This window comes from Cyrtonyx montezumae, unplaced genomic scaffold, assembly GCF_038088225.1.
Source record: "Cyrtonyx montezumae isolate F1298 unplaced genomic scaffold, pur_monq_1.0 scaffold_31, whole genome shotgun sequence".
NCBI classification, from domain to species: domain Eukaryota; kingdom Metazoa; phylum Chordata; class Aves; order Galliformes; family Odontophoridae; genus Cyrtonyx; species Cyrtonyx montezumae.
This window is the reverse complement of record NW_027072036.1, coordinates 3,451,207-3,589,483: the sequence shown is the minus strand read 5'-3', so window position 1 is coordinate 3,589,483 and position 138,277 is coordinate 3,451,207. Positions and strand designations below refer to the sequence as shown.

The 138,277-nt window shown below is 48.7% G+C and overlaps 12 protein-coding genes across 18 annotated transcripts; 3 read left to right on the top strand and 9 right to left on the bottom strand.

The window, feature by feature from the left end:
* Positions 1-32,258: 32,258 nt before the first annotated feature.
* RRAGC (Ras related GTP binding C) lies at positions 32,259-39,492 on the bottom strand. The gene is made up of 7 exons (XM_065744521.1): positions 39,226-39,492; positions 37,188-37,391; positions 36,336-36,535; positions 35,434-35,548; positions 35,078-35,220; positions 33,790-33,938; positions 32,259-32,816 (listed from the first exon to the last, which is right to left on the bottom strand). The coding sequence occupies exons 1-7, from the start codon at positions 39,490-39,492 to the stop codon at positions 32,665-32,667; spliced, it is 1,230 nt and encodes a 409-aa protein (XP_065600593.1). The 3' UTR covers positions 32,259-32,664.
* Positions 39,493-40,098: 606 nt separating this feature from the next.
* MYCBP (MYC binding protein) lies at positions 40,099-42,856 on the bottom strand. Its single transcript, XM_065744471.1, has 5 exons — positions 42,765-42,856; positions 42,556-42,628; positions 41,180-41,228; positions 40,728-40,857; positions 40,099-40,194 (listed from the first exon to the last, which is right to left on the bottom strand). The coding sequence occupies exons 1-5, from the start codon at positions 42,777-42,779 to the stop codon at positions 40,150-40,152; spliced, it is 312 nt and encodes a 103-aa protein (XP_065600543.1). The 5' UTR covers positions 42,780-42,856; the 3' UTR covers positions 40,099-40,149.
* Positions 42,857-44,809: 1,953 nt separating this feature from the next.
* On the bottom strand, positions 44,810-46,546 carry GJA9 (gap junction protein alpha 9). The gene has a single exon (XM_065744516.1). The coding sequence runs from the start codon at positions 46,544-46,546 to the stop codon at positions 45,005-45,007; it is 1,542 nt and encodes a 513-aa protein (XP_065600588.1). The 3' UTR covers positions 44,810-45,004.
* A 3,706-nt stretch (positions 46,547-50,252) lies between these two features.
* On the bottom strand, positions 50,253-53,416 carry PAQR7 (progestin and adipoQ receptor family member 7). Its single transcript, XM_065744766.1, has 3 exons — positions 53,361-53,416; positions 52,440-52,498; positions 50,253-51,524 (listed from the first exon to the last, which is right to left on the bottom strand). Exon 3 carries the CDS (start codon positions 51,485-51,487, stop codon positions 50,462-50,464), a length of 1,026 nt encoding a protein of 341 aa, XP_065600838.1. The 5' UTR covers positions 51,488-51,524; positions 52,440-52,498; positions 53,361-53,416; the 3' UTR covers positions 50,253-50,461.
* A 2,252-nt stretch (positions 53,417-55,668) lies between these two features.
* On the bottom strand, positions 55,669-59,934 carry STMN1 (stathmin 1). The gene is made up of 5 exons (XM_065744540.1): positions 59,892-59,934; positions 58,881-58,948; positions 58,008-58,180; positions 56,511-56,702; positions 55,669-56,152 (listed from the first exon to the last, which is right to left on the bottom strand). Exons 2-5 carry the CDS (start codon positions 58,891-58,893, stop codon positions 56,084-56,086), a joined length of 447 nt encoding a protein of 148 aa, XP_065600612.1. The 5' UTR covers positions 58,894-58,948; positions 59,892-59,934; the 3' UTR covers positions 55,669-56,083.
* A 7,723-nt stretch (positions 59,935-67,657) lies between these two features.
* Positions 67,658-72,060, bottom strand: PAFAH2 (platelet activating factor acetylhydrolase 2). Its single transcript, XM_065744764.1, has 11 exons — positions 72,038-72,060; positions 70,778-70,883; positions 70,515-70,665; positions 70,228-70,324; positions 70,036-70,104; positions 69,803-69,917; positions 68,920-69,033; positions 68,720-68,811; positions 68,471-68,641; positions 68,248-68,396; positions 67,658-67,976 (listed from the first exon to the last, which is right to left on the bottom strand). Exons 2-11 carry the CDS (start codon positions 70,865-70,867, stop codon positions 67,882-67,884), a joined length of 1,143 nt encoding a protein of 380 aa, XP_065600836.1. The 5' UTR covers positions 70,868-70,883; positions 72,038-72,060; the 3' UTR covers positions 67,658-67,881.
* Positions 72,061-73,235: 1,175 nt separating this feature from the next.
* On the top strand, positions 73,236-78,479 carry EXTL1 (exostosin like glycosyltransferase 1). 5 transcript variants are annotated; one of them, XM_065744556.1, is made up of 11 exons: positions 73,236-74,198; positions 76,125-76,218; positions 76,287-76,394; positions 76,483-76,602; positions 76,671-76,803; positions 76,880-76,998; positions 77,291-77,386; positions 77,465-77,551; positions 77,711-77,871; positions 77,941-78,112; positions 78,235-78,479. In XM_065744556.1, exons 1-11 carry the CDS (start codon positions 73,264-73,266, stop codon positions 78,370-78,372), a joined length of 2,163 nt encoding a protein of 720 aa, XP_065600628.1. In that variant the 5' UTR covers positions 73,236-73,263; the 3' UTR covers positions 78,373-78,479. The 5 variants fall into 5 exon arrangements, with proteins under 5 accessions (XP_065600628.1, XP_065600627.1, XP_065600626.1 ...); XM_065744555.1 differs by having other exon boundaries at positions 78,232-78,479; XM_065744554.1 differs by having other exon boundaries at positions 78,190-78,479.
* A 651-nt stretch (positions 78,480-79,130) lies between these two features.
* SLC30A2 (solute carrier family 30 member 2) lies at positions 79,131-80,990 on the bottom strand. The gene is made up of 8 exons (XM_065744586.1): positions 80,938-80,990; positions 80,553-80,752; positions 80,248-80,394; positions 80,020-80,173; positions 79,771-79,945; positions 79,571-79,676; positions 79,364-79,498; positions 79,131-79,276 (listed from the first exon to the last, which is right to left on the bottom strand). Exons 1-8 carry the CDS (start codon positions 80,988-80,990, stop codon positions 79,131-79,133), a joined length of 1,116 nt encoding a protein of 371 aa, XP_065600658.1.
* An 853-nt stretch (positions 80,991-81,843) lies between these two features.
* TRIM63 (tripartite motif containing 63) lies at positions 81,844-84,932 on the bottom strand. 2 transcript variants are annotated; one of them, XM_065744565.1, is made up of 9 exons: positions 84,727-84,932; positions 84,467-84,636; positions 83,404-83,572; positions 83,036-83,131; positions 82,691-82,924; positions 82,545-82,567; positions 82,305-82,429; positions 82,145-82,216; positions 81,844-82,031 (listed from the first exon to the last, which is right to left on the bottom strand). In XM_065744565.1, exons 1-9 carry the CDS (start codon positions 84,883-84,885, stop codon positions 82,021-82,023), a joined length of 1,059 nt encoding a protein of 352 aa, XP_065600637.1. In that variant the 5' UTR covers positions 84,886-84,932; the 3' UTR covers positions 81,844-82,020. The 2 variants fall into 2 exon arrangements, with proteins under 2 accessions (XP_065600637.1, XP_065600638.1); XM_065744566.1 differs by having other exon boundaries at positions 83,404-83,569.
* A 1,975-nt stretch (positions 84,933-86,907) lies between these two features.
* PDIK1L (PDLIM1 interacting kinase 1 like) lies at positions 86,908-92,718 on the top strand. 2 transcript variants are annotated; one of them, XM_065744528.1, is made up of 3 exons: positions 86,908-86,962; positions 87,887-88,188; positions 90,798-92,718. In XM_065744528.1, the coding sequence occupies exons 2-3, from the start codon at positions 87,904-87,906 to the stop codon at positions 91,536-91,538; spliced, it is 1,026 nt and encodes a 341-aa protein (XP_065600600.1). In that variant the 5' UTR covers positions 86,908-86,962; positions 87,887-87,903; the 3' UTR covers positions 91,539-92,718. The 2 variants fall into 2 exon arrangements, with proteins under 2 accessions (XP_065600600.1, XP_065600599.1); XM_065744527.1 differs by having other exon boundaries at positions 86,916-86,962; positions 87,462-88,188.
* A 5,475-nt stretch (positions 92,719-98,193) lies between these two features.
* Positions 98,194-101,334, top strand: FAM110D (family with sequence similarity 110 member D). Its single transcript, XM_065744777.1, has 3 exons — positions 98,194-98,297; positions 98,978-99,064; positions 100,213-101,334. The coding sequence occupies exon 3, from the start codon at positions 100,284-100,286 to the stop codon at positions 101,244-101,246; it is 963 nt and encodes a 320-aa protein (XP_065600849.1). The 5' UTR covers positions 98,194-98,297; positions 98,978-99,064; positions 100,213-100,283; the 3' UTR covers positions 101,247-101,334.
* Positions 101,335-101,796: 462 nt separating this feature from the next.
* CUNH1orf232 (chromosome unknown C1orf232 homolog) lies at positions 101,797-102,875 on the bottom strand. The gene is made up of 4 exons (XM_065744539.1): positions 102,742-102,875; positions 102,577-102,663; positions 102,409-102,494; positions 101,797-102,218 (listed from the first exon to the last, which is right to left on the bottom strand). Exons 1-4 carry the CDS (start codon positions 102,826-102,828, stop codon positions 101,957-101,959), a joined length of 522 nt encoding a protein of 173 aa, XP_065600611.1. The 5' UTR covers positions 102,829-102,875; the 3' UTR covers positions 101,797-101,956.
* Positions 102,876-138,277: the final 35,402 nt, after the last annotated feature.

The window sequence follows — 138,277 nt, the reverse complement described above, 5'->3', positions numbered from 1 at the left end:
CTGGTTACTACAGCTCACGTGGCTTCTGAGCATTTAAACCTCGGGAAAATTACTCCTAATAATTTTAAAACCACTGCTGAACACATCATTCCCATCCTCCCACCACACAGCTTGGAAAACTCAACATTAGCAACCTGGAAGACGAAGTATTCCTTATGCACAGATTCTACGACCACAAATTTTCCCAATCAAAACTTGAGAGCTGGATATCTCTAGACCAATCGATCCCTACTTCTCTTGTCTAAAAGAATCCTACTTCACTAGATGAAAATGGGAAAACAAACTAATTGGATTGTCATTTGTTTTGGTGTTTTCTTACCCCATGGTGTGATATTTCTATAAGGCAAAACACACCACATTTAGTAAATTGAATTCCTAAATCATTTTAATTAATCTGAATAGACTGACACAGCCCACACTCTATAAACAAACTAATGTGAAGCTCGAAAGTCATTTGTCAGCAACTGAGAAAGCTCCTCGAAATGTAAAACTACAGCATTAAGCACAAATAGCATTCCAGGTTTGCACATTTGCTTGTGGGTTCATATAATACGCACAGATTAAATCCATTAGAGATTTTGTCAGTGTTGTGAACCTCTGCTTAGATACACCTTACAATAACAGTACTATCCACACAACGTTTCAAATATACACCGAGTGTAGACCTTATGGCATGTCCTATTTCAAAGGATTCTTGGAGAGATTTTCTCATAGACAACAACATCTGCACTCATGATTTCTGGCACAGAACTGCAGTGCTGTACAAGTGGTGCTGAGGGCTTGGAACTGCAGGGAAATGGCAACCAAAGTGCCCTGTGTTTTGAGGGAAGGGCTGCTGTGAAGCTTCCTCACAGTACAGGGATGACAGACACGAACTTCTTTCATTCTGACTGTATCTAACAGAGCGTAAAGCAAGAAAGTTTCCTACTGCTAAACATTTTGGGGCTTTACATTATGAGTTATGCATCTTCTGTCTCCACCCCAATGGGAATCTGAAACACATTGTACCCATGACAAAAGAAATGCAAAGCAGAAAACCAGCCACTTGTGGCCATGACTACAAAGAGAAATGTATTTTGAAATATGAATGAGCTAAGACTTATCTATATATTTTAGTCTTCAGCAGTTCTTGGTAAGAAAAAGTTCCAAGATCTACTGAAGTGTGGTTTCTGCACTAAATATAGGAATTACTCAAGCTGATGCTGTAGAAGTCATGGGGTACACTGACTGACCAGGCACTTTGCACTGACAGAAGCACACTGCCAGCACCTACTCTCCACCTTTCAGCAGATCAACTGAGCACTACAGTGGGAAATAGAACCTGTTCTTGGCAGCAAAATCTCATGCTAGTTGCAACCGGTCTTTCTCAGAGAAATGAAACCTGAAAACAAAGCTGAACCTGTCGTGCAAGCTGTGTGAGAGGAAAAGCATCACCCTGTAAATTCAGTCCACAAGAAGTGGATTCCTGTTTGGCAGGCTTCGTGAAGTAACATACAGAAGTTGAAGCAAGAATTCTGAATAAGTGCACTATTAATATTCAAAGTGTAATTACTCCCAACTCTCCGCAGACCAGCAAAGAAATACCAACACCCATTTGAATGATGAGAGCTACAGAATATTACTGAAAGAAAACTGCAGGTGAATCTCCATCAATGCAATACCGAAGTATAAGTGTTAACAAGAGCTCAGATCACAGAATAGTAAGAGAGGAAAAAAAAAAAAGGTTATATCTGGAGTTAAATAGAATGGACAAAATCTGCCAGGCCAGATACAGAACTGTAAAACTCCGTGCCCCAGATTCTTGGCACGGGGGATAATATTTGAAACACACATCACTAAGTAGGAGCATCAGATACGAGACGTTTATTTTAGATTTCAGGAAACAGCCCTGTCAGGCAAAGGCTGCAAGATCTCCCTCTCCATATTATCTTCAAACACATCTGAGTGAAAGGGCAAACAGAAATTTGAAAGAGATGATTGCTTCCTTTGTGGGGGATATGGTTACCCACTGAGACAGGAACATACATGAATTCCGATTTGCAATCATTTCCACTATTTATGAGGTCACTGGACTTGCTCCTGCTGAGCTCAATTTAGCAAGAGCTTTGGCTAGATCAGTGCAGAGAATATTACAATCACATTGACTTGGTGATGGCCAAACTGCCACGGATACAGAGCTCAAAAACATCCATAGGCTGAATGCTAGAGGCATATCAGTAGGCAGTCAGATTTTAAAACCTAAGGTGTAAATGCAGATGTTTTAGGTTTTAAACAAGACTTGGAGCTGCACCATGAAAAACTGATTATAGGCTGAAAGCCATCATTAATGCTGAGCCAAAAATAAAAAGGATCTCTCTCATGCACTAAGGTAGCACATGAGGAGCCAATGAGAACTTCCATGCCAATAAGGACAAGCTAATTTCAGATGCATTACTGCACTGAGCATTTATTGGGTCCTTCTCTGGTTCTTGTCCCATATTGTTTGAAGAAATCTACAGTGTAAGCTAAGATTAAGAATGCACCTCTTAACCAGCACAGAGATTACATTTGCAAATGGACTTAAGTGAATTCCACAGCAACCACTCTTGCACATGCTATTTTGGAGACCATCAAAACTAGAAAAGGGTTAGAGTACATAAAAACATTTCAGCTACCTTAAACTTCATGCTTAATTTGTAATTGATTCTACTTTTGTTTTTGTTCTCGTAATTCCTCAATAGCAGTAAGATAACAGTCAAAATAATAAGATTTACTCAGGCTGGAATTGCACTCCACAGTTTTAACTGCAAAGGCAAAATGATGCAAGTATGAGTTCAAAGGATCCAAGGGAGAATGTTGAAACACACAGGATGACCTAGAGAGAGTGAGTCTTCCATGTGTAAAGACTGAGCTCTGCCTGGATGCCTCCTGAGAAACCTCTACAGGTGGTGATTCAGCAAACCCTGAGCAGCTTGCCACTGCTCTCCCTGCTTGTTGTGCTCCCATTTATCAGTGTAAACCACAGAACCCAAACAGCTTAAGGAATTCTGAATCACTGCAAAAACAGCCTCAAATGAAAACTCTTAGAACAGAATCTCACTCTGCTCAGTGACTCCCCTGACCAATATTAGCCACTACAGCTTATTTTCATGCATCATTAGCAATGCAGAGAGTGCCAGAACCCAGGGGAGCACAGGGCAGAACTGGAGGCTTGAGGATGGTGAATGAAAGATCTCTCTGAAATGTTTTTTGCATGAACTAATGGTTAAAATAGCCTGTGATGGCATAGAAGGACCGAGAGTTCTGTCAGCATCTACAGAGGAATAGTAAGGGCAGAACATGGGAGAAAAGGGAAATTCAGTAAAGTGCTGTGACATGCTATAAAGGTAGTTTTAAACCTGAGAAATAGCTGGTGTATAAACATGCTCGTTAGCAAAATTAGTGCTAGAGGCATCAAATGGTACTTTTTTCCCTCTTAAAATGCATTACATCATCTTCCTGGAAAAAAAAAATAAAATTAGATGACTACGTTCCATAAATCAATTTAAAGGAATTTTGAAATCATAAACAAAAAAAAAAAAAAAGAAAAAAAGAGAAAGAGGAACTTGTTTGTAAATCATTTGTATATATTCTACACAAGGGGATATCGGATGCAGAAGGTTCACATTTCCATACACGTTACATAGCACTGCATTGGAGAATTTGCTGTTTACTGACTTTAAGAAAACCATGTACCATTTTGGTTAAAAGATGTGTCTCATCTACTGAACGTTTCCCTTTTTACACAACTAGGAACATCCCCTCGCTCCTATAGGCGCCCTCATGTCCCAGGCTTTTGTGCAGACCTGTCTATCACAGCAGTGAGAGCAATGGAAATTGAACCACGATGTTTCATCTGGAGATGTCGCCTTATTATTTTCTCTAAGTGCAATCTTTGGTTTCATTATCCTGAAGTATTTTCCATTGGTGTTTGCACAGAAAGGAAGCAATGTGCATTTTAAAAGAGCCGTGAAGTCTGCTATAGACAAAGTTGAGAATAATGTGCCTCTGCTTCCCAGAGAACCAGCCCACAGGAAAAAAAAACAACATTCCAGTAATTCAGTTTATCCCTAAGTATAAAATAACTGAAGTCAAGGTGCCTGCGCTGTTATTATTTTTTCTGATGTTTTTGACACCAACGTGCTGAATTTTATGGCATTCACAGTTTCAAAAGCAGCGAGTTCCCACTTGGTATAGTCGTAATACTCCTTAATATTTTCATTTTGATGTAATTTACGGCCCCAGCTTTTTAAATATCCGCTCTGTAATAATGTTTAATTTCAGGGGTCACTCCGCCAAGGAGTATATTAAAGCTTATAAAACTCATTTCCAAAGCTCAAATATCAAGCTGTGATCAGGTTAGGAGGGCAGCATCTGTGAATATTTCATCTTTTATCATGCTGATAATAAGGAGATGACAGAGGCACATTATTACAATGAGAGAATTGCTCATTTCAGCCCTGGCTGCTGGAAGCTAGGGTCTGCAGTGTGTGTTACTCAATAAAAGCAATTCTGATATGAAAAGCAAGTTTACTGAGCCACCACTGTGTCTTATTTGATTGTAATGAATAATATATGGGCCCAAGAGCTCGTGCATCTGGTAGGGAGAAGGAAAGGAAAAGGTTTAAGTTTGGAGGGGCACTTGAATGTAGACAATAATTTATCAAACCTGCACTTTATTGTTTAGAAATAAAGTTATGAGATAACCGTTCCTTAGACTTACTAGTTTGATAACAAACCTTAAAGGTCCACTCACACAAAGACAGGACATTCATCACCACCAGCAGGACAAGGTCCATCTTCCACTCTTCAATTTACGCCCAACAAACAGTGACCAAGCATTGGGCCAGGTCAAGGATTGCAACCACTCCTGCTGTAAAAAATCCTCTGGCCACATTTCACACTAACTTCCACTGAAAGAAGAAATCCATGAGAAAAAATTGATCATCTTGTGTAAAAGAGGGAAAACACTCAAGAAACTCTCATATCTCTTGGGTTATTCTATAGCATCATCGTGGCTCAAACATACCTCTGCCACTTGAAAACTGCTTACTGTGAAAACACAAGTTTGATTAATTTCACAGAGAATACCACTCACCATTTGTCCAAATTTGTTAAATTTAACTGCTGGTATCATCACACCTCCCCTGAGCCTGTTTGCTTTAAATCTCGTTCGTTCCATGATTAAGATGTCAAACTGAAACTGGTTTGTATCTTTCAAGCTACACAGCTCCTGTTATTATGGGCATTTTATGATAATTTTTATTTTAAAATAGAATGTTACATATAAAAATTACTTCATTATTTATTATTAGTTTAACATAATGCTTATACTCTACTAAAACTACTGACAATTTTTTGATTACTCGTTTACATATTCTCATCGTGAAAACAGCTGAACTGTAAGCTGAATTATCAGAGTAAGCACTGTTACATTGAAGAAATTCATAACTATGTAATTGCCTGAGAGTTTTATTTGGAGAAATTGATAAAAAAAGATTCTACTTTTCAGGACTGTTGTATCAGAATATCAAACCAACTTTGTGTGTCAAGTCACCCTTCACATCACTGGGTGCCAGATGATGCTTGGTTGAGAAAAGCTGAATGTAATTTGTCTGGAAGCTCATGTCCTGGTAGCATCTCCTTAGTGATCATGTGTTCATTTACTTTTCCCCTTTCCAGCTCTTTTAAACAGGACAAAAGCTCCCAGGTGCTCCACACATTGCTTACCTCTGCCACCATTACACACTGACCTTCACCATGAAGTATAAGTTAGGAACCAGAACTAGAGAAAAGCAGTTCTCTAGGCAGATTTTTGCTTCCTGGAAACGCTGAAGAATATTATTATTTTCTTTCTTAAAACATCCCTGTAATAAGCTTTCACATTCTCACTAAATCTGAGAGATACTGTGAACTACATCTTTAAGTCACCTGTTAAATTAGTTTAATTCTCAAAAATCATTTATTATTAGCAACAGCATTAAACAAGGCCATTTCTTTTCTGAACTTCTGGAAACAAATGGCCCTGATCACAAAGATAATACGACTTCTGAATTGTCATTATCACCACGCTGTGATAATGACATATTATTTTGGCACTTCTAACTCTGTTTGTTCCAATCTCCTGTTGTATTTAACTCATTTGTGCCTAAATATTTACTCTGCCCGCCTTCACTTCTTTCCCTCTGCTCACAGCCCTACAGGTTCAGCTGGGCTGGCTATGTGGAAGTTTGAGTCATTAATTTCATGCTTTTAACTCTATAGGGCTGCAGTTGCTATGAACTGAAATAGCATTCCCTACTTTTCAGAAAAAAAAATAATAGGGAAATAGTTGAATATGATCATCAGGAATACAAAAAAGCTTCCCCAGAGTGTTTACACACATACTCTTTGAATAAACGCAGGCTAAGGAACAGATAATCACAGAAAGGCTCCAGTTGAGACAAACTCCAGAGAGGTCCTCTTTCCAAAATTGCAGAGCTAACATCCAGCTTAAATCCTGCTGTTGTTCCTCAGCAAAGCACCCTGGGCTGTGTACATCAGTGCACAATTAATGGAAAATGTCACCTCTTAAAAGAACACTTATTTGCTTTACTCTTTATATGGCTTTACATCATGCCTATTACACAAGACTGTCTGTTTGCTGCTTGAATGCTGCAGCATCACATGGTGATCAGCTTCACCTCTTAATAGTAACATTTAAACCTCCAGTCACTAACCTGAACACCCCTGGCTTCAGTTGGAAGCTGATAATGCTCATGTATGAAGAAGAAAGAAATATTCTATGGTATACCATCAGAGGAGTTCCAAGCTAAACTTGCACAAAGAACAGAACTCAAAAAAACCCTGGATTGTTTTTGGATTTTAATATAGAAATAGAGGCCTTGCTCAGAGAGCTATTTAAAAGTTAAAGAGAAAGCTGTTTAAAAATCTTGAAAATAAACTCAAAGGAATAGTTTAAAAAGTAAGAAATAAATCACAAACACAACACCATCCCCTCCAGTGCAGGTTTCAAGGTGGATGGTGTTGGATCTGCTGTAATAGACTGCAATTTGCCAGCATTTCCCCCTCAACCTCAAAACTCTACAAATGAATTGTTTGACTTTGCATACATCAACCCAAGTGTGTTTTATTAGAAAGGTGATTTTATATTAATTAGTGCTAGGCATATATGGGAACACTGAAACACTTCCAAGCACCAAGGACAGTCACTTCTACCACATAACTCAGCACTTGGGTACTTCCCCCAAAATTTCTCCCAAAGCCCAGCTCCTCTGAGCAAGACAGCAAAAGATTTCCTCACCATTTTATTCCCACTCTTCTTCCTTATAAAGTTGCATTAGGGAGCCTCTAATTACTGTGGCCCCCGTTTATGATCAAAATCAATTTAAAAAAAAAAAAAACCTGTAGCTTTCCATTGATTTAAATTTAATAACTTGGCCTGCCAAACAGCTTAATTTGCCACTTGAAATTATCTTCTTACTTTTATCTTTTGTTACAGCACAGAGTTAGATTCACTATTAATGGACAAAGCAGCACTTACTACTGAGTATATAACCTTAAATACTTGATTAAAAAGTGCTGTTTCCATTTACAGAAGGTATTACTGTACTCAGTAGCTTTTAAATGGTTTGTTAATGGCTTACTCTTTTCATTCATCATCAAAATTAAAGTATTACTAATAAATGTGTTTTATGAACTTAAGAAATATGCTTATTCAGCTGTAAGAGCTCACTTGCAAGTGATATTTGCTCCTTAAAATAAATTTCTGCTATTCGGTGGTTGTAATGGTCCTATTAATGGAATAATAACTATGTGAACGTTACGAGCACTCCTTAGGTGATGAGATGTCCATTACACTCATCACAAAGCAGAAAGTTCATCCAGCTTACTACTGGATGTTCAGACACGTGGATGTGAATTCTTAAAAATAAAAGCCACAAGAAAACCCACAGGCATTTATCCTACTTCATTCTGAATGCACCAAAATAGAATCCAGAGGCATCTCTTGGAAACCATCCTTCTAGAACATTTATTCTTTCAGTTACCCAAAGACAGATCCCTGCTTACAGACTCCCAACAACTTCTACATCACTTCAGAATCACACCCTAATGCAAGACTATTGTTATACTTGTAGTTTCATTGCTGCATCCATGAGGCTCAACTTGGCTAGAATTAACCAGCACCAGTGTAAGAGGTCCTCCCTCCTTCGTCCATCCTCCTCCAACAACTAAAGCTACAGGGAAAAATAAGAAAAAACACAGGCAAGTGCACAGTGCATTCTTGTGCTTTGGATAAGTCAGAGAAAAAAAAAGGGGAACAAAATTGTTCTGCTATCATTCAGAGCTTTGAAAGATTCTCTATGCCATGCTTTTTAAGATATTTGTTGAGATATATGCCCCATACGTTGCTGTGTTGCTGCACATGTGAATGAATGAAGCCTAAGAGATCTTTACACACATGTAACAGGAAAAGTGCATGCAAAGGAATGCCATTGCACCTGCTGAGAATTTGTAGCTGCAGACTTTTTTCCCATTTTGTGGTCCTATATAAGTAGTGGACATTGAAGTACATGGGCAAATCCACTGAGAGGTGTCTCAAACAAATGCTAATTCAGTGAAGCTGGCACACAAATCAGAAGAGAGAATCATGCCCCAGCAGTGCTGGGACAGAAAGGATTGTTGGTAGAGAAAGCTGGAAATCACTCAAAGGGAAATAGCAACTGTGCAACCTTGGCCAGAGCTTTGGCAAGCATGATGTAATTCTGCATTCTCACATGTTTGCTAAGATGTGGGCCAAAGCCCACACTGCTCACAGAACAACAACCCTCTCTGCCTCACTTTCCTGTTTAGCAAATATGACATAAGCTGGAATTATACAGCACATTGCAGGGAACAGAGACATAGATTAGAATGATAGAGCAGCACTCTTAGCCTCTCAAACATAAACCTTCTGGGCAAGGAGAATTCATTCTGTGCACAGCAGCCATGGATAGTTTTTAGAGGGGCGGGGAGAGGTAGGGGAAGGGGAAAAAACAACATTACAACTCTCATCTTTTCACTCAGCGGCATTATTTGCATTTCCCTTAATGCATGCAAGCTCCTGCTGAATAGCTAGGTGTTATTATTCATTACAATTTTCTATTACGCTGTGATAAATGATACCCCCAGGGGTAGAGCTGCTCTGCGAATGCTTATTACAGTCATTTAAGTAGGAGTTGATTTAGCTTAAATAGGTTGTTTCATATAGCTATATGCCCCAGCTATATAGGCCTGCCACTGCTATTAGTTTCAGCTCTGGAATAACTAGGATTTAATTGAATTATAACTGTTTTGTGCATGTATTACACTGTATGCTCTTCATTACATCTTGTAAAATATGACAGCGCTGATTAATTCCACATGTTGCAGAGCAAGAATCTTTTTATTCTGTTTAGATACTATTTTTTTTCCTTCCTTCAAGTTTCAAAGGACAGTGATTAAAAAGATCATCGCTCTCAAGAGATGGCTTTACAGAGGACTATCTGCAAGTGGCACCAGTCTGTTGCTTCCAAATGGAAAGCATGCTTCCTTCATCCAGGTATCCCAAGGCATGCCAAGAGCACTGCTGGGCTTTATAAGCACACTAATTAAGAGCAGATATTACACCATCTTACTCCAGTTCTCATCAGAACAGCAGGTACTGAACCTGTACTGAATTTCATCATGTATTACTAGCGACTCAACAATACAATGATCAGATACAGATTGGTCCAAGAGGTACCATTTATTAACCACTGAAGACATCCTAATATTCCCCCCCCCCCCCCTCTTTATATATCCCACTGATGATTGGTTTCGGGTTTGGGTTTTTTTGATGGGCCAGGAGTTAGTAATTTGGGTTTTCCTGTATAATGCAGAGAGAATTGCAGAGAGCATTACTCTGCCAGGTCGGGCAGTCCTGAAGGCAGGAATGGCATTCACGTCATCAAGCCAAAGTTCTAACTCAAAATGCTGTATTCCCAATGGCTGACTCTGAGCATGTGGGGGTGAGAAGGAAAACTAACAAACCACGAGCATGTTACCTCACCCCCTTCCAAAATTAGATATACTCAAGGAATTTTTAAGAGATGCCCAAATAACCTGTTGGCAGTGTGCTCCACCCACTGCTACGGCAGCATAAAATCATCAGCTTGAATGGGGTTTCTATAATTATATCATCTAAACATGCATGCTGTAACAGTAGAAATGTTGATAAATAAGCAATTTCAAGTAGAAAAGTAAATTTATTTCATGACAACAGGAAAGGATGATCTCTGCGTTCATCTACCACTTACATTGTTCTTCAAATAATCTTGAGCATCAATTCACAGACCCAGATGCTGCAGGAGTTTTTACACCAACTTCGTCCTGATATTAAAATAAGTATTTTAAATGGCATGCAGTAATGAATTAAACACTAGCTATCTAAAGCAAACCATAAGCCAACAGCTGAAAATATTCCGATGAGAATATGTAAAGCAATTAAACTTTAACTACTTTTAAAACAAATTCTTTTAAATGCTAATGGCCATTGTTTTCTCACTTGGTAAGTAAAATTGTGTCAGGGAAGGTTAGATGATTGCCAAGATTTAATTGAATGTCTAAAAGAAAGGGAAATGTTTCTTTAAAAAGCTAAGATGGACCTCTTACCACATTCCTACAGCGAAATGTCCTATAACAATGGAACTGTGATTTGCTGAAATTAAAATGCTATTATGGTGGAATTAGGGCTTCAATATTTTTAGCAGCTTAAATAGGCCTTGCATTTTTAAAGGACATCTGATAATAGATAATTACATTTCATCTTAAAGAAACTGAGTTGTTTTCTTAAGGAAAAATACTTTTCTTTCTTCTGTAGAGGTTAAAGCATAGCCATCATTAGTAGCAGCAATAGGCTTTAGGTGCCTACTTCAGCTTGGGGATGGATATTAGCATATAAATAGCTGGCAGTGGCTGCTTGATTCTACCTATTTTATGTTTCAGTGTGGCATCTGAACGCACTTAACAAGAAACAGGGAGGGGGAGCGGAGCGCTTGAGGGAGGGGTTCTGTAACATGGGTTTAGAGGGGGTCTCTCACTATAATAGAAATTCCTATGGTACTGAGTTCGGTGAGGCCTTTGCTTTTTGTTGTTGCTGTTGACCTTGTTGTTCGTTTCAGAAGGTTTTTATGCTCCTAATATGATTCCAACAGTCTGAGAGTCCTACAGAGCAGCACGGCACTGCACTGAGGAGAGGTGTGTTGGGTTAAGCAGCAGCTGGAAGAATATACGGGAGCGAGTCAACGTGTTACAGCTTCTAAAGCATGAATATAACTGTTTATTCTTCAACATTTCTAAAACAATTTCTATCCCTTGCTTTACTGGAAAGCAGTGGAGAAGCAGGGGCTTGTTATCACTCTGCCAACACTGCTCACACGCAATGCATTCCCTCATGGGAGGCAGAGGGGAAAGAGAGCCACGAGCGTTCCCCGTCCTCTGCTTCACACTGACCTTCAAGATTTACTGCTTTAAAATGTTAATCATCCTGAGTGACATTTCCTGTGTCACTCAGAGGATTGTTACAGCAGAGGGAGAAGTGCTCTTTTTACCCAGAATTTCCCCCCAGCCAGGCAGGTGAGCGGGAGGGGGCAGAGGTGAGGCTGGTGCTCAGGAGCACAGCACAGGCTGCCCTTGGTGCTGCATGCTTATGAGGGAATTAACAAGGTCTGGAGCAGAAGAAACCTGCCTGGCTGCACACAGAGACCCTTTCCTAAGTCACAGCCCCTCAGCACCCCTCATCTGAGCCACTGAACTGGGCCCTCAGACTGTGAGAGCAGCAGCCAAGGTGATGGGACCGCCCTGAAAGCAGCAGCATCCATCCTGCACAGCGCATGGCTGTCCCACTGCTCCAATCCAAGCACCAAGTGCAGCAGGCCCCCTAGGCACCTCCAGAAAAAATAATGCATTCGTTAAGGAAACATCATTGTGGTACATCAGATTTGGCAGTCAACAGCATAAAATATAAGGTGGCCACTCAGAAGTAATGGGCTTTCCACGGCACACTCCCTAAGCTCTGAACTCTTCAGACTCCCCAGGTAGCTGTCCATCATCCCCAAATACAATGCAGAGAACCGGTCCTCCTGGGGCTGCTGGAGGCTGTTGTTAGGTTGCTGAATGCAGCCCTTGGTGTCTGCATGCTTTGAGCACTGGAGCTATAAATACAGCTTGCATGATATCAATGCATTCCAACTAACTGCAGTAATGCATCACAGGATTCTAAAAGGTTTGCTATGATCACAAAGCAGCCAACCCTGCAGACAACGCTTCGTCAAATACCACCTTTGAACATTCTGCCAAAACTGAGTCCTTCTAATCAAACTTCAAGCCTTCCTCCCTTGAATCTCCATTTTCTGGAGCACAGGTCTTAGACAAAGTCTGAGTTGATTCAACGCACGACATTACCGGAGGTGGTAAGGCAAACCATCTATTTTCTTGCACCGCAAGAACTGAAATGCTGAAATTGAAAGTTGAAAAAGTACCAGAAGAGATTTTTGATTGGGCTGACTAAGTGGCCATTAAAAATGTTACTGTTTGATTATAAATAAAATATTGGAAGAAAAAATTAAATACCAGTCCCATCATTTTTAATATTACCATCTCGCTTTCAGCTAATCAAGTCAAAGGAAGGTCGGAGACCTCTATCATCCAACAAACAGTTCTTGATTCATTGCATTAGTCAAAAAATTCTAGATTGTAAGAATAACCCTACCATTTATCTGCATCATTATCATTTTTAAATACGTTATTTAATCTCCATGACCTTTGCATTATAGTTTATACTGACTGAAGCTGGACCAACCATCTGCAAGTTAAATAGAATCCATCACTCAATAGTTCAGATAGCTCTTCATTATTAAAAAGGTTAGTGGAAAAAAGATTTTTTTTTAAATTGTAAAGCCTGCTTTTATGGGTTTAAGTTACTTAAACAGAACTAAAACTTTTCTGAAGTAAGAGGAGAAATGTGGAAATATAGGCACGGAACATTTTAAATATTTTAATTCTTTCTTAAGAAGTTTGAAAGAGAGATAAATGCCTCAAAAATAAGAGCCTGGCAGTTAGCTGTCTGGCCAGAAGCATAGCAGAGCTGCAGCTTAGGCCCCTCACCAGCCAGAGATGTGAGTTGGGTTTGTACTGCACCAATAAGCACAGCCATACCACACACACTAGGAAGGGGGACATGAGGAAGGAAGGAAATTGATAAGAGGGTACTGCAGCCTGGACTGTTTGAAAACATCAGGTTTGTTAAACTTATGCAGCCACAACATATATGAAGGATCAGTGTCTTTAGAAAATTCCTCAAGAGAGAAGAGGTTAGGTTTATTTCCTAAACCCAATGTGAAAGCCTAAGTTGAACTCGAAATCTTTTCTCCCAAAGACCACAGGATGTGTGTATTGTGGACATCAGAGTGGTGACATCTTTGCCTTCAGGAGGGTTGTGAGCTCGTTAACAAAAGTTTAGTCCTCTAAACAATCCTAATTGGGAACATCACTGTTAATGGCATGATTCAGCAGCACAGTAGAAACGAATTCCAGGTAAGTCAGACTTCATCCCCTCATGAAGCACACTGAATGACCACACACAAGTACTTGAACGGCAACAGAAGAACTGTAGATCATCTCTGTCTGGGAAGCGATCCATCTGAGCACAATTATTTCGCATGTACTCAATGTACTCAATGCACAGCCGTTGTACTGATGTACTTACACAGTAGCAAGTACTTGTATATGTGGCCGTAGTACTTGAGCTTTCAGTTCTGATAACTTCTCATGAGAAACATGCAGAAACAGTTTGGCTGTCGAGCTCCAAATTTCCAGCCAGCTCTGACACACTAATGAAGAACAACGGGGCTGTGCACTTCCCTTTGACAGCTGCACCCAGAAGAGTTTAAGGGACAAAACCAACCAACCAGAAACGCAGCAACAGTCTTCAGAAAAAAAAAGAAAAAAACACAACAAACCACACAACATCAGATGTGATTTAGATTTGTGTTTCCCAGACCAGGAATATTTGTCACATATTAACATCCTGCCATTTCAGGAAACCTCACAGTAATGACTGTGCTCTGTAATAATTGTACCACAGTTTTTTTGACACGGTTTCTGCAAAGATATTCCTAGTGGTTTGGCAAACATTGGCCTAATGACCAGAAGTACTGAGGTCCCACAAGAACGAGGATTTCATAACATAGCATGACAATGCTTCTAACACGGAACAGCTTCATCAGCGTAATTGCAAAGCTGATTTTGCAGATAGAGTTGTGTTTTACATCTCAACTTAGTAGATACTGCTCTATCTACAGCAACCTAACTAACAAAAAAGAAACAGTGGGACCTGAGCAACGTGGATGTGGGCATCATTTTCTGGGGAACACACCTTCAAAGGACACAGTGAGAGCTGAACTGCTCTGCTGTGGTGGAGGAGCTCATAGTGATGGAAACATGGCAGCAGAGCACACTGTAAATCAGCCCCAGCTCAGGCAACAGGGTGCTCTTCCTGGCTTTAATGAGACAATTTTCTCCTGCACGGGAGAAGCTAACAATAGAGGATGTGATTCGTGGGAGGTGCTATTTTCAGATGGAGCAGCTTTGTTCCAGGCTCTAGCACTTCCATCTCTGAGAAAATCCACCCCACATACCTGGGAAGGTGGGGCTTTCCTCAGCATTGCTGATTCATCTGCCTCAATAAGCAAAGGCTCTGCTTTTACTCATCCTGATCAAATAAAAAACATTGTTCTGAAAGTGGTCTTTGTTTCCCATCCTTAAGTGGTTGAGAAGTGACAGATTTCACAACCGGTCATGTTCCGTAGAAACATTTTGACTGTAGAGAGTTACCAAACCCCTGCAGGTGATTTACAAATAAATTAAGCCTATTTGTAGACCAGAACATCTGCCCTATTTAGTTCCTGTTTAATTGCTGCCCTTTCTCTGGCTACAAGCAAAATAAGCTAAAGCTTTAATGGCTGGGAGACTTCTAAATTTTTGAATTACCTTTTAAATCTTTTAAGCAAAACTTAATGATGCTTTGTAAACTGTTTCTTTCTACTTCCAAATGCATCCTTTAAAGAGAAGCAATCAAAACTCAAAACCCAAGAGTGAGAACTATCCTTCTCAACACAAGGGCCTAACACAGCACCTCTAAAAGCAGAAATAGAGGTCTCTGTATAAGCCATACCTCTAAAACTTCATGTCTGTATACATAAGCAATAGCAATTGAGTAGCAAATTTTCATATCAGTGTGTTTAAGAATATATCTATGTTCTTCTCAGACTACTCAGTAGTGTCTCACACCCTGTAACATCATACATACAACTAATAGCAGGGACAAAATCCAAGTGCTTATCCATTGCAAAAATTTGGGCAATACATTTTGGCATTGCAAATACCCACGCCATTTCTTTAAGGCCTGATCCATTTCATCCCAGTTCACGTTGCCATACTTTTTCTACTGGGAGGTAAAGAGGTATTATACTTGAAAAGCAACCCAGAAATGCATGGCACACGATGGAGAACAAATGGGTGGAAACGTACCACCAAGACAGACAGGTCTCCTGAGTGCAAAAATATCTGTAATCATAATTAAGCAATAAAGCACTGGTAGCATCTGTTTCCTCACATCCCTGCGGGGCTTACACGTAGCTCTTGAAGGATCTCAGTATACTGGTCAAAAGGGTTAATTATTCTACAGTGGTAAGTAGGAAAAAAGAAAAGAACACTGAAGGGGAAAATGTCACTGAGGAAATGTATATTACTGAATCAATGGCCAGCAACTGAAGAACAGCTTCACAGCAGGCTGCTAATGATGAGACAAAGATTACAGCTAGGCATGTCTTGCTGGCAAGCCCATCAGCTCAGCAATAATAGTGCTGAGGTAGCGCACATTAGAATGGATGGTGTGTACCAAGAAGGAGAAGAAAATGAAGAGAATGGGTTAATAAGTGGATAAATATAACGCGCGCTCTCATCCAATAATTATTCATTCTTCTAACTATTTTAAGTTCCGTGAGCCAACTGTACACAGGGAGTGCTTCTTTCTAATCACATCTTAAGAGATGAGGGCTTATTTCTTCCCTTAAAGACTGTCTCTACAGAGATCTGCGTTTCAAAGCAGTCCACAAAACTTAAGGCTTTTTAAAAGGGTCATGTTCACAGGGCCAGAAACATGCGTTCAGTTACGACTGCTGAACCTATAAAAAATGTGTCATTTTGAATTGCAAAGATGAAGTACAACACAGTGAGATCTGTTCGGTTTCCTAATGCCTTAAGAATATTTTGTTCACTGTATAGTTATCACACACTCATTTCTGCAAGGCATGCTGCTTCTTGTACATGTCAGCTGAAACGACAGCAGCCCCATTCAAAGACAGATGATGTACCTCCTGCTGTGCTAGCAAACAGACACTCAACAAGACTTGACTTTCACTGCTAACAGGCATGGACATTGAACTTTGCAAATGAAGCCTCAGACTGAAAGAATGTGTCCAAAAAGCCCAAAGCTTCAGACTCCAAGTTGCAGTCTCTGCCTCTTAGCTTGATCAAAGCAGCTCTCTCAGTTGGCCTTGTTCTTTCCAGATCTTTAATTCAAATTGTGAATCAAGAAAAGATTCCAAATAGAAAAAGACAAGACTTGAATGTTGACAGTCAAAACCATAACATTCTGGAAAACCAATATAGTTCCCTGCTTAACAGAGAGCTAATTTGATTCCCCCTTAAGACGAAGACAACTGATTTGCTGCAGATTTTCAACATCGTGCCATTAGATCATGCAAAAGCATTTTCATGAGGATATTGGAATAAATGAAATCAAAATAAGTGCATAAGTGAAAATGTGCATCATTTATAGTAACACACAGCTTCCTAATTTGTCCAAATGATTACCTGGAAGGCAACCAACAGTAAACTTCTTCCCTGATCTGGAAGGATAACAGTGACTGCACACTTCTACCTCCCACTACAGAAATGAAACAGCACATGCCAAAGCAAGAGGAATCACAGAAGTTGTGTACAACTGTAGGCAGCAGATTTAACCTTTCCCTCAGGTTTGTGGTAAGGAAACCAACACAGCTTATCTAAGAAAGAGCATTGCCACTGGGAGCTGGGTCGAGTGACGCAGGAGGACTTTTTGCATTGGGTAGCTGTGTGTCCAGACAGTCAATCCAAAACATACTACAGAAAATTGTGGAGAAGGTCCAAAGCAAGAAAGAAAAGAGTAACAAAATGCAGTGATATCTCCTCTAGTTAGTGCAGGATATTTGGTTAACAAAATAAGACTGCACCTTAGAGCTCCACAGAGCAGTGCAAAAATAACATCCTCAAGCACAAGAAACAGAGAGAGTAAAGAACAGGACACCTTTGGAGGACACGTAGGAATCTGATGAAGAAAAAGCTCTGTTCTTCTCTGTGATCTCACCAATTAGGAGGGAAACAGAGGCAGCTGTTAATGGAACACAGGATTTCTTTCTAAATGGGAGACAGAGGAACACTTCCCACAAACAGAAATGGTTGGATACTAATGGCCAACAATTTCCATTCCATACGTGGGATGGTAAAGCCTTTTCTGCTGATGTAACTGCATACACCTCTATGACTCTGAAAAATTACACTCCCAGATCTTCTCAGTTGTGGAGAGCAAGGAGTACAGTGCTTGGGGATTGGACCCACTGACACGCTGTGCTGTTCACAATTATTTCCATAGAAAAGTGAACTGTAATGAGGTAAATTGATGAACCGTCATCCAAACACCCTCCGATACTTTTCCTCATGTTTCTATCTCACGCAATTCAGAATTAATTCGGTTTGATTACTGTTTAAGCACAACTTTACATTATGAATCACATTTATCCATTTACCATGCACGTTACTGACATCTAGGAGCTGCAGATTACAATCTCTGTTAAAAAAAACACCTTTATTTCTACTATAACGTTGCAGGTATGACGGGATAACACCACGCGATCTATGTTAAATTACAAATCCAATCCTAATACCTGCTCCACACTTGAAAATATTTTATATTTGTTAGGGTAGCGCTCAAAACATCCACACAGAGAGAAGGCAATGCGAGAGCTCTGTGCTGGCAGACAGATGGACTAATGAGACAGTGCTTTGCTCGGCCTGAGCGGGTAGAGCATCTCACGGCAGATCTCCACCAGCAGGAGCAAAAAAAAAATAAAATAAAACCATAGCGAAGAATATGGCTGAGAAGTAATGTATTTAAAACCACACCTGACACGATAAATGAAAGAGAATAAATGTATACAGCTAGTGAGGCTTCCAAGGAGCGGGGGGACGTCAGCACTCTGCTGACAGGGCCTCTCCTGTCAGTGCCAGTCTCTCTGCACGGCAGCTGTCAGTCATGGCACAGCACTCCCTGAGGAGTTCATTGTGCCGGCAGACAGCGGCGGGAGAAGCGCTCCTGGGCGTCAGAGCGGCAGATGGAGTGTATCTGTCAATCATTGTCACTAATTATTAACTTCTGTCACTCAGAGCAAGGCAACATCTCTCTGCCTGATCCTCTGCGATTTGATCCGCGCCGCCACCTCAGAGACGGGCAGGCCAACCTTCCATCTCGCGGCACGCGGAGCTCCGGCGGGTCAGAGTGCCGTGCCGGGAGCTCGGCACGCACCGAGGATGGCGGGAAGGGCACGCTCTGCTCACCATACCCACTGTGTGGGCAGAGGAGCGTGGAGATACGGCTGTTGGCTTCCACCGAGGGGAAGGGAAGGACGCTGGATGCGTGCAAAGCATCCAGCAAGCGTTAAGCTGCCCCTTGTACGTTCACTACGGTGTTAATTATCTCACAAAAGTAATCTGGAAGAGAGGCAGCTTCTCCTAGCTGTGATTTTTATTCATTTATTTAGTTTTACGCTCATTTTGTGAGGTTAAGGTGGCAAAACCCACACATCGCACTGCCCTTTTGCGTAGGCCAGAGAATGACTGGAAATTAACACCAGTCATTTCTACTTGCCTGGGTTTTTTTGTTCTGGAATTATGAGTTCTTGCATGAAAATTCCACGCACTGCCATTGGCCATGTTCACTAATGAGAAGAATCAATTACTGAAGCATATTGCTGCAGGAAAAGCATATCTGTTCTCTGCCCCTATGGAAGTCTGCACGGCCAAACCCAGAGCAGCATCCCCAGGCTGACGATGAGCATTTATTAAACTGCCCACGACAGTTTAAATAAAACAGTCACAATGCCTTCAGTTCTTTAATTGGGTAAATCCATGAGGCTCCAGACACTTGATATGAAACCAGAAATCTTCACGGTTTTTCTGCAAGAACCTCTGCATTTGGAAAAGTCTTTCACACAGAACTATTTAGACGCAAACAGCCCTCAGCAAGCTTCAATCCTCTCTCTACCCTTTCTCTGTACTCGTGAACTTACTAATAATGGGATTTGCTCAGTCACAGAAAGTGCTGCAGATTTTTGATTACTACTGCTACGTTCTAGTAGATTCTATTCTACTCTAATACAACTAGATGCAAAAAGAAGTGGATGTAGAAAAGGGACTCAAGGCACGGCGACAGATGATCACAGAAGGGTTGCCCACAGGTATATGGATCTTCATGGAAAGAAAATGTCAAATATTACTCAGATTCTAAAATACTGATCTGAATAGAATGAAAGAGATAAATAACTACTAGTTATGCAAAACATTAAAATAAATGATAAAAAAAGCAGCCCAACACTCTGCAACGGCATTGTTCATAGCAGAGGTGATCCTGTTCCAAAAGTGGGTTGCCCACGGTCTCTTGATACCTTCAGTGGTTTTTTGTCTTCAGAAATACAAACAAGAGCCAAGAGCACTGTGCTTTTTAGAAGCACTAATGGATTCAAGAAAGAATAGTTGAAATACAGTATTAACACATCCATTTTTCTCCATTTTTTAGTCTCCTGATGTGTTATTGAAATTTCAGTTCTTAGTAGGTTCTGTTCTGACCTTAAATTCTATTAACTTGTATCCAATACCACTTAGTCTGACCATAGCACCTCAATAGCTAGCTAACACCTTCCATCTCTTCATTTCCAAGAAAAAAAGCAATCGATACAGTTCATACCTTAAAAACTCGTGCAGCACTTGAAGATTCCTGATGAAATATGTCATTATGCACTTACAGGTTTGAACAGCACACTCTTCATTTATTATCTTCCCCTATGAATACCATAGGGCTTTTGGATACCAGAGGACAGAGATCAAACTCAATACTTCCTTCTCGCCCAAAAAAACTGCTAATAAGATTTAAAGAAGTAAAATAAAATTGTGGCAATTTTGCCTGTCTGTTCAAGGTCCTTAGTCACTTCTCTCTTAGAATACTTCTGACTCAGAACCAAATCAAATTTCAAACTGACAAACAAAAGGAATAGGAGGAAGACATTGCCCCAAGGGGAGCAGCTGCTGGAAACTGCATAGCAAACTTCCAATCTTGGAAAAATTGTATTTATTTCCTCAGATCTTACACGTGCAATTTTTGAAGAAAATGTATTTCAGTGCCTCTCATTATAAGGATTTTTGTGAATGTACAGCCTTTAATGTAAAATGGAAAGAAAAAGAAAAAAACACGAGACCGTTTTTACTCCCTCTGTTTTAGATCCTGATCATCTGTTGTCATTACAGCTCAAACTACATTCCATTTCCTTTCATATCCAGTGACAACAAGAATCACTAACAGCATTTTAGTGCAAGAAACTTTTATAAAATATTACAATCAAATCAATTGCATTAACACATTTGAACCCCTAAGTTCAACACAGTGGAAAACACAATACTTCTTTATTATATCATCTGTCTGGTCATATCTACATCACCCATAACTAAAACCAAAAGTGTTGAGAGTCCTATTTATCCAGAGTTAGCAAAAGGAATTACCTGACAGCTGAGGATGAAAAACCACTAATAAGCATTATAGTGTATTGAAAAGTTTAAACAATGTGATTAAGGAAACTTTTGCAATAATAAGGAACGTATGCAATCCTATCTTACCTTGCTAACAAAACTCCTCTGGGATTTCTTATTCCTTCACACAATAACTCAACTGGAACATTACATTAAACAAATCACACATTCTACCCATACTTAGAAAATATTTAAAATTAAGAGGTAATATTCTCTCAGCGCAATACACTTCACTAGAACGTTCATATTTTCAACCAAATTATTTGCCCAAAGCAAGAAACAAAAGAAAAGTCAGAAGGCTCCAACTGAGCCTTCAGTCACACTGTTTTTAAAGACGAACTTTTAAACTATCCTTTCTGAAGTGAATCTCTTAGAAACGAAACAAAGAAATCTTTAGAAAGAGACTGCTGAGTGGAAAATTGAGTGAGGGAATGGAGAGAAAGAAGGCAGGAAACAGTGTCTACTTTAACTCCTGCTCTACAAAGCCATTAGCCAAGAAAAGCATCCCGTGTACTCCTGGTAACAAACTGCACTGAAGAGAAAACCTGGGAACCAACACACCCAGAGAAACTCAAATTCAGGAGGGAAGATGGTGGGGAAACAGAACCAGAACAATGGATTTGTCCATATATTCCACATCATAATAGTCAGTCATGAAGCACTCCTATACGGTTCACATCATGATAGAAAGTGAAATAAACCTTGGTGCACGTTGGAACTGTGTGCAGATAAGAAAAAGCAGCATTTGTAACACACCATTTGTTTTGGTCGGCAGTACAAGACCCTAAAACCAAAACCTTATCCATATACAAACTGGAGGATCCCCAGATCATTCCAATGGGCTTTTGCCTGATGCTGCCAAAACAGAGAACTACTACTTCATGTGTTTAGAAATCCCTGAAATTTGGGCTTCCCATACATTTCTTCAGTATGTGCATTACCATTTGAAGATCAACAGCATGTGTTCTGGTCCTGTGGTTTGTGGTGTACAGCTCACCATCCAATAAACGCAGACACACCAAGCATAAGGGCCAGGTTAACATTTCCAAAGCATGACCAGAATTTCAATCAAATAAAAGTACTCAGAGATGCATGATATTTCAAACCTCCAGACCAATAAAACTATTACCTGGTGCTACTTTATGTATTTAAGGTTCAGAGTTGTGCATGCTGGGAACAGCATATGCAGTCCATCTGCTTCCATCATTACAGCGTAATGCCACAGATTCGCAGAGCACACCCAAATCCAGGCCTTTGTTTTGCTCAGATCTTCAATTATATTTAAACCCAGCCACAAGAAGGTCAAATCTGTAGTTAAGTGTAACAGCTGTTTATGTCAAGTATATTGTCATAGGAATATATGAGGGTGTACAGTTATCCTACATTTCAAATTCATTTCAAGCAAAAGAGAGCAACCCAAATATCAGACACACGCACCCCCCTACACAATCTCTGCTTTAATCACATCTCAACCTACACTGTTTTTCTTCAAACCATTCCCAGATTCATTACATTTCAGATATCATCAATGGGACAAATGTGATGACAAAAGCACGTGTCACGACCGCTTGGCTTAGAAAACAGCTTTCTGAATGTTGACAGTGCATGTTTCCAAGCAAGACAAATACACATCCCAGGAATCCAAAACTGTTATTCCTAACATCACTGTGAGCACGAGCTCATCTTGTCTGTTAGGTCATGCAGATAAGAACAGAATACGGGGCTCTTTGTGTCTACATCTTCAAAAAAGGAGCTGTAAAACTCAGAGGAAGCATTCAGCAGTCAGTTGAGGAGAAGGACCTATGAGCCCAAATCCCCAATGCTCTATTCCCCCACAGGCACACTCTGAGGGGCAACTGAGGTTTCCATGTACTGAAGTTTCCAAAGGGCGAACTTCTGAGGCACTTGAATTTCTGCCTTCAGACACGGAGCTTTCTCACATCACCCTTCAGCAGTTGGACAGCGGGAGCACCCAGAGCTTCTCCCAGAGGAGTTTGCTCCAGCACTACACTCCGAGGTGGGCACGCAAAACCATTAATATAGAAAAGAGTAACTCAAGAACTATTTCATCTTTCATCCTTTCCAATTTCCAATTTTTCCCATGTGTTGCTGTGGACATCGTATTTTAGCATGGTTGTACATGCATACAGCTCATACAAAAAAGGTTTGGAGATCAGTGAGCTGGAGCAGTTACCAAGCTGCATCCCTCAAAGACAGGGGAGACCGAGTGGCAGTGCTGGTCGTGTTTTAAGAGTACCATTAAAAAGCTGAGCAGGGAGAACACCAGCAAGAAAGGCATCACAGTACTCTCAGACATAAATGCTGTCTGCCTTGCTAGGAGCAGGGCTTTCCATTCAGGTCCCAGTGAACTCAGAGCCTGTTTGAAACCCTGGTGGGATGTGTAGCAATGAACCTCCTCCTTGCCGCATTCTGTATGGGGAAAAAAGTAACCTGCCTCCGTGATTTTCAGAGGTCAGGTATCAGAACCCTTAACAAAAAGGAAATCTTCAGCCTTTATTTTGGCATCTTCTATTTGCTAGTTGAAGCAACCTGGTAAGCAGGCTTTTGTGGATCTCAATTTTAGGTGTCAGGCATTTTCTCTCTGCGGTGCAATGACAGCGAGATGCTTAAGACAGGAATCCTCACACTCAGATAAAGAAGTGTGAGAGAACTGCTTCGAGCATCGCTGCTGACAGCAGCACACCACTGTGCAACGAGACATAAGAGATGGGCTCTAAGATGCTAAAAATCAGCTTACTGCGTAACTTAGCTTTATTTTTTGGGTCTTTCCACAGGCTTCAGTGTTCTACTCTCTGTAGGTTTCCCATTATTCCATTTAACCTCAGATTTTACTCCCTTCATGAAGAATTCAGAGCTAAGGGTGCACATCACAGTTAACACAAATTTGAACACTACGCCATTCAAGAGGCTTTTAGATGTTATGAGTCTGCAGTGTTACGAAGTGACCAAAGAATACCTGTATTGTGACAGAAGTTACGTGGCAGTTGCATTAAGCAAAGATGCTGAACCAGTCAGGAATAGAAAATGAGCAAAAGGTATCACGTTTTTAGTCCTAAGCTAACATTGTCACCGCCGTACTGTCACCGTAATGATGGACAGCAGTGGGAGAACAGCCACTCTAGTAATGAATTTCCTGAGCCCACTGGAAAATATTCTCCCAGTGCCAAAAAAAGAACACTCAGCCCCATCCAGCTCTGAGAAGGATTTTAGCCAGCAGGACATCAGCATCACAGAAGGACACAGCCTCACTCCCAAGAGACGAGGTCGGTAATAACGATAATAATTCTTATTACCCTAACAACAAGAAACATTTCATACCAAATAAGCCGGGATGTTTCGTGCCCTCACGGAAATCACAAGACCTGATAGCCTTAACGTTTGACTCTGAGTACGTCTGTCACGAAACAAGCTCGAGCCTTCAGCAGCCGCCGCCTGATTAGCCCCAGAGCCGCTCGGCGAGCTATCAGCATCACAGCGTGGGGCTGCTCCGCACCGCTGCTCCGAGCCTTTAGGCGAAGGATTCTCATAATGAGGCTCAGTGCCGTGACTGAGGCCACACTTCTGCTCTGCTGAGCTGCTTGCTGAGAGGGACTGCACGCTCCCTCGTTATCGTTTTATAGGGTTTTTTCTGTTTTTATTTTATTTTATTATTATTATTCCTTTTCCTTCTTGCACTTCAGTCCGTGCTTAGTGCTGCTGCCGGGGCAGATCCGTATGCTCACATTTAATAACCTTATGGTGTGAGGCAGTCATAAAATCGATGATAAAATGGTATTGTGTAGAAGAATCTGATACGGTAAGGTACAGACCGATATCAAACCCTAATAAATAGGTGCAGTCATCTTCATTCCAACCAACAACACAGGTTCCAAAGAGAAGATGCTTCATACGTTCCTCTTTCATTTACAGAATACAGAATTAATAAGGAAGAAAAAGAAGAAAAAAGTGATGACTCACTTCTTAAGTCTCTCCCCAACATCTGAGATCTTCTTATCCCCCATATACATATTGTTATGAACTCTGGGAAGCTGATGAACACAACTGAAGCCAAAATATAGCCACATCACTTCCATCTCACACACACTTCGATGGTTCTCTCTTTTGGAGAGTAGGTTTTGTTGCTGTTTTTTTATTTTAATGCCAAAATAAATACTTTGCTCCTTTATAATAATGGCAAATGATGAAGGTCTTCAGTTCACATTGCTGTTGATTTGCAAGCTAAGCAGAAATCTAAAGAAGGGCACACAGCAGAATTTGCATTGTTTCTCATGCAGACCCTATCAGTGCTGCTGCTGGAAAGTGCAAAACATGAGAAAGGAAAGCGTTAAAAATAAAAAGGCTGAAGGCAGCAACCGTCTCAAAAGAGCAGTATTTTCATGTAATTGGAGAAGAATGCCACGATGGAAACACTGAATAGGACAGCACCACCTCACATCTACTCTAATTTTACATGATTGGAAACCTCGAGTGTTCCAATCACGCATCTTTCCGTGGGATACAGCTACCTTCAAATCAATCACGCTTCCTTAAGCTGACTTCTAACTGCAGAACTCGGGCAGATCTTCGGGTGTTATGAACACCTGAACGTCTCCTCCAACTCTACAGCACAGACCACGACTCTGTTCTGCTGTCACAACATCAGCAGTGTCCAAATGAACTATTTTTAAAGACAGCTCAGGTGCATTCCTGTGAACTGCAGTCACAGAAGCTGTTAACCTGTAGATTTACTTGCAACCATGGTATTTCCTCTCTTTTCTTCTTCATTTCACATGAGCAGCTTATGGCAACAGGTTAAAGGCTCCACAGAGTAGAGTGGAGTGTCCAGAGCTGAACCTTGAGTTCGATCCAGCTCAACCAGCTGCATCTGGATTCACACTGTAATACTCTGTGCTCTTATTTGGCATTTTGAGCAAAGATTAGACACCGTCAGGAAAACAGAGTGCAACACAGAGGAAAGAAAATGAGAAATTCTGACTGAAGGACTCTCCTGATGACACTGAAGTGATAATCACCTTTATGTTTCCTTGAAAATAAGTTTCCCATTCATTTACTTTCAACCGGTTTGGGAATTCTTCCTCTTCAACAAGGACTGTTTTTTACAGTGGCTGCTTCTTGTGATGTGTGCTCATGTGTGCACAGATGCTCGGTGAGCAAACCCAAATCCTTCCCTCACTCCCTGAGTATCTCTGCAACCAGACAGCTGCAGGCTTCAGAGCTTTCCAAAAGCACAACCTGGCCATCGAGCCTGTTGAAAACATACAGAAATCCCCAGACTACTTTCCTCTCAATGCTGGCTGAGCTGGGGGTTGCTCTTTGTGTTTTTATTTCATTGACCTGACCAGTTATCCTCAGCCCACTATGTCAGAAGCTGCGTGCCCTAATTGCACTCAGTTTCTTTTGTATTTACCCTTTCATCCCTAGGAGAGTTCTGCGGTGCAATTCCCTGTAAAATTAGAGTTAACTTCATCAATAATCAATTTGTGTGTTCCCTAGGACTGATGTGCTGAGAGTCAGACCAAGCTAAGCTGACAGACTCTATTAAAGCACGGTACTGTCATGGAAATTGTGATCTTCACACAAGTGCATGTGACGGATACCAATTACTTTGCTCTTTTCCATAAAAACTCTGCATGACATAGGAGTTATTATGAATGACTGATAAGATCACTGAATGCTTTACATCATGATTTTCAAACATGATTCACCCTTAATCACGGAGTAAGCGTAACTGCTTATCTATAGCATCACGACCCAGTGCGTGCAGGAGGAGATTAAGCCCAACACCTCCCAGCCAAAGTTACCATCAGAAAGTGCTAATTACCGTCACTTATGGAGACCAGCATCTTTCTTCATGACAGTAGAAGAAGGTTTAATAATCTCAACATCTCCCCTTCAGAAGCATTAACTTATTAGACAAGAGATTCTTTTCCAGAAAGCAATTATTTTAATCAATGCTAAATCATAGAAGTCATCATCTCTTAACAACTGTCTTTAAAAGCAATTAACTACACAGTTGTTTCTAAACACCGTCAGATCGGCGCTGTCAAAGCCAAAAGGAGAGCTCTGCTTTGAGAATGAGAAGGAATACATAAAGATTGCTAGAAACAAAGGAGACACCGCGAGAATGAAACGTTTTCATCACAGTTGTTGGGTTTCCTTATTAAAGGGCTTTAAACGCATTGTGAATATGGAAACACGGAAAAGCCGTGACCATTCCAAAACTTTCTCCTTGCAGACACTCAGCTAGGCACTCCTCGGATCACACACTCACCAAGAGAGAACAAGACAGCCATCTAGAGGGCAAAGCCTGTAGGCCTTTGGGTCATGGGGAGACCAAACGTCCAAACCCACTGTGAGCTGAGAAAACCACCGGGACATTATTTTCTAGTGGGCATCCCAGTATAACTCCCCTAGTAGCCCAGAAATCAAAACGTGACAACACACGATGAGAATTTATATAGAAAGTACAACACTTTCTTAACTTCACATTCATTACTACGTAGAGCATCATCTCTAATTGCGGATCTGTGAAGTCAGTTCTGCTGTATTCATCATTTCCTCTCCCAGCTCTGGCTCCAGGGCAGAACACAGCACAGCGAAGCAGGTAAGCAGCAGTGAGCTTTATTGCTGCATGGTCACAACACAGCTGCAATGCCCTAAGCAGCTCATTGCTGATAAATTGTATTAAACATCACATTCAGCCATTGGAGTGGAGAGTTTTGAGCTGAGCTCATTTATAAGTAGCTAATTCTGGTGTATATTTAAAGAATAACGACAATAAGTTTATACATTTGTTGATTACAGTCCCCTGGGAAAGGATTTCAGGTGCTCCTTACTGCTCACTCAGCTCCATTCCCAGCAGTGGAAAGGTTTCATGCACGTAGCAAATGGAACAGGCATTGTAGATAAAAAAAAGATTCAGAGAACAGAATGATTATTTGAAGAAAGAGGAGGGAAATCTTTCTAGAGTTTCATAGAACCACCAAGGTTGGAAAAGACCTACAAAATCATCCAGTCCAACCATCCACCTACCATTGACAGCTCCCACTAAACCACGTCCCTCAATCAACACAATGTCGAAATGTTTTGATTCAAATCTCGAGAAATAAATAACCAGCATCACTGTTCTCCCTCTCTGGCCTGATATCTCTTTTTGTTTGTTTGTTTTTGCAGATATAATCAGTCCATTTTGTCTCCTACCACAGATGTAACTGCCCATAGCATTACAGGTGCAGTAATGCAGGCTCTTCTAAGCTCATTCCAGACACCTGAGTATTGCCTACTGCAGAAAGATGAACACACACACAACTCCCCCACCTCTCTTTCCACTTCCACACCACTGAACAAAGGAATGGAGCAAAAAGAAATCACCTTTGAATTCAATCCAAAAAACTCTTTTTAAGATGCTGCTTCTCACTGGCCTTCTAACACGACCTCTTCCCCAGTCTTGCAATGGTTTCAAATCTGGCTTTCTGACCACCAGCAAAGCAATAAAAAGCAGAATATCTCCTCCTAACCCCATTAGGATAAAAGCTTCGAGTTTTATTATTCACTTTTAATAAGAAGAAGACGAACTCCCCTAGGAAATACAAAAGGCAAGGACTTTACTGGAAAGTGGATGGTTGTCTCAGAGCCATGCCTTCATCAGGCAGTCTGATAGAGGACAAGGGGAAGATTGAGGATCCTTTTTTTTTTTCTTAACTAAAAATAACAAAAGTATTTATGTCAATTGGAGAGTTCCGTGGATTCTTGTTTGTTTGTTTTTGATCTCTTATCAGTCCTCAAACAGTGCTGAAGGAATCAAGGACTGCCAACCCAACTGACCAGCTGAGACCAACCAAGGAAACCAGTAACACTTAGATAACCTACACCGAGGTAACATGTCTGGTCATCACTCTGCAGTTCAAAGCTCCACACAGTGCCATTTTCCAGAAGAAATTAGCATCAGTATTTGCATCCAATAGCATATGAATAGGGAAAAGACAACTGACACAAACCTGACCACCTGCCAAGTCACCAAAGCTCCGGCCTAGCACCTGGCTGATCTCCACACTGTTTTTGAACAGAGTTTTGATATCATCTTCAAAGATATTCAAAGTAATTGCAAGAGCTCCAAAGATGGCTGGAGCACACTGCTGTGCCATGTGTCCCAGCCAACAGGCACATGCTCAAAGTGCTCTCCATCGGTGGGGACTGGAAGTGAGACTTGTGGTTTGAGTCACTGCTGAAGAGTGAGTGCATAAAAGATTGCTTTCTCCTTGTTTTCAACAGTCATCAAAACTATCAGTCTCTCAAAAACACGTGCAGTAAAATTATCAACTGAGATATATTTTTTCTCCTTACTGGTTTCAAATCAAGAAGCAGCAGTTAAATAAGCCTACATGACAGCAGGGGAGCAGAGAGGGGGAACAACAATATGAGCTCTATCCCGAGGAAGGCATATCAGATATGAGCTGTGGGCAGACTGGGATAGCTCCTGCTCTCCAGGTAGGAAAGAAAAACAAACAAACAAGAAAGACCCAGCACATACCTGTTACACGAAAGACAGTTTTCAAAGGAAGGAAATCCTGCCCTGGGATTGCAGCATGCTTCAGAGCACTCTGCTCCTCTCCAGGGGATCACATTTTGAAGGTGAAGTTTTTAACTCCAGATATTTGCTGCTGCTACTAATATATTTGAAAACCCCATTAGAAAGGCTGCTCTAGTTCTAGTTAATTATTCCTCTCAATCATTTCCTGAAGCCAAGCTTCGTTCCTGCATTTTGGAAGCACAAGTACTCCTTGAAAACAACCTCCAGGAAAGTCACAGCTCAGGTTCTCTGTTCTGGACCCTACACTCTGCTATTCTACCCCCCCAGCTGCTCCCCCCAACATCGTTCAGACCTCCTGCTTCAGGGAGCAGCAACCTGAACTGCTTCCCTTCCTTCTGAGCATGCCTGACTGCTTTTCTCCCCCTGCCCGACCAGGTGTCTCAGAGCTTAATCAGAATAACGAGGTCTGATTTATCAAGCTAACTGCTGGGGGAAGTAGAAGTTATGTTATCTAAAGGTTAAAAAAAAAAAAAAGCAGGAATGGAAATCTCATATTTTAACACAAAAATGTGGATCAAAAAGAGAAATGAAGAAAGCAGCTGGGATGAGCTTTCCTCCTCCATCACAGGCACCAGGCAGCAAGCATGGCTGTGTTCCCTGCTACAAAACAAAGCAGGACCTCGTAATCTTCATCAAGGAACCTCACTGCGTCCCAAGGAAGCACTCAGCACCACTCAGTGACTGCACCTGCTCCACCTTTACTGGCAGTGCTGGAGCAGCAGCTCAACAGCAGCTGAGCCTGCAACAAGCTCAGCCTGATTCATTAACACAGCTGTAATTAAGGCCAAGTAGGATAGCAACGTGTCATGAGCTCAGCAGGTAAAGAATGGGAACATTACTCCTTAGGAAAGATTTCTGAAGGACTTCTTGTAGCTGCATTACAAGGGTGCCATCTGCTGCCCACGGGTGCTCAAAGCTCACACAGCCCACGTGGGGGGGGCTCCTTCAAATGCAATCACACACACAACACAAAATAAAAGAAATTAGAAAAAGACTGACACACAGCAGAAGGCAGAAGTTCATCATGCAGCCCAAGGCTTTCACTCACACACGTGTCTTTCTCATCCAGAGCTGTCTTCTGAATGCAGAGCATCATGTCGGCTTTAAGTTGAAAGGAAAGCAAAGGTTGAGTAGGATTTCTAAAGACTCTTTGAAAGATAACACAACGAGGCATTTTTATTTGCTTACTAACGTGGCCCTGTTTGATTTGACTCATAAAGCATCTTACAGAAAAACCAGTGCTACAAGTTTGATCTTTTCTCATTTTATTAGCACAGAATCATGTACAGTGAAGACAAAGAGGAACGCACGTACCCAGAACATGAAAAACTACAAAAAGGGGAATGACTTGTTACCTCCTGTCATCTTGCCTCTCACTTCTCCCCTCACCTCGAGTACCTGAACAGTACCACAGATCTTGCAAGCCACAAAACCCAATCTTTGCAAGCCTGTGGCACAGCCTTACAAAACCCTGCAGTTCCGTTAGCAAAAAGGGGCCCAGGGTCAGAATAACTGCCCACAGAGACCTGAACTAGAGCATCTGAATTGCCAAGTCTCCTCTCGACGCGAGTAAATTTGGAGCAAATCCTTTAGGTACACATAACAGCTTTAAAACAAAGGAGAAACACTTACGTGGTATGTGCGTACGCCCTAATGTAAATGCATGTATATTCAGTTGTACATAGTTCAATGAAAATCCACTCTATAAGCACAGAAGCAGTTTTGTGGTTATGTCTGACCACAGAAATACAAACAGTTGCAGAGATCGCTTACAGTTACAGACCTTCTTGTGGAATCTTTATAGTGGCACTTGGAGTCAGTTGGTCCAGTGGCTTTGTAACACCTATACACACACAGGGATAGGCAGAAAGTGGCGAGATCTTTGTAGGCCAAAAGCCAAGCTTACTGCATAACAAGGCTGATGTACAATATGACATCTGCAGCAATATTACCAATAAATTAAATGAAGACTGCTCCGATACATTTCCCATTACACAGCGGCCAGCATTCCTAAAAACACAAAGTATGCAATTCCATTCAGGTCGCACGGTGACAAACAAGAAGCTGTTTGCCACAACACAGAATCAATCCCTTGAGTGTCTGGCATTACCAGCAGGTTGTGGCACCCTTATATTTAATCCCTACATATGGACAACACCTCCAGATACTTCCCTAAAGCTTGTCTCGATTACCAGCCAGAGGATAAAAAGAGATCCCACTGCCAGAAGCCAGCAACGCCGTCATCTCTCCACTCAGAAAGGGCTGGGACTGCTTGCTCCACTCCAGCAGATGGCAGTCCTTGCAGTTTAGTTAGCCACACATCTGGTTGGTGAATAGGATGACTCAGATTTATGACAGCCACGTTTTTGCATAAGAGGACGGGTGATTTATTTCCGATTTTAGCGCTGTCCTTCCGTCAAAGGGGGCACACTGAGGGGTCAGCTGAAGGCAAGGCATCATCATCTCTTCAAATGAAACCACAGCTCAGTTCTCCAAGCAGAGAATTGAGAGAACAGAGCTCTGCCTTGCATCCACTGCACAAGCATGGATCCCAAGGATACTCCGAGCAAACTATGGAGAGAGAGAACTTCCCGGACTGACCTGAGACCAGCCTCACACAACAAAAAGCATGGGTTTCACAAGCCTCAGTACTAACAGTGCCAACATCTTTGCATGACAAAAGGTTAAACTTAAACAAACCTGGATATCCAACCAAACGACTCAGAAAGAAAAAAGGTTGAGCGACAGATCGGTGCTTCACATTAAAATCAGCTCAACCATTTTTAAGTTTAGACTGGGGCAATCAGTCATAATCAGACTGTCAGATTAGGACTCCAAACTGAAATACCACTGCGCTCACGATAGAGGTGGTTTCAAGCTGACATCTCTAACACCACTGGCCTCAAAGTATTTTTACAGTAGTTTCAGCTGTCCGACACGAGTTATAAGCTGTGGTGCCACACTTTAAGGCTGCTCTTCTCCTGTGAAACGCACTGCAGGCTTTCAGACTACTTTTCTCTTGTTCCACAAAGCTTTGGATTGAAGAGCTGACAAGTCTATCCAATGTCTTTAGGATTCCTCTAGACTGCATTCCTAGGCGTGCCATTGTGAGTCACTGCTTTCAGACTGGAGGTGCTGGCTTGATGGTTGCAGATTCTGTGGGAGGCAACACCTACCTCAAAGACCTCATGAATGGCTTTGCGGAAGCAATGGAAATTGTAGTCTATCAGACCTGTCAAAAAAGGAAGAGAGGGGGAAAGGAAAAACCACTCAGCTTGGCATGCTTGTGTAGTCAACAGAACTTCAAAATCAATGCATGTTTCGTTTAATATACAGCCATTTTGATGCTTGCTTTAGTATGAATTTGGATTCGTGGGATCTAACAGTCAAGTTTTACTAATGCCAGAATTTGGATTGTCTCAGTTTACAGAAGCAAGGTGCTCATTTGGAATGCAAGGTTTGTACTTTAATTAAAGAGAAGATAAGGGGACAACTCAAGGCTCTACCTACCCAAAAGAGATTTTACACATGGAACAGTTAAACATGATAGTACAGTTTGACCATCACTTTAACATCATCTTCCACTTTGATGGAGTCCTAACCGTGCTGAGTAAAACTTCTGAGACCAAATTCAGTGCAGTTAGAAAAATACATCACCTTTTGAACAGCCCATAGATGCCAAGGTAAGCATCGACATCATTCAAGCCTGATACTTTAAAAATCAGAGCTTACAATTTCATTTCTATCCCATAACATATAAGACCATTCATACCAACTGTCTCCCACAGTTCCAAGCAACTCTACAGTTGGTTAAGCCTGCAATACATTAAATACTGCCCTACATTCCTACCATGTACTTTTCTAGCCCACCACTGTCAACTGGTGGATATGGAAATGGAGAATATGGTTATCACAACACGGTGCCCTGCCAAGCAGAACACAATAACTGACAGCACTGTAGCATATGGTAATGACAAAGGCCTCATTAACTAAACAAGTAATTTCAACAGGAGGACATCAATTAAGGTGATGATTCACAAGAACAAAAATAAGATCTCTTTATTTCTAGGAAGGGAGAAAATTCCTCCTGGAAAAGAAATTAAATGTAATTATATGGAAGTCAGGTGACTTGCAAAGCCTTATTAATAACTCATAGTTGATAAAAATCATTAGATAAAAGCCATGCAAACGGGGGAAGCTCTCACCTTTGCGCTCAAAACTTTCTTCTCTAAGAATGCAAACTAATGCCAGAAACTTTGTGACTTCCTTTAAGTACAGGACCGTCGTGTTATTGAGCTTGATAATTGCCATTGACTCTTTATCATAAGCACTTCCAGTGCCATCTTCTTTTAACCTAAGGAAGAATGAGTTAATCCAAGGCACAACTTAGTAAGGCACACTTCAGTAACTCCAGAGCAAACCCTTGATGCCTGTGAAAGGCAGCAAGAATAATGTTCACACTGGATGGCAAGCAAGTGAAGAGCTTTCAGCACAGCACTTAAGTGCAAATTTAAGTGGTGGGAATGCTCTTACTCAAGTTTCCTCAACATTGCAGGAAAGCCAGACCTAAACAGAAGAAAAGTCTCTGCTCCATCCTGCCTACATTAACTGAATACAGTTACCAGCAAGCTATTAGCATGCATCCCTTGGATACAAACTACCAACTGCAGTAATTTAGTCAATAGTTTTCCTAGGGATGCACAGGGCTCGTAACACAGTATACCTCCAAACCAAAGAGTCAGTACTACACACTATCTCACAGTTCCCAGTGCCACAGTAAGGTAACCAGTGACTGGTTTGAAGATTCTAAGGCAAAACCCATAAAAACAAAGTTACATCTCAGCACTGCATCCTTCTACTGCATGAGACACTGATAAAATACATCACAGCAAGATTCCGACCCAAGTACTGTCCTGTTCAGTCACTTGAAGCAGCTCGTAAAGAAGTTAAAAGTAAGAAATATGTAGACTGTAGCATCTATGAGGTCACATATTCTACATATTTCTATGAGCTCATCTCGTAACTACTTAAGGCAAGTCTCATAGGAGCACAAGGAGCTGCAGCAGGGACAGAACCTTCAGGCAGATTCACAGTGCTCACTTTAATGGGAGCATTAGACAATAAACTCCTGCCATGGACTGTTCAGAATTGATGCCATATAACAACAAACTGCAGCTAACAGAGCAATAAGACAAACCTTACAGCCAGCAAGGCCAGGGTGACCACACCAAACAAGACACAGCAAAACTCATATGTTACACTAAACACTTGTCAAATGGGTTCCCACAAACACGAGCAGAGGGGGAAAAAAAACTGATTACAAACTTAACCCAAATCGTTTGGCTTTACTCCAGTTGCTCACAGAACAAATGTGCTCCACAGAGCAACTGACAGCACACTGCAAGATGGTGCAGCAAGCAGCACCTGTGCAGTCTGCACTCTAAAGCCCTACAGCTTTTAAGGACTTTCATCCTAAGAGTACTCATCACTTACCCATATATACAGGAAACATCTATCACTACGTCAATCATGTCACAGCACAACTCATACGACTGCATGTCCACAGGGGAACTGTCTGTTGCAATGTAGATTTTGCTGACTACATCGAAGAGAAAAGCTTTTTCAATGCCTGAATTCTTTGGGAAAAAAAAAAGAATATGGATGAATGTTTACATTCAAGTAAAACTGATATGTATTTACATTCTTAACAGCATGAAGCATTTTAAACAACCAATTCAGAGGCTTAAAACAGAATCAAAATTTAGAGCCGTGTATACAATATCTGAGTAGAAGGAATTGCTTTACTGTTCCACATATTTCACTTAGGATTCTGTAAGACCAGCACTCACCGATATAAAGATATTTAGTAGATTTTCCAGTGTTGGCAGCTGTGGAATGAGCTTCTGTACCACTTTACTGAAGGCTTCAAATATTGAGTGGTCGTAGATGCTGGTCAAGTAAAAGCTGAGATAAAGGGAGGAAGAAAAGAGAAGGGATCCATGAGTTTTGCTAACACTCAAGCCTGACGAGTTAACAGAGATGCTTTATCACCAATATCTGTAACCACTCTTTCAAGAAGCTCACTTATGAGAGACAGCAGTGAATGCTACACGCTCTCCTCATCTGCAGGAGATGTGAGAACAGAGAGGGAAAATTGTGCAAATGCTTTCACAATACACTTAGCCTACCAGAACACCTAAGGCAAAGGAGATAACCGTTTAACTAGGTTTCAGAGAGTCCTTTTCCTGACCTTCTACTTTGTCACACTAAAACTGAGATAGTGGCCATGTTTACAGGCTCCACGAGGATCAAAACAGCAGTAAAAAGAGAAAAAAAATGACATCTTGTTTTACAGGGGTCAGAAGAAGGTGCCCTAAAAAGCAGGCCAAACCTCAAAGACAAGCCTAAGCTTCACAAACCAGTTGTGCTGAAGCCAGCAGCAGGCAGTGCCAGCAGACACGCTCCCTGCCCACCTCTCCAGGTCACCTGCACAATTTCAGCCTCATACACAGAATGAAAGCGAGGCAGGAGGATCACAGATTATGAATATGAGCTTATGAACAAGTCTGATGGAATCTGATGGCTAGCTACCTGACTGAAGTAAGGCAGATAGGGCAAGACTCAGCAGAGCATTCTGTAGTTTTAAGAAATTAACACGACCTAATTCCATTCCACAACTACATGTCAAAGCCATTAGTCTGTATGCATACAAGCAACAGCAGGATCACATTTGCAAGAATACATAACCCACCTAAGGTGAAGTTTTTCAAGCCCAGCGTCTGTGAGGTCATCATTAGCTCTCTGATGAATGTCCCTCTGAGTTTCTATTTTATGGTCATCTGATAAACCATCCACTTTATGAATAAAAACTTCAAAGTTCATTTCTGGGTTGACTTTGTAGGCCTTTGAAACAGTGATGTGGAGTCTTGTTAAAGCTTCCATATAGTCATCCTGTGAACAAGTTTTGGCAGGAATGAATGAAAAGGCTTTATCTTCAATAACTACTCCATTCAGCACAAAAACTTCATTTCACTTCTGTAATTAAACAGAAGTTTGGTAGGAGAGAATACCTTGGAGAATCAGAAATCCACGCAGCTTAGATTCTGTTTCATTAGCTACGCAAGGCTCAGTTAGACAAAACTAGGCTTCACAGCAAAAGGTGGATATGCTTCAACTCCCAGCACAGTGCAGCAGTCATCTCCAAGGCGGTCCCAACAACCACGTACTCTCCATCGGTGCAATTCCTAAGTTCACTAGAGGCTACCAGAAACCTAACAGGGCCATTCCCTTGACATCGAGGGCACTACATGAACTTCACAGCATTCAAAAGCAGAGGAAAGAGATAATTGGGAAATTGAGATCATCTAGCAGATCAGATTCTCACTGCTCGTGAGAAAAAGGTAAGCTCAGAGTACTTGCCACTTCCCACCGTCTCCTCTGGGGGTATCTGTTCCACATAATCAATTCACAAAACTAAAAGCAATTGCCAACACAACTCCCTCCAGACATAATGAATCTTTCACAATCTTAAAATATACTCCCGATCATTCTTCTCACAAAGCAAAAGGAAACTTCTTCATAATTCTTAGGGATTTGTATTTACCTGAGCATCAATAACATATATTAGAGCACCTGTTCCTCTGAAGATCATCTCATAATCAAATGTCGGATCAAAAAAGTCCATCTGTCCAGGAAAATCCCAGATTTGGAAATTCACAAATGAACTGTTAGAGATATCGTCCTTGTAGATCTTGTTGGTGCTTTCCAAAAACAGAGTCTCATTCGGAGACATTTTGTGAAACACCACCTGTTAAAAAGAACACAGATAACAGTCTTCACTTCATCTCAGTGAAAGAGATCATGAGATTCAAGCCACGGAGCTTCTAACAAACAGGTTTATCCATTCTAAAGGCTTTTCAAACAGTTACTTCAGTTGTTCCTCTTGATGCACAGCTTCCTACATCAGCCAAGCACATAACTGACTGCCAACCAGAACTGAGCACTAACATGCAGCCCATCCTTCTTACAAGTGTCAGTAATGTCACTGCCTAAAGACAAGGACATCCTGGGTATTTTCTAACACAGTTTCTTCACATCTTCCTCTATTAGCCAGACCACATCAGGTAGAAAGCCACCGTGTTAATGGAGCAACTGCAAGCTCTTAAGAACTGTTTAAGAGCTGCTGGTTCCCAGTCCTAAGCAAATTGCTTTAGTCTGGTGCTCAGCATTATGACCCAACAGAATTGGACTGCTCCAGAGGTGCAATAAAAGTATAAAAATAACATCTCCCTTCCAGGGACTGGAATAGCTAAGCTGTTGCTTTCTGTGAGCAGCTGATCTACCTTTGTTGACCTTCTCCCTTCAAGTACCCTACAGGAACACTGGCAGCTCCCATGCTGGCTGGTAACCCACTTAGTGGTGATGAAATATATTATTCTTGCTGTACTCAGAAAGCCCCACTGGGACTTCAGCCCTTTCCTGGGCAAACAGGACATTCAGATGTTTCAGTTACAGAATTCAGCCCCTAAAGAGACCACAAGCCACAGTCTCTGCCCACCTGCAAGACAAGCAGCTGGGCAGCAGCACAGCACTCACTGAGCTCCAAAGCAGTACATCAGACTCGACTTTTAAGAATAAGGGGAAAGAAATGCACTTCCTCAAGGCAAAAGCATGAGGAAATCAGGACCTGAACGAGGTTTTAAACAGCGGGATGTTTGTATGGAAAAGTGAGAACAGTTTTAGGTAGGTTCTGGCTCTGCTGCAAGGACTAAAAGCTCCATGGGATTTGAAGAACAGTTGTAAAGCACTCTGGAAATCAGCACTCCTCTGGAGCTCAGCATCTCCCACAAAGAACAGGACAGAAATTGTGAGCAAAGGTCAAAGCAGATGAGTCTCTGAAAAGCAATGAGCTCACCCTCCCTCCCAACACAGTGTGCTGCCTCAGACCGACCAGGACTCAGCCTGGACCAAATCCCATTTCTGCCACGTAGCATCTACCCCCACTCCTTCTGGCTTTACACCACTTGGATAAAGCAAAGGAAAAGGCTGTGGTAGAATCCATCTGGAAGCGCACAGCTAGCTCTGACACCGGGTAAGCAACACTGGGCAAACACAAGCACAGCAGGCATGCCTGGAAAGTGCTACGAGGTGCTGAGCTTCTTCACTACAGCTCTGTGTTTCTAAGCATCCCTTTTGCACTTTTCACCACCCAGTGGTCTCAGCAACTTCCCAGCAGGCGCCTGGGGTTGCTGATGCTCCTTAACTTCTAAGTTTAACAAATTTCGACTGCGAATAATGCAATAACTGTGTCCGTGACAGCTGCTATTTGCATCGCCGACGAATTAGGAAAAGAAACAAATAAATTTCAGAGCAAACACCGCGTTGGCACACACAGCGCGGGGGCACCAGGCCCAAACAGTGACAAATCACTGGAAAGGCTGCGGGCAAAGGAGAGCGGTCCTCTTCGGCTCATTAAAACCCACCGGCGGGGCCGCCAACTCCCGCACCCCGTTCTCGTCCTCCTGGGGCTGCGGGAGCTCACGGCACCGCACCTCAACGCCAGCCGGAGGATGCGGCCGCCCAACGCCCAGCGATATCGGCCGGGCCGGGGGAGGGGAAATGGGGGTGCAGCCGCCCCTCACCTTCTGGATGGAGGACTTCCCGCTGCGCCGCAGCCCCATCAGCAGAATCCGCGGTTTCGAGTCCGCCCCGCCCGCGCCTCCCCCGGGCCCGCCCGCGCCGCCTCCGGCTCCGCCAGGCCCCGGGCCGCCTTCCAGCTCCGCCTCCTCCTCCTCCTCTCCGTAACCGAAGTCTTTGGGGAACGAGTCCGCCGTCCCGAAGCTGCCCCCCACCAGCGCCGGCTCCTCCGCCGCGCCCGCCGCACTCGCCCCGCCGAACTGCAGCGCCATGTCGGCCCGGCCCGGCCCTCCGCCTGCGCCGCAGAGCCCCGCCCCTCGCGGCTCCTATTGGTTGGCAGAGAACCGCGCGTCGCTGATTGGACGCGGGAGGCGGCGCCGTGCGGCGCTCCGGTCAGGCGGATGGGGGTCACATGAGTGCGCGGGCGCACGTGAGTGGCGGGGGCGGGGCGTGGCGTCCCCACCCTCCCGCGGGCACCTGCGCGCGTGGGCCCGCGCTCCCCACGGGCAGCAGTTGCACGGCGAGGCGGGGCGAGCCCTGCTTCAAGAAGCGGCCGTTAAGCCGTTCCACACGTGACGGAGGGCTCCGGAAACCCAACAGCTGCGACGTGAAGATTGAGCACTGCCCAGCCCCCCCCCCTCCGCTCATTCATCTGCCCCACGCACTCAGCCCCTGCCCACCCCCCAGCTTCCCTCCAGCAGCAGAGCTGAAAGCCTGGTGAGGGCTGTTTTGCTTTTAAATTCACATCACCTTATTCCCTCTTCCAGCTCCAGCACAGAGATGAGGTGAACCACCACAGAAAACAGTCACACACTCACTCTAGTTCTTTTTTCTTTCACCCACAGAGACACGCAGCACTCACACAGAAGAGGCAGCACTGCAGTTCTCAGGAAGCCCTTTATTAAGTCAAGGTACGATGGGAGAAACTGTTATTCATCACGCTTCTCTTCTTGAGGTGGTTCATACTGAGCCAGCTGTGGATTCAAAGAGAGGAACTGAGTTAGATGTGACACCCTGAGACACAGGAGCACCAGAGTTGCTATGGTTGCAGCACAAATTATATCCCACACAGGTAAGAGGGTCCTCCCCCTGGTAAAACCCTGCCACAGACCTCTCCCAGGGCTCAAGAGCCAACACAAGTTTACCTCCTGCATTCAGCCTTTGTAATGTATTACCCTCCCCCCACCCTCCATTTCAGAGCTGTTATGGAATCATAAGATCAGAAACAGGTGGGACCGAACGATGAGATGGAGCTCCCCAATTTGCCTTCATACATACACTTTAAACAAAAAGAGTCTGTCATTATCAGAAACAATACTCCAGGATGCAAAGTTTCCCATCAGAAGCTATGCACAGCTCTGTAAGGAATGGGATATCCCTCAGCCACAAGGCTGAACAACATAACAGCATTTATCAGTTATTCTAGGGGAAGTTGCTGTATTATAAGTGTCCAAGTAATCTTCCTGTCAAATACAGAAGTACTTAGGAATACTAAATAGACTTTTACTTTGGCTTTCAGCTTTTTGTTTTCTTCCAACACAGCTTCATATTTTTCTTTCATCTCCGCCACTTCCAGGCGAAGTGCCTCTACTTCTGGACTCTCAGGAGCTGAAGCTCCCAGGTGATGCTTCAGAAAGCTGATATTTAGATGTTAAGTATTTCATCAGATAGACAAAGAGAAACTTAGAATTTGTGCCGCAATAAACATGACCAGAGCAGCATTTATCACTCAAGTTACTCCCACGCTTTTGTCCTACAGGATGAAGTTGGAAAAATAAGAAAGCTTTCCAAGTTCACTGGTTTATTCTACAGAAAGACACCAGTACATACAGGGCAGCTACTCACATTTTGCTACACCAACCCCTTTTCTTTTGGTAGCCAGACAGTAAAAAAAAAAAAATAACCAGAGGAGACTGCTTATAGCAGCAAGAAACAACCTACAGAGGACAAAAAGGATACTCCAGTGCACTACTTGGTTTCTCTGGCTCTTCATATAAGGCTACTAACACTGCAAATACAAAATATAAAACATTTTAAGACATCCATGCAAATAGTTTTTAAAACACATGCAACAGCCAGAATACATGAACACTGTGTGCCATGCTTACAGTGTGCTCTTCCACTTCAGAAAATCCTCACATATACCCTTCATTAGGACAGAGCTGCACGGGAGGAAATACACCACCCCACACTTCAACAGTTGGGCAGAAGAGACATTTTTGATCCTCTAACCACAGGATCTGACTATTTAAGTACAGAACACAAAATGAGTGCAAATGAGTGCAGGGGCACACACTTCCAAACATTTGCTTTTATAAATGCCTCTCAAGTACTACTTGCAGGGAGCTTAACTGCCTTCCTCCCAGTTTGAGCCACATTGATTGCACAGTTAAGTTTTTTTAACCTAAGTTAGAAACAAAATTAGGTTGCCACAGAGCTAGGAACATTTGTTTTGCTGACCCACAGGATGCTGTGCACTGCAATAGCACAGCCACACCTACAGGAAATCAAAGGGCCCCAACACACCTGGGGAAGGCTCAGCACAGAGCCCACCCCCTGCACCATACAGCTGCTGCACTCTGTAAGCTGTGTGCTTTACCAAGCAGGAGTATTAGCATGCTTTTGGGAGGCACTTGAGAACACATATGGATAATCTAAAGGGCAGTAAGCTGTAAGAAGAGGAAAAGTGTGCTGAGTTTGAATCACAGGGGCTGGAAGGGACCTCTAGAGATCAAATCCAACAGCCCTGCCAAAGCAGCTTTCTAGCCCAGATTGCACAGGTGGGTCTTGAATATCTCCAGAGAGGGAAACTCTGTGCAGCTGTGCCAGTGCACTATCACCTGCACTGTGAAGAAGTTCTTACACACACGTGGAACTTCCTATGCTTCAGTTTGTGGCCATTTCCCTTTGCCCCATTGCTGAGAAGAGTCCAGCCTCGTCCCTTTGCCTCATGCACTTTAGATATTTACAGTCATGGATCTGTTTCCCTCTCAGTCTTCTCTCAAGGCTGAACAGACCCAGGTCGCTCAGCCTTTCCTCATAATAGATGCTCCACACCCTTTATCACCCTCATGGCCCTCTGCTGGACTCTCTCTAGGAGATCCCTGTCTTTTTCACACCCCGAACTGGACACAATACTCCAGATGAGGCACGATTTCACCCTGAGAGACACAGCCACTTCCACAAACCCCATGAGCTCCCAAACCCCACACAGTGCCTTCCAAGAGGAGCACCCCAGCTTCCCATCCCACACCCGAGCAGAGCCACGGGTGTGCAGAGCCCCCACACCACCCAGCCCTCAGATCCCGCTCCTACGGGCCCCCGGGCCGCCTTACCCTTGGTGAGCGTGTCCAGCACCCCCGACTTCTCCAGGTAGCGCCGAAACTGCTCCCGCTTCGAGTCCGCGGCCTGAAGGAGGACGCCCACACGGTCAGAGCGCCGGCGCACCCCTACCTACGAAGGCGGCTCGGAGCGGGCCCCGCCCCGCCGCCGAAGGGAAGCACCGGGAGGGCCCCGCCGCCCGTATCGGCCCCGCAGCGCCTACCTTGTGGTGCGCCATCTACCCCGCAGCACCCGCACCGCCCGCGCCTGCTTCCTTTATGACGCCCCGGCTTCCTACCGCTGCCATGGCGACGGGGCCGGAAATCCCGCCCCCTGCCTCGCTCTCGACTCGGACGCTGATTGGCCGGGGAGGCCTTCCGGATGCCGGTGATCTGCGCATGTGCGGTGCCCTCCCCCCTCCTCCCAGTGTTGGACGTGAGAGCCGTGGTTCAGTGCCCCATAGGTTCATAGGTTGGAAAGGACCTACAAGATCATCTAGTCCAACCATCCTCCTATCACCATCCCTACCCACTGAACTACTAAATAGGTTCATAGGTTCATAAGGTTGGAAAGGACCTACAAGATCATCTAGTCCAACCATCCTCCTATCACTATCCCTACCCAACTACTAAATCAAATCCTTTAGCACCTCATCTAAACGCTTCTTGAGCAGCGCTAGGGATGGTGCCTCACCCACCTCCCTAGGCAGGCCATCCCAGTGCCTGACCACTCTTTCAGAGAAAAAAATGTTTCCTCAGGTCTAATCTAAATCTTCCCCGGCGCAACTTGTGGCCATTCCCTCTCATCCTGTCGTTATTTATCAGGGAGAAGAGGCCCACCTCCTCCTCACAACCCCCCTTCAGGAAGTGGTAGAGTGCAATAAGGTCTCCTCTGAGCCTCCTCTTCTCCAGACTAAACAATCCCAGCTCCCTCAGCCACTCCTCATAAGACTTGTGCTCCAGACCCCTCACCAGTTTTGTTGCCCTTCTCTGAACACGCTCCAGGGCCTCAATGTCCTTCTTGTAGCGAGGGGCCCAAAACTGAACACAGTACTCGAGAGCTGAGTACAGGGGGATGATCAGCTCCCTGCTCCTGCTGGCTGCACTATTTCTAATCCAGGCCAGGATGCCGTTGGCCTTCTTGGCCACCTGGGCACACTGCCGGCTCATGTTAAGCCGAGCATCAACCAACACCCCCAGGTCCTTTTCCTTTCTACAGTCTTCAAGCCATTCTGCCCCAAGCCTATAGCATTGCATGGGGTTATTGTGGCCAAAGTGCAGGACCCGGCACTTGGTCTTAGTGAACCTCAAGGACATAACCACAAGGAAAGCAGCCGCCCCCAGCCCCACACCCGCCACCCCGCACCCGCCATTCGGCGTCCTTCCTCATCTGCCAGGCTCTCGAGCTGGTAGAGGAGTACTGCGTGCCACACACAGTGCTGTCTTTCTCCCCTTCACGCAGTGAACACGTGCTTGTTTTATTATTGAGGTGTCAAATATGAAACGTGTGCCAGCACGAGGTATGGCTCACAGACACCATAGGAATTCAATGTAGAATGAGCAAAATGGCACCGGTACCCGTTATGTGTCCGTGGTGTCAGAGCCTGCAGCATCCACAGAGTTACACTGAGCTGGGAATGCACACAGAATGAGAACAGAGATGGAAACAACAGCTGCTGGAGGAAAATGTACAGAGGATGCTTTTAATGATGCCCACACTTCATGTGGATGCGGCCAAATGGCTGCGAGCAAAAGCACTGTTCTGGTTTCTGTTCTGGTTTCCTGGCTCCTGTTCTTTCTCATAGCCCACCCTACAGATCTCCAACCCCTATGACTGCAATCCTCTGGTTCCTCTGCTGGAGGAGACAGCGGTGATAATGCTGAAGATGATGTGTATTGTGGAGTTAAATCAGTGCTGTGGATCGAACACTTCGTTCATTTCATATTCAACAGTTTGAACTGCAGAATGTATTTGATGTTTTTCTTTCTAACAGCCATCAGCTGTGTGTTTGAATTCTTAGGTTAAGAAATGTTATTTATTGATGATGATTTTCTCTCAGTGCCTTCTTTCACCTGATTTCATTTACTGGTCTTCATAAAATACATTTTTAGACTGTAATTTTGTCTTCTACTTTTATCCGGCTTATGTGTTACCTGTTATAATTCTAATCCTGACTCCTCCTCCTGTGTGGATTTGTATGTGGATTTATATGATGTACGTTTTCCTTTTCAGCTGGGGGGTTAATGCAGAAGCTTGGCAAGAGAGGTTTAAGCCATCGTTCCATCACCAGCGAAGAAAGCAGAAGATTCAAAAGTTACTCAGCTAAAAGCAAAGGGCTGCACAACTTCTATCTTAAGCTCTGCAGAGGAGTTGGTTAAAGCTGAATGAGGAAGCTGCTCCTAGCTGCTCTGCTTCTATCACAAAGTCCAGCAGTTATCTGAGCACACTGCTCGGGCAGCCGTGCTATATCTGCAGGTCGGTGGGGGCCCTCCGACTGCTCGCACTGCTCGACAGCGACAGGCGCCCGGACAAGGGCAGTGGCTGAGGGCTGCCACATCCCCGGCTCTGCTTGGAGCCAGTGCTGGCCTCCCCCACCGAGTCAGGGGTGTTGGGGCGACTGGGGTGCCGGGTGTCGGCTTTGGGGGGCAGTTGGCCTTGGCTCGTGCTGAGGCTGCTCCGTCTCCTGCTGCTGCTCTTTGGGAGGGAATTTGTGGAGGACCCGGCGCTCTCGGCCGCTGCGGAGCAGGTCCAGGAGGAGACGATCCCGTGTTGTCTTCTGAGGCTGGCAACAGGGAAAGGCTGCAGAGGGGGCTGCGACAGCATCTCAGCAAAGCTTCTTGAAGTGGTATCCGCATTCTGAGTACCAGCAAGGAAGTGTTTCTGATCAGCTTCTTTCTGGGAACTACTCCTTTCAGTCCCAGGCCTGCCGAGCAGACCTTGACTGCAATGCGTGCTAGCGTTCTGACTCTGACCAGCTACAGCATTTGTAGCTGGCCTTTTCTTCAGCAATTTGTTCTCCTGATTGTGGTGGGTGTAATTGCCTCTGTTTTCTGTGTGGTTATGTTGAACAGACTGGAACATGAGAGGAGAGTTTAAGACCGGGTAGATGGCAGTGTCAGTTTGCTTTTCCATTAAAAAGGCATAACCGCTAAGCACGGAAGGGAGAGTTTTTTGAGGAGTTGCAGATATTCCCAAAGAAGAGCGGGGTATCACAGAGTATTTCTTTGCTTTGTTTGTGTAGAAATTGCCACGGTCGTCCTTGTTTTCCTCCTGCCCACAGAGACCTATTTTAATTTTTCGGAATCCGAGGTGGATGATTTCCAAGACATTTAGAAGCAATGACACAGTCGCTATGGACTGCATGAATAGTATGAACACTGTCTTTTCTGTTGGTCGTGATACGAAGCAGTCGACTACGTTTGGACATGGATCTCTCTGACATTTATAAAGGGGATCCAAGCGAAAGCCATAAAGCAGATACTGCCCAATCATAAAACCAACTTCCACTGCAGATCTCGTGAAAATATGTATCACGTAAGTGCAGAGCAATGAACCTCGCAGGGGTGCTTTGTTCAGCTTCCTTTGGTCCAGCTGCCGGAGTTCCCTCTCCAGCCTTTTCCGATATTCTGTCATTTCTAATTCAGTGCTTTCAAGTTCCACTCTCACCTGAGCTTTCTTCTTCTGTCTCTCTTTCTCTAAGGCTCTTAGTCTGTATAAGGCGTGACCCATATACACCAAAGAAGGGGAAGACACAAAGATAACTTGCAAGACCCAGTATCTTATGAGAGAGATGGGAAAGGCCTCATCATAGCACACGTTCCTACAGCCAGGTTGCTCAGTATTGCAAATAAATTCTGACTGTTCATCATTCCAGACGTCCTCGGTGGCCACTCCGAGGACGAGCATTCGGAACACGAAGAGGATGGTTAGCCAAATCTTCCCAATAATAGTGGAGTGGATGTGGACCTCCTCCAAAATGCCTCCAAGGAAATTCCAGTCTCCCATGGCTATCGTGCCATCTTAACACTAGAACACATGACAGAACAAGCATCACATATTGTGAAAGCTGCAGCCCTTCCTTAACTCATTACCAAAAAAATGACACCATCCCATAGCATCAGTTGCAACATGACACTCCTCGTTGGCATTGTAAGCATTATTACTTCTCAGCTGCAAGACAAAGAAATGCATCGTCCACCTGAGTCTGATTTATCATTAAAGGACACCCGAACAAGGATGTAACTGAGGTACGCAGCACACCCTGTGCGTCTGAGACAGTGGAAAATACACTGCCTGCCTCACCTGGCATCCTGAGATCAGCTTCCCCATCATCCAATAGATCCCACTGTGAGAGTGGTATGTTTATCTTAGGATCCCCGAGAAGGTGGTGAGGTTTGATTTATTATTTGCAGACAAACAGAGTAATACCTCCTGGCCCACATTTTCGATGTTGTGAGCTCTGTGTTGCAGCTCAAGCGATGGTTCTGTCCAGTTAACGTTCTGCTGTGAAACCTGGTTGCACTTAGGATCCCGGGAGGAAATAAAGCACAATAAAAACTGCAGTGATACGTTTTTAAAAGTATTCTTAAGCATATGATTGAGAGCAACCAGCTGCTTTTTGTTTGTGGATGTCAATGCTAAAGAAATAAATCCATCCCCATCGCCAGTCCAATCCCCTCTGCTTGATGTGTCTGATCTGCTTGTAGATATAACTTTACTCTGTTCAGAAGACATTAGAAACAGAATCGTCTGGTTTTTTTAGGATGTAGGTCATTTACCACAGAGTTTCCAGTTCAAATGTAATTAGTTTTCACACTGTAGAACAAGAATATTAATCAGGTGGATGGATGTTAAATTGTTGTGGCTGCAATACCGCTGACTACAGAGGAAGTGTTACGCTAAGACCGCTATTAAACACGAAAATGCGCTTTCACATTGGCAGACAAATAGGTATTAGACATCAGAGAAGATAAACAAATTAAAAGAAACAGCACATTAAAAGTCAAACATACCTTTCTTTACAAAAAACGTGTACAATTAAGCTCTATGGTATCCAGTGACAAGTGACAACCCCTGACATCTTCCATCCGTGTGCGCTGATTTTGTGTTATGAACGGTATTATGTCACCACCGGTGCAGCTGGGGGAGTGCAGGCTCTGCACATTTGAATTTATATTTGCTGGGGACGGAGGGAGGAGAAAATCAATTTGTTGGTCTGTCTGCTCCAGCTCTGAGCACAGTTTAAGTGACCAAATTAACATTTACAGAGGGGGGGGGGGAGGGAAATCACATTGAAATAAAGGCTAGAAATGAAAAACGCACAGCTCGAGCTTCCTTCCAGTTACGCTCTCTTTTAACCTCAGCTGCTCCTTCCAAAGGAAAGAGGGACACCTGCTGTGTCAGAGCTTCCCTGTGCAGGCAGAGACGTGGCAGGGACGGCCAGGTCCACGAGCAGCCCGACGTGAGGCTGAAATATGGCACTGTAATGCTCCTTTAGGTTTCTCTGATCAGTGCCCTGCTGAAGTGCATCGCCAATGCGAGTGTCCTGTGTAGGATGAATACACTTCCTCTACAACAGCTCTGAAGAGCTCATCAATACCTTTTCATTTCAGTCTGAGGGTCAGTCAATAGGTCACGTCTGATTTCACAGCTCGGTGGCAGCGTGGGGAAGCACTCGATTGCTCCGGCTGTGCCACCAGTGATCCCTGGTAAGCACTTGCAGAGGCTCTGGGGCATCCTCCTGCTGCTGCTACAGAGGGATCTTCATCCACCTAAGCAGTCCACAGACACCTCCCCACCTCTACAGAGGTGCCGAAGCTCTGTTTGAAAATCTCAAGAGTCAGAGGAAGCATTAGAAGCATCCAGTGACAACTTCACAGCAGCGACGTGCTGCTCTGTGCTTTGGTGCAGGTACCTTGCAGTTATGACTGTTCACACAGGCTGTCACACCAACACTCAGCACTGAGCAGTGCCAGGAGGACAGAGCACTGCTTTCTAGTGTAGTTGGATTTGCTGCAAATACCCTCCAAGCTTTATCCAACTACTAAACAGGGCTTTCTTAGCTCGGAGTCAAACTTCCATCAAATTCCTTTGATTGGGGAAATATTCTCCCAGGACCTTTTCGTTCCTACTCATCAGCAATATGCACTTTATGTACAGAATTGATTTTTATTTCCTGCTCAATCTGTCTGACCCACAACAACCAACTGGATAAGGAGAGCACAGACATCAGCGACGTGCTGCGGGCTCTCAGCATAGCACACACTCACTCCCATGGTTCAGTTTCCATGGTTACTTCAGGGTCACAAAGGATGAACTGCAATACTGACAAATTTGGACGATCACACTATTCAGTATCGTCCACGATTGCAAAATGCAGAGGTGCTGTGTTAGGGGGCAGATGGCAGAGTGCTGTGTAGAGAAACACTGCTGGCACTCCACCATTCTCAGCACTGCTGTGTGGAATTGTATGGGAACTGCTGAATCACGGCCTGAACCACTGATCGGTCACCTGAGGTGAGCACCGAGTCAGCCATGGGGGTACAGGTGAAGGTGATATACCTGTGTGAGTGGAAGGGGTGGAGCCTGGTTCCACCTCTCCCAAACCCCATTTAAGGGCTGACCACCACCAGGGAAGGTTCTCTTCTTGGAGATCCATCCCATGTGGAGTCCCCTGCGAGCCTTGTCATCATAAAGGTGAGCCATCTTCTCTTTTGTATTATCTGTATGCTGTTTATATAGAACTACTTAAAATATACCATCCCCTATACTATCTCCTTGCGGAGTACCATCATTGGGAGTTATTTACCTTCCAGGAATCAACTGCTATTTTCTGTGATAGCCATGCAAACCAGGAGGTGCAGACTGCTGGGTCTGCTTTCCCAAGCACTATTTCTGAGGATGCCCTGGCATTATACTGAAGGGTTAAGGTGGGTTTTGGTCATCGGTTGTTTTTAAGCTCAGACAGTGTGTGACATGTCTACCTGGAATTTCATGTCCTTTATTCCTCACTCCCTTGCAAAGAGCTCCTTGTAAGGCAGCAGGGCACCCAACCCTTCATGCTGAGCTGCTTCATGGTGAGAGACAGCTCAGTAACGTTCAGGACTTCCTGACGTGTGAATTTTGTAGATGAAAGGTGGTGACATTTAAATCTCATTCCTATGGCCAAGAAATACCCAACCTGCTGTACCTCAGCATCTTCAAACAAAAGGCAGTTGGCACTGAGCAGCAGCAGCTGTGCCAGAGCAGGAGGGCAGCAGTTGTGGCTCTGCAGCTGCTCTGTGCTTCTCAGGTCCAGGTGCTGTGCTTCACCCCATTGAGGCAGTGCCTCTCTGTTTTGTAGGGGGTGCAGAGCTCAGCCTCCACCAGATCTATGTCAGACCCCAGGAAAGCAATGGAGTGAATCCTCCTGGAAACTACTACCAACCAAGGGAAGCAGGGGATTGGGAAAAGCAGCATGGCTTCACCAAAAGCAACCAAGATAACATCACTGGCCAAGGCATGGGAGCAGTGCTCATTGTTCACCTGCACCACAGCACGCTGCTCCCCACAGCCTTCCTGGGGACACAGGGATACAAGCAGGGTAAGGCTGGAGGGGCCATGCTCAGGGCACCCAGGGCTGGGTGCTGTCCCCACTGCTGCTGCTGAGGTGGGGAGGAGGGGACGGCTGTGGGGACCCCCGAGATGAACCACACAGGGCTCAGCAGAGACCAGGCTGCACCACACTGCCACACTGTCCTACTTGTTTATTCAGACATCGGAATTAAACCAGTGCACTACTTGAAGAATAAGATGGGATTCATTCTGAATTAATGATGAGCAGCTCTTATTCTTCCTCCCTGGATAAAGCAGAGCCAAGTGGCAGTTTGCAAAGCGCTTCCTTCCTCCTCTCTTAAGATCTCCCCAGCTCCACCCCAGCTCTCAGTCTTCTTTGAAGCTCAGCTTGTCCCTCACCTTCCGTGCCATGTATGCAGCTGTGAGCACAGAGCAGGTCACGGTGAAGAGGCACAGGGCAGAGAAGTGTTGTGCCAGGTCACCCTGCAGCAAGGAGTAGATGTGCCGCCTGGACTCGTAGTCCAGCACCACAGCCTCGATCTGCGCCAGCGTGCAGAGCACCAGGCAGACGTGGAAGATCTGATGGCTCTGCCCAAAGAAGTAACATTTCCCAGGGAGCAACTTCTCCGGGTAAGGATGGGAAAAAAAAAAGGCACCGATGAGAAAGAACAGCACTTGGCACTTGTGATACAGCAGGGCCGGGTCTGTGTGCCCCGCAGACGATGCGGTGCAGATGCGGTGCACGATGGGGCTGATGTCCAGCAGGTAGGCCAGGCCCGAGGGCACCTCCTGGCACAGCCTGCTCAGCAGCCACGCTGACTGGTGGTAGTGGTACTTGGCATAGCACGAGCCTGCACACGACAGCCAAGCCAGCAGCGCGGCTGTGGGCATGAAGAAAGCCCGGATCCTCTCATGCCAGCTGGGCTCGATGGCATAGTAGTAGTGCACCAGCGCACTGCCGTACTGGTAGATGGCCACCCCAACGTAGTCCATGAAGAAGAAGCTGTAGTGCCAGAACTCGGACTTGGCCTGCAGCAGGTGAGCGAGCGTGCTGAACGTCAGGTAGGTGATGGATGCCGTGATGATGATGAGGAGCGGCTGGGAGTGCGGGTCCTGCCCAAAATCCACCCTCTGGGAGAGCTGCTGGAAGCGCAGCAGCAGGATGAGCGTGGCCACCAGGTGGGTCCACACGTTGATGGCTTCGTTGTGTTGCTGGAAGAGCGTGGAGAAGTAATAGCGCCAGGTCTGGTGCACCGGGCGGTAACCGGTGTGGATGTAGGGCTTCCAGAAAACCCTCGGCACCTCTGAGCTGCTGACAGTGGTGGGCAGTGGGGCCAGCAGCTGCGGGACCTGGCGCATGCTGATGAAGAGGCGGCTGAGCTTCTCTGCCATGGCACAGCCACACTGCAGCTCCACTGCTCGAAAGCACCTGGAGATGAAAAGACAGCTCTGCTGTGGGCTTTCATAATGACTTCAGCAAAGAAGCTGTCTTGAAGGCGTGTTTAGTTTTATTTTTTCCCTCCCCTCCCTCCCTGACTAAGGAGCGGCCTCATCACAGCTGAAATAACAGAATCACCCCAACACTGCGACATGATGGAATGGAAGGGATGCTTGCATGTAGGGAAGAGCAGAGAGGTACACTAATTAACACTGTAATTAACCCTCCAGGACACACTGGCTCCTAGTTAAGTTCAGTTCACCCCCTCCCTGCAGTTCAGGATGTTCTAACAACATCCCCCTCCAGCAGCAGCCCCAGCTTTCCCTTGCTTGCATTTGTGCTCTCAAGCAGTGAGGAGCAATGTCCCATGAGCAGCTGTCCATCACCACTGAGAGCACAAATAACTGCGGCATCAGAATGGGGACATGTGAGTGAGCTGGGCTGAGTTCTCACCGTCGTTTCCCAGCTCCACATTTTCCATGTGGCTTCACACAAAGGCAGTGCAGCCTGAGTGAGTTTGTCCGGTTGCATCACTGATGTCCAGCAGAGTAATCTCTATGAGCAAGCTTCCCCTATTTACATTTTTGCAGCTGCTGTCCCTACCGAGATAAAGGCAGCCTCGCCAGTTTGTTCTGCCTCTTCACAGCACTTTTAAGGACTGAACAGAGCAGAACTTGCTCGAGGTGATCCCCCACCCCACTCGTTACCCACTCTTGCTCAGACAAGTTTGGAAGAAACCAACCCAGCTCCGGTGCTGCTTCAAGCCTCAGCTCCTGCCAAGTTCGGTCATTTTAAGTGTGGCTCAGCCAGGAAAAGCCCTTCAAAGTTTGGAAATAGGAGGGGGAGGGGATGGGACTGGAATTAGAAACAAGAAACAACAGCAGCAAGAACAGAAAAAAAACCCACCTCTAGAACTTCCTCATCCAAATGGAGCACAGAGGTGCAGAACTCACCCCTGCCTGAAGCTGAGGAGTAGAAATGCAGACAAAAATTGGCTGTTTGCTGCTTGGCTTCCCTGTTAAATGCTCTTTCCCCACCTTGCCCGGTGACCGAGACACTGCACCAAGAGCAGCCACTGGCACAGGGCGACCCTTGTCCTTGCTCGACCTCCTGTGACACGGGCAGGGCGCCCGGGGAAAGCCAACTTTGTGAACGTCCCCTGCTCGCGGAGCTGCTGATCTGAAACAGCCGCAGGGCTGCCAGGGAGATGCCGGCAAAAGCGGAACAGTGCCTGGGTGAGGCTGATCCGACCAAATCTTTCCAAAACAAAGCCCTGGTGTTGCACGGAGCTCTCGCCCTGTGTCCGTGAGTGGGGAGATGGCTCAGCTCCGGCTCCGGACCCCGACAATTCTGCTGTAGGTCGTCCCCCGGAGCTGCTGGGGTGAAGCCAGATGAAATCTGTGCCCAGAGCAGCCCTGCACGGGGCACGGTACAGGCTCTTAGAAACTTGTCGGAGCGGGACTTAATCTACAAAGCTCTTCCTGGCTGTGAAACCTGAAGCAGCGTTGGCTATTGAGCAGAGCAAGGTTCACACACTGCCAGCAGCCACTAACCCGGCCTGAGCTCCAAAAAACAGCCTCCACACACCCGGGAAATGTCACCAACGCTGCCTCTAACCCCTTTTATTTCCTGCGGAGCTTTCCTTGACCCAGCAGCATCCTCCCACCCACCGGATCCCGTTCAGGGATGCAACCGCAGCCACAACCGCTCTCCGCCATCAATCCAGCCCAGCTCCTCGGCTCAGCTCGGCACGGCCCCCCCCTCCCAGCTCCCCCCGGAGCTCCATCCCAACCCCGGGCCCTCCCCTTCCCCCTTCCCCTCCCGCACCTGCGGAGCTCGCCCCGGAGCGCCGGTTCCGACGGAGCCTCCGCGGCGCCGGGCCCGCCCCGCCCCGCGGGGGTGCGGAGGGGACAGCGCGGCCCTCGGTCTCCGCCCATCGGAAAGCCTCGTTCGTTGCATCCTCTCATTTACTCTCATTTCTCCCCTCTCCCTTACTCCCATCTCGCTCGCAGATGGACCCGGGTGAAGCGCGAGGTTTTGCATTTGGGTCGGAGGAATCCCAGGTATTGATAAGAAGGAGCAGTCCTTGAGAGCAGCACTTGGGGGGTCCTGGTGGATGAAAGACTTCACGTGAGCCAGCAGGGTGCTCCTGCAGCTCGGAAAGCAAAGGGTATCCTGGGCTCCATCAGGAGAGGGGCAGCCAGCAGGGACGGGGGGATTGTTCCTCTCTGCTGTGCTCTTGTGAGCTCCCAGTCCAAGAAAGACATGGAGCTGTTGGAGAGGGTCCAGAGGAGGGGCACAGAGATGCTCAGAGGGCTGGAGCACCTCCCCTATGAAGACAGGCTGAGGGAACTGAGCTTATGCAGCCTGGAGAAATGAAGGCTGTGGGGTGACCTCATGGCAGCCTTTGAGGACCTAAAGGAGCCTATAAACGAGGGGAGTCAGCTCTTGGAAAGGGCAGAGAATAGCAGGACACGGGGAAGTGGTTTTAAGTTGAGGGAGGGAAGATTTAGGTTGGATGTCAGGGGGAAGTTCTTTACTATGAGGGGTGATGTGCTGGAACGGACTGCCCAGAGAGGCCATGGATGCCCCAACCCTGGAGGGGTTCAGACCAGATCAGATGGGGCCCTGGGTCACCTGGTCTGGTATAAAATGGGGAGGTCGATGACCCTACGTGTGGCAGGGAGTTGGGGATTCATGATCCTTGAGGTCCCTTGCAACCCAGGCCATTCTGCGATTCTATTCAGCCTAGAATAAGGCTCCATCACTTTTGTAACTCGTTACTGCATCACAGACCATCAAGCAGCAGAGCTCATGCAGCCCTTTTTAAACATTTTCTTCCCCCTTTGAGAAGGCATTTCTTCCAGTTTCCTGCCTGAGCACAAGGGCAGCATTCTCCTTCTCCTTCCTCAGATTATCCCCTCTCCCAGTACTCACCTCCCCAGACTTCACTCCCACCTCACAGCTCCTCCCCACGTAGTTCAGCTCCATTTATGCTCACAACCAGAAGCCACAGACAGAACTAAAACAGGAACAGAAGGGCCCCAGCTTGCATCTGACAGCCTTTAGCAAGCCAGAAACTCATGTTTTAAATGCCTTTGTGCTCCTAGTGCCACTTGGGTCCTGGCAGCACTGTCATCCTTCTCTCCTGCCCCTTGGAAAGAGCAGGGGGCTTCCAGCATTAGGGGTACTTTTTCTCAGGCACATTGTTTTCCACCCTCTATTAAACTGTCAAAGGTTGGTGTCAGATGATCCAGGCATGAAGTAAAGCCAAACAAACACAGCAGCAAGACTCAAACATCAAGGACACAGCTGGGGGAAAGGCAGGATGGGATATCTCAGAGCAGAACACTGTTCACAATGAGAAGGGGGGGTGGCTATTTACTCAACACTAACTGTGATCTTGTCTTTACTGCAGAGCAGCATGAATTCTTGTGGATGTGCCAGGCTCAAGCCTTGAAGGAAGGATGGGTTTTTGTCTTTTAAGAAAGCACCTGCACAACAATGAAGCTCTCCTTCTAGAAAGCATCTTTACTCACAGCACAAGTACAGTTGTATCTGCTTCACTTCCCAGTGAAACAAACATGGCATGCATTTCCGTGGGCAGGAGCTATCTCCAGACTCACCCTGCAGCAGTTCACTCCAACACATCTGCAGCAGACATCACACTGAAAACAATCCTAAACAGTTTTCCCTGTTGGGGGGAGGCACACGATGCCAACACAGAACAGGTCTGGCTTTTACCAAAACTCTGTGACACTGCAGGAAGTGGTACACAAGTCCCAGTTCAATAGCACAAGTCATCACCCAGAAAGCCTCACCAAAAAACACAAGGGTCAGATCAGAGTCATGTGGCAACAAAGATGTGTTTGTTGAAGCATCAGCATCTGAAGGGAGGTGGTTCTAAACCATTTCAACAAAAACACAACAGCTGACAACCGCTGAGGTGCCAAAACAAAGCTCTCATTGTAAAACTGAGACAATGAAAGCGCTCTAGGGAAGAGCCAGTTATGCAGCATGCCCATGGATGTAAGGAAAAGTGCTGTTACAGGGCTTTCCACCCAGTGCTGGGTAAGGATGCCTGCTGCAGGCCTCAGCCAACTGTTTATGTCACTTTCAGAAATCATTCTCATGATAACAGCACTGTGCAGCTTTATTTAGTCACTCAGTTACAGCAGTATTTTAAAAGACTGGGACAGTCAGATTTTTGAAGTGTAACAGATATTCAGCATGGAACAGTATACTACATATTCCTTTCACAAATGTCTTACAGAGCTGATACAGTACTAGCCATCAATCCAGCAGCAAGCGCTCTGGAGTAGAAAAGGATGCAACAAGATAGCTACACTGGAAAGACAACCTTAGAAAAAGTGAAACATGTAAGGTCTCCCCTCTAGTCCCCAAAGAAAGCATACAGTTTGGATCTAACTTTACAGTTCTACATCAGTTTCTAGAAACTTAAAAGAACAAAACCAAAAAAGCAAAACCACTGGCCAGTACAGTCTTTGGATATTTAGAGGAGGGGGAGAATGTCAGTTTCCAGAATGAAGTCAGTTGGTTTCGGCCTCACCGGGGTCTTTGCCTTCTTTGTTCTTTCGAACCTCTTCAATATGCTTATCCTGAAAGACACGAGCAGGATGCATCAGCCCCCCAGGCCCGGAGGCAGGGCACACAGCAGAGCAAGCCCCAGCTGGCTTCCCAGCCCCCAGCTCACAGCAGGATTCCTGCTGGGGGTCACTGAAGAAGACTACAGAATGAAGCTTCTCAAAAGAGAGAGCAAGCAGCCCACTGTCACCCCATCTCCTCCCCCAAAAGGAACATTTCCACAAAGTCCTTTGTGGATTTAATGATCTTATTTCAAAAATCAGAACACCACAGAACACCCAAGGGTTTCTGCTTACTCTCTCACTTGGACATCTACTGCACTCTATCTCTATTGACATTCCCACCCTAACGCAGCCAGGACTCCTCACATACCTTCTCCCTCAAGCGTTCCAGCTTGGCAGCCATTTGTGCCTCACGGTTCTCTTTGTTAGCTTCCATTTTGTGGGTCAGCTTCTCCTCTGCCATTTTGCTGAAGTTGTTGTTCTCTTCAATTGCTTTCTGAAGCACTTCTTTTTCATGCTCCCGCTTCTCAGCTAGCTGCTTCAAGACTTCTGCTTCATGAGACTAAAAACAGACCACGTGTGTTTTGAACATAAAAACAGATGAATGAAGACAACTACAATCCTTGTGCTTGCAATTTCTGAGCAGAGATTTTCTGCTGTTTTCCCAGAACAACATAACTTCCTGACACAACACAAAGCTCCCTGGTACTTTCTCCACCCCCACAGCCCATACTTCACTATCACAAACCACACAGGAAAGCAAACATCTATTGTAACTTAAGTCTTGACAAGTGGGATACTTCCCCTAAGACAGAGCGTGGGTAAGTCTTCTTTTCAGCAGACAGTTGTTTTTCTCAGTGATGTTTGGTATGATGTTACATTTTGATTTTAGGAGAAAAACAGCATCGATAACATAAAAACGTTTCTAGCTGTTACTAAGAAGGGCTGTAGAGAAGCAAGGGCGTTCCAGTTCTCTTAGCTTCTCCTACTGTAGTGCCAGCAAGACTGGGGGCACAAGGAGCTGCAAGGGGACAGAACCAGGATAGTCTGCCTAAAGCAGCCAAAGGGATATTCCATACCACATGACATCACACAAAGTAAAGAACAGCAAAGTTCATTGTGAGTGGTGGTGAGCAACTGCTTGTCTATGACTTGTCTTATACATACACACCTAAACGGTGACCATAACTATAACCCTTTTTCCCCTCTTCCTTTTCCTCTACCTTAGGTCATTTTTTTTTGTCTCAAATTGAGTCCTGCTTCTTGTTTTTGTCGAACTCTCTCTCCCATCCTATTGGGAAGGGGGAGCTGGGGGAGGAAGAAATGACTGCATGGTGTTTTGCTGCCTGCCACGTTAAACCACAGCAGGATATTTGATGTTAACAGCTACAGGACGTCTCTAGAACACTCCTGCTTCTCAGAGTGGTGGGTTACTGTGGCTCTGGACACAGAGACTGCACTTCACACAGTAAACCTTTGGAGCTAAGGACTCCAAACCATGTCTCAACAGCAGAAACTTACCTTGAGATACTGTATTCACAAGGCTTCCAATTATAGATTCACTGCTTGATTTTGTAGAGGAAAGCAAGCCCTTAACAGTACCACTAAAACTCAGGAACATCTTTCTTGAAACAGCATCCCCTCCCAGCTACAGTCCTTCCCACTTTTCAAGCGATCACTCAAAACCATTTTGGGAATAAAGCTTTGTAAGAACAAACCTGAGTTCCTGACAAAGGTGAATTAATATTCATAATATAGTACCATAAATAAACTACTAACCACCTGTCTTAAGAACAAAGCTGCATTTAACACCAAAAAAAAACCCACTACTTGCAGATCTCACTTCAATCTGTTGCTTCTATCATACCTTGCGTCTCTCTTCTGCTGCTTCCAGTTTCTTCTGGATTTCTTCCAATGACAGATCCTTCTTTTTTGGAGGAGAAAGAGGGAATTCTGGGGCTGCTTCTTTTGAGCGGGGACCAAGGATCAGCTCAAATGCCTGCCCAGAGGCACGCTTCTCCAGTTCTTTCACTTGAATATCTAGGGACACACAGAAACAGCAACCACCCTCAGTGGTGTTTGAAGCCAGGAAACTGAGTTGGCTAACTTCAGTAATTCAATGCCACCAAACGGGCTTAAGGAGACAGCTGCATCTGAGCTGGTAGCTGTGCTTTAAGCAGCAGCAGCTCTATAGAAAAAAAAAGAAGGCAGTGGGCAATTGTGTCTGCTGTTCTTCCTGGCCACTGCATACTAAAGCACCAGATGCTGTTTTAGCCTTCCATATCTAGACTCACAAAAACCAGCGTGGCAGTACTCCAAATGGAGAAGGAAAAAAAAAGAGATGCTTTCAGTAAGAAGTCTGAGGCAACGTTTTTATTGCGGGAGAGCCAAGAACTGACAACTGCTCTCCCAGAAACGCGTAAGGAGGTGTTCTGCTGTTCGAAGACCTTGGAGCAGACACCTCAACCCCGCGCAGTTTCCTTTTTGATCACCAAGATGCCTGCATGACAGCTCGGTTCACTGCACAGATGGCACACAGACGAACTGCATCCTATCTGCTAACAGCACGCGATGGCACACGGTGCATTTTCGCAAGCACTGTTTTAACAGCTTCTCCATAGCAAGCCTAGATGGGAGAGATGCACGTCGGCAACGCCTCGTTACAAACCTGGTGCAGCTATGTTATTCCAAAGGGAAGAAGGGGAAAAGAAAAGCAAAAAGAGCATCGAGTGCCCCGTACCAGAAGTAGCCATGACCGAGACAATCCGACCGCAGAAGCTGATGGGAGACCTTCAACCACCGAGAGCCCTGCAAAACAAAGAGACGCGGATCCTTCCGACTGCCGGCACGGCTGGGAACCGACCGCGATCGCCGAGCAGCAGACGGACGGGTGGGTCACCACCGCACGGGCGGATTTTTCCCTTTGTTTGAATCCACGGCCATTAAAACCGACAAACGCAGCAATAGCGACGACCCCCGACGACCCCATCCCATTCCCCCCCACCCACCCCGGGCGCTGCCCCGCTCCGCTCTCCTCCAACCAATGAGAGCCGCGCGTTGAAGCGGAAGCCCCGCCCCCCCCAACCGCACCGAATTCAAACGGACGGAGCGACGCGGCGCGCGCGCGCAAGCGGGCGGGCGCGCGGGGGGCTCCAGGGGGGCGGAGCCAACGGCAACATCCGGGCACCTCCACGCCCCCCCACCCCCACCCCTCCCAACTGCCGCAGGTGCGGCCCCCGCCCCCCATCCAATCCCCCCCCCCCAACCCCGCAGGGGAAGGCCCCGCCGCGAGAGGGGCTTCGCCGATGCCGGGGCGCGGTCGGGTGCCGCCCCCTCCCCATATAACAATGGCGGGCTGCTGTCAGCCGGGGGAAGGGGCGCGGCCGCCTCCCCACTCCTCCGCCGCCATCGGGGCGGATCCCTCGGAGCGCCGCTCAGCCGAGCGGTGCCCGCGGAGCCCATTGTCTCCCGCAGCGCTCTCTCTTCGTCGCCGCGACGCCCGCGGATCGAGGGGACAACGCCCGGGGGAGGGAGCGTGGAAGGGGGACAAAGGAGCGCCCGCAGACCCCGTCCCCTCCCCACCCGCCGCACTGTCAGTCCCTGCACAGCCCCCCCCGCAACACCGCGACCGCCGCCCCCGATTCGGGCCCTTCTCCTCCTCAGTCCCTTTGAGGGCAGACGAAAAGCAGCGGCCACCGCGTCTCACCCCCCCGCCCCACATCCGCGGCCGAGCCCGGTGCCGCGCACCCACCTGCCCGCTCCGCCGCTCCTCTCCCACTCCGCTCCCGCCCTCCCCGCCGCGCACAAAAGCTCCAAACAAAGGCACGTGACCCGCCCCGCCCCGCCCCTATTGGCCGAGCCGAGCGGCACGTGCCGGTCGGCGGGGAGGGCGAAGCGGGGGGTTCGGCGCCCCCTCCTCCGCCGCCCGTTGCATGCCGGGAGCCGTAGTCCGCGGCGGGCGGGCGGAGGCGGCGCGGGGCGGCGACCCCCGCGGTCCGGCGGTGGCCCGGTGGAAGCCGCGGGGCCGTAACGCGCCGTGCCTCGTTTCCGCTGGCCGCCCGGGGGGCTGCGCGGTCCCGCGGCGCGCTCTCGTCGCGCTCCCGGAAGGCTGCGGGACTCCCTTTGTCTGCCGCCCCGGTGGCGGGGAGGAGCGGGGACCCGCAGCGGCTGCGGTCGCCCCTTCGCTGCTGGGATTCGTGGCGGCAGCGACGGGGCGGTCGGCTCCGGGATGGCTGCTTGCATCAGGGTTGGGGGCTGAGATCTGGAAGCTCGCCGTCCTTCGTCCCCCGCTTCGCTGCCATAGCCCCTCGGGGCCGTCGGTCACCTCGGGGTGGCGGTCCCTCGGGGCTCTTGTCTCCTGTTTCTTGGCCTTGGTCGCCTCCAGCTCAGCTGTGGACCTCCATCATCTCAGGGTCACCGTAGTGAGCACCTTTAGGGTCACCCTTAGGGCCACGGGCACCCTCTGGGACCCGGTGGTGGTTCTGGGGTCAGCAGTTCACCTCTGCAGGGAGGTGACACCAGCAGAAAAGCCATCCTGCTCTTGGGGGACATGACACGTGTAATGGCTGCGTGCATTCCTCATCCTTGGCTGCGTGACGAGCGCTCCCTTCCCCAGATAATGCCATCACCGTGTATGTAGATAAGTGTTTTGCTCACCCATGTGTTTCAGGTGTGTTTTTGCACCTTACCTGCGTGCCATTCCCTTGGTCTCACCATGCTGCAGTCATACAGCTAACACCAGCTCCAAGGAAGAGGCAGATGGCCGCAGAAAAGCACAAATCTGCTACAACGTGACCCAGCACAGCAGTCTTTGTACCCAAAACACCAAAGGAAGGACTTTGCAGAGGGACCCACCCTTCTCGTGCACAGTCTTGAGGATTTTGCACCACGGAAAAAATATATATTAAAAAAACCACCCTACCTTCAGGAAGGTTAATATTGTGACAGGAATGTATAAAGCTTTCAAAACAGAGATTATTTTAAACGCTTGCCCTGCTTTTTTTCCTTTTTTTTTTTTTTTTGCTGATCTGACGTCTATTTCCATGGAAACCACATCCAGGCTGCTGGCTGCTGGAACTGGGAGAGGTTTCTGCCCGAGTGGATGGAAGAGCCATTTTCCTGCAGCACGGTTGGGCCTTTTGTATGGTGGTAGGGATCCCAGGCCCCACATGGTTTGCCTGCCTGGCCACTCGGGACCATGCCTGGTACACTCACAGGGCTCCTGGCTCAATTGCAGCAGTTCATGCCCTGGTGTCACACACAACACGCTTGTTTCTGCATGAAACATCTTGAATGCTTGGAGTAAATGGCTCTAAATGCTGCTGGAAGACAAAGGAGCCAAGTAATCATGACATCAGCTTGTGTTTTGCTTTATCATTTGCTATTATTCACACAAATCAGCATTGGATGCTTTAATATTAATGCTTTCTAGTGAAATCAATGAGCTTATCCTGGGATGATCTCAGGATTTCCCAAAGGAAGTAGAGCTTCCTGGGCTCCTGGTTCAGTACCTGTCTTACTTCCAGTAGTCACCGCTCCTCCCTGGAGAGATGATGATGAAGAATTTGCTTTGCAGCTTTAGAAGAAGGGCTGCAGGCTGAGATACAACCACGAGTCACGCCGGGGCTGTTTTCTGAGCTTTCCATCTTGTTTCCTGGGCTTCTCACAGGGACATAAATACATAAATAAATAGAGAGAGGGGGAAAATGACCTGAATGTAACTTACCTTCCTTTGCAGATCAGCTTTACAGCCAAAAACATTGAATTTAGTTAAGAACTCTCCTATGTAAGAGGCAACCCAATGGGAGTCAGAACTGAGATCTGCTCACAGCCCTCGCATTTTCCAGCCCGTGTCAGTTGTGCAAAGACTTCAGCAACCTCTTGATGACACCTGCCACCACCAGCTCCTATTTAAGCCCAAACCTCCAAGCACTGCCACAATTCAAAGAGGAGCAACAGCTCTTAGCAGCTGGAGGAGCACGGGGGCGATCTCATTTTTGGCCTCATTGCGAGAGCGCTTTTATTTTTGGAACCCACTTGTTTACGTGGAATTTATTTCTGTCAAATCTCCACGGATGTGGAAAGCTTTTATTTAATTTGATTTGTGTTTATCAACACTTTCGATGGGATTCTAAATAGATCCCCCTTCCATCGAGCCTGGAGCTGTGTGGCTGTGGTCCTGTTTGTCTCCTGGGCTCCAATGAGAGCTGTTTGTTTGAATTTCAGTTGAAATAGAAATTTAAAAGGGGATGAGAGCTTTAGGAACCAAGGACACGGACATGTGAGCAGTGAGAAATGCACCTGCAGAAAGCCACTGCTCTCTGCACACATTCAATCCCACCAATCCCACCCAATCCCATAGGGCCCTGAGCTTCCTCAGCTTCCACTCTGCTCTCAGAGCCACAGTAAAGCCAAGGTCTCATCCAGAGAGCTCCTTGTACGTGTGAATTTAGGACGTGACGTGATTTGATGTAGCACAGAGATTAAAGAGCCCCCTCTGATGTGATTATCAAAATACTCCACAAAGAGACTGACATAATTAGGTGACAACTCAGCCCACGGCAGCTCTTTTAACTTGCAAAAATATTTAACCTCCAGTGAGAAAACGTGCTTTGTGAGTATTAAAGTGCCACGCTTAAAGTGCACATGCAGTGGATAGACTGACATCTTATTTGTTAATCAGAGTATGTTTTAAAGCACCTTTGTAAGTAATATTAGCAGCAAGTACTTTCTGAGACTGGTAACAGTCACTGCATGAGTAAAGTACTTTTGAAAGCTATAAATCCAATGCTCTGCTTGATCCAAGTCAACCAGAACCTGCGAGAGGAGGCAGCAATAAAAGAACCTTGTGCTCAGGGGCAGAGAGAAGGGCTGTTCTCCTTTCCATTTCCCAACCTTTGCACTGACATCCAGCAAACTCCTTTGCATTTGCCCACGTGCTGCTGGAAACTATTTGACTTCTTTCCAATCAGACAAGGCTCCTGGATTCTATCACAGCTTTGATTTTTGGGAAATTCACTGGATCTTGCTTCATCCAATTCCCTCCCCCATCCCACTGGGAAGGGAGCAGTGAGTGATGGCTGCATGGGGCCAGGCTGCCTGTCTGTTAAAGCACAACACCTGAGTTCCTCGAGTTTCTGGCAACCAGGTGAAGTAGCTGGAGAGAGGCAAGAGCGAAGGAAAGAGCTGAGCAGGAGCCCTGCTGTTATTAAAGAGCAGAGACTTTGCACCAGGCAACGTCTCAGGGCTGGTGGATTTCTCCAGCAGTGCTGGGAAACTGTGTGAAAGAAGGGGTCTGTGTATGGTGAGGTCTCCTTGCCTTGCTCTGCTCTCCTTGCTCTCAGCATCCTCCACACTTTCCCCCTTCTGCTCCCAGCACTCGTATCTGTGTTTCCCATATGGAGAACTGAGCACTTTGCTATTTGAGGACGCCTGTGCACAACCCAGTGCTGTGGGTTTCAGAGCCATGGAGAAGGGCTGCACAGAAGCCCTAAGGGAGGCTTTATGCTGGTTTTTGTGCATGAGCCAACGTGAGATGTGCTAATTACAGTTCAGAAGTGACAGTCAGCCATTGCAGGTGGGACAGAGCAAAGGAGACAGTGTGCTATTGGCAACCACATGGAAGAGCAGTGCATAGGAAAGCCATAAAATACTCTGTCGAGATGGAAGATTCCAGTAAAGACATTTGCTGTAGCTCTTTGCAGATAAAGTGAGGGAAAGAAAAGCTGGGGATAGCAGTAATATTCCCTGGTTCCTAATTAGTTCCTTGAATTTAAAATATGGTTTCAGCTCTAGCAGCATCTCAGCAAACCCATTGTGCTATTAATACTTCCCTGGCGAGATACGGTTAAAAATACTCCCACCCTTTCACGACAGAATGTAGCTTGGAAGTGTCGTGATGGGAGGAGTTCAGGGATGGAAATCCTCTTAAAGGAGCATGACTTTCCCTGTGTCAAACAGACGAGGGGGGGTGAGCTGGTAGCAGCCCCCAGAGCGAGCCTGCTCTCACTAACAACAGGCTCTGAAATAACACTCAACACAGAGCTCTCGAGCTGCTTGCTATCTGAGCACATTCACTGACAAATCAACGCAGAGCTGAATGGTGATGGATTTTACTTATCTCTTGCAGAGGTCTGCTGCCTGGGAAAACTCTACAGTGCCTTCCTTTGATGGGCACTGCAAGGCGAAATTGGGGTGCAAAGGCAGGAAGCATCACCCCACACAGAACCACAGCACTGTACGTGGATGAGATCTGTGTCAGACACCATGGACACAACCCCTTCCTATCTGTTTAGTGAGCCAAATAAATTATATATAATACATATTATATATACACATTATACACACACATATATACATACATATGTATATATATAATATATATACACCTATTTTAAAGCACCTTTCCACTGCAGCCCAGCCATGAGCTGCTTTCTGCCTCCAGATCTCTTAAGGACAATCAGTAATTCCTCTCCTGTCTCCACCAACAAATTGGTTTCAAAATGGGTTAATTCCCAACTCCATCCCTCTGGCCCCATGGGCTGCCTGGAATCGCTCAGTGATACCAGCATGGAAACAATACCTGCACTTAACATTTGCTCACTGCTGCCTGATCCCTTTCTTCCCCACTAATTTGAGCTCCTAATCAATCAATACATATATTAAAAGAAAAAAAGACCAGGCACATCCACTACAGCTTTGAGACCAGGCAAACAAAGGCAGCCTTGCTGGGGGAAAGCACATTGCTGTCTTTTATGCAATAAACCACACTGCTGCTGTACTGTAAAATCAATACCAAGAGAGACGTGCCTATGTTGCAACTGCTAATCTAAATGCTTCATTTAATTAAAAATAAAAAAAGACAGTAACCCAACCCAGGCCTTGTGTGATGGACATCGTTAGAGGGCCACTATCGACTTGAGAAGACAAAGGCATCCTGAGGATGATGCCCCCATGTCACCCAGGATGGGGCTGATGGGGCACCTGCAGTCCCCACCCCCACAGGGGCTGAGCTCAGCCTGTGCTTCCTGAGCTCAGGGGAAATGACCCAAAATGATCCCACAACATGATTTGGGGTAGCCTGAAACAAGGAGACCTCACACAGTCCTTTTCTTCCTCCAGTGCCTCAGTTTCCCTTTGTCCTTTTTTTCCCCCATTTAAGTGACGACAACTCCTTGCTTCTGCAATGAACACGCTGATTTTTCCTTTGAATTTCACCCACAGTAAAGTTTTGATTGCCAGTGGAAATAAAAAACAGAGCAAAATAACAGCCACGCATACTCACTGATCAAAGTGATCCAGGTTCTGCCCAAGAGCTGCTGGCTGCAAAGTGGGGCAGGTGCTGTGCATCCCGGCCCTGCCATTCCCTTAAAAACACAAGAAAAATGAGGTGGGGGGTGGTGGTGGTGGAAATAATCAGGCTCCACTCGATGATACAGTAATTAAAAGGAGGCTTTAACACAAGTCTCATTTTGTGTGAATTAATTAAATCAAGCAGCAAGCTTCGATAGAACAAAGCTGGCTCTCAAGCAGCAGTGCTCGCTGCTGGGCTGGGGTGTGTGTGCAGGTGGGGAGGGACACATCGAGAGCTCCAAGCTGGGGGTGTGCTCGTGTTGTCCACTCTCAGCCCCAACCCTGGGAACTGGAGCTTTTGGGGAGCAGAGCTCGTGCTGCGATGAGGCGTGGGGAAGAGGAATGTGCCCATTCACACCCCGGCCACGCTGCGAGCACAGCTGTGAGTGGAATACAAATGGGCAGCTTGGATTTTTGTTGTTGTTTTATTTTAAAGCCACCGGTTCAAATATGGAAGCAGAGCGGGCACGCTGCACATCTTGGCTGGAAGGGAGTCTTTCCCAGCAAGGGGTTTGTTTCCCGTGTCCTTCCCCCCCCCCCCCCTTCCAGTGGGACCCTACAGACACAAACCCCTGTGCTGTAAGGACAGGGTGACTGAGAGCTGATAGCAGTCGGGTACTGGAGCAGCTCCCAGATCGTGGTAACCCTTAACTGCCGCTTCCTGACAAAAAAAAAAGCCTCCCAGCTGGGTCCAACAACACCGTGCATCCACCCTGGAGCAGGGTGAGCACTGCTGCCATGTGCTACACACAGGGATTTATGTTACAGCTGCTGCTCCTGGCCTCCAGGCTGGAGCATGGCACAGGGATGGGAACAGAGGGTGTGTCAGGGGGGATCTGGGCTGGGTTTGGAAGCAGAAGCACCAAGCCCAGGGTTGGAGCTGGAAATGAGGAGCTTTCAACACACCAAAGGGTTAACACATTGCAGATGCCCTCCAAACACAGCCATTCCCCCCCCACTCCCTGAGCCTTTACATAAGGCTCGTGCAGAATTTATAGCCTCCCTCAGCCACACAGAGCTGGGGCTGTTCCCTGCAATGTCAGAGCACATCACAGCAGTGCTAATTCTGGGAGGAAGATGGGACTTGATTTCTGCACCAGTCACTGTCTCTCACTGTTAGGCAGGATGCAGAGGTGTGTTCATCAATCAGCTCTGCAGGCATTGACCTCAAGTGTCCCCTCCCCACCCTTGGTACTTTGGTCCCAGCACCAGAGAGGGCATAAATCTGTTCACAAACACATATTTGGAAGCCTCAAAAGAATTGAGGTCTCACAGTTTCATCCACACCAGTCTTTGCTTTGCACAATCAGTCCTCTGCTGCTGCATCTCCCCCCCCCCCCCCCCAAAGCACCCTTAGCTCCTTGATTAAAAGCAGACAAGGAGGAAAGAATTTGGCCACCACAGTGACACAGTTGGAAGAGGAAGGATGTTGCTCTCCATCCCCCTCCCATTTCCCGAGGATCTGGATGTGCTGACACCCCAACCCAGGGCACTCAAGAGATGCCAGTTTTGTGCAGTGCCATGAACCATGCCCATGGCTTCTCCCCATGGTACAGGAGCTGTGGCATTGGGCTGACACTGCCCTCAGCAGGAGCAGCAGGGACAAAGGAGGAGCAGATGGCCACCACTTGGCGACGCAGCAGCTGCTGAGCAGCATGTCCTGCAGTGCCTGCTGCATCCTGGCCCCACTGCCCACGGGAGCCTGGGGGACATCTGTGGGGGCCACCACCAGTGCAGCTCCATGGGCTCCAGAAGCACCAGGTTGCCTGGGGACAGCAGAAGGCAGGAGCTACCTTACACAGCACCCCTTGCCCCAGCACCTCTAGTATTAACTAGGAATTTTATTACCTAGCTGCTCCTGGACTGCCCCATTCCCAGCATGGGCCTGTACCCACAGCTCTGCCCTAAGATACTCCCAACCAGCACCAGCCCCTTCTCTTTTTCTTCCCCCCCTCCCCCATATCTTTCACTTGCAGACAACGCTCAGATCAGCACCCTGATCAGACTTCACCACCTCCATGTTCAGAGCCCTTACTTTATCTTTCCTCGTGCTGGCTCATCGCTTGAACCCCCCCCCCAAATCTGCAGCAAACACACTGCTGCCAGGCACTCGGGGCCCAGTGCATGCAAGCAGAGCATCATCACAGAGCCAAGCTCAGGTTCTTGTCCCCAGGGGTTTTATTCCCTGAGCTCTGCAGTTTCCAGCAGCCACTGCAAGCAGCTCTCAGGGAAGGCTTCCTGGAAGCATGGCAGGCACTACAGCCTTGTGTTGCAAGCACAGTCCACAGGCCCCTCTCTCCCAGGGATTCTCTCCTGCCCTCTGGAGGCAGATCCCGAAGGTTCTAGACAAGGATCAGCTGAATTCCCAGCCACTGGTTCCCACCAGCAAACTACAGGTTGGAGAGGTAGAAAGGTGCTTCTGGAATGACAGAGTCCCCAATGCCTTCAAGTAGGCGGTCCCATCGAGCAAACTCCTTTCTCACACCTGTATGGGGCAGAGATGGTTTCAGGGTTACTACAACAATAATCACCCCCCAGTTCCACATATAAGAGGAGCAGCCACTGCACTCTCAGCTTTGCAGAAGCAGGAAACAGTCCAAGCCAGCAGCTTTCCCAAGGACTTTCCAACATCTCTGGGCACTGCCACTTGCACCCAGAGGAAGGCAACCAGGTGGCTCACAGCCATTATGGGATGGGGACCATCAAACCAACCTCGTGCCTTCCCAAGCCCCCATCCAACTCCACCTGTGACATACCAAGATGCCTCTGCAGAAAGGCCAGAGCAGCCTGGCTGGTGATGTCCAGGCACTTGTAGGGGTCAAGGGTGCCCCTCGCGTTGAAGACACGGTTGATGAGCTTCCCAGTGAGGAAGGCAAAGTCGGTTTGGCTCTGGTGCACAGATCCCCTGGAAAAGGGAAAGGAAGGCGTGTGAAGGGTCTCCCACTCGTGGCCAGGCACCTGCCCCAGCCCCGGACTCACAGGATGGTTATGATCTTTGTCTGGCTGTTCCTGGAGCTCAGCCTCTTCATTTTAGCCATGCTTTCTGGAGTCTGGAACTTCTCAGTGTTGATGAAGAGCACAGGCTTGAGCACCTCAGGGTAGAGCACATTCTCCAGGGGGAACATCCATGCATCCAGGGCCACTGCACACCTGGTGGGATGGGCACATGTGTTTATGTCCATCCACTGTGGTCTTCCCAGCCCTGGGCAGCATCCCAGAGCCACCCACCTGAACCCAGGCTCCTTCACCAAGGCCAGCACAGCTGTCACCCCACCAAACGAATGGCCCATGATGGCTGCTTTGTTCAGGTCGATGCTGTTCTGCAAGAAGGACGTGCACCAAACTGAAGGCATTTTCCTGTTTTTCATATGACATAAGCTGACCCTTCCAGCCAGGAGCACCCAGGCCAGCCCTGCAGCCCCGGGTACCTTCAGCACAGAGAGGTCAAAGCCCTGAGGAAGGACGTTGGGGATGGATTTACCACTGCTGATGTCCCGGAAGAGCTGAAGCGCTCGCGCACACTCATTTGCTCTGTGATGAACCTGCAGAGCAAGCTGCCCCATGAGCTGAGCAAACCCACCCTGTGGGGGTCTGCACAGGCACTGCTTCCCCCCACGTCCCCCCATAAGAGCTCCCATCTGAACCCCCAGCACTCAGGCACAGCGCATTTCCCTGAATTACCACAAACATAAATGCATTCAGGAGGCTGCACCACAGCAGCTCCCACGGGGATGCAGTAAATTTATTGGAACAGTTTCTTTGTTATTATTATTAATTCACTTAATCTGATACCACAGACCACTGGAGATAACCCCAGGCACTCTCCAGTCTGAGCCACAGTGGTGCTGCCAGGAGAAGCTGCACTTCAGACCAAGGCTCTGACCTCATCTCACATCCCAGTCCCAAGCATACATAAGAAATAACAGACCGGGATTTAGGACTGCCAAAAGCACCTCCAAGCTCTGCATGTCCTAGAGAGGCTTCCAGCCACAGATCTCAGATCTGTGCAATTCCCTTTTAAATGAGGCAGAAATGAGCAGCGGGGAACCTCGCTCAGCAGGAAGCCCTCCTGCTGTCAGCAAGCAGCTGTGCAGGGTAATCCCAGAGAGATGGGAAACGGAGAGCACCAGCAGGCCCTCAGACCCCAGGAAATGGAGACAAATGGGGTGGGTGGGTTTTTCTCAGTTTACAAGCAGAAAGCTCAGGTTCAGCCTCAGTATTACTGTAGTACAGGGTTGGGAAGGATAGAAGGTTCCCTAGGGTGGGGGATGTGATGTGTCCTGGTTTGCCCACCCCAATTCCACCCAGTACCTGATTGTTCCGAAAATAAAACTCCTTCTGTCCCTGCGGCACCTGCTGGTGGGGGATCCACTGCTCCTGTGCAGCCTCTGCTGTGCAGAAATAGGTCGTGGCAGCAGAACTGTCCCTGCAGCAGCAAAGAGGGAGAGGAGAATGTGTCGAGGCAGCCCTCTGCAGGGTCCACAGCCTGCTGTGTATTTGGGGTGGGGGGTTCCTTTCGAGGTTGCAGGGATTGGGGTGACAACCTGTGCTCCAGTGCAGCCACCACGAAGCCCCAGGATGCCAGCTGCATGCAGATGGATGAGTACACAGTGCTGTGAAGGGTTAGGGCTAGGGTCAGGCCTTACCTTGAGCAGCACTGGTGCACGGTGGGTCAGCATGGGACTGCAAGGAGCCCACAGCACTGGAGTTCCTGCCCCAGCCCCAGCACCCCCTACCGAAAGGCTCCCAAGCCATGGGAGAAGATGACCAGCGGGTACCCACTGCTGCAGGATTTGAAAGGTGCCTTCCAGCTCACTGGCACTCTGCAGGAGCCTGTAGGGGACAAAAAACACCCCAGGAGAAATCGAGGAGATGGGCAGCGGGGTGCTGCTTGGACCCACAGCACCAACCCCAGCTCCACCACACACTGGGGCCACGCACAGTGGCTTTAAGCCCATGAAAGCAGCAGATTTGGGGGCACGGGAACACCTGCGTGGGGATGGGGGGTACTGCTGCCCCTCACCGACAGCGATGCTGAGCAGTGGAGCACACCACCGCCGGCTGCGGCCTCTGAAATCAGCCAGGCCGCTGCAGTACTCGTAGCGTGGGATCCAGAGCGGCATCTCGGCCCCGTCCCGGGGCACGCAGGGATAGAAAAGGCGGAAGAAGAGCCCCTAGAGGAGAAAGGGGACGCGGTGCACCGTGCTCCCTCGCAGCAGCGGCCGCAAGATGTCCTCAGGAACTCAGCCCCGGCCGTACCCAGCAGCACCCCCACCCGCCCCATACCTGCTGCGTGTGGCCCACCATGACGTCCGCGCAGCCCACGCGGTGAGGTCCCTTCTCCGGGGGCAGTGCCAGCGACTGTCCCCCCCCCATGTCACCGCAGCCGAGCCTAGGCAGAGCGACGCGGTCAGCATCCACCCCCCCCCCCCCCCACCGGTCACCAAACCCCCACACCACGGTCGCTCAGCATCCCTGCAAGAAACGAGGTCCCCACTCCCCTCCGCACCGAACAAAACCCCGAGGACACCCACGAACGACAGCGTACCCCCACCGCTGCCCCGGCTCCACGCTGCCCTGTGCCCGGCCACGTGTTGCCCCGAGCGAGCAAAGTCCTGCGGCCGATCTGAGATCCCGCCTGTGATTTTCTCGCCCCGTTTCCCGACTCTCCCATGTTGTTAAACGCGGGTTTTAAACGCACCCGGTGTTGTCCCAACCCGCCCCACGTTCACGCCGCGGCCGGACGGCTGAGCCTGTCCCACTCCCACGGCGGGGGAAGTGGAGGACGGGAACGGGCGGTGTGGCCGAGTCGGAGGGGACAGCGCAGGGCTGGCACCGCGACAGCCCCGAGCAACGCGGACGGAACGGGGGGGGGGGGAAAGGCGGACGGGGTCCTGTACCGCACCCTCGGAGAACTACAGCTCCCAGTAAGCAGCGGGTACAGGACTACAGCTCCCAGCACCCCCACTGCGTTACAACTCTCACCGCCCCCCCCAACCCCCCCCCACTCCGCAGCCTCCAGCGCTTCCCGTCCTCGTCTGCTCTGCGTCTCCCAGTGGCGGAAGACGGTCCCCAGTACAAACCAGTTCCCTCAAAGCCTCGTGGTGCCGCTCGGCCCCGCCTGCCTCCACCTCCCCCCCCCCCCGCTAAAGTTCCCAATCTTTAATTTAAACCGCTTTCCCCGGCCCCGATAATCCCCGGGCGACGGGGGATTAAATCCCTGCGGGGCCGAGCTGTCCCCTGGGCCGGGCAAATCGCCAAAGATTTGGCGAAAAGAAAATAATAACGATAAAAATAATCCCTGACAACCTCTCCTGTGCACGCAGCCCACGCACTGCTCCACCCCGGGGAAACTGAGGCAGGTGTGGAGCCGGGAGGGTTGTGACGATGACACCCCCGCTGCATGCCAGCTCCGCACCCCGCCCCGCGTCCCCGCGGGCTGAGGCCGGCCGCGTTGTTACACCCATGGCCCGGATCCAGCGCCGGGGCTGCCGGGAGGGGTGGGGGCGGCGAGCCCCGGCCTGCCCGCTGTGCCCTGGGGCTCACCTCCGGTAGGCGGGACGAGGGTGCCCCGCTCCCACGTGGGACGCGGCGATGGGAAGCCCGGCGAGGGCACGGACACGAGTGGGGAGGGCACGGACACGAGTGGGGAGGGCACGGACACGAGTGGGGAGGGCCCCGGGACCCTCGCGGAGCCCCCACCCAGTGCGGGGGACCCCCGCGGCCACGTGGGCGCGCCACGACAGCCGTGGGGCGCGCCTTTTTGGTGGCGCGGGCCACGCCCACATGGGCTCGGGCGACCAATGGGAGAGAGGGGGCGGGGACTCGGTGGCGGTGGGAGCGGGCGGTGGAGTGACAGATGCGGAGGGGGGGGGACAGCGGGGGGGTGACAGCTCGGGAAGGGGGGACAAGAGCAAGTGAAGGGACACGGGGACAGCCCCGTGGGGAGAGAGGGACAGAGACTGTTGGGGGACAGACAGCTCGGGGGGGGGGCAGCGTGGGGGGGGACACGCTGCTTGGCACGGGGTGTCAGCAGCCCAGAGCGGCACGGACAGCGCGGGGGTGGCACGAATAGTTGGACGGACGGACGGACGGACGGCCCCGGTGATAAGGTGACAGTAGAGGGACACTCCCGAGGACAGGGACACCCCCCAGGAGGCACAACACGGCGCCGAGAAGCGGGGACTGACCCGGAGCAATGTGCGGCGGAGCGCGGCGGGTCCCCCCCCGGGACGCGGGGACGGTGGAGTGCGGGGTCCGCCCCGCAGCCGTCCCGCGGAGGGGTTAGGGCAGCGCGGGACCCCCGCCGCACGGCCCCACCGGGGATGCGGAGCCGGAGCTGCGGCACGGCCGGACCCCACGGGCAGCACCGGCCGACAGTGGGCACCGGCGCCGGGACAGCGGAGGAACAGCGGAGGTACGGGGGGGCGGTGACCCGGGGTTGGCTCCCGGAGGCTGCGGGGGGAGTCCCGTCGGAATTGACCCGGTTGGAAGGGAAGGGATCATGCGACTTCGCTCCCTCCCTAGGGATTTGAAGCTGGGCCAAACGGCGGAGGGAAATGTGACCGTCGCCGCACCGAGTCCGGGAGCGAAGGGAACACTGCGTCGGAGCGGAGGCAGCGGGACAGCCACGGAACGAGGATCGCGGGGTCCCCCGTCCCCACGCTGCGGGGCAGTGAGCACCAGGAGCCGCTCCGCCTGGGGTCGGGGACACCGTCCCTTCCACCGTCCCCTAGCGCCCATCCGAGCCTGATTGATGAGCTCGTGAACCTATGCAGACCAGGAAGAAATACATTTTCCTGACTTTCCTTGCCTCTTGGCTTCTGCTTTTCTTCTTTGGAGGAGATCAGCTGCGCCGTTTCGCTTTCTTTCCCAGGAGGAGCGCCGCAGCCCGCAGGAGCTGGCCCCGCTGGGCGGATCGCACCCTCCTGCACAGCTTTGCAGAGCCCCAGGAGCTGCAGGGCGACGGGGACACAGCTCAGCCCTCACCCCGAGCCCGGCGGGCGGCACAGCTCAGAGCATCCCAGGGCAGCCTGTGCCGCATGGAGAGCTGCTTCGATGCCTCCCGCTGCCAGAAGCACGGCTTCAAGGTGTTCACGTACCCACGGGAGCGCGGCGAGCCCGTGTCGGAGAGCTACGGCAAGATCCTCGCCTCCATCGAGCGCTCTCGCTACTACACGCCCCGGCCCGAGGACGCGTGTCTCTTCGTGCTGGGCATCGACACGTTGGACAGAGATCCCCTCTCTGCTCACTACGTCCGCAGTGTGGAGCAGAAGATCCGCGCTTCCCCGCTGTGGAACAGCGGCCGCAACCATCTCATCTTCAACCTGTACGCGGGCACGTGGCCCAACTACACCGAGGAGCTGGGCTTCGACATCGGCCACGCCATGCTGGCCAAGGCCAGCTTCTACAGCGAGAACTTCAGGCCTGGCTTCGATGTCTCCATCCCGCTGTTCCCCAGGGAGCACCCGCAGCGCGGTGGGCAGAGGGGGTGGCTGCGTCGGGACTCGGTGCCCCCACAAAAGAAATATTTGTTGGTGTTCAAGGGGAAACGCTACCTGACCGGGATCGGCTCTGGCACCAGGAATGCGTTGCATCACATCCACAACGGGCGGGACATCGTGTCGCTCACCACCTGCAGGCATGGCAAGGACTGGGAGAGGCACAAGGACACGCGCTGCGACCAGGACAACGCCGACTACGAGAAGTGAGTGGGATGGGGCCGGGGCCAGGAGTGGGGAAAAGCTCCGTAGGTGTGCACAGGGAATGGGGCTCTCCTGGTTTTGCTTCCTTCCAGTGAGGTGCTGGTGGTTGGGGCTGTCCTGTGTTCAAGTTGGAGCAATCTGATCTGCGGTCGCCACTGCTGCCTCTAATACTATTTCTTTTTCTTAACACCGATGAATGATGCTTTTCTTCTCCCCTCTGCTGTCCTTCCCTAACGTAAATGTTTATTTTGGAGATGAGCCTGAAATGTCCCCCCAGCCCAGCTCAGCTCCAAGTCCCATAAAACCAACGGGTGTTTGGGCATCCTGGTGCGGACATCACAGTGCGGGCTCCCTGCCTGCAGCTTGGGAACAGCCCACAGCCACATGAGAGCTGATGGGATGTGTGGGACACCATCCTCAGGGTGTCTTAGGAGGTGCTGGGAGGTAAAAGTGGAGCTAGGGCTGCAGGCACTGAGATTAGCCAGGGCTTTGGGGCAGCTCAGGAGGATCAGCCCTCATGGTGGGGCCCTCCTGGGGACAGGGCAGTGGGACATGTGGTGGGATGGTGGGATGGGGCCCAAGGTCAGTCCAGCACCATGGGGTGGGATATCCCCCTCTCATCTGGCTCAGGTAATCCCCTAATGCTGTTTGTGATGCAGGGGGATTGACACCTCACCCAGGACAGCTTTAGACAGCAGATATACGATGAGCACGTGGCACACGGCTGTGTCCTCCTGCATGACACTGTGTCTTGTTCCACTTGTGCCCACCCAGGCAGAAAGGCATTGGCATCTCCACCACACCTGGGCGACTATTTGTGCCCTCCTGCAGATGTCCCCACATGGGACAGTGGCAGAGGGACAGTGGGGACAGTACACCAGAGACAGGGCACGGTGAGGTTTAGAGATGTCCCTGTTTGCTTGGGGACACAGGAAGCAGCCATGCCACTGAACCACAGGAGAAGAAGCCAGCCTTGTTTGGGGCTGCATCGCCCTCCTCACTCCCAAACAAACCAGTTCTGTGCCGGATAAAGGGCAGCTTGTGGCCATGCCACGGTCCTGCCCCACTGTCGCCATCTCACACCCACCTCGGGGAGGGCTCCCTGCAGCCGCGGGTCCCCCATGGCACTGAGCCCAACCTGAGCTGCACAGGGGCCGTTCAGAGGGAGCGTGGTGGGCACCCGGCCCGGCCCTAACAAAACAAGGAAGCCCTGCCGGTGCGATTGCCCGGAAACCACAGTGCGTCAGGAGCGGAGTGTTTTCATCAGGAGGTGTTGGCCCCACAGCCTGGCTGGCGCCAGGCTCCCCACCACGGCTGCCTGTGAGGGAAGGATGCTCGGCCCTCGGGGACACATCATGTTCCCCATGAGGTGGGGTGGCCCTGGGACACGGCCGAGACAGAGTGTGCCCATGGAGTTTTTGGTCGGAGGGGTCCTCTGGAGGTGCATTTTGTTCCTAAAGGACAAGTTGGGCTGGCTTCCTGCAGGGATGCTGCGGCACCCACAGAGGGGCTCGTCCTTATCTCACAGCCACCCCATCAATCTCCCCCCAGCCTGGAGGTGGCCGACATCAACCCCGTGTCCTCACCACATCCGGGTCCAGGGAACCTTCCCCTTGGGGTCAGCAAGTTTCTCATATCCCTTTGGCCTCACAGTCCCCCACATCCCATCCGGAACCCATCCTCTCTGCGTGCAGGAACAGACAGAGTCTGTCCCACCCAAACGTCAATATTGGATTTTCTGGTGTGGTCACAGAGCCCCATGAATGCCCTCAGCTGCACAGAAGGGGCTTTCATAACTGTGGGGCATACACTGCCACGGCCCCCCCAGAACTCGTGGCAGCTTGGGGTTCGGGGATTTGGGTGCTGGCAGTGCACAGTGCCTCATTGCTGGGGGCTGAGCCCACTCCTGACTTCCTTTCCTCCACCAGGTTCGACTACCAGGAGCTGCTGCACAACTCCACGTTCTGCATCGTGCCCCGTGGCCGACGCCTGGGCTCCTTCCGCTTCCTGGAGGCACTGCAGGTACCAGGGGGCTGCGAGGGCACGAGGGACCATCCCTGGTGTCCCCATGCTTATAGGGTCCTGTGCAGGCTGCCTGCATCCCAGTGCTGCTGAGCGACGGCTGGGAACTGCCCTTCTCTGAGGCCATCGACTGGGGCAAAGCGGCCGTGGTGGGCAGTGAGCGACTGCTCCTGCAGGTACAGCGGTGCTGTCCCATACCCAGCACCAGGAGCTGAGCTCGGGGAGGGGGGCTGAGGTGAGAACCCCATCCCTCCCATCCTACAGATCCCCTCTACCGTCCGCTGCATCCGTCCAGAGCGCGTGCTGGCATTCCAGCAGCAGACCCAGTTCCTGTGGGATGCGTACTTCTCCTCCGTCGACAAGATTGTGCACACCACGCTGGAGGTGAGCCCGGCCCCAGAGAGCCCCCCCAGGTACTGGGGTCACATCGGGGTGCTGACATCGCCGTGCAGATCATCCGGGACCGGCTGATCCCGCACCGCTCGCGCTCCCGCTTCCTCTGGAACACAATGCCCGGGGGTCTGCTGGCACTGCCCGACTTCTCCACGCACCTCGGGGACTTCCCCTTCTACTACCTGCAGCATGGTAGGGCCCCGTGCCACAGCGTGCTCCGTGCACCCAGTGCTTGCCCCCACACCTCTCCTTTTCCTCCACATCGCAGGCTCGGGCCCTTCTGACAAGTTCACAGCACTGCTCCGGGCTGCCCCCCCGCAAGGCTCACTGTCCCAGCACACCCTCAGGCTCATCCAGGCTGTCTCCAGGTCCCAGTACTGCGCGCAGGTGGGGAGGGATGGGGCTGGAAAGGGCCCGGGGTGGGATGGGGGGGTGGCAGTGCAGTAGTGCTCGTGTCACCCCAGCAATGGGACCACCCATGGTTTTATTCTGGGGACGGTCCGAATGTGTAATGTTTTTGGGGTGGATGAGGTGCAACCCTAAGTGGAGAGCTGCACTTGAGCCAGTCCTGCTGAGGGACCGGGAGGGTTCAGCCCCAACTGCCCTGCAAACACTGATGACACACCCCAAGGAATGCCCCTCTGCTGTGCCTTCACCCCCCTCCCGCCCCCCCATGCAGATCCTGGTGCTATGGAGCTGTGAAAAGCCACCACCACCGAGTGGGACGTGGCCACAGACCACTGTGCCTCTGACCATCATCCAGGGCAGGATGAAGGTATGCAGAGCAGGATGCAGGGAGCCAGGGTACACACCCCGTGGCACATCCCATACTGAACTCCCCCCTCTGCTGCAGCTCAGCGACCGCTTCTTCCCATACTCAGCCATCGGGACAGATGCAGTGCTCAGCCTGGACGAGCACACCAGCCTCTCCACCACTGAGGTGAGCACTCCCCAGCCCATAGAGCTGGGCAGGATGTGCAGTGGTCACTGCAGGGCTGGAATTGAGACCCATTGCTGAGGGACAGGCAATGGGGCGGCCGTCAGCCTCCTCTCACGGGTCCCCGGGGGTTGGGTGACCCCGTCCCCTGCCCTCTGCCAGGTGGATTTTGCCTTTGTGGTGTGGCGCAGCTTCCCGGAGCGCATCGTGGGCTTCTCTGCGTGGAGCCACTTCTGGGACCCCGAGCAGAAGCGCTGGGGCTACACCTCCAGGTGGACCAACAAGCTCTCCATCGTCCTCACCACCGCCGCCTTCTACCACAGGTACCCAGGAGGATGGGGAGGGTCCCCTGGGGCGGCAAGGCTGAGGCCTGCCCTCCTCGTTCTCCGCAGGTATTACCACAGCCTCTTCACTGAGTACCTCCCCGCGGGGCTGCGGGAGCTGGTGGACAGCCTGGCCGCCTGCGAGGACATCCTGATGAACCTGCTGGTGGCTGCTGTCACCAAGCTGCCGCCCATCAAGGTCACGCAGTGGAAGCAGCACACAGAAGCTGTGTCTCAGCTGGTAGGATGGCATCCTGGGGCTCAGGGACCCCCTGGCTGGGGGTAGGACCTCTCACCCTGCGTTCTCCTCCTGCCCAGGTGAAGGGCACGGTGGCGGGCAGCACCCGGCGTTTCTCCCAGCAGCAGGACTGCCTCAACCAGCTGGTGGACTGGTTTGGCTCCATGCCCCTCGTGTCCTCGCAGCTGCGCCTCGACCCCGTGCTCTTCAAGGACCAGGTCTCTGTCCTGCGCAAGAAATACCGCCACTTGGAAAAGCCCTGAGCTCAGCCACGTGCCCACACCCCTGCACAGACCTCGTGGGGCATGGCACAGCCCTCCTGGACTCAAGCTTTATTCCTGATTGGGTTTTACCAGTACAATAAAGGTCGGTGGAGGTGAAACGTCTGATGCGGGGTGAGCATTCTGTACCCAGCAGTGACATAGCACTGTGACACCGCTCACAGCACCTCTGGGCTCAGCATCCACTGCTGTGCCCCATAGCCATCCCCGCAGGGCCACCACCCCTGTCCCCGTGTCCCCGCGATGCTTTCCTGCCGCCATCCCCACTCCGCGAGCAGCTGGCCGGGAGGGCTGAGCTTCCCAAAAGTAAACAGAGAGGCGATAAGGGGTGAGAGCAGGGCGAGCCGGTCCTCCCTCCCCCAAAAGGGACAATGGGACAGCTCCTGTGCAGCCGGGGCTCCTCCCTCTGCACCCCCGCTCCCCAGTCTCCCCTCAACGCTCCCAAAAGTTGGGAGAAAAAAAAAAAAAGCGTTGTTTCAGACACTTTTCTCAGCTAAAACAGTGAACAGCAAAGCAAGCTCTGCTCCCCCCACCCCTCCAACCCCCCTCCTCCCGCAGCCCTGGCTCTGTTCTCGCTGCCGTCACTCCCCGATAAAGCCCCGCTGCCTCCAGACGCAACATCGCCCATCCCGGAGCAGTCCCCCGCGGGCACCCGGCGCTGCTGTTTGCTCGCATTTATTTTCCTCGTATTAAAAAGCGGTGGGAGAGAGACGGGGGAGCCCGGCGGGGCTCAGGGTTATTCAGTCGCTGGGGGGCTGACACTCGAGGCAGTCCCGCATGTCCTCGGAGTAGCTCTCGATCTGGATGGTGGTGGTGTGGAAGTGGAAGGCACGCTGCAGCCGGGAGCTGGCCTCCTCCAGCACCTCCTGCGCGTCCGCACCCGCATCTGCAAGGAGCCCGGCGGGGTGTTGGGGGCCGGGGGAACCCCCACGTCCCACCCCTCCCCCCGGACCCAGCATCCCCCAGCGCTCACTGATGGCGATGTGCACCGAGAGCAGCGGCTGCGAGGCGGTCAGCGCCCAGATGTGCAGGCTGTGCACCGCCTCCACGCCGCCCACCGCCAGCAGAGTGTCCCGCACCGCGTTGAAATCCATGCCCCTGGGGGTGCCTGGAGGGACACGGGGTGGGTTGGAAACAAGGGGGGGGGGGCACCCATCACCAGCTGCTGAGGGCTCCCTACCCTCCATGAGGACGAGGAGGACGTCGCGGAGGATGGTCAGCGTCGTCCCCAGCACCAGCACGGAGAAGAGGAAGGTGCAGATGGGGTCCACGTACTTGTACTCGGGCTGGGAGGGGTGGGAGCGGGTGAATTAGCACTCAGCCCAGTCTCACCTCACAGCTGGAAAAGCCCCTGCCCCCATGTCTCCCTCCCCTCCAGACCTTGAAGAAGATGATGTAGGACGCAATGAGGACGCCGACGCTCTGCAGAAGGTCCCCCACCACGTGGACGAAGGCAGCACGGACGCTGGCGTTGGGCTGTTCGTGGGCGTGGGGCTGCTCATGAGCCCCTCCATGGCTGTGCCCGTGTCCTGTCTGGTGCAGAGCTGCCCCCATCCTGTGGGCACGGCAGCAGTGACATCCCCAGGGCATCAGCCTCCTGCCCAAGGGGTGACTTTGCATCGTACGTACACAATGTTGACAGCCACAGCGCAGGCAGAGGTGATGAGCATGACACTGCCCTCGATGTCGTAGTCACCCAAGAGCAGGCGTTGGGCCGCCAGGTACACCAGGACACCCGTCACCACCCAGATGGACAGCACAGAGAGCAGGGCCCCCAGGATCTCTGCAGACAGCCCCCAATGTCACCGTGCCAAGGGGACAGCACGCAGCAGAGCTGTGGCAGGATCCTGGGGTTACCTGCCCGGTGCCAGCCGAAGTTCATGGTTTTGGTGGCAGGACGCGAGGACACCCAGAGGGAAAAGAGACTGATCATGATGCTGGCAAAGTCCGTCAGGAGGTGGGCAGCATCCGTCAGGATGGCCAGGCTGTGTGCCAGGTACCCGCCTGCAGTGTGGATGGGGGATCCCCATCCAGAGCCAAACACAGACTGGGTCACCCCATTGCAAAACGGGGTGCCCTGCCTGCCCCATACCTGCACCCATTGCCCAGATCGGGACAAGAGGGGCTGTGTGGGGCAGCGTGGTCACCCAGCACTCACTCACCCACTGCTTCCCCCACCATGAAGATGAGGCAGATGCCAGCAGCCACGTAGAGCTTCCTGCGTGCTCGCTGCTGCTGGTGGGGGTCGCTGTCAGCCCCCCCCACGTGGCAATGCCGGCGGTGCCGTGTTCCCAGCTCCAGGGCGGGTGCCTGGCCCTGCGCTGAGCCCTCTGCGTGCTTCTGTGCCATCCCCAGGTAGGACCTGCAGGGACAGGTGACATCAGGGCACCCGGCTGGGGGACGCGGGGAGGAGGGGACCCGCAGTCCTCTCTTTGTATTCAGCCCCTCCTCCTACATACCCCCTTTCCCAAGGTCCTCTCCCTGAACAGAAGGCTTTGGGGGACCCCATCTGGGAGCCCCGTGAGGAGAGGGGTGCACCCCCTTTACCTGCTCGCTCCCTCGCCCAGCAGCTGCTGCTTCTCCCCTCCGCCCGCTGCCATCCTGCCCGGGACCGGCGCCGGTGACCCCGCTGCGGGTCCTGCGCTGGTGGCAGCTGCGGCCGCGGCCGTGTGAAGCGCCGGGACCCGTGTGCAAAGCCAGGTCGGGGGAGGAGGGCCAGGCCGGCTGCAAAGCGCTGCTGATCCTCACCCCAGGCTGGCTGTGCTGCAGCCCGCACACGGGGGGCTGACGGTGTAGGGGAGGGAGCTGCTCTGGGCACCCCCACGTGCACCCCGGGGACACCTCGTGAGCTGCGTGCAAGATGTGGTTGCATCACGCAAGGACAGGGCTGCATTGCACCCGACCCCCCTCCCCCCCCGGGCACCCCCTTCCCACCATGGGAGCCCCCCAGTTTAAATCCAACAGATAGGCAGTTGGGCAACCCCATAGCAGTGACTGTCCCCCACTGCCCCCAGGAGCAGCATTAATTGTTGTGGGGCTGACTACAACCACGGCACTGCACTGAGCACTGCTTTCAGTGCTGCCTCAGTTTACCCTCAACCCCGAGCTGGGTTTATGTTGACACTGGAGAACTGCTGTGATTTCACACTCATGTGAGCTCAGCTCCATGCTGTCCCCTTTTGAAGCTGGCAGAGCCTGGAGCACCCTCACCCCACGTCCCGGAGGTCGGGTAAGCATTGGTCCCACACACCTCCAGCACAGGATAAATCCTGCTGGGTGCTGACCTGTCACATCCCGGGACTGAGGCCAGCATGGAGTGCCAGCACCACCAGAGATGTTAATTAGGCTGAGAATTGGGCACTGGTCCCACACCAGGGAACCCTCCCACGTCCCCGAACCCATCACAGGGAGCAGTGAGAAAACGAGAGGCGACGGAGGGAAAGAAAAAAATCAGAGCACAGGTTTTCTGTACAAAATACACAACTCCATTACAATTATATACAAAACAAGGAACATATAAAATGTGCGGAATAGTCATCTTGGCACCCATATAGAAAAGTGTCCTGTACTGGAGCAGGGTGGCCGGCCCCGTCAGCGTGTCCCCAGGTTCTGCCCTGGACATCCTGCGTCCTACTGGGGGGCTGTAGAGGGAGAGGGCAGTGAGCAGGACCCCATCAGTCCTCTGTCGTCCCCTCTGTCTGTGGGGGTTCTGCTGTGATGCTGGTGACACCGGCATGGAGGGGGACGGCCCTACCTGCCTCCACCCTTTCGGGTTCTGTGTCTTCTATTTCTTCCTCCACTTCCTCATAGAACTCATCCTCCTCATCTGTGAACAGGCAGCAGATGTCAGCGAGGGGCAGCTGCCGAAGGACCCTCAACACCAGGTCCCAGAGGGGTTTTTAGGGTCGAATTACCTGGCTCAAAGTCCAGGGCACGGACGGCATCAGCGAGGTGCTCAAGACTGACTGTGAAGGCATCCATGTTCTCGTAGCCTTGCTCAATCTTCTCCAGCCTGCCACCCTTGGAGGCTTCCACGATCCTGGGGGGAGCACAGCTGTGGTCCTACAGCCCCAATTGTAGGGCTGGCAGAGCCCTATGGCCCAGATCCAGCAGGGGATGGGGATCCCCCAGGTTCCCCCAGTTCAGTCACTTACGTTTTAATGAGCTGCTTGGCGTTCTGTGGGAGCAAGAGGAAAAGTGAGGGTGGCAGAGAAGCAGCACTCAGCATTCCCTGTGCCACCATGATGTAGCCCAAGGGGTTCCCCATGGGAAGCGAGGGTTTTAGGGGTTGGGGTCTCACCATGAGGAAGGTGGCCCCGCCAGTCTCCTCCATGGCCTGGATGGCCGTCTCTACCAGCCTGCTGGATTTCTCCAGCTGCTCCTTGTACTTGTGGATGAGGCCCTGCACAAAGCCTGTCTTGTCCTCCTGCTCACGGGTGATGCGTCCCAGCAGCTCTGTCTTCTTCTCCTCCAGCAGCGCTGCAAATGCATCAAAACGTGCACAGAGCTCCTGCTTGGCCGCCTCGCTGTTCTCCTGTAAGGACAAAGCTTTGTTCTTTCAGCTCTCATGTGCCCCCATGCCCAGGGGCTGCAACCCTCCCCTCTCAGCACTCGGTTTCTGGGGGCACGTTTCCCCATCCCTCACCTCAGTGCTGCGGCAGGAGTCCTCCAGCTGGGAGATGATGGTCTGGATGCGGTCGTTCCCCGCCACCAGCATGGAGATACAGTTGTTCAGCTCGCTCTGGGCAGGGACAGATGTACAGAAGCAACTTTAACCCCTGCGGGGCAGGGATGAGTGCTGCCAAGATATCGTGGTCCATCCCCCATCCCACAGGCTAGGGGGGGGGGGGCATCGCACTAAATATAGGGCTGTCTCCTGGTCAAAGTCAGTCTGCTGCCTATTAATACCCCATGAGGCATCCCAATGCTATTTGCAACCATCCTAGCTCAGCATATCGCCCAGGACTGGCCATACCCCACCGTGGCCCCATGTCCCCCCCCTCCCAGCAGCACCTTCTGGCCCTGGAAGATGCTCTGCAGAGGGGCCACTTCACAGTCCTTGTGAGCACCGAAGACCTTGCACATGGAGCAGGTGGGGACCTCGCAGGTGACGCAGTAGATGTTGATCCGCTCGTCCTCGTGCTCTTTGCACATGAGGTGCTCCCCCTTCTTGAGCGGCCTGCTGGAGAGAGCGGCCCAGCCACGGTGACGTCCCCATCACAGTGACATCCCCATGGCAGTGACACCCCCACCGATGCAGAACTACCACCCCACAGCTGGATCCTGGCCCCCCGTCCCCCTGCACGCCCAGCAAGCCCAGTTTGCAGCAGCGTGTCATCAGCCATGGCAGCAGTTGGGGCCACGCTCCAGGGATGCTGCACAAGCTCCTAATTTTAGCTGGGTGCTGCTGGCATTTATTATTATCATCCAACGCGTGACCCGGGCAGGGGTTTCAGGGAGCTCAGGGGGGTGACAGCCATTGAGTCACCACTGGGGGGTTTGCCAGCTCCCCCCTGGGGGCTGCAGCCACCTGCCACGTGCCTTCCATCCCTGTCCCCATGGTGCTGGAACAATATTTACAGTGGGGAAGGAGAAAGGGGAGGCAAACCCACAGGTCTAGGTCCTCTGAAAAACATCAACCCCTTTCTGTTCCCCCTCTACTGCACCTCTGTCACCGAGCAATGCTGTCAGACCACCCAGGCTGTTCCCTGTCCCTTATCACTCCCCGCTGTCACAGGCAGAGCCTGGATTTGTCCCTCACACTCCTTATCTCCAACCTAAAGCCAAAGCTGTGGGGTGCTGGGGTGGGGGCAAGACTCGTTTTAATGCCACCCAGCCAGGGCCCCGCTGTCCCCAGGGAGCAACCACAGACCAGAATGGCACAGGCTGGAAGGGAGGTTTGGGCTGGAGATTTGGGTTGGGGGTAAATATTCGAGTTGGGAACGGAGATATTGATTGTGAGGCAGAGATTTGGGTTAGGGACATGTGCTGGGGGGGGACGACACCAAGCCAGCCCCCACAATTTCTCACCCAGAACAAAATGATATGGCTGTCCCTGTGTCCCCAGGGGACCAACCTGGAGCACTCCTGCTTGTAGATGTCGATGATGTTCTCCACCAGCAGGTTCCTCTGCAGCCCATAGACACCGTGGCGGTCCAGCAGGACCTCGTGGCGGCAAGTAGGGCACCGGAATCGGCCCCCTGAGATGATGCTGCTGCCCCGGCTCTGCCAGTACGGGTTGGCAGCCTGGAGGGGGACAGGGACATCGGGGTGTCCCCAGGTGCTCCCTCAGAGCATCCCGGAGCAGGGCAACGTCCAGGGGGGTCCTCGTCTCACCTGGAAGATGTCGTTGGCACACTTGCGGCAGAGGTTGTGCTGGCAGGGCAGGATCACCACAGGCTTGCTGAACATCTCCAGGCAGATCGGGCACAGCAGCTGCTTCTCCAGGCTCTCCATGGGGTTGCCATCGCGCAGGATGCTGGGCTGGAAATCCATCGGCACGGCACTACTGCTCCTCCTCAGAGCAGCTCCGGTTCTGCGGCTGGAGCCGCTCGCGCAGCTTTTATCATCGCCCGGCGGTCACATGGAGCAGGCTCGGCTTTCCAAGGCATCACCTGTCACATGGCGGTGACAATCGAGGCGCGCGGCCGCTGTAAACAAGCTGGGGACATGCTGTCCGTGGGGACACCGGGAAATGGGGGGGAGGGGTCGGTGCTGGGAGGAGTTGGAACAGGAAGCGCTGAGGTGGGGGGTCTGCGTGGAGCATCACCCCCAAAATGCAACCACTCGTGGGGTGCAAAGCACCCGCGGGGCAGCTGATGGCTTTTTAGCTGATCTGCAGCGCCTTGGGGATGCAGCACGTGCTCGGTGTATGCACCCTCCCCTCCTCACGCTTTTCTGCCCCCCAAAAGTCCACGTAGCAGCCTGCAAGGCTGACCCTGAAAACAGCAGCACTGCACGGCACAGCCTGCACGCCCAGCCATGCCCTGAGCTCGTTTGCAAAACCTGACCCAGTAACACCAGCAGGAAAACAGGAGCGCGGCCCCTCCAGGCTGCCCCCGCTGGGAGGGCCCCGATCACATTGCCCGGCTGTCAGCTGGCACGCCGGTAAACACGGTGTTCTTCCAAACCGCAGCGCCGGTGCACAGGGAGACCTGTAAATACTGGCAGCTGCAGGGGAGAAGATAATTATAACACCTCTGCTGCGGGTCACGGGATGGGGTGGGGTGAGGTGGCTGCTCTGTTCCCCGCAGAGCCCGCGGGCAGGAGGTGCTGCAGGTGCTCAAAGGGGTGAGAGCTGAGATGATGGGGTACAGGGGTGCTGGGTGCACACGGAGGCATAGGTCCACAGATACATGGGAACAGGGGTGCCCAGATACCTGTACAGAGGGGTGTAGGAGTGCACAGGTACACAGATGCATGAGCACAGGGGTATATGAATAGGGGATCACGAGTGTACTTGGGTGCATGGCCACACAGGCTGCAAGGGTACACAGATGCACGTGGGGCACACAGGCCCGTGGGTGCACGCTGCAGGGGCTCTGTCTTTGTCACATATGCACCCCCGGGGTGGGGCAGCTCCTTCCAGGAAGGCTCTCACATGTCAAGCAAGTGACCGCGCTGAGGCTAGCCAAGCACATCTTGCAAAATGGTCCCCGTTTTGGCACTGGGAGCCCTTCCAGGGGTGGTTTGTACATTGAGGGCACACGGGGGGAGGTGGGGGGGGGGGGCAGGGGCTGGCCACCGGATGCACACCTGTCCCAGGGCTCGCCCTGCCCGGGGGTGGCACCACTGAACTCATCACTGCTGGACTCCGTTAAGGGGATTCCCACGACAGGACGGGCTGTAACGTCCTAGGCGGCTTCCCAGCTCCTCCTCAGCCCCCAGCTGGCTCCAAGCAACCCTGGCACCGCTGCCAACCAACGGGCACCGAGTGCAGCACTGCACCCACACGGCCCCCACCTGCCGGACAGCGGAGGAGCCCCGGGACAGTGCCGCTGAACGGGCAGGAGAATAAACGGATAAAGAAACAGATGGGTAAATAAAGGATAGGTAAACGAGCGGGTGAATGCATATACAGGCGAGAAGGGGTAAATAAACACGGAGATAAACGAATGAGAGCGCTGTCGCTGCAAAGACACACCGCCAAAGCGCAACCAGAGGAGCGAGGGGCTCTGCTTGCTTGCGGTCTCACATCGAGCAGGGAAGACACAGAGAAATACAGACACGGGCGTTTAGCTAAACAAGTACATACGTAAACGAGAAGAGTCCTTGTAAAACTGCATGGCCGACACGCACAGCCCTGGTAAGCAAGGAAGGAAGGAAGGAAGAAAGCAAGGAAGCGAAGCGAAGCGAAGCAAATACACGCACCAAACCACAAACACAACACCAAGCCGCGCCGCACACACCGCCTGTTACAAACGCTGTGCGCATGCGCGTCGCTCCCGCTTCTACCCGCCTCCCTCCCCCACCGCAGCCAATCAGGAGGCGGCGCGGCGGGAGGGGGGCGTGGCCAGGGGGGTCGGTCCCTATGATGGCGGCCGGGTGGCGGCGGCGCGGCGTTCGTGCTGAGGTAACGCGGGGTCGGTGCGGGCGCTGCGCGGTTCTGCCGCGCGTCACAGAGCGGCCGAGCACTGAAGGGACGGGCGGGGACGGGGGAGGAGGGGAAGGGAGCGCCGTGAGGGGCCCGGCTGCCGCCTCGGGGCCGAGCGAGGCCTCCCTCGGTTCCCCACCTTCGAGTGTACGCGGTGCTCTCGCGCTGACGATGCCTGTCTTTCTTTCTCTCTTTATTTCCCGCACTGCGCTGGCTTCCTTCGCCCCTCGCGCTGGGCAGTGGGTGTTTGTCCCCTTAACCCCCCCACTGTTGTGTGTGGGGGTCCCTTTCTTCGTGTCCCCTCCCCCCACGCTCTGAGCGCTGTGCATCGCTGCAGTTCCTGGTCCTGACGAGTCAGAAAGTCGTGTTAAGGAATCAGTCGAGGTTCCTCTCTCGTTTCATGCAGGAAGGGTTAAAAAAAATAATAATCACGGCTAAATTATAACGTGAGCAACCTATGCAGACGTCTTACAGTCAGCTGTGGGTCTCAGCTAGAGCCGCTTTGATATCCCGTGTGTGGATGGAGAGCGTGATACAGCCCTATTACTCACATAGTAATTCCCAAAAGACACAGAGAAAAAGGAGCAGGAGGATACGGGGTAGTCCTGCCTCGGCGCAGTGCAGTTCTAGGTGTGAATGGTTGCCTTCTTGAACGGTGTTTGAAACCTTATAGTCCCACCCAGATGATGTGCTTTTGCTTTCAGCCAGCCCTTACCACGGCTGCAAGCTGATGGAGTGACTTCTGAAATATTCCAGCACTCGAGTGCAGCATTGGGTTCAGTGCAGCGCTCAGAGGTACCGCCCTGTTCCCTGCAGGGTGGCATTGCCAGGCCATAAGGGGGAAAATGCAGCTCAGTTTTTGTTCATAAGTTATAGTTCTGTGGGTTTTTCCCCCTTCCCCAGAACCCTTGATCTTGAAGATGGTGAGTAGCCAGCCTAAGTACGATCTAATACGGGAGGTTGGTCGTGGCAGTTATGGTGTGGTGTACGAAGCAGTCGTCAGGAAGACCTCTGCACGGGTCGCAGTGAAAAAGATTCGGTGCCATGCTCCAGAGAACGTGGAACTAGCTCTGCGTGAGTTCTGGGCACTTAGCAGTATCAAGAGCCAGCATCCCAACGTCATTCACCTGGAGGAGTGCATCTTGCAGAAAGATGGCACGGTGCAGAAGATGTCACATGGCTCCAGTTCCTCCCTTTATTTACAGGTACATGAAGCTGAGGTAATGGGGTGGAAGTACTTATGTGGATGTGCAGCTGGGAGGGAAGGAGGTGGGTAGCTCAGATGATTTTTTTTTTTTGAGGTATGCTTAGTTAGGAGAGGGTTTCGTTTCCTTTATTTTATGTCTTTAAACGAGCACATCTGTTGAACAATCACCTGCGTCTTTTAATTTGAAGCCATGCCACTCTAAAAGACTCCAGGACTTGCTTTGCTAAGTTGAGGAAACATCACAGATAATGCACGAGGGAGGTGCAGGCTGTTGGTAGGAGTCCTGCTGAGGGGTTAGTGTGCAGTACTAATGTCTTGAGACAGAGCTCTGAAGAATTTCTCAATCTCAGGTGTCTTTGGAAGGGTCTGTCTTGATGTAGTAAGCCAATGTTTAATTCTCTCAGCAATTGTAAGCAATTAGGAGAGTTCACTGAGCTGGTTTAATTTCTTCTCAAGGAGAAATAGATGTGTGGTATGTACAGCAATAGTGGAGATGCTTTCCATTATGGGGCTGCTGAAAACTGAGCTTCCTTGAAGTTGGAAGGCATGTATTTCTGAGCAGCACTTAGCTCTGGAAGGACCTCGTGTGAGCTTGCTAGGAGTCTACCCCAACTAGAAATCATCCCCTGGCAGAAATTTGTCTCTCTGATGTTAAAAAGTCAACGGCCTGCTGAACATTTGCTGTGTTATCCCTCATCAGCTTCTATCATTTCAGTTTTTATTGTTGTCATTCTTGCATGGCTGACACTGAACCTTTTGTTATTGAGCACTCATTTGCCAACACTTCACGGCTGTCCTGATCCCGTTGTGCTGGGTGCTGTGTGAGCCTGAGAAAGGACTCTTGCCTTTGTCAACTTGCTGTAGCTCAGTCATTGTTGCTGGCACGCTGCCATGAAGGGATTAGGGTAAAATAATACTGATCAGCTTGTATGGGGAAAAAGTAGTCCCTTATCTTTCTTATCATTAGTGGATCTGTAAGATAGTGCATCAGGCTTGCAGGCAGCTGTGCGGGGTGCAGTTCTGGGGGAAGAGAAGAGGGGTGCGAGGGAGTCTGCGGGGTGGGAATGAGAGTGAGGAAGAGTTTCCAGGTTTTGCTGATGGGCTGCGAGCTGTGCAGCGTGCAGACCTTGCCCGTGTTTGGGGCACAAGAGCTGCAAGTTGTTTTCCTGCTCCAAAGAGCAGAGAAGAGCAAAGGGCAGAGCCAAGCACTGAGATCGCTTTATGATAGCATATGCTGAAAGAGAGAAACCCAGATCTCCCTTGGCTTGCCCTCTCTTCTGCTCCCTCCAGGTGATATTACGTTACTGAGCTGAACTGGTGTGTTGTGAGGGGGCCTGGGAAGGGCTGTTGGTGTCTCCTGCAGTGCTTTGAGGCCGGTGCTGTAACTGCTATCAGCTGAGCCAGGCTCGTGTAGTGAGCTAGCGTGGCTTCCTTGTGCTGCAGTCCCAGATCTGGAGGTGAATTCTGTCACCTTGATGCTGTGAACTGAGACCTGAGCACAGCTCCAGTGAGGCCGAGTGGAGGGAGAAGCTGTGTGTCATAGTGGCTCCCTCCTGTGCTGTGCAGTTCCCATCTCACTGTTACTGACTGTAAACCCTGAACACACAGTTTAAGTTCTAACACAGAACTGCTCAGAACTGGTTTGAGTACTAACTGTGCTCACAATTAAATGTAGTTATGATTTGTTACTAATTTTGCTCTTGAATGGGGAAAAAAAGCCCCACTTTTTACCAAGTATTTTAAAATGTCTCTCTGGATATTAATAGCTACGTTAACTTTTGAAGGCCTGTAGAGGCTGCATCTGCTTTAGTAAACACTGGTGTCCTGCTAACAGAAATAATAGTAAGTCTTACCTTCCTGAGTATGCAAAGAGCCACCTCAGAGGAGCTGAAAAGACAGCTTTGGAGTTGTGTGAACAGAGTTGAGCAAGAATAACTTCTTGTTTATGTTGCACGCTGTACAAAGTGGCCATCAGAACTAGCTGCTGGAGTTATTCCTTGCTCAGTTCTAGGAAATAGCTAGTGTGTTATGGTGAGAAAGGTGTTGCTTGCAGCAGCTGTTGAGCTGTGCCTATGGATTAGCATTCCCCTTAGCTGGGAGAGCCTGTGTTAATGCTTGCTAGAGTGCATTCACGTGTAAGGGATTCAGTGCAGGCTCTAAAAACGTGTGGTGGGGCTGCCTCAAAAGCAGAGGACAAACACAGCCCCGGGGTGCTGTGCAGGGGTTCCTGCTTGAGGCTGTGTTTGTACTTGGAGTTAGCAAAATGGGTGGGACGCTGTCCAGCTGAAACAGATGGGAGTGCAAGGACTGCTTGATATCCCTCAAAAAGCTGTTATCTGGGGCTGGCTCTGCCTTCTGGGTAGGAGCGTGAGTTTGATAATGCTTCACACACACAAAAATAACAAGGCTGGCAAAGACATTGTGATTTTTTTTTTTTTGTAAATCATAAGTTTTACATAAACTTTTATTTTTACCAGTTGCAATAGCTTACTCTCTGCGTTGCTGAGAGGAAGATCCAACATTTGTGCTTTTATTTTCTTTTTTCCATCATATCTTTATATTTTTGTGGTCATCGGGTAGTTATGTCACTTCTTTTCCTTATTGCAGCTTGTAGAGACCTCATTAAAAGGAGAAATAGTCTTTGACCCCAGAAGCGCATATTACCTTTGGTTTGTAATGGATTTCTGTGATGGAGGAGATATGAATGAGTATCTGTTGTCTCGAAAACCTAACCGCAAGACCAACACCAGTTTCATGCTTCAGCTCAGCAGTGCACTGGCTTTCCTGCACAAAAATCAGATTATTCATCGTGATCTCAAACCTGACAATATTCTGATATCGCAGAGCAGGACGGATGCCAGTGACTTGGAGCCCACCCTGAAGGTAGCTGACTTTGGGCTGAGTAAGGTATGTTCAGCTTCAGGACAGAATCCTGAGGAACCAGTCAACGTAAATAAGTGCTTCCTATCGACTGCGTGTGGGACAGACTTCTATATGGCCCCTGAAGTCTGGGAAGGACACTACACTGCCAAAGCAGACATTTTTGCACTGGGGATCATAATCTGGGCGATGCTAGAGAGAATCACATTCATAGACACAGAGACAAAGAAAGAACTTCTGGGTAGTTACGTCAAGCAGGGGACAGCAATTGTGCCCGTTGGAGAGGCACTGCTAGAAAACCCTAAGATGGAACTGCTCATCCCCGTAAAGAAAAAGTCCATGAATGCACGGATGAAACAGTTGCTTAAGGAAATGCTGGCCGCCAACCCCCAGGACCGCCCTGATGCTTTCGAACTAGAGCTGCGATTAGTCAACATAGCTTTTAAAGACAGCAGCTGGGACACGTGACCTGCGGAGCAGTCCCCTCCTGGAAGAGCTGCTCCTAGCCCAGCTGATGGTGCAACTTAATGGCAGTAAAGAAACGAGCCTGATCTCAGACCTGCAGGGTGTAGTTTCTGTTGGCGGAGTTTTGTTTGAGTTCCATGAATTATTAAGAATGTGAGTTGGCAGTTGTGTTAGCGACGCGTTGTGTTTGTTAGCAGGATGTTATGTGTTCAGTCTTAAGATGTGACAGTGTTCATTTGTGTGCGTTGGCAGTGGGACATCCCGAGAGCTGAGACTTGATTTCCAGCCGTATCTCAGAGTATTTAACACATTCCAGTTTCCTATATCAGTATTAGGAACTCTTCTGGAAGAAGAGATTTGCATGCTGGTAGTGCAAATCTTCAGGTTTGTAAAGTAATTGTGTATATATTTATGCATATGAGTGACTGAGAGTGTGTGCCTGCAGGCGTGTTGCATTCCATGAAGAAGTGACACTTCTAAATTATTTGCTGTGGGTCTGAATGTTTGGGGTCTGCTAGAAAACTGGGTGAAGAAGATGGATGAGAATCATTCCTTCTCCGGTCCGGAATAAGTTTATTATTTATTTTTATCTAATGTTAAAGATAGGGTCTGAGACTTGACTTTGTGAACGAGAAATACAACGCAGGTGTGTCAGCAGCTCTGAAAGTGCTGAGGTGGCCAAGCTTTGCACTCACAGCCCAAGGAGCTGGGCACTGAGGGAGTCCAGTGACAAGTGTCTGCAGCTGGCTGCTAGCATGTTGGCGAGGTCATTAATCATTCCATTTTGCTTTCTCCTACTAATCAGAGACTTTATTAATCCACTAATCTACAGTTTCACACCATGCTCTCTGCACTTTTATCTGTAGTCCGGCAGCAAACCAAGTATTTAGAGTAGGACTGTACTGTGAGCTTCCTTTATGAGAACATGAATGCACAGTGTGGGAATCCAGCAGCACGAAGCACTGCTTTTAAGAGCACTCAGAATAATGGTTCCAGCACAGCTGGATTTCGTGTTACTGGCCATGGGCTCTTCTGGTGCAGACTGTCACCTGGGAGTGACAAGAAGAAAAAGGGGTGACTGTCTCACTGAACACACGTGTTCTCTTAGGAACCAGTGAGAGGCATCTCAGGTCTGTGTAGCAGCCTTGGCCTGTCTCTGGATTTGTTTTCCTCCTTTTTGAAAGCTGTGACTGGTAGGATGAAAGCTGTGCAGACTGCAGCAGCAGTTCTGACCTGTAGCCCAGACTTGGGGTCCTTGGCCCTTAATTCTTGTCACTTCACTCTGTGTAAGGCAGCTTGCCTAAACAGGGATGCTCAGACAGGCATACTTTGCTGCCTTGAAACAAAGCCGTGTTTCGTGTTCAGAAGATGTCACAGAAGGAGCTCTGAGGTGATCCATCACCTGAGTGCAGCAGAGCACCTCTGGGAGCATTGGTTGGTGGGGATGGAGGTGAGTGATGGAGGAGGGGTCTGCATGGGTGTTCCCGTGTGCTGCTGTCCCTGCAGGGAGCTCAGGCTGCAAGGCAGGACGTGGAACCTGCCTGTGGGTAGTGCAAGGCAAGGGGAGATGCACCTCTCGTGCTCTGCAAGTGGAGATCTGCTCATACTCATGTTTTAACTGCGTTCACTGCAGGTGAGGACTCAGCTTATTACCAACAGGAGGAGAACAAACCTCTTGCTGTCTGCACCAGTGCTTTTACACTACTTCCATCCCAGCACTGATCATCCAGTGTGGATTTTGTGAAGTTTTAAGAGGATATATCATCTTCCATGTTAAACTTGAGAGGTTTCGGAAGTACATTGGCTTCTTCCTCTCACCTACCCACCCCAAAGACAGTTAATCTTATAGCATTAAATGCTGCAGAGCAATAGCACTTCCCTTTAAGGTGTGAATCCTCTCTCTCTCCTCTTGAGCACTTCAGAGGTTGAGCACTGAGCGTGCACCGAGCAGCTCCATGGAGCTGGGTGTTAATGAATGCCACAGAAAAATAGGGTTTTTTTGACTCCCACAGTGTTCATTTGCACTGAATGCCACTTTAAAGGGTGGGGGTACCTGAAATCCCTCATGGTGCTTAGCATTGCTGGTGGGTGCCACTTGTGGAGCAGTGGTCCTTGAGCTGTGTGTTCTGTTTGTTGTCCAGGTCTGTTTTAAAGCCTTACGATAAATCAAACTTGTAGCAGCTACAGAATTGTTCACCAGCACGACACAAAGTCAAGATACTCTTCAGCACTCAGAAAAGGTTTTTCAGGTCTTTCTTTAAAAATTGTAAGATATATTTTATGCAGGATTTATAATGGAGAGATTGTGTAACTTATTAAGTTCATGCCTTTTTTTTTTTTTTAAATAAAATCTGAATTTCAATGGAGCTTTTGAACTCTACTGAGAAGTGCTTTCCTTTGCTTTCAGTTGGCACAGCCATCTCCCCCTCAGCCAAGCTTCAGGATGGTTTCTTTGCTTTGCTAGAATAGCAGTGAGCTGTAGCAGTTCATCACGGTCACACTGTAAGTGATTTTGGGCTTGTAAAAGGTGCTGGGTTGGCTGACAGAGGCAGTGCAGAGCTTTCACTGGTATGTGATGAACTGCTGGAGGTCCTGACAGAGCAAGGCCACGCTGGGTCTGAAAGTAGCAGGCTTTTGGAGCTGTGGCCTCGTGGATCTGTCTGCTCCTGCTGAGCCTCTTAAAATGAAAGCAGTGCTCCTCTGGGCGTGCTGCTTCGTTTTCAAAGACAGGATTAAAGGCACAGCAGTGTTCTTACATCCTGCATGGGCTGGGAGCTGTTCCTACAAGGGGAGCGAGTACCACCCTGGCCTGTATGGAAATCTCTGGCAGGCTCTGTCTGCTGTTACTGGTCCTACTGGATTTATGGGGCTGTGAACCAGATGCTGATGCTCCTCCCTCTGCAGCCAGCTTCCCTCGCAGCGTGTCTCCCTCTGAGTGCTGGAATTGGAAGGTTTCATCCCGACTCCTCTGGTTGTTGCTGCTGGGTGAGCCCTGCTGTCCCCTCCTCTAGCAAATCAGGATCCCCCGTGCAGAGGGATGAGTGCAGCCTCGTGGGTGTCCTCCTGCATGTGTCCCTCCAGTGTCTGTGGGCCGAATGCTGTTTGATCCAGCCCGGCTTCCTTGCAGCTGCTGGTGTGCTCCTGGGGCTGAACCAGATGTAAATGGTGCCCTGGAGGTTGGGTAGGTGATGGTGACCTGCTGGTTTCACATGCCCCGGGAAACCTTAGAAATAAAGGCAAGGAAATGCTATTACTTATACATGGCGCAGGAGTCTAAAGTCACTTGCATGTTTTCATTAAGCTGTTGTGCAGGCTGGGAGTGGGAACACCCTGAACTGGGAACCTTGTTGCTCTGTTTATCTCAGCAGCCAGCACAGACCCCACTGTGTGCATGGTTTGCTGTTCCTGGTGCTGCACACACGCAGATCCCCACCTGGCTGGGAGCTGTGAGGTTAGACCTGTGTGTCAGCACAGAGAAAGGGATCAAAGCTGTGATTCCTTTCCGTTACAGGATAATTAAGCACCTTAATTAAAGGAGAAAGTCACCTCTCTGGTTAGTTGGAAGAGCAGTGATTTTGATGCAAGCTTAATTCTTCCTCCATAAAGTGAAGAAAACAAAACCCACACGCTTGAAATACACCCAGCACATGGAAAAATAATGTGAAGAAAGGGCCCACGACAGATAGGAGGTGTAAGCAAGGCTGCATCCAGCTCCAGTGGCACAACCTCTGCTTTATTTTCCTGGTAGGGCAGAGCAGGTTGCCTGTCCTGTTTCCTTGGCTGTGAGGTCTGCCCTGCCGTGCTGGGGTTGTGAACTCCCCTCGTTTGGGTTTTCTTTTGCTTTGTGTTCTTTCAAACAGAGCTTTCCTCAGTGCTGTCCAATCGCAGCTGCTGCTGAGCTGCAGTGTGATGGCAGGTGTTGCTCTGTGATGTCCTGCCCCTTGGAAGGATGCCCACGTTTCAAAATCACTGGGTTTTTTTTCCCTCTCTTGCACGGTGTCTCGCTGAGCAGACATGCTCAGGTGCACTTTGGACTGTGGACAGAGCAAACACGACTTGTGCATTACCCTCTGCCTTGCTGTACCCACGTCCTGTGAATCCTCTGTGGTGTCCCAGTGCTTTCAGTCCTTACTGGGACCTGTGCTGTAAACCCAAGCAGCAGTGTCCCAGGGAGAGGTCATGAAAGGAGTTTCGTTTCCTTTTTGGTCGGGGTCTGAGGAGCAGTCTGTGCAAAGTGCTGGCTATTCTTACACACCGTTAGGAAAGAGGGGCTCATATCGAATGTCACAAACTGCCCGGAGTGTCTGCCCTACATATGAGGAGGGGTGGGAGGTGGAGGTACTGGAACAAGCTGCTGCTCCTCTCTGATGGCCTGGTCTCTAAGTATTTGGGGCAGCCTGAGATGCTTCTCCTCTATAAGCAGAGCAGGGGAAGCATGGAGGAGCTGAGTGACCCAAAAGATCATCCAGCAACCCGCTGCATCACAGCAGGAGGAGCCGTGGCTCAGGTGATACTCTCCTTTAAGTCACTTTTTTCCCAGCTGAGTTTCCAGGTTTATGTGGGTGCCTGAAGCACAGAGCTGTTCATAAGGGCTGTGGTTGGTGAGGAGCAGATGGTGCCTGAGCTGCGGGCAGGTGGCAAACTGGAGCTGCGACACTGGGCCAGGAGGAGGAGGAGGAGGAGGAGGAGGAGGAAGGCTAACTCCCTGCAGTGCCTCCCACACACAGCTTGCACCTCTCGAGCACCTTAGCCAGGTAAAGTATGCAGGGGTGGAGTGCTGGAGGATGTGGCTGACTTGCTTTGCCTTTCTTAAAGCAGGCAGAGGGAGAAGCAGTGTTCAGTCAGAAGCTGAGGCCTCTGGGGTTTGAAGTGAAACTGTGCACCATGAAAACGTTTGTGGGTTTGCTGTAGCATCACAGACACGCCCTGGGGAGGCCCTCCATCACAGCAGCTCCTCCCACCTCTCCCAAGAGCTTCTTTACTTCCCAGACACAGGCGTGAGGAGTCATCCAGGCCCAGCACCTCCTGCAGTGCTATGAAGGTACATCTGTAGGGCACGAACGTCTGTGTGAAGCTCAGGGTCTTCCTCCTGTGCTCTCCAGTTTCTGTTTGTGAGAGCTTGTGGATGGCTGCCTTAGATGAGGTGTTGGTTTCAAATTTATTGAGGCCCATTTGAGCCCTTGATATTTTTAAGCTAGTGCAGCAGGCCTTGCACTCCTGCTGGCTCCCCAATAAAAGTCCATGCATCTCGGGCCCTTGGCACGCAGCCGTACTGCCCCAAGCCTGCCAGCTCACTTCAGCTGCTCTCCTGTCCGTGGCATTTACATGGCCTCAGACCAGAAGGGGCTTTTGTGGGTTGTGAAAGTAAGTCGACAAGTAGCAACAGATGGTAACGTTATCAGTTTTACAGTCGTGTCTGCACCTGGTCACTGTGGTGTTAGTGATTTCCAAAGGAGAAATGCATCTGGAAAGGTGACTGAGGGGCACGTTCACACCTGAGCACTCTGCCAGGGGCAGACTGAACTCTGAGAAGTTATTCAGATCCACTTATTTACCACTTATGTCCAATAGTCCACAGATAGGGCTGTTACCCCTTCTGCTTTTCCTTCTATCCTGGTGCATGTTGGGCTGTTGGGGCACGGGAAGCCCGGGGGTCAGACTCTGCTCCCAGGAGCCTCTGACCCACAGCTGTGCTCAGGGCGTGCAGGGGCAGTAGGTCAGCGTCCTGATGACTATACAAAGAGCCCTTCTCCTCTTCACAGGAGTGGGCTGTGAGCTCTGCCAGCCATGCCAAATTCCCCCTCTGGAAATCAGCTCATCCTCCAATCCTCCCTGCAGCATCCGTTGGCCACGGACAGCTCAGCCTCCTCTCAGTGCTGCTCCTGCTGCTCTTCTGGGACGGGTCAGAGCTGTGCATGGGCCCTGTTGGTCTCAGTGGCAAAGCCTCATCACCTCGCCTAGGCAAGCAGGAGCTTCCCCGTGCCAGGAAGGGCCCCTCAAACCATCCCCTTCTGTATCCCCAAAGGAACTGAAGTTGGGATTTTAACAGTTCAGCAGTAGATACGTGCTGTGTGTGCCTCCCCAGGGCAGCCTGTCTGTCTGCCTGTCTGTGTGTGTGTGTCTGTCCATCCCTCTCCCAGCAGGGGAAGTGGCAGCGCCTGCTGGAAGTGCCTCACAGGAACACCAGCATCCGCCAGAGCAAGGTGAACCAAGGCTGCTCTGTACGGGAACGGCGGGCTGGCTTCCAGCTCACTCAATAAAGTGTTTTGACAAACAGTGATTGCTGTTGCCTGGCATTAACAATAGGCTCCCCTCCTCCCCCAGGTGGAAATCTGTGCTCTGTGTGGGGGAGGGCAGCAGATCCCCATCCCCCCCAGCATGGGTTTCTCAGCCCCATCCCCTTTTCCTCATCTTCCTGTGGAGCACTGCATCCTGCGTGGGGAGCGCAGTGGGGGTTCCTCCTCCTCGGGTCGGCCCCTCCTCAATTTCAGTGGGGTTTGGCCTGTGCCAGCAGAGCTTGGACAAACCCTGCTGCGTGGGATGTTGCTATGGTCTCAACTCCAGCGTTGTGCCCCCAGCACTGCGGTATGGCCCTGGCCCCAGTGCCCCTACCCAGGGGCAGGCTGGATGCTGGTGGAGGGAGTTTCCACGGGGATGGGCAGGGCTCAGTGCTGCCTCTTTTCTCTTTCAGAAGCAGACCCTACAGTTCCCACACTGAATGTCACATCTCTGTCCCCACTACAGCCCGCTGGTTCCCTGCAGGTGGTGGTAACGTGGCTGCAGCATGGGCTGTACCCTGATCCCATTCAGCATGGGAGGGATGCAGGGAGCTGAGGTCTGCCCGTGTTCTGGGGTGCTGGGAGTGGAGGTGGGCTGGGGCTGGAAAGGACGCTCAGCCCTCCGGGAAGGGGAGAGGGCAGAGGTAAAAATAACCCCTGGTCTGGCTCTGGTCCCCGTGGCTTCCTGCAATTTACAGCCCTTCCCGGGGGATGGGGAGGCAGGAACCTGCCTGGATCAGAGCTCACTTTGACCCTTTCACCACTGACAGACTGTACTAGGAGGACCTTGCTTTGCCCCATTCCTGTGGGCTCAAGCAGGACCTTGGGGAAGGGGACTGCAGTGCCAGGTACTCACTGCCCCGTTCCCAATGCACTCAGTGCACACGGGGTCAGACACAGTGGGCTTCACTGGGGAAGACAGACACTGCTGCCATGGCCTCAAGGGTCAGAGAGATGGAGGGGAGCCTGTCCCTGAGCTGGGATCCTGGGTGTGACCCCATAGAGCTGGGAGAGGGAGCCTGTGGCTGTGGGGGAGTCTGAGGTGCAAAAGCTGCAGAGACTGAGGGCTCGGTGCTGGCAGGGTGGTGTCACAGAGCAGGATGTGCTGATGGGGCTGGGCTGGCGGGGGTTAATGGGGTGGCTCTTCCTCCCCCTCTATATGAGGCTCCTGCGGCTCTGGGCTCAGTTTGCTGCTGGCTGCCGGAGGGAACAGGAGCACAGGAGACCGACCAGCACCCTGCACAGGCCCAGGTGAGCACAGGCAGCCCCAGCCTGGGCACAGCCACTGGCACATATGGGTCCCGGGGTTGGGCTGGGGGCACAGGGACACCACAGCCCTGGGGAGGAGGGAGGGTGACGGGACCACGTGCTGGGAGCAATATCCACGGAAGCACTGCAGAGTTGTGCCTGAAACCCATGGAGATGTGTGAGCTTGCCCCTTAGGGGCACAGGAGCTGAAAACCTCTGTTCCCCAGTCTACCCGTCAGTAAAACGGGGCTGGATGTGATGCTGAAGCCCACGGGCTGTGCGTGGAGGCAGAAGGCTCCCAGGCTGCCTGCCCTCTGGTCAGCACGTCCCCATTGTCACCCCAGAGGTGGCTCTCCAGGGCCATTTGGGCCTCTTTTGCTCAGGGACACCATCTGCTTTGGGCATTTACAGCCCCCACCAGACTCCACCTCCACTACTCAATTTATGGCCCCGCTGCTGTGGGTCTGCTTGGTCCCAGCCTTGTCCCCCGGTGTCCCTGCATGGGTGCTTGGTTAAAACCGAGAGCTGTGATGTCCCTTTGCCCCTAGACACTCCCCAATTAACAGTAATATGAGAGGAACTGATTACCCCTGGGATAAGGGCTTTGGGACCCCTTGCTGCAGAGGGACAGGACAAGACAGGATGAACCCTCTGCCCTTGGCAGAGTCGTGGTGCCGACCAAACAGCCTCTGCTTAAAATAAACCTTCCCGGAGCTCCTTTGTTTTCTTTTCCTGAAAGGGAAACAGAGCCGGGAGCCCGGCCCAGGCCAGCACCGTGGGGAGCCACGATGCCCCGCACAGCACAGAAACCCCAGTGGTCAAAAGGGCCCCACTGCTGGCACACGGGGAGGGCTGGGGAAGCACACCAGCTTCCCCGTTCTGTCTTTGTTCTGCCGTCCTCGGGCTCGTAAAGATAAAGCAGCAGCTCCGGTAATTTTTCCTGTTTGAAGCTGCTCTTGGGATCTTTGCTTCCCTCTTCCTGCCCATGACTGATCCTGCACCACTTTGCAGGGGGAGGTCCACCGCAGGCGGGGATCAGTCCCGCTGCCCTGCACAGCTCCGTGTCACTCCCCGTCCTTCTGCAGGTGCCACATCCCTGCTGCCGACCCCATATCCCCCCTGCTAACCCCACCGCTCCTCTCTCCTCCCAGGACCGCGTCTGAGCGCAGAAGCTGAGCACATCTCCGAGGTCCCCATCCCACGCAGGGTCGGCTGGAGGGCGATGGTCCCCCTCGGCAGCACTCCCCGCGCCGTCTGCTCCTCCGGCCGCGGTGTTTCCCCGCTGCGTTTGCTGAACCGGGGCCCTGAATACCTACGGGATCAGGTATCGGGGGGCAGCGGGGGCCGCGCTCCCAGCGCCGTGGAGCGGTTGGAAGCGGACAAAGTGAAGTACGTCAAATCGCAGCAGGTCATCAACAGCCGGCAGGAGCCGGCGCTGCGGGGCTGCTCGCCTCGCTGCTCTCCCCGGGGGCGGCGGCTGCTCACCCTGCAGCAGTGCCGGGGATCGGAGCTGAGCTGCGACGGCAGCCTCAAGGTGCCGGGTCCCTCGTCCCCTGTGCCGCGGAGGGGAGGCGGCGGCGGCAGGCGGCTGCTGAGACCCGACTCGCTCATCATTTACCGCCAGAAGCGGGACTGCCCCGTGATCAACAAGGAGAACAGCAAGGGCTACGGGCTGGTGCGACGCCTCTTCCAGGGGCCGCTCAGGGACAAAGCCCCCAGCTCTCCCCCGGCCCACGGGTCGGATAAAGCCCCCGAGAGCCCCATGCTGTGGGTGTCCATGGAGCAAGAGGAGGACGTCCTGATCCCTGACAGCCCCGTACCGCAGCCCCCCACCTCCCCTGGCCCCAGCAGACCAGCGCTGGGCCTGCGCCTGTCCCTGCCGCTCTCGGAGAAGGAGCGCTTCTTCAACTACTGCGGGCTGGACCGGGCCATGGTGGAAGGGCTGGGGAAGGAGCGCTTCGCGCCAGCGGGATGGGACGCTGCCTCGGCACGGCTCCACGGCTCCTGCGAGTGGGAGCCCAGCCAGGAATCGGGGTGCGGCGGGGAGGATGCGGGGCCGGGTGAGGAGGAGCCAGACACACGGCCCTGCTCCGCCATTTCGGTGGTGGAGCGCAACGCCCGCGTCATCAAATGGCTCTATGGCTGCCAGCGAGCTTGGGCGGCCGCCAAGGAATCCACAGTCTGAAAGGAAGCGCCCCAAGCAGCCGTGTGTGGGTCTAGGTGGAAGAAACGTCACCTTGCTCTTGCTGGATGTGGCCTGGGGACCGCCAGCACCCGGTGCTGCTTGCAGGCCAGCAGGAACACCATGCCTACCCTGAGCAGAGTCAAGGTCTACCCACAGAAGGGACAAGTGGTCTACCCCTTGGCTATGCAACCCACAGATAGCTGCTTTTTGGGGTGTGGGTGCTTGGCTGAGCGTGGTAGGGTGCCCAGGGATCTCCTTTGGGTGAGGACAGCTTCAGCTGTGGTGGCTGGCGGGCTGTTCCTTGCTGGGTCCCCACATCTTTGTCTTCCCTGTTTCTGATTGTGGTCTAGGATGGCAGCATCCTCCCCATCAGCCTCAATGGGAAAGCAGCTGTTGGGATGGGAGCAGGGCTCAATAAAGCTGTGGCTTTCTTCTAGCACGGCTGCATCTGTGGTTTCTTCCAGCAGTGCCTGAGTGGATGGGGGACGCTTTGGAGATTGGGGTGGCAAGCCCCCTCCCATCCCTCTGGAGGGACACAACCCCCTGGGGCAGCTCTGAAGTCAGCTGGACAAAGGCAAAGAAAGCACCACGCATGCTCAGGGAGAAGGGCACCGCGGGGTCTTTAGTGCCAACACCTCCACATCGCCAGGGCCCATCACAGCATCACTGGCTGGTGCTGCTGCTGCAGAGCCAGGTTGGCACTGCCTCCTCTAGTTGCCCTTGGGAGCACTTTTATTTCGGATTTCAGCCAGTTTGCTGGCCAGGAAGCCCCATCTGAAGGCTCCTTCCTCTGGCTCCCGCAGGTCGCTGGGGCCCTCATCACCCGGTGACTCCGTGGGACTCTCACCCAGCTCTGGTGGGGGCACCTCCTCGTCCGGTGCTGATGCCTGCTGCCACTTGCTAGCGAAGAGATCCCAAAAGCCACCTGCTTTCTGGGTGGGAGGCAGCTCAGCTGGCACAGCAGCCAGGGGGCTAAGGGGAGAGCAGGGGCAGGGATGTGGACGCAGGGACTCCTGAACTGCTCCAGTGTCGGAGCATATCTCGGATCCCCCACTCTTGGTCCAGGGGACAGAGATCACAAGTGATGGGGGAACATGGGGATGCAGAGCCCAGGGCAAAATCTAGGCTCTGGGTGCCCCCCCAGCCCCAAGACACAACTTACTGGTCAGCGCAGGGCTCTGGGTTGAGCAGCTGGTGCTCATCCTCACGGCTGAAGAGGGATGAGAGCGTCCGCCAGCCCCCCTGGACCTGCAGTTGAACCACAGTGGGGTTCAGTGGGTGTCACTGGGGCTCCTGGTCCCAGCAGCACCCCCACAGCCACGATCCTCACCTTCCGTGCCAGCTGGGACACAGGGCCGGACCCCTCCTCCATCAGTGCAGGGTGCTCAGCTGCCTCCATCAGCTCAGAGGGGTCTCCCTGCAAAGAATCCCACCTCGTGAGAGAAGGGGAGGGCAGGGGGCTCCGCCAGGCCGCGTCCCCCCCACCCTCCATTACCTCCTCCTGCAGAGCACCATCAGCCCGTGCCCCCCCCAGGGTCTGCAGCACCCTGGCCTTGTAGAGCCCCCAGATGCCCTGGGTCATAGCGAGGGGCTGCGGGACAGAGGCGCAGGGCAGCGGCAGGCGGCGGGGGGGGGTGAGGGGAGGGGGACGGGCTTTGCTGGCGATCCGATGTCCTCATGAAAGTTTCAGGGGCCGCGCTCCACGCACAAAGGGGAACCTGAGCCCACGGGAAGAGCAGCGGGCGGGGGAGCGCTCCGTCCACCCGCTCCCGGCGCTCCGGTGAGCACAGTGAGGAGCACTCCACAGCGCCATCATCAAACGGCGGCTGCGTTCCCCTGCCCGTTTCGCGTCCCCTCCGTGCGTACCCACGAAGGACCCGCACAACCCACGCGCGGCGCGGACCGCAGCATCAACAACGTGGGGCGGGCGGGGCAGACACCGCTTCCGCTCCGCCGGGCGCATGCGTAGTACGGCCGGGAGGACCTGCTACCATCGAGACTGGAGGACTGCCCGTGCAGAGCGGTGACGGCAAAAGAGACGCAAGGGCGGATCGGCGCGCTGCTGCCGCCTGCTGGCCGAGCGCGGAACTGCAGGCGCTGCTCCGCACCCCGCGCCGACGCGTTGGGAGCCGCGGTCCCGCAGCGGTCCCGGCGCTGCTGAGCGGCTGCTGCCCGCAGAGATGCGGGCACTGCACATACACATACACGAACACAAACACCCACTGCATGTGAGGACTCCTATAGACCCTCAGAGTGCTCTGCCGAGTGCAGCCCCCCCCGACCCTGCGTCCCGCAGGTGCCCCAGGGCACGCCCGATAAGGCAGAACTAAACTAATTAACAATTAGTTTTCCTCCCTTCTCACGTCTCCTGGCTTAAAACAACAAAAGAGCTCTTGCATCTCCGTAGTCAATTAGTCACTGGGCTAGAACTTCGGCTTCTGACATCGTAATTAGGCTTCATTAATGGATTGCCGAAGGCTGCAAGATGGAAACGCGGTAGACGAGCCTCCCTTTGCATCTTCTTTCAGTTAATTACACGCTTATCTTGGAAACAAAAGATGCTGCACACAATGGAAAACCTTATTTGTATGTACGCGTTGGTGGCCGTACAGCGCTGGGGGCTGTAAAAGCATCCTCCTGATGATCCTCCTGATGATCCTCCTGATGATCCTCCTGATGATCCTCCTGATGATGCTCTTTCACTGCTGCTGGAACCCAAACATGAGCGGCCCTGCCACCAGATCCTGAGATCCTTCAGATCTTTGGCAAAGTAATTTATAAAATGCTGTGGGAATGATGCTCGGCTGATTCTCCTTACCTCCCCCCGGTGCTGTGCATCACAGGAGAGATCTCCGCTCCTCCCAGGGGGGAGAAGCTCCGTCTGCACAGAGATCTGCCAGCACCACCCCTCTGAGGACACGATTTTCTCATGTAGGTCACTGATATTTTAACGTAGGGCCATTAGTAATCAAACGAAAAAAAAAAGTGCTTTCAATTAAACAGAGGGCTTCCAGTTTGGTAACATCTTTCAACAGCAATTTGTAACGCCAGCGCTGTATAATTGCTGCTAATAATAAATAATAAATGTGTAGGTAGCAGACCGATTATTATTAAGATTTTTCTCACTGTCCCAGCTGTGAGAATTTACTGCTCCCTGCAAGAAGCACTGTGCTCCCTCCTTCCCAATCCTCCGAGGCAATTCAGTGAATGGACAGCTTAAGGTGCTGCTAAATTGATGTTGTGAAAATTATTTCTCACTTGGGAAGAAGCTCCACCGAGCCCACGTGCACTGCCCCACCTAACACCATTAATGATGGGCTTGCTGAGGCTCAGAGCTCCAGAGATAGGTTTTAAATGTTTTTTCTACTTCAGACGGTCATTCAGATTTATTTATTTCAAAGTTTCAAATAGAGAAGAGTAAAATGCCAATCCCTAAGCCTGGAGTTGAATGTTGCAGCTCAGACTGCTTCGGGTTCACCCTACAGCCAGCTCTCTTTCAGAAGTGGGGACAGCAATGGAAGAAGAGAGCTCTGGATAATTGGATTGCTCGAGCTGACAGCAAGGGCTACTCAGGGAAAGAAAGGATTATTTTCAAATACATATGTAGGAGGTCTTGATAGCAGCAGGTCCAAGGGAAAACAAAACTTAAAGATGACATAATTGTGGGAAGAGAGATATAATTGTAGAAGTGAAAACATAGTCAGAACTGAGACCTAATCTCCTTACACCTTGGGCAGCAATAGAAACTCCTGAAACTTGGAGGCTGTTTCCTTCTGAGAAAACTCCCAAGGAAAAGGCAGTGATAGAAAGAGGTTTCTTTTCACATTTCAGCGTGCATCCCTATAGTCAGAGTTTGGGGAGTGGAGACATTAAGCCAGCACTCAACCTCGAGGCACCCCTTATCATCACACTGTGCACCCAAAAGAACCACAGCTCGTGCTGCACTCTGCTCGGGGGAACATCCTCACCCCACGAGGCACTGGATGGAGCCCTGCACCACGGGAGGACACTCACGGTGCTGAGAGAAGACCCCACAGTCCTTCCGAGGACAACAGGGTCAGCCCTAAAGGGCCTCACCGCTCTGGGACATCGTCTGAAGGATGCAACAGACGTGACGAGCGCTACCAGCAGCACAAGAGCTGCTTCCATCCCAGGCTCTCCATCCCTGTTCTACTGCTGGGGCGCTCAATCCTCGCAGTACGTCAGGCTGGTCACTAGATGTCCCCATCTGAATGCAAATAGCAGCCCTGCCAACTCACACATCCCCCCCTACCCTTCTTCCAGCAAGGCACAAACCAGACCCGCAGCCCCCCACTGCTCTCCTTGACACCGACGGTAATTAAAGATAACACCACTTGGCCTCCTGTCATTTGCACGGAGTCGCTCATGTTTGCTTTGTTTAACCTTAGCAGCAGAAGAGTTAAATACATACACAAGCAGCTCAGCAGAGTGCACAGCACCAAAGGGAACTGAGGGTGACAGGAGGGCTGCCCCCAGCTTGCTGCACCCTGATTGCAGCCTGCATCCTCTGCACATCCCCAGGCGCACGAGACTCTGCCCTGCTCCTTCTCTGTCGCATTCTCATCCTCGTGCATCCCTCTCCTCCACGGGACTGCCCCATACATCCCCGAGCTCATGCTGTGGGGTCAGCCCTTTGGATCTGGGCTGCTCCTCCAGCAGCAGTAAGCTGTCCTGCTGCCCACGCTCCTTTCCAGCTCCTCTGGCTTGTTTCACCTGGCCGCTTATCTCAGTATTTTCAGGTCATTTAAGCTGCTTTATTTCGCTAAGGAGAAGCAAGTGGAGACTGTAACCGGAGCTGATAAATCCTTAGACTTTGACCTCGACGTTTATCTGCTTAGGCTGATGCTTTCCACCTCTCCCAGCTGCGCAGAGGGGGACGAGGAGCTCCATTTCCACACCGTTTAAGGACAGTGGGTGAGAGCCCACTCTGCGTGGGGATGCGGAGCTTCGGGCTCAGGGTTTGCTCCCTTCAGCATCCCGAGTTGGTCGTGGTATTGCACAGGGGGACATCGTCCTTCTGCCTCTCTCCAAAGAGATCACAGAACCGATCGCTTTGTGACAAGGACACAGAAAGCTGAGCCCATAATATGTCCAAGAACTGCAAGAAATCGTTTCTCACATCACAGGAAAACGGCCCACGGCCATCAAAAGGAAAAAAAAAATAAAGATGCTCTAATAGCAGGCCATTATCTCCTGACAATGGCTCTGTTAACACATGCTAACCCTTCTGATGTGCTTAGAAATCTGAGAAGGGAAATGAAAGGTGCCGTCGGTAAGGAGAGCTTGTATTTAGCGTTTCTGTCCAAGTGGGAAGCGGAATTTGAGACAGCAGTCCTGTAGGCTTAAGGAAATAGATCGAAAAATGCTTTTGGAGTGCGGAAACAGCATAAAACTCGTTGCAGTTCGGCTCATTTGGGATTCCAGTCATAGAGGCAGCGATGCTGTGGAGGATTTAGCTTGCCAATCAACATCTTATTTATTTCCTCTGAAGAGAATATCTTTATTCTGTGCCCGTCGCTGCATCCAATATCTACGGGGATTACAAAATCAAGCAGCATCTCCCATTTTTGTTTTGTCCATAGCACCACAAGATATAAGAAAATAACGACACTTCGGATTCAGCTCCAAAAAAAAGAAACCGACCTCACCAACCACCTCTCAGGGCAGAAGAAAGCATTCAAAGTCGCATTTTCATTCTGTTCAAAGAAGAAACCTTTTGCTACAGGAAAAGAAGACCCCCCTCTCCCCCTGGTTCTTCACTGCCCCCTCCCCAGCCAAATAAAGAACAAGAACAGGGGTTGTGTAAATGGGAGCCACTGCTGAGAAGCAATTAGATGTAGTGAAATGAAAGACAAGCTGCACCCATCTCTTCTTTGACATACTTGGTCAGAAAAGATCTCCCTGTTCACAACGAAGTTTTACCATTGTTGTTTTTTTTTCCTTGAAATAATCTTAACTCTGCTTTAAAAAGAAGTTCAAGTCCAACTTTCCATAGAGAGCCATCAGAATATAACTCTGCATTAAAACAAATGTAATACTGCGTTCTGTTGGGAGTTTGGAACTGGAAAAAAAAAGACTTTCTGCAGGAAAAAAATAAATACAGTAAATCCAGGACAGGAGGAAGGAAAACTACACAACAAAACGTTAGGATGGAAAATGTGTTTGCTTCCGAAATAAAGAATCACAGCTTCGGTTGAACAGAATGAAACATGTTTATCTTGAGTGGATGTACGGAGGCTCAGCCAACTGCTCTCATTCCCACACCCTCCCAAGTTTCATGTTCCTCTCATTAAAAGTAATAATATTAATAATCTGGAGCGACACAATAGCCCTCCTCTTTTGAAGTACATCTAACCAAAGGCTTCCCTGCCCCATCTCCTGGGAGAAAGTTCTCCGAGGTCAGGGGGCACTGCCTTCTACACGTGACAGTGCAGCTCCCAAATCACCCAGGATACACATTTCACCCAGATTCTAAGCTATTTAACAAAGATTAGCACCCTGAGTTTCTACCACATCAAGGCCTCATGCTGCAGGACCTTTGTAATACTGATTACCTTCAAATCTCCATATTCCTGCACAGCTTCAGTTCATCACATTGCAGCTGACACCAGCCCTCCTTCTGCACATCTCTGCTGTCGGTCCTGGAGCACTTAACGTGCCATACCCCTGCAATGGTTTTAATTCATCTCTGAGAGGGCTGAGGACTATCACAGAAAAGTTTCAGAAGCAAAACATGCTCTGTGCACAGGGCACGTCTCAGCCAAAGCCCACAGACCACAGTAATCTATAGGGGCAGTCCTGCAAAGCCAGCATCCAGGCTTCAGTGGATCTAGTGTCACCCAGATGCCCAATTCATTTTTCTGCAGGCAGCCAGTCCCATCCAAACTGATACTTCTTCTTTCTCTCATTTGTTTCATCCTCGTGGAAAAAAACAAGACAAAATACCAGTCACTTTCTAGCGTGGGGCAGGAGGGGAAGGAATACTGTTGATAATAAGTGCTGATGAGGACAGAGAGTGGGAAGCACATCTGCAGAGGATACTTTCTGATAGATTATTGTCTGCTGGGTGTTGCAGGCCCATTTCCTCCCATCAGAATTCTGCTGGTGGAAGCACTCCCGGGAGACACAGCTTCACATCTGTACGCAGCACCAGAGCTTACAAGTAATGAGAATCCTGGCTTTTAAATGCTGGTAATGAGAGAAGAGCGGAGGAGTAAGAATTGCTTCTTCTATTAATCAAATTCCCCCCTTTCATCTGCACTGCCAGCCACCATCCATTCTGGAGAGCATCATCTAAATGTGAGGGCCCCGCGCTCGCAAAGCCCCTGGGCAGAGCAGCCCCAGGTACCTCTGTGTGATGCTGGTACCACTGCCAGGGCTCAGGCAGTGAATAGAGGACATTGTTTAGCAGCCTGGAGAGGTGATCCATCACGCAGAGCTCAGGCTTGACTGCAAATGGAGGATGCCTGGCTCATGAGAGTGATACTGATCAGGGCAGATAGTGTGAGGACAAGGAATGAGAACATTCATACTGATCTGTTTAATATCCGACCTGTCACCTCTCGGTCCCAAGTGCTGAGATGCCCAAAGGGAGAACTCAGCCTAGGGCAGGTGCTGGCTGCAGTGGGGAAGATGTCAGAAAATACAAGGGAAGAGCAAATCATCCAGACATGGCCAAGGCCAGAAATCAAAGATCTTGCAATTTTCTGTGGCAGAGGAGGAAAACCAGCCTCATTTTACTGCAAGGAACACGGATGACATAGGGATAAGCTGAGGATGTGCTTGGAGGGGGAAATGACAGGAGCTGCATCTCAGCTGGTGTTCCAGTGGTCCTCCTGCTGATGGCTGGTGGCTGACATCAGGAACCTGGAAGCTCCGACGATGGGTAAAAGTTGTTAACTTCTCACCAGATGGACCTGCCCAGATGGGACCAGTAAGAACCAGTTGCAGGTTTTCAAATTCTTGTCACAGCCAATCCAGCAGAGAGGGCACTGTGCTGAATGCCCAGTGCCAGCAGCTTTGGCCCAGGCTTTCACACACTGCTGGCTGTGAGCCTTAAGCACGAGGGAAGTGCAGGCTCCTCTGCTGACAAGCATAACCTGAGGTCTTGTCTGCCCCAACCAGAGGTGGCTTTCCTCCAGACTGCTGCTCAGGCTCAGTACAGCCATTTCACTGCCATGTGTCACTGTTAAATAATCAGCTGAGGCTGCAGATGGTGCTGCCTCCCCGGTGACAGGGATAAGTGACATCTGGGACATGAGGCAGTGTCCACCTGCAATGCTCCTGCTGACCTCAGCCTTCAGCTCACTCCACCAGTGTCAGTGCTGGCCAGCACCACCTGCTGCTTGTTCCCAAGCCAGCCAGCTTCATGATTCCTAATTTTTTTTCTTCCCTTTGTTATTTTTCGGATGTTTCTTTCAGTGGGTTCAGCTGCAAAGCATCAGCAGAACACCCATGGTCCAGAGATGTGAAAAGCAGCCAAGTACGCTCTGCCCTTCTATTGCATCTTTTTGTTCTCCCTGCGGTGCACCTCTTTTCACCCCTGCAAAGCAAGGTCAGGGGTTCATGCACATCACAGCACTTTGCAGCCACTTGGTCCAGGCCTGAGGAAATTCCTGTTGCTGGTTGTGTCTGATGTAAAGTTGGTGTAGACTTTAGATCAACTGCACAGCTTCTGTTCAGGGCACTGTGCAGTAGTGGTGCCAGGCCTGAGAAGTTGTGTCAGAGCACCATTCAAAGCCCTAAAGAATGCAGGTTGTGCTTGCTCTTAGGAGGTGAAGATGGTGTCAAGATCCAGGCCTGAATTAGGTGAGATTCAAATCCCTTGCAGGAGGTGATGCCACCACAAATAAAGATGACTCTTGTACAAATGAGTACAAGTGGCTAAGAGGAAAACAGGGGTAAGAAAAAGAGATTTTGTCCCTCTTCTACAGGTAAAGAAAGAAAAAACAGACAACACAAGTGTTAAGAGATCTACCCCAAATCACTACAGGCTTTGTCAGCACAGCATTCTCTCCCCTACTCACTGCAGGACCCCGTGTTGATGGGAGCTCTTTCTGATCCGTGTAATCCATTATTCTGAAAGGAGCCACTTGCAGCTTGCCTTGAGGGTAAGGGGATTTGTGTAACTCCGTGGCCTTCTTGCCAGCAGGAACACGTGACATCCATTAGCAACAGTGGATGTGATGAACTTGCACCTACGAGGAAAAAAAATGCATACCTCTACATAAAATGACCCCATGGAAAGGATAATACATGAGAAGCTTTTATTCCGTCCCATTAAGGAGAAGTGCCATCTGCACTGCTGTAAGCAAAATGCTGCCAGCCTGGCTTAGACAACCACGTTGCTCCTTGTAGCCTTTTTCAGAAGTGGAGACTGTCGAGTGCAGAGGTGATATTGAATTGATTCAAAACAAATTTTTGGATGTTTCAGGCATTAAAGTTCTTCAGGAAGGTCACTGGTTATGTGGTACAAGCTGCTGCTTTTCAATCTACCCTTTAGTTTCAATTTACGCTTCTGCGGAGAAACATAAGAGTGCTCTGATTCCTGGTTTTAAAAGAAAATAAAACAACCTCACGTGGTGAGTATGGCTTTGAATTAGATTGTAGCAGCTCCTGTGCTTGTGTCAGTAGCTGCTCCTTGGATCTTGTGTCTAAAAGCGCTTTCTTTTCTGGTATGAGATTAAAGAACATTGCAAGACCAAAGGAATGCAGCCACACTTGGGGCTCCCTGGTATGAACCTCTGGGCAGGAGAGCAGGGGGCCCAGGGAGAGTGGGGGGAAGCAGAGGGGCTGCAGAGGGGGAAGCCAGAGCCTTGTGGTGCAGGGATGGATCCTTGGACACAGGATTACAGAAGTCATACATCTAACTATTGATGTGGGTTACTGATGTGACAGAGAACGATCTGGATTGTGAGCCTGCAGAAAGTGGGGGCTGTGGTAAGGGCTGCTGAAAGGCTGCAGGACAGTGCAGCAAGGCAGCTGAATGATGGAAGAGTGGTAATGAGATGGATGTGCAAAAGTGGAAAATGTTAGCACTGCTTTGACCACGATGGTCGAAGGATTCCATGGAGACAAGGTTTGTGAGGAGAGGTAATAGCTTCTATTAGAACAATTGGTGTCATTGAAGGGGAAAACGACCAGCTCTTGTGCAACCAGCCATTGTGGGGCCACGGAAAGGAAATTGGGGTGAAGTATTTCAAAAAGTACATGGGGAGAGGACCTGACATGCCCATTCCTATAGCTGGTGGGCAAGTTGCTGGATGTTCGGTGCTCTGATGTTCTTTGAGAGCTTTTAGATTCATGCAGGCAGGGTGCAAAATGCTTCAGAATCAAAGTGGGATATTCACATTTCCCACATTTCCCTTGTTCTCATGTTTGCTTATGTAAAAGATAAGAGAAAGTCCAGGACAGAAGGAGCTGATTCCTTGTTATTTCTGTGACATACACGCTTTTTCCAGTGGCCAGGTCGGAGATACATCAGTTCATTGGGACACACAGAGCTGGAGAGACAGCATAAATCAAACCACACATCCTCGAGGTGAAAGCCACAGTTCTCTATTTACAAGGAAATGGAAAAACTCACTAATTCGAAGGCATTGAGGTGGAGACAATTTTCATTGCTAGAGGCAGCTACTAGGGGGAGACATGGTCACACTCTCCCTAAGCTGAGGACACATAATTCACAGCAATGTGGCTAAAGTACTTCTTAAATAATGAGCAAAATGAATGCATTCATATCAAGCTGAGGTGAAAGGAGATCACTGACCCAGCTGAGCCTCCAGCAGTCCCTGATACCCACACATCTGCTTCCTGCCAAGCTGTGCTGCAAGATAACACCGTGGTCCCACGCTTCCTCCACTGCTCTGGAAGTCACAGATTCCTCTGGGATGTCTGAAGATCCTGCTTCTTTTACAGCGTTGAAAAAGCAACTTTTCTCTTCTGCTGTCATTTTTGACCTGTTATTCTCCAGGGACCCAAGTGAAGGAAGGTTTACTTCGCAGCCCTTCTCCAAGATCCTTCCAGCAGAAGGGACACAGCCACTGTTGGTTAGGTTTCCTGCTGATCTCCTTGGTTTTTGCTTTCCCTCTTTTCTAGCTTGCTTACAGACTGAATTGCTCCTTTTATTTCTTAAAAGGGGTAGTGACCTCTCTTAGAAGCCCATCTCAGAAGTGTTGCTTGTTTGCAGCTTATTTAGCATTTCAATGCCAGCACACAGCGTAGAACTGCACCAGTATTCTTTTCTTTTCCACTACCAGAAGTTAAGTCAGCTTGATTTGTTTTGGAGATATTTTCCTCCACTCTATCTATCTATCTATCTATCTATCTATCTATCTATCTATCTATCTATCTATCTATCTATCTATCATCTATCTATCTATCATATCTAAAGAGACAACACCTACAAAAAAAAAAAAGAGGTTTAATGTATTAGAAGATGAAGAAATGGCCTCAAGTTGCTCTAGAGGAGGTTTAGATAAGATATCAGGAAGAATTTCTTCATGGGAAACGGGTCAGGCATTGGATCAGGCTGCTCAAGGAGGTGGTGGAGTCCTCATCTCTGGAAGTACTAAAGAGATGTCTGCGTGTTGATGGTGGACTCACAGCGGTTGGACTGGATGACCTTATGCATCTTTTCCAACACAAATGATTCCATGATGATTTATCGTTTGTTGATAAGTGGATCAACTGAGACAAAATGCTATTGTAACTTTTCAGAAGAGCAATCCCACAGAAGTTGAGTGGACTTCTTTCTTTCTTTCCCAACCAGTGATGGAGGTTGTGTTTGTCCTCTCTTCATTAGGAGAGAAAACGAGTCCAAATCCGACAGAACTCTTGAGACTTGAAAGCAGAGAGATAATTCACGTTCACTTGTCTTTAGAGAAAGCAAGAACCATGAAAATTGCTTTAATCTTGCTATGTATTAATAATACTCTATTTCATTTATTGTGGTGAGAGGAATGCAGACCTCCCTTGCCTCCTGCTACATTCATAATTTATCCCCAGCCAATTAACTTCTGCTGCTGCAGAATTAATAAACTATTATATTATTGATGCCACAAAGGGGGTATGGCATTCTCTGTCTTTCTGACAATGTTGTGAGAAGTTATGTATATGACTGCAATAGCAAAGAGAGTTTTCTGAATTCCCTTTTGTACCAAACTGCGGGAGGTAAGAATTAAGTTTAATTATTAGCTTATTACTAATTGTGGTCACCCTGATCTGGCTACCCTGATGTACCTGAAATTGCAGAAAGCCCCCTTGTAGTGCAGCCCGGCCCAAATCCTTTGGATGTGGGGTGGAGGTCTCAGCTGGTCTCAGGCACGGAAGGGTCGACGTGGAGAGGCAGTGCTCAGCTGTGGCAGTGAGGAGCCTGGTGATCCCAAAACGTCTTTGGTGAAGTACCACATCACCACATCTGGTCCTCAGCAGCATCTTCCCTTCTCTTCCCATCGCTTTCTAATGACCTGCACAGTGAACCTCCCCTTCCAAGGGACAGCTGATGGGAGCTGCCTCTCTTTTAATTGCTCATGTCCTTTGTGTTAACACAAAGGGATTTTAGTGCCATGAACGTAGGTTATTTCCACCAAAACAGCCACCCTGCAGTGTTGTGACTACAAGTGTTTTCAGCACTGCTTCAGATCCATTCATCCCTCTCAGGAAGCTCCAAAGCAGAGGACAGTGCCAGACACAACCCTGCTTCTGTCAAGCAGGCTCTTATTTGGAAATGTGGGTTTGTTTGCACCTGAGCTTTTTGAGGGAATGCATCTTTCCTGCAAGCAAAAATCTCTCAGACCTTCAATACCCCATTGGTTTTGGCTTACTGGGACCTGCCCACCCCACAGTCAGCAGCCACAGTGCTTCCACAGAACAAACAACTCACCACCAAGCCAGCAGAGCAGGCCCCCCATGCCCAGCCTTATTTTCAGGGTTTCAGTGCAATGTAAACAGCAACAACTGTTTAAACATTTGCTTCGTTTCGGCAGTGGCAGAGCTCTCCCTGCTCTGCAATGTACGGAGGGCTCGCTTTCTGGCTCATGTAAAGTTTTATTTAAAAACTGAAATGTCCGTGTAAACAAAGTAGAAGTGCTATTGTTTCTAAAGTCAGCTCTGGGCTTTTCTCTATGGTAACCTTGCAGAAGGTAATTAGGGAGCCATGGCAACAGCTATACCTCCTAGCAGGCTGCCTGCTCTCTCAAACACTGGACAAGCTCCAAAGCATACAAGCAAGCAACCTGGAGATGCCAAGCTGGTTTACATTATGGAAGAGGCGATTGATGTTTCCCAACATCACTTGGGGCTCTGTTTCTGACAACGTTCTGTTTATTTCTGCTCCTCTGGCCCAAAGCTGTCCTTGCTTTACGTGCATGCCAGGAGTGCTGTGTGCCCGCCCATGCTGCAGAGCCTTGCTGGCTGAGTTACTGCACGCTGTGCTGGGATCTGTGTCCCACAGCCAGCTCTGCACAGGGCTGATGTTCTGTAGTGGGGGAGGAAGGGAGGAATCACAGCCTTCGCCTTCAGCCCTCCCCACATTTGAGCTCCATTGCTGATGGAGGTTTTATCAACCCTGCAGTTATCCAGTGTGCACACTGTGTCCTGTCGTTCCCTGGTGAGCATCTGCAGCTCTGATGCCCACTCCTTCCCAGCGGGTCTGCTCTCATCCCCTGCATAAAACAGGATCTCTGAGAAGCCCAGAAACACAGTTTGGCAAAAATCTCCAAGCAGCAATAGAAAAGTGGGAAAGCTTTGTGCTAGATGTGACATCCAAACACTGCAAACAGTGATTATCTCCATCTCTTTGTGTCTTCCTCTTTGGAAAATGGGCCAACCACATTACTCTGCTTGTGAAATTCTTACAGGAGACATCCAAAAGCTCTCAGCTCTCATTAGGGACTCTCTCTGCATGAACTTTTCTTTTGCAAATACTCAAGTTTTCATTACAAGAGGGCAAAAAACCTGCCCACAAGGTGACAGTTTTCATCCTTCTCTTACAGAGCAGCAGTTCGTAAACTGCAGTGAAGGGCAGATTAGTCCAAGCAAGTCAATTGGATGTCACCCTACTCTGAGATGAAACAGTACAAGACACGTATCCTAAATAGCACTTTGTGAGGCACGTACCTGTGCCAGCATCATCTTGGCCTGACAGAGTGTAACCTTCACAGACTCTTGGAGAGTGGGGCTGGAAGAGAGAGTGGAACTCCAGGGATGGGTTTCATCTCCCATTTTTCCCTTTCTCCACTGTTTTCAGGGGCAGCTGAGAGTGGAGGAGGGAATGTTTGCCTCCCCCATACCTCTGGTTCCCAAGCACCCGGGGGCAGCAATTTCTGCTAACAGCAGCATGATCCACTTACACAAAGCAGATGCAACAGGTCTGCTGGTTTGGAGCTGACAGCCGTTTACTTTATGAAGACATAAAAGCTATAATTTCCCATAATGAAGAGCAACTGCTTATTAGCTGCTCACTCCTTTCCTAATTTTGTTTTATACACGATCTTCACAGAAACGAGGGCGTTCAGCTGCAGGTGGGAGGTAGGAAGCAAACTTCAATACTCAGGAAGACAGAAAGAGCGTGTTAGAAAAATGTAGTAAGAGAAATTAAAACACTTTGCAGAATGGGGTCAGGGCAGGCAGGTTCAGGAAACATTTTTCTCTCCGTACCAGCATTTCAGTCACACTCACTCCTAGGTAGGAGCACTGAGGTTTTCAGACTCCACTCTACAGCTGTATCTGATATTGATGAATACTGTTCAAGATCAGGACAGGACACACTGTTCTCATTGCTCCTCAGGTTCTATCTGTTAGAGAAATGTGGAGTTCATTTAATTCAAGGACCTAATTGTTGGCAATTATTCAGTATTTCATCTGAGAGGAGCATGATTTGTGTGTTTTGGGACAACTCACTTGTTGGAAGGAATGGATCCTTTTCTTCTCCATTCCCCAAGAGTCCCAGTATTGTAAATTATTGTTGTATGATCCAGATGGGAATGAGACAGGTGGGTCTGAAGATAAAGAAAAGTAGCTACACCATAGTCATCACAAACATCAAACCTAATGAGGACTTTGGGGCTGTTCCCACGGGAAGGATGGCTCTGAACAGACCATGGAGAGACACTGACACTCTCAAGGCCTCCTGGCAGTCCCATTAATGTTGTCAAGAGACTGGCAGAGCAATGCAAGGGTTTGAACTGTCATTGTTTACCTTGCAATCATTCTTGAAAGGGAACGTCATCATCTTCCAGGCTGACCACTGGGGAATAGTTCCAAGAAGAGTGGAGGAATGTCTTGATGATGACTGTGAACGAATATATGCAGTCACTCTGGCTTGTTTAACCATCTTCCAAGAATGTTCTCCTTATTTTAAGCTCTTGATTTCACTGTTTGCACTGAGAAGTTAGAAAATGCAAACTTCTGGTTCCTGCTATAGTCTTTAGATGGATTACTGGAAGAGGAAGAGTAGTGTGTTAGTAACTGGACCCAGTGCTTTTCACTGCCAACAGCACACAGGCCAGTGGCTGCATCGAAGAGTTAAAGGCAAAGAGGAGTGATCAGCTTTAGAAGGTGCAACTACCTATAGACATTACAACCTGAACCTTTACCTTATAGCACAGACTATATTGGCAAAACTGGGAGCCCAGAAAATGTTCTCAATGTGTGAATGGGAGGAGCAAAGAGGTTAACAGTGGTAGCAGCCACTCCCCCCTGCCCTGCATGCACTGACAGCAGCAGAGCCCATCCCACACTTTGTGGCAGCATCTCATGGCTAAAGCAGTCTCAGAGTGGGCAATTTTCACTTAATTTAATTTCTTGCCAATTAACAGCAAGTTCTGGGGTATTAAGTTAAAAAAAAATAATACAATCAAAAAACACTTAAGGAAACACATTACCTCCCACTCCCTGGGGCTCAGCTGCAGCTAAACACCTCTCCACACACATTCAAATTCTCAGCTCCCTCTATTTTCACCACGTGCTCCCTCCAGTCCCTTTGGTGGGGTGTCACGCTGTGTGCTGGGAGGGATTCTGCAGCTCTGTGCTTCATACTTCTTTTCTTCACTCAGCACAGGTCACCCACAGTCCTTCACGTGTGTTCCCAGGTTGCTGTGTGCTACCTGCAGGCTGCAGTCCCTTGCAGATGTCCCTGTGCCAGTGTGGGTCACCCACGGCTGCAGTCCCTCTGGGGGGTCCATACCCAGCACTGTGTCCCAGAGTTCATGGGAAGAGCTGGGAGGGCTCTTCCCCCTTCTCTGCTCTGTCTGGCTTTGGAGAGAGTGTTAATTAAACAGCATTTCAAGGATTCATCCGCCGAGGCTCCTTTCTTAATTAGCACACCCTGTTAGCAGTAAAGCTCTGTGAGACAAGCAAGGTTTAACATATCTTCCCATTTTCTTCTCTTATTTTATCTGTGGAGATAATGGATGATGTTGGGGTCGTTCAGCTGACTGGGCACCAGATTTTTGTTTTCTCCTTCCCTTTCCATTTTATCACTAGGAATATGAACAACTCCAGAAGGTGAGGTGGGCACTTGGAGGACTGATGATGCTTTGGATGGCAGTTAGCACACCCTGAGCATGTCAGAGTGGTGGGAACAGGTTCCCAGAGTGCCCCAAAAGACCAAAAAAGCGACAGCAAAGTGTGAACATGGTCAGAAAAATAGTTCTGTCAACACTGCATGTTTCACTTGCAGGACACAGCATTCACCCTTCTGGACATCACACGTCCTGGCACAACAGCACAGCCCTTGAGGAATGCTCAGCTTGGCCAGGCTGTGGTTGGGGTACAGAGTGGACACTGCTGAGCTCCCCTTCCTGCTCATGGTTGAGCCTCCTCTCCTGCTCACAGCTTCCAAAAGAAGTGACCCAGAAGCACAAACTCAGCCCCACTTCATCCCAGTGCTATCGAGAGCCCCGTGCCCGGGGTCTGAAATGATGAAGGGCAATCATTTCTGAATTCCACAGAGGAATACAAAACCCAAATATTACCTTCAAGTGTAGAGTCTCCAAAACCTTATTAACAGGCTTCTCTTCATTATTCCTTTGATTTGCATAGTGCTGTCTTAATGCAGACTAAATGTAATTATTTCTCATTGCTGTTTTGCCTGTATTAGTAAAAGCTAATGCCACGGGGCCTTGTTCAAAAAACTGCCTGTATAAATATTGTTAAAAATAAATGCATAACATTAATTCTCCATCGTTCATGTCACTGTTTATTTAATGCTCTAAAAAGCTAATTACCACTAATTTTATTCTACATCTTTTTCAGGTCTTACAGTCTTGGCACTATAAGATAAAAGAATTAATTGTTAATTAGCATACCTTTTTTGGAGTACACTTTTTCTTTTATCAAAGATTACAAGAGGAGGAAGAGAGGGGGGAGGGAAAGAAACGAAGCTCTCAATTTTTCTGTCGGCTCTAGTGCCAAAATGGGCTTTTTCTTAAACAACAACACAAAACTTTCATCTGGCCCTAGGGAGGAGATGTACAGGCTACGGTGTGTGAAGCCAATAAAAAGCACCAGTATTATTATTAGTTTTTCTTGCATTGGATGCCTGAGCACATTGTACCTGACTGTGTCTACAGCATGATGGATTTGTAAAATGGGAGATGATGTTGCAGGAATTCCAGACATCCACCACCAAAAGCCACAGTGTCCTTTGCTACAGAACACCCAGGGAGGCAGTGCACACATTACCACGAGCGTTTACATTTGTAGGAGCATCCGTGGGGGATGCCAAGCATTGCAGTGCCTATTCCTGTGTATCCTAAAGGACTGGGGAAGCCTGAGGGACCCCCAGGCCCTGAAATCAGACACGAGATGTTTCACATGACCACCTCAAAGACTATAAAGGCCACCAAAGCCATCATAGCAGGATGTTTTACAACTGGAGCTTGCTGCCTCAGTTTACTCATTCCCTGAGCCACAGATGTGACTCAGGGTCAGATGGTGTGTAGATCTGGTGCAGAAGGCATCAAGACATTCAGGGCAACGGGCAGAGGGGGAACTGCAGCATACTGCAGAGTTTGGTTGGCACAGCATTTACTGCCCTTTGGGCTCAGCCCTCCACACAGTGCTTTTCCAAGGACAGGCTCCTGTGAAACGCACAGATCATACAGCAAAGGAGTATTTCCATACAGGAAAGGAACTTTTCCTTTCTACATTTTTTTTCTGGTGCCCCACAAGGTCCCTCAAGTCCAATACATGGAATTTCAAGGAAGGGACAAACCAGGGCTGGTGGTCTCCTGTGGGAAGTCCATGTCCTGCCCTCACTGCAGGATGCCACCCACCTGCCTTCAGTTTTTCACTACAACGCCTTTATCTGTCTCAGTTGTTTTGGGCAGAGATGCTTACAGTGAGCCCAACCCTGACAGCAGCAGCTTTGCAGGTCACAGGAACAGGCACTTCACTGACACTGTCTCACAGAAGCCAAGACCCTGTCAAGCATCAGCAGGCAGATGCATTAAACAAACTCCTCTCCCCAGCTTAAGCCTCAGATCAGCCCAGAGGTGCCACGGAGACCTGGGTTTAGCACTCGTGGTGGTTTCTTTTCCTCTTGTGCCCAAATTTTCAGCCACAAATTCTCTCTTTGATTCCCAGAGCAATAGGCCACCTTGCCACCACGCTGTTAATCTCAACTGGAAGGAGCAGAGCCCGGAGCATTGCTGGGCAGTGTCGCAGTGGGAGCGTGCTGCCCATGCTCTGCCTTCGTGATGTATTGTGATGTATTTATGGTTGCCTTGCTTTTCTCTCCAGCTAATTGGAAATGTCAGGGAACTTTTAATTTGTAACAGCGAAGTGAAACTTTTCCGCCTCTGTATTTACATAAATTAGGGAGAGTTTGCACACATACATTTCCTGGAAGAAAAGACAAAAACAAAACAAATGCAGGATGAGTTTTCTGTTTGGATTTTTTTTTTTCATCAAATCAAGCATAAAAAGGCAGTGACTAGGCAGAATTTTAAAATAGGAGTGTGTTGTATAGAGCATTGGGGACAGTATAAAAGCCCACCCTGGTTGGCTTCTCAGGCTTCCCACTCCCTTGCTCCCAGACTCTGTCACAGTTCCCTGGTACTGTTCCTGATGCTGCTGAGTTGGTGTGCGTCACTGTGGAGCTGGGCTACAGCTTTCCAGATGCTCAACCTCAGAAAATGGATGGAAGGGAGAGGCATGGCTGGTCTGAGCAGAAATTAAATCAGCCTGGCATGTCAGCCACACATAGACCTTCATTAGTGTGGTCGGGGTTGGGCACGCTGAGTCAAGGAGAGCTGTGCTCTGGCTGGCACTGCAGGGCTGTGCTGGGCTTTAGCAGGTAATTGCTTTGGGCCATTTCTGGAGGGGTTTGTGGGCTGTTCATTTTTTTCCTAAAAATACTGCATTTTCATTTGGTTGCTGCTCTGCGAAGGCTCATGCAGCCTTAACGAGATGCCTTTGTGAGGAACTACAACCTGAGGTCCTCTGCTCTGGATGGGGCTGAAGGAGACAGAACTTTGTGAAGGAAAATGAGCATTTGTTCAGCGGATTCTGTTACCTCTCAGCAGGAAAGGAGAGCCTGAAAAAGTCAGTGCTCACGGCTTGTCCGTGCTTCATCTGAGCATCCATCCACATCTATGACCTATTTGATACTCCCAGTAAATATTTAAATCTTAGATAGCTTCTTTTTTTTATTCCTCCTATTCTTATTGTGCCTGCAGTCAGAGCACAGGGAGGGTCAGTGGTTCAGCTGCTGGCATAATTCATGCACAGTATCCTCCAGCATTATCCTATAAATCTTCTATTAACCTGCATTATTCCATTAATTCAATATTTATCTCTGGGGCTGTTAATGGAGTATTTGATTGAACAGCAAATGAACACTGCATCCTGCAGCAGTAAGAAAGAAGGTGAAAATAGAATTTCAAACCAGAACAGGATAATTGCTGATCTAACATACTTGCAAAGTTGTTAAACACAAATTGTGCCAGGCTTACCCTGACTGTGGCCTGATGTTTCAATCCACTTAGCACAGATGGAGTTTGTAGTTTGTACAAAGGGACATCTTCCACGGAGGATGCTGGAACCCTGATAAGATCACATCTGTCAGATGTCTCATCAGGTCATCACACTGATGATTGCTATGTTTTAATTTGTAACTGCCAAAGACAGAGAGTCTATTTGCCTTAGTGGTTGATCCTCCACACCACTAACGTGATGGGGATTTTCTCCCACCCCTATTGCTGTAGTTTCCAAATTCTGTTTTCTGTTGTTCTTCTCTGCAGACCACTTTTTAAAGAGCTGTGACCTCAACTCACCTCTGGATTTTTGCACTTCAAAATCCGTTTAGATCTCAGCATTGGTCTGAAATGTTTGCAGGAAGAAAAGAAACAGAAATAATGATTAAAACAAAACAAAACAAAACAGGAAAAAACGGAAAAAGAAAGCTGGGCAAAGTTTTCTGCTTATGTTTCTGTACTGAAGCCCTCTTTTCCATGGCTTGGATCCAAAACCTGCACAGCAGCTCTGTGCCACCATCCAGGACGCTGCACATCTGCTGAGCCTGTTCCACTGCAGTTTCTACCCCTGCACTGAAGGCTTTGCACAAAGGTTGACAGCCTGTCCTACACCTGTTATGCCATTCTTAATGCACAGCTCATGGGAGGGTTTGAACATCTCTGTTTCCTTTCATTTGAAATACCCTTTGCAGATTCCTGATCAAGGCTTTAAATAAAGAAGGTACTGTCTGCAGACAATCCCTTTTGAGTTTTATCTTGATTCCACTGCATGCTGGGAGAAGGGATTTGAAGCTTTTACCAGGGCTTTGTGGTTACCCAGGCAGTACAGATCGATAAAGCTTGTTGATACACACCTCATTATCCTGTCTCTGAGTCAAGAAGCTCCTATTTACCCAGGTCATCAGAGAATACCTGTAAGTAGGTCAGCCTGGGGATAGGAGGGGGCACCAACCCACCCTCCCTGCTTAGTATTCAAAATTTGCACTGAATTTCCCATCTATCATGGGGTGGCGAGTGTTAATTACACGGGTGATGAGAAGCCAGAGAGGGTGAAGGCAGCGTCAGTTTTGCCCTTCTGATGCTTGCCAGAATATTCATGAAGATTTTTTCTTGTTCCTGAAGCTGTTCAAGCACGTAATGACGACAGCTTTTTATTTTTTGTGGAAGTTCAGACTGCTCACACCACGAGAGCCTCCTGCTCTGATGTGATGCTTCCAGAATTGCACCCCGCCTGCAGCTTGGGGTCTCGCTGCTGTAGAATAAAGACAGCATTTGCAAGTGGTTGGTGTTTCTCCCAGCCTCCTTTCAGCACTTGAGGATGTTAGCAGACAGAGAGCCTTTATGGGGAGCGCAAGAGACCCATGTTGAAAAGGTAGCTATCTTACAGCTGCTGTAAGCACAGGCAGTGATGAAAGGAAATCAGGGTCAAGGATCAGAGATTTTGTATAGGGCAGATGGATCAGACATGCAGGGTGTCCAATAGATGAGATAGCCCTTATCAAGGTGTATAACAGTATCAAGGGCCTTCCTGAAAGAGCAGTACAAAGGAAATTCTTACCAAATTTGCTTGCAGTGTGGTCAGCCATGTCAGTACACCACAATTACTAACACAGGCAGAGGACCAAACCCCTTTCTTCCACCACAAAATCTGACCAGGGAGAGATTTTGAAAGACTGCTGAATAATGGCTTTCTGACTGATGCTGCATGATTAAAGCTGGAGCTACCACTACCATCTTAGTAGATGGCTACAAGGGCCTGCCAATTGGCTGTGATAGGAAAGCACTGCTCAGCTGGCCCAGGGCCCTCTCTGACCAGCTCCCAGATCCCATAGAGGACTGTGTGGGTCTTCTGCATGCTCATCCATCTGCAGATTCTGCAGCGCTGAGGCCTTTTAGCTGAGGTTTTCTAGCTAATGGAGTCAGGGTTGCTTTTCCTCATAGGAGTAGCATTAAACACGCTTTTTTTCATCTCCATACAATTGTTTTTTGAAATAAATATAATAAATGAATAAATAAGAGCATAGGAAGTGTATAATCTTCCTGTGGCAAGGTGCCCTTCTGGGACATGAATCGTGGCCACACATCCAAGGGACTGCTCTCAGATGGAGCTTCTCAGGGATACCACTGCAGCCAGTTCTCTCTGCCCTCTGGAGTGTATATTCAGCCCCTTTGCTTTGTCTATGCCAGCAATCAGGTGGGACTTCCAAACCTGCTAGTCAGAAAACACTTGTTCCAAATCAGCCTCTCTGGCCATTCAGTTTGCCATAGGGATCTTCAGAGATGCTGGGGAGTATTGTTTGGAACGAAGATTTGATTTCATTTTTCCAAAGAACTGTGAGTTTTAGTCAGAACACATTTCCAACTAAACATTTCCAGCTGGCTCTAATAATTACCCTTAAGGGATTTGTCAGTTTGATTACCTGTAGCAAAAGAAAAACCTACACCAGATCACATTAATGCCTTTTCTCTATCCTTGTTTCACTTATATCACTCAATAAAAAGTCAAATTCAGAGCTAAGACTTCTTTGATTTTTTATCACTGTAACGTTCTTCTGATCCAAGGGACTGAGATAACTGAGAGCTACACTCAGCCCTTCCTCCAAGGTAAATTCCACATTGACCCAGTATTGCTGTGGAAGGCAAATCCATGCCTTTAGCCATCTCCTGCTCCTGTCCTATGGAAAAAACTCAGTCACCCTCCAGAAATGCCTTCTTTCTATCCACCACTGACATACCTTATGTAATTCAAACTAGCTCCCTGACTTTTAAAGATAGATGTTAGGTGTAACGAGCCCCAGCCTCACCTACCAGATTCGTGGTTGGTCAGCCCACAGGAAGCTCTCACTATTGGCATCTTCAGCACATCCAAGATTTCAGTTTTATTGCTTACTTTCCCCATGGAATGAGATAGAAAACAAAAGCAATCTGATAGATCAGAGGATATGCTGGGTTTAATCTGAAAGGCAGCAGTTCAGGTCGTAGGATTCTGTCTCCCTTTAAACCTTTTGAAAAGTTAAATTTAAGTCAATATCAAAGTAAAACATCATTTCAGTATGCCAAGGCAAAGTATTCATTTTGCCAGTGTAGAAACTGCCTTAAAATTTTTATGTATTATTTTCTCTTTTTTTACCTCTCTCTCCCTCATGCTTGAAAGCATTTGTCAAAATTTGTTCTGATTCATAAATAATAATTTTAACCTGGCCAGAAAATGGAAAGAGAAGAATTGAATTTCACACACATTTCCCCACCTTACAGCCTTCCAACCTGCTTAGAGTGAGGAATTTCAGAGGCACAGGTATCTGTGCTTTGACACAAAAGTACTACAGACAAAGGATGATTGATAATATTTTCCCAGTTTTCCCTTCTGTAGAGGTTATAGGTCTAGACACAACCCTACATGATATAGTGGGTGGCAACCCTGCCCATGGCAGGCTGGTTGGAACTAGATGGTCCTTGAGGTCCTTTCCACACCAAGCCATACTCTGATGATATATGATGAAGGTCCCTTCCAACCCAAGTCATTCTGTGACTCATTCTGTGATTCGAAGTGAAAGGTGATGATCAGATCACAGCAGAAGATTCCGACTTATCTGCTTATCCTATTTAAAAAAAGCAGTGGGCAAGGACTCCTCCCCCCCCCACATCACTCAGCACAGTTATAAATGAATCAGAACACTGCCTACTTTCTATTAGAAATTAATTCTGATGTATGAATATGCCAATGTTTATAATTAGCACAGTAATGTGTAGGCCCTGCTCCTCTGGACTAATTTTTCATCTCTATTATTATTCACTTGCTGGTGACAGGGACTGTTTTCCACCTCATAAAGTGACAAGACTCACATGTCAACACTGTTCAATTCATTAAAGGCAGTTCACATTAAAAAGAGCCACAAAAACCAGGTGTGCTGTAAACAAGATAGGAGAGAGCACAGTGGGGCAGCTGAGTACAAAGTTTTTCCCATGTCGGATTTACTGTCAGTACAGCCCCCACACAAACCCACAGGAGCCCATGAAGGAATGATAAATCCACCTGTCAGGCCCAGGCACCAGGGACATCCTTCTTCACCAGGCATCAGCATTTCAGAACAACACAGTTGTCATTTTTGCATCAGAATGAATGACTGAGTTGTTCAAAGGGCTCAATGAAGATCCGATGGCTGCTCAGCACAGACAGCTAGCAAAACTTCATCCAACCAACTTTGGTCCAGACAGGCAGTACCATCAGGATGGAAGATTACACAGAATTGTGTTGATACCACCACTATGTTATCTTAGCAAAAAGTTCAGAAAATATTGACGTATTCCTTTTGAAGGCTGCTTTTATTTGAGTATAATATTTCGGTGCTGTGGTTTGAAGTGAATTTTCGTTTCGTAGTTTTATTTTTAATCTCTAGATTGACATACATTTGTATGACACAGACCTCTGTTTTCAGGATCAAAAATCCCACCTCAGCCCAACTTTCACCAGAAAACAAGTTCTTTCATTCAGGTTGGGCTAAAGATTTAACTTGGATTAGGCATAATGAGTAGAGAATAGGTCTTTGTGGGAAACAATCCCTTAGCATCACAGTTTCAGCCCCATAACCCTCCTTCCTTAGAGGAAAAGTAAATTGTTCATAGCCTCCATGATTAAGAGGATTTCATGCCTTGAAGAGCAACCTTCAAACCCTTTCCAGAGCACAACTTTCAGCTTTTTCATTGCTTGGCTTCCCAAAGAATATTACCCTGTTGCTGCCACCTTCCCTGCACAGCTGCCACTCTCTGCAGTCCTCAGTTCATTCCCAATTGCAAACTAGTTCCAGCAGCATGGTGTTTGCCCTTCATCCACCCCTAACGGTGGGGTGTCCCAGAGCATCCCACTCTGCCCCTGTGTGGATTAGAAATCACTGGTGCAAATGTTGACCTTCCTGAATCTACTGCCTCTGCACTTCCTAAGAAACCACCACTGACCAATGCATTGGGTTGACTGTAGACAGCAATCTCCCATTTCCAGCATCAGTGCAGGCACGTTCTGTGTGCTTCTCTGCGGTGCCAAACAGCTGCAATACCATGAATCTCACTCGACTATTATTGCTTTCTCGGGGCTGAATTCAAAATTCCCATGTCTTATTAAAAGAGCTTTAAAGAGCAGCCCCCTCCCAGGCACCATCCCATCTTCTGGGATTCACTCTCGGGGCTGTGCAGTGAAGTTGTAGCCATGTCGTGGTAAATGCAGCAATATGCATTCTGCATGACCCTGGGGGCTAGGCAATGATATTACACAGCGTGGTAATATTTCATTCAATCGGATAGAGGCACCAGAGAGGACTGTGTTTTAAAATGAAGGGAAAAATTTTATTAGTTAGAAATTGGTTTTGAAAACAGAGCCCCTACTCAATTGCATTTCTTTCTCTCTTGGCCAAACTCTAAAACGCTGAGAGTCGACCCCTTGACTGGTGTAAATTGTGAAAGTTAATGTGGCCACGATGCTTTATGATGAAGTTCTGGCTTGTATTAGTTGTATGCCAGTGTAAGTCCTCTGAGTTCCAGGAAATTATTCCAGCTTATAATTGAGATCTGTATCTGGTCCCTGAAGAGTAACTGTAGTCCACAGCACAGAGCCAATGGTTTTATTAACAACTTTTCAGCGTTCCTGCTACTTTATGGGAACATTTTTTGCAATAGATGGGTAAATATTTTATCACTGCAAGATGGAAAAAATACTCCCTAAACTTTTCTGGATGCTAGAAAACCTTGGTACAACAAAGCAAGAAATCAGCTCTGTGCTGAGAGGCAGCAGGAGGAGCTGATGGGCACACACTAACCCAGGGCTCTGCAGGACCACTGTGTGAAGATACAGCCTAGGGTGGACCTGCACATGTGCCTAAAGAACCAGTGCTCTTTCAACATAATTGACATATTTTCTACTTATCCACAAATATTTTCATCAATAATGCCCAAACACCGCATGGGACTTAGAGATTTATGGGGTTCACTCTTTTATCTTAAATTCTGTCTACTTTAGCTCTCTTGCTCTGAATAAACACAAAGATTCTCCCAACATAGGCAACATGCCTACGGTCATCTAGAAGGCCTCTGCTCCTGGAGGACACACCAATGCAGCAAGCTGCTTTACCTCCCCAAACAGCAGTGCTGCAGCCCATGCAGCAAGCCCCAGCAAACATCCAGAGCAATCCTTGCTATGGCTGCAGCCAGCAGGAAGAGATCTCTGATTACACTCCAGCAGCAGGGCACATGGGGCTAATTGGGAGGACATGAATCTGGAGTCCCTCCCTCAGAGGTGGTGGAGCAGCCGTCAGACAGCTGCCCTGTGCTGCCAGACTGAAAGAGGAGTAATTGGGACTGTTGGGTTTGAAGACGACTTGGAACAAGGCCATCGTTAGAGTTCATTAGTAGATTTATTATTTATTTTTTTTACTACCTCTAAAGTAAACAGTAGTTCCCCAAGACCAATTTAAAATCTATTTTTACTTCCATCCCTGAGAGTCTGGAAAAGCATTTTGAAGAAAGGTTCTTTCAAAGTCTCTGGTGACTCGACTAATTAAATCAGGGGCCTCATGTGGAAAAAAAACAGAGAGATACACTTCTATAGCCTCATTTTTTTTTTCATTCTGTGATGAAAAAAAAATCAACACTATTTGAGGGCTTTTGTTTTGTTTTGTGCTCTACTAATTCGTGACATTCTAGGAAAGCTGCTAAAGCAAATTATTGTCAAGATAGTTTCTTTATGAGAAGGTGCTCACTGGCCTTGAAACACCACATAATTTGGGATGCAGCACATGAAGCTGTGATGCTTTTTATCATTTGTGTGCTCTTCGCAGCCAGCTTATTACCACTGCTCTGCAGCTTTTTGCAAAGGACGGGACAGTGCGGTGCTCTCTCTCTTGGATACCTTTCTTTCATTATTTATTTTTGTTTGAAATTGATGCGTATTTAGCTTGCAAGTGCATACATCCGCTTTCGGTCTTTTAAAATGTAAGTGGCTCTTTAGTAACAGCATGTTAGAGTTTTCTAATGGCTCCTCTCGGAGTGATTTGCAGACATCGATGGCCGTGCTCTAACAGTGCTCCTGAGAGCAAGCCCTATCACAGCACTGCCCTCTGTTTTAACAGCAAGGCTGAACCTGCAACGTGGTGTCTGGGGTAAGGGAGAACGCACTGTCTTGGTTTTGTTTGGGATAAGGTTAGTTTGTGTGATGCCAGTTTTGGATTGCTGCTGATGGTGATGCAGCAGCGTTTTGAGCTGCTGCTGAGCAGTGCTTGCACAGAGCCAAGGGAGTTTCAGTCCTTGCAATGAGGAGCTGGGGGTGCACCAGGAGTTGGGGGGACACAGCACAACTGACCCAAGGCTGGCTGAAGGACGTCACATTCCATAGGACACCAAAAGCCCTCACTTAAACCACAGTGATCAGCAGCAATCCCAATTAACCACCGGACAACTCACACAGGTTGATGGGAGATTTTTCAACACTGAAAAAAACCCAAACCTTCAGATGAACAACGTTTAAGAAAGGACTTAGTTCAGGGAATTTCTCTGGTTATCCTGTCCAGAAGGTTGGATTAGCTTGTAATTGTGGCTGTTCTGGATTTATTATCTGGAAGGCTTTGTAAGATAGATTTAGCATGTTTGTCTTGGTCTCCATTCAGTCTTATAAATTTGACTTCATCATTATTCTCATTATAAAATTGGCTCCCAAACTGAAATCTATCAGAAGATTTTGCTAAATAGTGTCCAGATATTGATTATACAATGGTATCATCTGCACAGACGTATTCGGTGCATATGCTTACACAGACATACTGTGAGCAATACACAGTTCATCACAGGAAGCAAACACAGAACCAGTATTCCCTTACAAATCACACTGTGACCACAGGCCTCGCTGTTACCCCTTGTAGAAAATGACCGTGCACATGATAATTTCACTTTAGTGCTCACAGAACTCCCAGAGCTGAACCGTGTACAAACCCTGAAGTCATTAACACTTGTCTAATTACTTAGATACCCTGGGAAGGCATTGCTTCCAACTGCTGCGCATGTGCAGTATCTTCTCTTTCCACTGCTCCACTGAGCCTGCACTGCCAACTTGCTTTCAGCAGCCACCTTGTAAAACTGGCATGAACAAGAGGAGGAGAGAAAATAGATAACAAACAATTCCAGGTATTAATGCACCCTGCTTCCTCAGTTCCTCAGATCTGAAGCAAGTGCACTTCATCAAGTCACTGCATTAACGGCACGACCTGGGGAAGATCACAATCTCTTTTACATTTGCTGCGGAAAAAAAAGACAAAATATTCCCTTGTTCATGCTTTTTCAGTTATTTGAAGAGATTCAATGGAATCACAAGAAGTAGATACTTGCTTTTTATCTCTCACCTTCTCCCAGCCTCCACCTCGGTGCATCGTGTTACAGACGTTAGCGATTTAGCACAGCGAGTTGTCTCCTGCTGAGCAAACGGGAAAGTGACAAGAGACAAGGTCGGGCTGCCCTTTGCTCCTCGTGGTACACAGGCTATTTCATGTGTCTAAAGCTCTGGATGTAGCAGGACTGGAGAAATATCAAAAGGTATTAAACTTAAGAAAACAAAGCACCGGGAGAATGTAACCTTCATCAAGCAGGAAAGCAAAAGGATAATTATTCTTGGCTTTCCTGGTCGCTGCGTACTCATCTGAACCCACAGGGCTGTTTCAGGGTTGTTTTATATTCCCCACTCTGGTTTGAAATGTTCCAGTTTCAGATTTGAAAGCAATTTTCACGAACTGATAGCAGGGAGATGCTGGAAAGTGTGCCATGTGTGTGGCAGCCGAGAAGGCCCAGCAGAGGGACAATAAATACGGCCACAAACACCAATAAAAAACAAAACACCGAGTTTTTGATGAAGGCCGATTACAGAGAGGACCTCTGAATAATTAATTAAACAAACGAACAAACAAAAATGCACCTTTGCAGTATTTGTTTTGTCCACAGTAAACGAGGACCTAGGAAGAAAATCCACAGATTCTTTCTTTTATTGCTGCCATTTCAAAAATCTAGTGGGTCTGAATGGAGGAACATGTACACCTATATACATACAGACATATATATATATGCAGTGATATGCTTTGCTCTGCCAAGTGTTTCAAAGGTAAATAAACAAGTTTTATTGTTTGCCCTTACATCTAGATGCAGCGTTTAATAGACATATTAAAACAGTGCCAAATATTCTAGGGAAATATCGTGCAGCTCACATGTAAGACTTATAATGTCACAACAAATCTATATTTTACTGGTGGAAACAAGGCTTTCTCACATAGAGTGCTCAGAGCTTTTGGAGCACGTTTTCTGCCACACTCATTCCTCCCCACTCTCCTAGATGTTTTGCAATCACACCCCATTGCTGTTGCAAACAAGACAGCGATATTGAAATGACCTCCATTTCCTCACTGTTGTGTGGACACGTTGAAGCAGGAAATGAGACATAAATGTGGAGTGGAGGAAGGCCTTGGATGAAAAGGCACAAAGCAGAAGGACTCTAATGGACCACGGTAGCTCTTCAATTAATAAGGAGGCAGGACAAGTACCACATCCAAAAAAAGGCTTAAGCAACAAAAATGGGACCTATATAGATGACATCTTGATGCTTAAATGCAGAAATAAAATGAGACAGAGCCCCTCACCCACCATACCTCTGTGGCAGCCAGGCTACTTTCTTAAGATATGGAGAGTTCTAATCTTTTCAGAAAGCAGAGAGAATCAAACATGGGTCTCCTACATCTCTGGGCTATTATTGCTATTTATAGCCTCTAATATAAAAGGCTCTGTGTGTTGGAGGTGAATTTGAAATAATCTCTTTCAAAAGAAGAATAAATCTTAGATTTTCTCTTTCTTCTTCTCTTTTGCCAATGGCAGGGGCACCTGCACTATGGGGAAAGTTCCAGGTCATAAGTCCTGAGTGCTGCAGGTTTTGGAGCTGGCCTTGTTATGCCCATCTAAATTAATCCCTGAGGATATATCCACAGTGATGATCTGACCTCTGTTATCACGGCCTGGTGCTGGACCTGTTTCCTTCTCCCCACATGGCTGCACTAGCAGCTCTAATCACAGCTATGCAATAAGAAAGGTATTTGGGCCCCGTGCCCCTCAGTGGCTCAGCAGAGCCAACGCATGGAAAGCAGCTATGTGCTTGCAGGGTGCCCTGCTCTTGCAGCCATGTGGCTTTCTGCAAAGAGAAGCCAGTGGAGCTGTGTAAAAGTCATCAGATGATCAGACTCTATAACAATGTCATCTGAGTGCAAGTCCATCCTGCAAAACCATTCACTCACCTATTGCTCGTGTTACAAGTCCACAGACAGAAGGACACCAAAACAGCCACCAACAGGGAGAGAAACCATAATGCTCATATAGTTAGACAAAATTAGACCTAGATTCAAGCTCACTTTTAATTTTAGGGAAGACTCATGCCATGCTAGCTTCCCTTCTGCTCTGCAAGAGACACATTTTCATGCAGCTATTGTATTCTCTTGTTGTTGCCAAGATGTAATAGCAGGGTTACGTTACTGGCCTCTGGAACAAAACAGTTATAGTCAAACTAGAGTACTAGAAGTACTTAGAGATATCAGAGGAGAGAATGCAATAAAAGAATGATCATACTCAGCTTTAACTCCCTAGGTATTAATGGGCCAAATGTCACTCCAAGCTGCAATTTAGAGATGTGATTTCTTGACGTGAACAGTAGTTTCTAGGAAGAGTAGTTCTCTGGCACACTGCTAGAGAGAATGATCTTAGAATTAAACTTTACTGCATATTTCCATCCAGAGAAAGTATTACTGGGATGCAAAGACTTCACAAAGTGTTTCTCACAGATTCTTGGGTGATCTGAATATAATTTTGATTGCCTCAAGGGGTATTTCTTCATTTTGAATCATGAGCTATTTGTAATAGCCCAATCCCTTTGGTCATAGGAGATGGAAATAAAGCTCTCCACCGTGTTCAGTTATCAATAGATTATTGCCACATACTGATCATTAGTTTGAGATGTCTCTTCCAAATTTAGTGTTCAAAAGGATTCTGTAGTGTCTGGACAGAATAGACTAGATCAGGAGACATGGCTGAAAGCACTGCATCTGGGGGGTGTCCTTGTCAGACTGCTCATGCCTCCTAGAAGAAGTGCCTGAAACTAAGAGAAGTAGTCATAATTTCTGTGAGCTTCCTAAGAGAAGCCCAATAGAGGCTAGGCTCATTTACTTTTGGTGACTCTAATGAGACACCAACCCCAAAAGCCAAAATCTTTTATCTTCTTCTCTGACAACCTTGAGGAGAACTGGCTTGAGTTCACCTGAAACTGATCTGAACAGTCCAATACTGTGTGATATCTTGTACTCACACAACAGCTGCTGAAGCTTCCATGGGGCTTCAGAAAGGATAGACTTGGTCTCCCATGGAAATCTGTTGCACTGTCGCAGTCCCAAGGAACCCAAACATTTGCTGTGTGTGGTTTTCACTGAGGCTGAGTAAGAAATTAAGACATCCTTACACCAAAAACTTTGTGAGAACCTCAATTTCTTGAGATTATGCCCACACAGGAAATTTTTGAAAAAGACAAAGTCCGGTGAAGACAGAGAATGAAAAATACATCAAACATCAAGGAGAGTTGAACAAAAGAGAGAAAAACTAAAAAATGAGGAGCAAAGGAAGAATCTGAAGGAAATTCTTTCTGATATACTACTCAGTAATAAATAAAATATGTAGTACCACAATATGCTATAGCAAACTCGCTTTGGGCTGTTCTTTCTCTATCTGATATAAACAAAGTTCCTGCTGCTTATTAAATTCATCATAGTCATGCCTCTGCTGCCTGGAGCTACCTGGTCTCCTCAAATACTTGCATTACAATACTGCTTCAGGGATTTCATTTCTAGTTATTATCAAGATCTGCTTTCATCAGGATTTCAGACCAAATCTAATCATGCTAATGAAATGCTATCTTGACTGTATACTGTATGCTTTGCTCATAGCCACTATTTATTTTCTCCCAACCAAAGTCCATAAGGCCAGTTTTCCAGATGCAGAGAAGAATTTGCCAGGACCAGTAGATGTTTTCATCACTGCCATACAGCTGTGCTCACTGGAACACTGTTAGTCTCACTGTAACCTCTGGAGTCCAACCTAAGATATTATTAAGGCAGGTTCCCTGCAAGTCTGATTTCTGAGTATAACCTCAACCCAGCTCACCTGTGAGTTAGTGATGTCATGTTCAAGCTGCAACCAGCAGAACGGACAGGTCACAGGGTTCAATTTTCATTCCATAGATGTATTTCCAGTAGAGGAAGGTGGCATTGGCATAGAGATCTAGAGAAAACATGGACTGTCCACATGTCCAGCCACCTTAATAGTATCTCTTCTGTCTTTTATTGCACTTAAGTTTCCTCTTCTATGTTATGAGAGATGTGATCAGTCTCTGCTTTGTATTACTGTAATTGTATTTTTATTGGGCAAGTCTATGAGAGCTGCAGCTTTCTGGTAACACCGTGAGTACATTATATGATGGAACCCATACCAGGAGTCATCTCTTCATCATAAAACTATCCAGAATTAAGTTAATCCAGGCAGAGAGTATACTCTTCCAGAAATCTGGCTTCCTATTTAAGAGATAGAACAGGAGTCGCTCCCTTCCTCTTTCTGACATCTCTGAAATCCACTTGGGCCTAGGAGCAGCCCCTCAAGTTAGGTGTTGATGCCAGCATTGTTGAACCCTCCTCAAGACCACTTTGTCTCGTGCAACTTGTCACTCAGCTCCTGGGCAGAATTCAGTGCTCTGTGGTTCTGGGACAGCATCTCCTGCAGCTACAGTTGGATTCATGTCTCAGAAATGGGTCTGTCTGGGTAACAGATTTGGACTTTGAGTGACATTGGATGGACTGAATATTGGCAGGACAAGGAAACTGTACCCCAAGGAAATGGAAAGGACCTGAAGGCATCAGCAGTGCAGATAAGTGACATTTCTTTATGGTTACAACAGTACCCAAAGGAAGGCAACTGCACAGCTGTTTTAGCACAGGGACAGCTGCAAAACCAGAAGCTGTGTGCTCTTGGTCCAGTATAAAAGAAGACTAAGACTGACCCTAAACAAAAAAGAAGGCATAAAAACAAGCAGTGGTTTCCACAGGGGACATGGCTAAGTGAGAGAATGAGACACTCAGATGACTAAGTCAGAGAAATGGAATAAACATCATATTGATTCTCAGTGACATATGGCACCATTAGACTGAGACAGGAGCTACGCTGTCCAGACCTACTTTGGGCTTTACGATCCTTGGTGTTTCTAAGCATTCAGAGCAGTATAGCCAATAGGAAATAGCAGGTACAGAGGCTGCAGAATGTGGTAGCAAATAGAAAACTCAAAGGGTGGGCACAGGCTGTCAACATTTCATAGCGTGGATCAGGGGCAAACGCATTCTGTTGAATCTCTGTTTTTCATCCTCTATTGAATCTCTCTGTTTTGGTATAAATCGTATTTTCAATCAAAACAGGCATATTCCTGAAACCTTTTCAGTCAGAAAAAAAAAAAAAAAAGGAAAATTATTCTTTTTCTTTCGCTACTCCAATTTTTATTTCTTAGTAGAAAAACTGGTATCAAAAACAGTAAAATTCTTTTCCAATCGTAGTTTCCAGTTTCAAAAAGCAGAGACGGAGCTGGGGATGAAGAAAAGATAGAGAAAACTAACCAACCAATCAAACAAAAAGCACTTTGGCAACAAGACTAAAGGCTGTGGCTTTCATTTCTCAGACTCTCTGGGGCTTAATTTTCCTCTCATGTGCAAATGTAAATCAGACAAAATTCCACTGAATATGGTGGAGCTGCTCTGATGAGAAAATGATATAAGAACGTAGCAGAATCGTGCCTTTCCTAGTTAAAGCAAATCAGTTCAGCTTCTCCCTCCAGATCCTTATCATAACCCAAACTCTGTCTAGCCCTGGATAAGCAGCAGAATCTGAATCAAGACCCCAAAAGATAAAAGCAGAAGGAAACTTCAGTGTAAAATAAGTTTCAGCTTCAGAAAAAAGGAAGAAAGAAAAAGAAAGAAAGAAAGAAAGAAAGAAAGAAAGAAAGAAAGAAAGAAAGAAAGAAAGAAAGAAAGAAAGAAAGAAAGAAAGAAAGAAAGAAAGAAAGAAAGAAAGAAAGAAAGAAAGAAAGAAAGAAAGAAAGAAAGAAAGAAAGAAAGAAAGAAAGAAAGAAGAAAGAAAGGAAGAAAGGAAGAAAGGAAGAAAGGAAGAAGAAAGGAAGAAAGGAAGAAAGGAAGAAAGGAAGAAAGGAAGAAAGGAAGAAAGGAAGAAAGGAAGAAGAAAGGAAGAAAGGAAGAAAGGAAGAAAAAGAAAGAAAGAAAGAAAGAAAGAAAGAAAGAAAGAAAGAAAGAAAGAAAGAAAGAAAGAAAGAAAGAAAGAAAGAAAGAAAGAAAGAAAGAAAGAAAGAAAGAAAGAAAGAAAGAAAGAAAGAAAGAAAGAAAGAAAGAAAAAGAAAGAAAGAAAGAAAGAAAGAAAGAAAGAAAGAAAGAAAGAAAGAAAGAAAGAAAGAAAGAAAGAAAGAAAGAAAGAAAGAAAGAAAGAAAGAAAGAAAGAAAGAAAGAAAGAAAGAAAGAAAGAAAGAAAGAAAGAAAAAACCTGCACGAGAAAACTTTAAAACTGAGACAGAAAATGGTTTGTTCTCCTGGTGAAGTCCTGGTGTACATAGGGTTGACAGGCAGCAGGGATAGCTGGGTGGAACAAAATGCACCAAGGCTGCACTTTGCAACAGAGATGTGGGGGAAGCTCCGGTTACCTCCAGTCAGGATTTGTATCTGCTGCATACAGTATCAGAGAACACTCTCCCTTTCACTCTCTCCCTCCTTGTACTCATGTATGCAACATTTATTCTAACTTGATGCATTTTTCTTTTCATTTATGGTTGAAAGCTGAAATCAGTTTTGCACTCCCATGGAACTCTTTAAATTCCCACCCAAATTATTCTAGAGCTGATCTCCCAACCCAGAGGGGCTCTGCTGGCAGAACTTCCATTGAATATCATTTATATTCCCACTGAGTTCAGCAATAAAGCTCTCCCATCTGAATGACTGAGGGCAGCAGACAACACTATCTCGCTGAGAGAGTCCATTCCCAATCAGCTTCGTGAGTAGTTACCAAGTAAGCCATCGTGCTGTTACAAAGCTTCTCTCATTTGGGTCCTCTCATTTGCCTGCTGAAGTATAACAAATTATTTTTCTCTTCCTTTTTCTTCTTTTACAAATCATACACAACTGCTGGAACCTAACCAAGGGCTTTTGTGTGAATGCAATTGAAGTGGGATCCCTGGTAATAGTTATTATTCCATTTCAGCAACGGTCACACCTTGAAAAGCCAAAGCAAAGCAACAGAGCATAAAAGAGAAGCTCAGTGAAGCAGAAAGGGTTTGATATGATATTCAAAACCCATGTTCTTTTCAGCAGATGAGGTGGGAAACTATCCTACCCAAATATCAATGCTAAAATACCCTCCTCAGGCAGATCTGGAAAGCCAACTCTTAAATATTATTTTCTACTTCCTGAGCCACGAGAACCCCAATTGTGTGTACTTTTATCAGTTATCACCCACAAGGATCGCATGGGGTTCTTTGATGGAGGAAAGAGAAAAGGACAAACGGTTCACAGGTCCTCACTTTGCTCTGCATTTGTTGTTCTAGGACCATCTCTATCAGTCTGTCTTCTCCTTTGAGGACACCCAGCAGTTTCTCATTTTGTCAGGCTAATGTCCTTTGATATCCTTCTTTCATTGTGGAATAGTTTGCATTTCACCTGCAACATAATGCCTTTAAGGAACTGCTGCCTTTCTGGGCTATTCTTTTTCCCTCAGACTTGTGCCTAAGGAGCTCCCACCTCCCAGTTATCAGTACGTATTGATCTCTGAGGTCTTTAAGTCCATTCTGTGCACTTGCTGTCATCCTGCCAGAGTCAAGAGCTTTCACAGCCTTGGATGCTCTCACCCAAACTGCATTCCCCCTGCCTATTCCCAACGAGCTGAACCATCTTAGAGTCAAGACTGGGAAACCCATTCATGTAACTCCTTTGTACTGTGAGAAGCTGATGCACAGCTTGTGACTGGCTCTATTTTTCTAACCCTCCTCCTCCTCCTGTGCCCTGGCATTAATGCCACTGCTTTTCCATCATGTAGAAACCTGCATTAAGTCAGCCCCATGCATCACAAGCAACTCCTCCTCCTCCTGGCCAGAGCAATCTGTGCTTTTCGTATTAATGTGCCAGATAGTGGAACTGTTCCACCCTGTGCTTTTTATGCCAAATTCATCATACTTTAAAGCACTGAGACTTCCCTTGGCCAGTTTGTCTGGTCAAGCCTCTGGGTAATTTTTATGCATTGCTATGAAACAGACAAAGAAAACTTTTGGCAAGTTTTGAGCGCACAGCTTAATACTACCCAACATCACCCACAGATATTACAATTATGAGATCAGGATGAAAATGAATATGGAATGAAACGACAGGGCATTTATCCACGGAATGAAGCTACTCAGAGTTGCCACTGATTGGATTTGAAACATTTTTTTGATGAGCAGAATGGCTGGAGACTCTTACTCCTCGAGAATGGAGAATGAAACTCTTAGGATGCAAACTGGATTCACACAACAACCGAACGTTATTCCAGCCAGATCTGCTTGTTACCTATTTACAGGGAAATTTCAAGTTCATTATTCACTCCTGGTTGAGATATTGATAAATGTTATGTATTAATTTACTATTTCAGTTGTGTATTTCTTTAGTTAATTACGTAGTGACTTAATTTATCTTTTGTCAATTTGTTTTCCCTCAATAAATGATCCGCCGACAATACGTTATTTTTAATTAGCCTGCAGCAAGTGTCTCTATGAATGTAAATCAAATGCTTATTTGAGCCATTAATTGAAAAGGAAAGAACATTGAAATTCATATTGTGTTATTCCTTCTTTTTTTTTTAATAGTTTCTTTTTTTTTTTTTACTCTTGGAAGATGATGACAAAACAGTGCC

Bases quoted from the DNA above. Each gene is read 5' to 3' on its own strand.
- RRAGC (XM_065744521.1), bottom strand. From the start codon at position 39,492: ATGGCGCTGCAGTTCGGCGGGGCGAGTGCGGCGGGCGCGGCGGAGGAG. The intron at 35,549-36,335 runs GTGGGTTATGTA...CCTTTATCTCAG, and splicing joins CTTGAAAAACTTCACCTTAG to CTTTTACTTGACCAGCATCT. The intron at 35,221-35,433 runs GTGAGTGCTGGT...TTTTTCCCAAAG, and splicing joins TACTAAATATCTTTATATCG to AATTCAGGCATTGAAAAAGC.
- MYCBP (XM_065744471.1), bottom strand. The intron at 41,229-42,555 runs GTAAGGCGGCCC...TTGTATTTGCAG, and splicing joins GCTGGACACGCTCACCAAGG to TGTTAGTAGCCTTATATGAA. The intron at 40,195-40,727 runs GTAAAAGTCTAT...TTGAATCCACAG, and splicing joins ACAAAAAGCTGAAAGCCAAA to CTGGCTCAGTATGAACCACC.
- GJA9 (XM_065744516.1), bottom strand. From the start codon at position 46,546: ATGGGAGACTGGAATTTCCTTGGAGGCATTTTGGAGGAGGTCCACATC.
- PAQR7 (XM_065744766.1), bottom strand. From the start codon at position 51,487: ATGGCAGAGAAGCTCAGCCGCCTCTTCATCAGCATGCGCCAGGTCCCG.
- STMN1 (XM_065744540.1), bottom strand. The intron at 56,703-58,007 runs GTATGATAGAAG...GTCTGTTTTTAG, and splicing joins CAGCAGAAGAGAGACGCAAG to TCTCATGAAGCAGAAGTCTT. The intron at 56,153-56,510 runs GTATGTGAGGAG...CGTGTCTTTCAG, and splicing joins TGGAACGCTTGAGGGAGAAG to GATAAGCATATTGAAGAGGT.
- PAFAH2 (XM_065744764.1), bottom strand. From the start codon at position 70,867: ATGGGGGGGGGACAGTCGCTGGCACTGCCCCCGGAGAAGGGACCTCAC. The intron at 70,325-70,514 runs GTGAGGGGCAGC...TGTCCCCTACAG, and splicing joins ACTGCTCAGCATCGCTGTCG to GCTCCTGCAGAGTGCCAGTG. The intron at 68,642-68,719 runs GTGGGTGGCTCT...CCATCCCACCAG, and splicing joins GTGAAGGAGCCTGGGTTCAG to GTGTGCAGTGGCCCTGGATG.
- EXTL1 (XM_065744553.1), top strand. From the start codon at position 73,264: ATGCAGACCAGGAAGAAATACATTTTCCTGACTTTCCTTGCCTCTTGG. The intron at 74,199-76,124 runs GTGAGTGGGATG...TTCCTCCACCAG, and splicing joins GACAACGCCGACTACGAGAA to GTTCGACTACCAGGAGCTGC. The intron at 76,999-77,290 runs GTGGGGAGGGAT...CCCCCCATGCAG, and splicing joins GGTCCCAGTACTGCGCGCAG to ATCCTGGTGCTATGGAGCTG.
- SLC30A2 (XM_065744586.1), bottom strand. From the start codon at position 80,990: ATGGCAGCGGGCGGAGGGGAGAAGCAGCAGCTGCTGGGCGAGGGAGCG. The intron at 80,395-80,552 runs GTGAGTGAGTGC...TCCACACTGCAG, and splicing joins CATGGTGGGGGAAGCAGTGG to GCGGGTACCTGGCACACAGC. The intron at 79,677-79,770 runs GTCTGGAGGGGA...CACCCCTCCCAG, and splicing joins CCTACATCATCTTCTTCAAG to CCCGAGTACAAGTACGTGGA.
- TRIM63 (XM_065744565.1), bottom strand. From the start codon at position 84,885: ATGGATTTCCAGCCCAGCATCCTGCGCGATGGCAACCCCATGGAGAGC. The intron at 82,568-82,690 runs GTGAGACCCCAA...TTGCTCCCACAG, and splicing joins GCGGGGCCACCTTCCTCATG to AACGCCAAGCAGCTCATTAA. The intron at 82,217-82,304 runs GTAATTCGACCC...GCCTGTTCACAG, and splicing joins TGCCCTGGACTTTGAGCCAG to ATGAGGAGGATGAGTTCTAT.
- PDIK1L (XM_065744528.1), top strand. From the start codon at position 87,904: ATGGTGAGTAGCCAGCCTAAGTACGATCTAATACGGGAGGTTGGTCGT. The intron at 88,189-90,797 runs GTACATGAAGCT...TCCTTATTGCAG, and splicing joins GTTCCTCCCTTTATTTACAG to CTTGTAGAGACCTCATTAAA.
- FAM110D (XM_065744777.1), top strand. From the start codon at position 100,284: ATGGTCCCCCTCGGCAGCACTCCCCGCGCCGTCTGCTCCTCCGGCCGC.
- CUNH1orf232 (XM_065744539.1), bottom strand. From the start codon at position 102,828: ATGACCCAGGGCATCTGGGGGCTCTACAAGGCCAGGGTGCTGCAGACC. The intron at 102,664-102,741 runs GTAATGGAGGGT...GATTCTTTGCAG, and splicing joins ATGGTGCTCTGCAGGAGGAG to GGAGACCCCTCTGAGCTGAT. The intron at 102,495-102,576 runs GTGAGGATCGTG...GTTCAACTGCAG, and splicing joins TGTCCCAGCTGGCACGGAAG to GTCCAGGGGGGCTGGCGGAC.